Source organism: Sus scrofa, chromosome 17 (genome assembly GCF_054392235.1).
Source record: "Sus scrofa isolate SSC_HxYL_T2T_F1_AM1 chromosome 17, Sscrofa_HxYL_maternal_Yorkshire_Landrace_v2.0, whole genome shotgun sequence".
Classification (NCBI taxonomy): Eukaryota; Metazoa; Chordata; class Mammalia; order Artiodactyla; family Suidae; genus Sus; species Sus scrofa.
The window spans coordinates 10887335-11009230 of NC_139399.1; the positions used below are offsets into that span (position 1 = coordinate 10887335).

Sequence of the window (121896 nt, forward strand, 5' to 3'; positions counted from 1 at the left end):
TTTAGGGCTTTGCTGTACTGCAAAATTGGGTGTTTGAGACAATCTTACTGACATTTAATGAACCGAGAAGACTGCCTTATATCTGGGTTAAGTCTAACTACCAAGTATATAATCTATATTAGGACAATTTCTAGGAAAAGTATTTTTAAAAACTCTGATGACACACTGCAGTTTTTTTAAAAGAAGGCTATTGATTCATTTGTTCATATAAATGAGCATCTACTATATGTCAGTATTGTTCTAGGTGCTGGAGACATAGCTGATGATGCAGACAATGAAATTGAAAGCAGTTTAAAAATTACACAGACAGACCTCCTTTTATTGCACTTTATTTTGTTGTGCTTCACAGATATTACATTTTTTTAAATAAATGAAGATTTCTGATAACCTTGTGTCCAGCAAGTCTATGGGAATTTTTTTCTAAGAGCATTTTCTCCAATTTTCTGTGTCATATTTTGTTAATCTCCCAATATTTCAAATTTTTTCATTTCTATTGTGTTTTTATGATTATCTGTGATCAGTGATTGTTGATGTCACAAGGATACCTAGGAGATATTTAAGATTCAATTCCACACCACCACAATAAAGCAAATATCACGAAAAAGCAAGTTACACTCATTGTTTTTGTTTCTCAGTGCAACAGTAACAAAAAAAGATTATGACATGCTGAAGGCTCAGATAATGATTAGCATTTTTTAGCAATAATGTATTTTTAATTAAGATGTATTTAAATTAAGATATTTTAGACATAATCCTATTGAACACTTAACAGACTACAGTATATTATAAAAATAATTTTATTTTCATTAGGAAACCAAAAATTCATGTGATTGGCTCTATTGAGAACTTCAGTTTACTCAGAGTAGTCTGGAACCTGAAAATGCCATCTCTGAGGTCTCTCTGTAGATATTTATACTATAAGCAGATGAGAAGTTCATTGATTGTCCTGTTTTCGCTTCAAAAATATTAGATAAAGGAAACAAGATTTTGTACCTTTGATCCTGCTTTCTAACACCAATTCTATGACATCAATTAAATGTCCTACAGTTCAATTCCATTCTGACACTAACCACCCAGAAAGAATAAAGACCCCACAAGTCAAGGGAATGAAACAAGACTGTTACTACTTCAGATACCAGATGCAAGTGGTGTCTCCATGTGTCCTAATCTTCTCAGGCCTCCATAACAAAATAACATAGATTGAAACAACAGAAATTTATTTTCTTACAGTTCTAGAAGCCGGAAAGCCATAGATAAATATGTCAGCTGATTGGTCACTGTTAAGAGCTCTCTCTTCCTGACCACCTGCTCACTATGTGCTCAGATGGTGGTGATAGGTTCCCAGGAGGATGGAGACAGACTCCCCTACCCCCCCAAATGTGACTGTTCACCTTGGAGACCTTCTTGCAGCCCAGCAAAGACCTACACCCTTTCTTTCCCAGAGCATGGATGCTCAAGTTGGGCAGCAAGAAACAACGGACTGCAGAAAACAACTGTCTACATAGATAGCACCTACAAGGATTGACTGCCCTCTGTCATGGGACTTGACCCCCTACCCTTCCCTTGACATTCCCCTCCTCCTTCTTCATTGTTCCTTCTACAAGTTCCCACCATGAATTCCAACCACAGATTCCCAACCCAAATACTTTATAAGCCTAGCACCTCCTCACAGTCAAAGCTGGGCCCACGCTGAGCTCAGCCCATTCCCTTCTGATGCCTTAGTAAATCTCTCTTGCTTTACCAACTTGGCCCATTGTCTTCATTTCTATTTAACATTATACAGGAGGTCTTAGTGCACTAAGGCAAAAATAAATAAATAAATAAATAAATAAATAAATAAATAAAATAAGCATTACTTTACAAAGGAAGAAATACATATATAACTCTTCACACATAACAGAGTACTTGAAAAATTAAAAAGTGATATATAGGCACAATATTATAAGAAATAAACTTAGTGTTATAGGATATACAAAAAAAATCAATTACATTTCAATTTGCCAGTCATAAAGAAAATAAAACTATAAAATGAAACCAATAATGACAAAATCAAGCATTTTTTGACTTCTCTGATAATTATTAGCATACATAAATGCAACAGAACATATTTCTATAAATTAATCTTGTATCCTGCAACTTTAATGAATACATATATTAGTTCTAATAGTTTTCAGGTGGAGCTTTAGGGTTGTCACGTAAAATATCATGTTGTCTGCAAGTAGTGACAGTTTTAATTCTTCCCTTCTGATTTGGATGCCTTGTATTTATTTTTTTTTTTTGTCTGACTATTGTAGCTAGGACTTCCAATAGTAGTTAAACAATTCCATTGAAAAATAAATTTAAAAAAAACTAGGAATAAATTCAACCAAGGAATTAAAAGACCTGTAATTTGAAAACTGTAAGACACTGATGAAGAAAATTGAAGACAATATCATTAAATGAAAAGATATCTGTGTTTACAGATTAGAGGAATTGGTGTCATTAAAATGTCCATACTACCCAAAGTAATATATAGATTTAATGCAATACTTAACAAAATATCCATGACATTTTTCATAGAAGTAGAATAAATAAAATTTGTATTGAAACACAAAAGACACAAACAGCTAAAACAATCTTGAGAATGAAGGATAGAGCTGGAGGAATTATGATCCCTGGTTTCAAACTATACTACAAAGTGATAGTAATCAAAGCAGTATGGTGCTGAAACAAAAACAGACATTTTGGATCAATGAAACAGAATAGAGAGCCCAAAAATAAACCCATGCACATATGGTCAGTTAATCTATTGTGAAGAAGACAAAAATATACATCAGGGAAAGGACGGTATCCTCAAAAAATGGACTTGAGAAAACTGGACAGCAACATGTAAAAGAATGAAACTAGAACATTTTCCCACACTGTATAAAAAAATAAACGTAAAATAGATTAAAGATCTAAATGTAATAACTGAAACCATAAAACTCCTAGAAGAAAATATAGTCAGTATGTTCTTTGATGTTGGTCTTAGCAACATTTTTTAAAAATCCATCTCTTCAGGCAAGAGATACAAAAGAAAAAAAAATGAGATAAAAAAGGAAACTCATTAAACTTAAAAGCCTTTTAAAGTTTGATGCAAAAGGAAACTATCATAAACTATCATAAACTATCATGTAATGGCAACCAACAGATTGGGAGGACTATTTGCAAATTTTATTCTGATAAGGGGTTAATATCCAAAAACATATAAAGAAGTCATACACAATTAAAAAAAATGGGCAGAGGACCTGATTTGATATTTTTCCAAAGGAGGTATGCAGCTAGTCAACAATTACATGAAAAGATGCTCAATATTACTAATCACCAGAGAAATGCATATCAAGACCAAACTAAGATGTCACCTCACACTTGTCAGAATGGCTATCCCCAAAGAAACAAAAAATACCATGTATTTTAAAAATTGAGTTCTATGAGTTCTTTATATATTTTGGATATAATGGGAAAATAATTTAATTATGATCAGGAACTAACTATCCAAATATCTGAGAAGCATAAGTTCCATAAAAGAACAACTCATACAACTCCAGAACAACAACAAAACAACCCATTTGAAAAATGGGCGGAAGAACTAAATAGACATTTTCACAAAGAAAACATACAGATGGCCAGCAGGCACATGAAAAAAGGCTCAACATCACTGATTATTAGAGAAATGCAAATCAAAACAACAATGTAGTACCACCGTATACCAATTAGAGTGGCCATAATTAACAAGGCAACAAATAACAAACGCTTGGGAGGATGTGGAGAAAAGGGAACTCCGCTACATTGTTGGTGGGAATGTAAATTGGTACAACCACTATGGAAAACAGTATGGAAATACCTCATAAAATTAAATATAGAACTACCATATGACCCAGCAGTTCCACTCCTGGGCATATATCAAGACAATCTTTCAATGAAAAGGATACATGCACCCATATGTTCACTGTAGTTTTATTTACAATAGCCAAGACATGGAAACAACCTAAATGCCCATTGACAGATGATTGGATTAGGAAGATATGGTACATATATATACAATGGAATAACACGCAGCCATAAAAAGGATAAAATAATGCCATTTGCAGCAACATGGACGGAAGTAGACACTCATACTGAGTGAAGTAAGTCAGAAAGAGAAAGACAGACCCTATGATATCACTTATATCATAAGTGATGATTACAAACAGAAAGATCATGGACATGGAGGACATGGAGGACAGACTTATGTTTGCCAGGGGGAGGGTAGTGAGTGGGATGGATTGGGAGTCTGAGGTTATAGATGAAAACTGCTGCATTTGCAGTGGATCAGCCATAGAACCCTGCTGTATAACATGGGGAACTATATATCTAATCACTTGTGATGGAACATGATGGAGGATAATGTGAGAAAAAGAATGTGTGTGTGTGTGTGTGTGTGTATGACTGGGTCATTTTGCTGTATAGCAGAAACTGACAGAACATTTGTAAATCACTTATAATAAAAAAATAAAGAAAAGGTTCAAACCAAATGATCCATAAATTATTTAAAAGCAAATTTTAAAAAGAGAAGTGATGTATCCCCACTACTTTGGCCATCCTGTTCTCTTGATGAGGAGTTCCTGGACCTCCTGACACAGAAAAGACCTCAGGACACTGTTCAAGGACCAGGGCTGATGTTTATCATGATTCCTTGCAGTCCATAAGTGGACATTCATTCATTACATTCATCATAAAAGGCAAAGGTGAAACAGAAGCGATGGTAGCTAATTTAACAGCTAATACAATAGAATGAAAGGGAAAAATCATGAGGAACAAAGAGGAAAGTTATATACAGGTAAGTGATATTTTATCAAGAAGAGAATTAATCATATTCACATAGGCCAGGGAGTTCCTGTTGTGGCTCAGCAGTAACAAACCCGACTAGTATCCATAAGGATGCAGGTTCAATCCCTGCCCCCCCTCAGTGGGTTGGGGATCTGACGTTTCTGTGACCTGTGGTATAGGTCACACACTCAGCTCAGATCTGGTGTTGCTGTGGCTGTAGCATAGGCCAGTAGCTGCAGCTCCAATTCGAACCCTAGCCTGGGAACTCCCATATGCTGCAGGTGAAGTCATAAAAAGACAAAATAAAATAAACACATAGGCCAGAAAAATATAGTCATAAAAGGCAACACCTGACAATTCCAGGGGCAAATAAATGGATGAAAATATTACAAAGAGATCCTGCTGAATAGCATTGAGAACTATGTCTAGATACTCATGTTGCAACAGAAGAAAGGGTGGGGGAAAAACTGTAATTGTAATGTATACATGTAAGGATAACCTGACCCCCTTGCTGTACAGTGGGAAAATATATATATATATATATATATATATATATATATATATATATATATTTTCAAACTTTAAAGTAAAACTTCAGAAACTGCAGATCATGCAGTTGAAAAATATTTTAAAGTATGTTTATATATTAATAGTTGTATACTAATAGGTATATATGGTTCAGTAAGAATTCCTGGGGAAATTAAGTGTGAAGGTGTGACTTTTATGTAAGATGTAGGAGAAATTATGTATGTAGGTTTTTATTTGCTTGTATTTGAAGAGAAACACTTAGGGTACAGACAAAGTAAGGTAAACAAGTAGATTTTTGTGTATATTTTTAATAAAGTTTTGATTTTTATAGACACCTATTTGAAAACATTTTTTAAAAAGAAAATCCAGGTGTTCCCGTTGTGGCTCAGTGGTTAACAAATCCGACTAGAAACCATGAGGTTGTGGGTTCAATCTCTGCTCTTGCTCACTGGGTTAAGGATCCGGCGTTGCCATGAGCTGTGGTGTAGGTTGCAGACGTGGCTTGGATCCCACATTGCTGTGGCTGTGGCGTAGGCCTGCAGCTACAGCTCTGATTCGACCCCTACCCTGGGAACCTCCATATGCCACAGGAGCAGCCCTAGAAATGGCAAAAAGACAAAAAAAAAAAAAAAAAAAAAAAAAAAAAAAAAAGAAAGAAAAAGAAAGAACATCCAAAGCTTTCTGAGTCAGCCATCCCAGATTCAGTGGGGAGTAGATTCTGTGATATGATATTCTCCACTGCAGTAGGGTTAGCACAGGAAGACTCTGAAACCCAGGGTCTGGAAGACTGTTTGCAGGTACTAATGCAGCAGGTCGTGGCTAGTTTAAGAATGTATTAGGAAAGAAGTCTGAGACCTGAATTAGAGGTGAGGGCAAGAAGAGAGTAAGATCCACAGTTAGACCGCTCCGGGGCAGGACCCAAGAGTGATTTGTCAAAGAAGTGCCAAGTGTTTGGAGCCTATTTAAGGTGAGGGCTTTAAAACACACGGCAGAGGGAAAGGAGGCAGGTGCATCTGTATTCTTAGAAATTGGCACATCAAGCAATGGTGAGCAAACTTATATGCAAATTAGGAGCAGGTGAGGAAGTTCCAAAGCTGGCTTTTGCTAGAGTTTTAATATGGTTCCATTAAAGACCAAGCCAATCCTTCTTGGCTTGTAGCCTCAAGATAAATGAAGGTATTATGAAGGAAAGACTGTAGGTATAAATCATGTAAGCAGGTCTTGAGAAAAACGGTACATTGTGTTTTAAATTCTAATAGTACTGGGTTAAGTGAAAAGGTGTTTCACATTCATTGTCAGATGAAGTTCAGAGGAACTCTGTTAATAGCAACAAATTCCTACTTCTGTTACCACTTCTTAGATGAGAAAATTTATATTCAAAAAGGTGAAATGGCATGTTCATGGTCACATAACTAATAAGAGGTTGTGCCAAAAACGCATGTAGTTCTTACTCCTATTCACTACCTCAGTCATTAACCTACTCATGTATCACTCACTTGGAGTCCCTAGTAAGTCAGGCACTTATTAACAGGTAGTGTTTCCCTTGAGTAGCACACCCCACCCACCCCACCCCAGCACGCTATCTTCCTTCTGCTAAGGCTGTGTCCAAAAGGAATTTTCTTCCTCATGCCTTGAATTATACTACTAGCAGGAAAGAAACAAAAGCATAAAATTCAACTCCAGGAGGTTTCAAGACCTCCATGGAAGTTCAGAAAGCCAATTTATTCAGGGTCTAATGACCTAGTTTTGTGGTTTGAGAATATCCCTCACCTACCACCCATTGTGCCTCAGGTCCATTTCCCTGAATACAGCTATCATGAAGGAGAGAGTATGGACATAAAAAGTTGGAATTCAGGTCCATCAGTTTTTTCTGTTAGTTGCCCACAAATAAGGATGGTGAGGAGGTGGTTGGGACTATTGACACAAGGAGAAGTTGTGATTATTTTATGATATAAATTATGCAGCCTAACTTCCTCGCTCTCCTCACTGCCATGAATAATAAAGTTGGAGGTTTATCACAGCCATGCTGATTTGCCTTGGATCGTATATGTTTCTATTCTTTTATGTTAAAAATTGTAAAATCTTTCTCCAATATAATGAGTTGTTTCCAAGTTGAAAGCATTATTTGCATGTTTATTTGCTTTAAGCCAACAAGGCAGTGAGTGGGGACAGATAAAGCAGAAGTTCTAGAAATGATAGCCCTGCAGTCAATCTGAGGTCTAAGGTCTACTAACCAATATTTTTGTTTAAGATGAGAAAAGAACAGAGAAACTATCATTGGGATTGAGGGAGTGGATTTTTTTAATTGTAAATGAAGGGAGGTATGAAATTATAAAAATTTCAAGTATACAATGCTTATAACTGGCTTCTAACAGAAGAGTTCCTAGTTCATTCCAGACTATGACTTTTAAAATGAGTTTGTTGTTAAAATAATTAATTCCCAGGTAGACCTTGGCAATGTGAAACAAGTTTTTCACAGTGTAATTTTATAGAAATGCTTTCCCTCTGCCACAAAGAGCTGATAATTCAATTTAGAGATAGCCACAGGAGCTTTATTAAAAATACTGAAGCTAATGTTTTCTTTGGTCTCAGGGAATTGTCTGGAACTTTCCACCAATGTTCCACTAATGGTGATCCAATGACAGTCATAAGCAATTATAGTTTCTAGACCCAGTTGTGAACTACTGGCATCTGTAAAGAAGGCAGCTGTTTGAAGATGTTGGAAAGAAAATGTGGTTCCCTAAATGTGTTTCTAAAGAGAAGTTCATGCTGGCCAGATAGTAAATTACATCAAGGTGTTTTAGAAGGAATTCCTTCCCCTGGTGTAATTCCAATTCTGTCAAGCTTCTACCTCTTAACCAGCTGGCTCAGTCTTTCTTGTTCTTAACCCAATCTACTGGAAGACTGAAGAAAGAGACCAACAATGGAAAGAAAATGGGCACTTTGCTCCTCTCTCAATTTTTCTCCTCTTTAGTCTGATCTCAGTTGAGCAAAATATCATTATGCTTCAATGTAGTGGGCGAACACAAAAAGACACATTATAGGAGGCTGAACTAAGAAACCCCATTAATCACAGACAGAAGGTTGAATAAAGATGTGCACAGTCTGGACAATCAAGCTCTACAAGTGTGTCCCCCAGATATATTAGGTAAATACTGAGAGGGGGACTACAGGTTAGGGAGAGATTCAAAGAAACTGTACAAAGTAAAGCTCATTTAATACAATTAATCCATAAATTACCATCTGCCTTGATAGACGAAAATAGATTTCCTCCAGTAATGTGACAGAATAAGGTCCTCACCAAGACAATTAAAATAAAATCTACTGAAGTACAAGAGAACTTTGGGATCTACCAACTTTGGGATCCAAACTGTTTGCAACTTTTTAAATGGAAGTATCATGACTCGACATATTTTTCATTTCTAGTGGAAAAATATAGGTTTGCTATTTAAAGCATTTTAAATAGACTTAAGATCCATAGATGTGGTTATGTTAAGGCAAAGTATCTTTGCTTTTTCTCTTCTCTTCTGCTTTCCATACCGTATTATTCCCATCATCAATCTACTTTTGCCAGTAAATTCAAAAAAATAGCTAGCATAGAATAAATGTCATTAGTCCTTACTTAATGGTACAAGTTAAGAGATACAAGTTAAGATGTTTCTCAAAAATTTTTATTTCAGGATCAGAAAAACTGTCATTTTACTTTTGCCCTTAGGTGAAGATAGCTGACTTATTTTCATTTCTTATTCTAATAAAGGTATATCAGTGTTGACAAAAGGTTAACTAATTAGTCCCTTTGGCTACAGGACAATTTGGAATAAAACTTCACAAAATCAGTCTTATGTTTATTGGGTAGGTATAACCTTCCTGATGTATTTTGTAGATATTTACTATCTACTTTCTTAGTTTTGTGTTTCATAAACTATGACATTTTGAATTTTGATTTTTCATTTTGGATGAGTAGTGACAGGTTTATTTTATTCAGATGGCTGGAGACATTTTCTAACCCTGCAATTCTTCCATCTTCTACTTTTTCTTGCTCTTCCTCACCTCTCTGCCTCCTTCTCTTTCTCTTCTTTCCTCCCTCCTTTACTCAATCCTCTACCTCTTCTCTTTTTTCTTTCTTTCCTCCATTATCATTGTCCTTTCTTTTCATTTCTTTCTATAATTATGTAATGACTTTCTGCTATGTGCCTGTCACTACACTTGGTTCTGGTGATACAGGTGCAGTTCCAAACTTGAAGGGGTCAAGCTGAAACAGTGTTGCAACAACAAACTATGTACCAGATAACATGGGAAAATCCACAGAAACAAAGGGGCAGTTCCTCAGAGGTACAAAAGGCAGACTGGGAGAATTGGAGAGGTTTTCAACTTTTAAGAGTCTATCAAGGAGAGGGACATTTTAAGCAGAAGGAAAACTTAATAAGTACACAGAGATATGAAAGTGCACAGGAGGTCTGTAGAATCATGAGTAGCCAGAACAAGTGCATGCCAGAGAGGAGGTGGCAGCATTTGCAATAGAGGATGTATTAGTTATGAGGCAAGATTTTTAATTAAAATATAGTTGATGTACAATGTTGTGTTAGTTTCAGGTGTACAGCAAAGTGACTCAGCTATATATATATAATAAAATAATTATATATAATTGTTATATATAAAATATGCATAAGTATATATTATATAATACATTATAAATATATACATATAAAAATAATTATATAATTATATTATACATAATATATATAACATAATTATATAATTATATAATTTAATCCTATTATATGCACATATATAATATATATTATACATATATAATTATATACCTTATATTTATATACATACACACATATATGTATACATATTTCCTTTAGATTCTTTTCCACTATAGGTTATTAAAAGACATTGAGTACATTTCCCTGTGCTATACAGTAGATCATTGTTGTTTGTCTATTTAATATATAGTAGTATTGATTTTAAATCCAAATTCCTAATTTATCCTTCTCCCCCTTTCCCCTTTGATAACCATAAGTTTGTTTTCTACATCTGTGAGTCTATTCCTTTTCTGTAAATAAGTGCATTTGTATCATTTCTTTAGAATCTACATAATGATATCATAATATTTGTCTTTCTCTGATTTCACTTAATATGATAATCTCTAGGTCCATTCATGTTGCTGCAAATGGCATTATTTCATTCTGTTTTATGGCTGAATAGTATTCCATAGTATAAATGTATCACATTTTCTTTAATTCCATGGCAGGCTCTGTGAATTTTATCTTGTAGGCAATTTGCTCCTCTAAGGGTTTTCAAGATAGTAAATAGACTTATTTTACTTTAAAAAATATTTTTTTTCATATAAGTGGATTACAGACTCTTCAAATGAATTTTTTTTTTTTTTGTCTTTTTGCCATTTTCTTGGGCCGTTCCTGTGGCATATGGAGGTTCCCAGACTAGGGGTCTAATCAGAGCTGTAGCTGCCAGCCTGCACCACAGCCACAGCAACGCGAGATCTGAGCCACGTCTGCAACCTACACCACAGCTCACAGCAATGCCGCCGGGTCATTAACCCACTGAGCAAGGCCAGGGGTCAAACCCACAACCCCATGGTTCCCAGTCGATTCTTTAACCACTGAGCCATGATGGGAAATCCTTCAAATGAATTTTTAACAAAGGAAAAAAAAACCTCTTACCTATGATTCCATCCTAAGTAAATTTACAAGCAAAGAGCCTGAAACTGTGAACCCAGGAGCCTCTCTTGGCAGGGCAGTGAAGATTGTTTCCCTGGAATCTCCTCCCCTGCCCCACCCCCATCAGGCTACTGTACCCAGTACTGTTGAAGGAAGAGACACATGGTCTGTGTAGATCCACTCACAGCTGTTCCTGGGCCTCCATCTAGGAGTTTCTCAAAGCCACGTTCACTCCCTTCAGCATATAGTTTGGTTGCATCCTATTCATCACAATCTAAAATGGCAGGCGGAGTTCGCGCTATGGCACAGTGGTTAAGAATCCAACTGCAGTGGCTTGGGTTGCTGTGGAGTTACTGGTTTGATCCCTGGCCTGGCACAGTGTGTTAAAGGATCTGGCATTGCTACGGCTGTGGATTGGATTCAATCCCTGGCTCAGGAACTTCCATATACTGCAGGTGTGGTCATAGAAATTGAATTAAGTTTTAAAAAATAAGAAAATTTAAAAAAATAAAATGGGAGGAGGTGACAGAATACAATAGCATATCAGAATAAATGTATTTATTCAGTGTGTTCTTGCTGTTACCTAAAATGCCTAAAATAGCCACACCTTGCCTCCTGAGAGATTTCAGTTATTTTGCTGTGATTGTGATCCATTTTCAAGTGCATGTAGGGGCGGCTAAGAAAATTTGCTCTCGAGTTTTAATCAATGCCAGAAGAAGATTGTGGACCATCTTATACAAAATTGTGGTCATCTTCTTTGACAGCTTTAGCAAAAAAAGTGGAAAATTGAAAAAATTATTTAAAGTAATGCATTTAAAATAGTTTACACTTATTGACAACCTCTGTCTCAAACCCTGCTATCATATCACTTATTTAAGTAACGTATGCTTTTAGCTACCAGTTTAAATTTCACTTTCAGTTTTCTTCCTCATGTTAAGTTCCACTTGCCTTTGCATCTGTCTTCCCAGCAGTGAGCACTCACTCATTCCTAATTACCAAGCACCTGGACAGTTACATATTCAGGTCTGCACCTCTAAATGGGGATGAGTGCTTATTAAAGACTGCCATTCTCTGCGCATATTTTGTGATTATTCTGTCTTTGATGAAAATTGCAAACATTCCAAACTTTTTACTGCATACACTCCAAACTCCTTTTTAAAAATAACCACAAGGGCTTGGTTTATAATAACACCAGTAAAACTCTTGGCTTCAAAACTGGCATACAAAAATATTTTTAACTCATAGGAAAGTAAGCCCTATTATTTATTAGAGAGGATTTTCTTTTTTTAAATAATAATGCAAGAGGATTGAGGCTCTGATTTTTGTAAAAAAGCTCCTTTCTTCTCTCTGGACTTAGAATTGTTAATGGTTTATAGTCTGCTTATTTGCCTCTTAATCAAATAAGATCTTTCATTACCTCTTATTTTCTTATCCACATGTCCAAATATTTGTGTTATAAGTATCCTTACCACATATAAACTGAGATCCCTGACAGCATGTATACAATTCTTTTCTAGCTCCCCACATCCTCAGAAAACCTCACATACTACTCAGCATATTCTGTATTAAAAATGTTCCATTGGATTAAATATTTTGATGAGAAAGTTTCTTCTATTCTTTTAGTGTATTTGGTGTACAACTCAGGAAAGTAGATTTGTTTCTTACCTTTCTTTCTCTTGTAGTTCATATTTCCATTTGCTTTGATATTTTTAAACTTTGTGTGAGAAGAAGAATGAAGTTAATCCTTCAAATAATGGGAGAGTCGATTGAGAGATAAATTGTATTTTTCAGTACATAAATGGGGATGTCTTAAAGAGGTATCTATAACATACAAGGTCCTATTGTGTAATATATCTTGTAGCAAATCTTGATGGAAAAGAATATGAAAAAGAATGATCCAGCAATCTCAATCCTGAGAATATATCCAAACAAAATTATAATTTAAAAAACACACACGCCTCTATGTGCAAAGCAGTTCTATTCACAATAGCCAAGACATGGAAACAATCTAAATGTGCATCAACAAGTGAATGAATTAAGACGATGTGGTACATGTATGCAATGTAATATTATTACACTACAAAGAGAACAAAATAATGCCATTGGCAGCAACATGGATGGACCAAGAGATTATCATACTGAGCGAAGTAAGTCAAAATGAGAAAGATAAATACCATATGATATCATTTATATATGGAATCTAAAAGATGGCACAAATGAAACTATCTACAAAGCAGAAATGAAATCACAGACATAGAGAACAAGCTTGTGGTTGCCAAGGGGAGGGAGAGGCATGGACAGGAAGTTTGGGGTTAGCGGATGCAAACTATTACATTTAGAGTGGATAAACAACAAAGTCCTACTGTATGGCACAGAGAACTATATCCAATCTCCTGGGATAGATCATGATGAAAAAGAATATTAAGAGAATATATGTTGCTTTGCAGTACAGCAGCAATTGGCATACCATTGTAAATCAACTATGCTTTAAAAATTTTTAAAAAGAATACAAACAAAGTCATAGAATAGGTACCTATAATATATATTAAATAATTGACGTAACGCAATGAGGAAAAGTAGGCAGAAACATAGATAAGGGAAAGAAACGTAACGCCTATTGTTAAAAATGGAGCAGAAGAGCCTAAAAAGAGAAGAAAGAAAGAATGGAAAACAATTTATTCTGCCAAGAAATTTTTAAGAATTTAAAGCTGGCTTTGATAGGGAAAGAATAAGTTTAGAAACAAATTTGAGGAAATGGAAATGTGATCTGGAAATAGAAATGTGATTTTTGATCACTTAGAGGGTAGGAGCTAGCGAAATGTTCTTTCTAAAAAGAACTGGTCATAGTAAGAAAAAAAATCACCTCCTTTAACACTAGAGCTAAAAATCTAGTACTTACACATTATAAATAAACCTTTTAAAATCAGTCAGAGAAATAAAACCATACAGGTAAAACAAAATATGTATTGAAAAGATGTTGGTATTTCATTCATTTTAATGGCTGAGTAATATTCCATTGTGTATATGCCATAAAAGGAATGAAATACCGGCATTTTTAGCAACATGGATGGACCTAGAAATTATCATGCTAAGTGAAGTCAGTCAGACAATGAGACACCAACATCAAATGCTATCACTTACATGTGGAATGTGAAAAAAAAGGACACAATGAACTTTGCAAAACAGATACTGACTCACAGACTTTGAAAAACTTACAGTTTACAAAGGAGACAGTTTGGGGGGTGCGGGGATGCGCTGGGGTTGTGGGATGGAAATCCTATAAAAATGGATTGTGGTGATCATTGTACAACTATAAATGTAATAAATCCATTGAGTAATTTTTAAAAAAGGGGAAAAAAAAAAAAGAAGAGTCCCCGCTGTGGCACAAGGGAATTGGTGGTGTTTTCTCTGCAGTGCCAGAAATAACATAAGAAAAATATGTTTCCAACTTTTAGGAGAGAAGTGATTAAATAGTATTCAAACCAGTCAGGTAAGCATCACCTCCTTCAGTGGCCGCTTTGGAGAAAAAATAGTATTCTCAAACTGCAAAACATTTGCAGAACATACTCCATTGCTCTGAACCTTATTTTTTGCTAAAATATTTATACATTTTAATATAAAAAACAAAATAAAGCCATTTGCAGCAACATGGATGGAACTAGAGACTCTCATCCTGAGTGAAGTAAGTCAGAAAGAGAAAGGCGGGCGTTCCCGTCGTGGCGCAGTGGTTAACGAATCTGACTAGGAACCATGAGGTTGCGGGTTCGGTCCCTGCCCTTGCTCAGTGGGTTAACGATCCGGCATTGCCGTGAGCTGTGGTGTGGGTTGCAGACGTGGCTCAGATCCCGCGTTGATGTGGCTCTGGCGTAGGCCCGTGGCTACAGCTCCGATTCGACCCCTAGCCTGGGAACCTCCATATGCCACGGGAGCAGCCCAAGAAATAGCAAAAAAAAAAAAAGAAAAGAAAGAGAAAGGAAAATACCATATGATATCACTTGTATGTGGAATCTAATATACGGCACAAAGGAAACTTTCCACAGAAAAGAAAATCATGGATTTGGAGAAGAGACTTGTGGTTGCCAAGGGGGAAGTGGCGGGAGCGGGAGGGACTGGAAGCTTGGGTAAATAGATGCAGAATGCTGCCTTTGGGATGGATTAGCAATGGGATCCTGATGTTTAGCATTGGGAAATCTGTCTAGTCAATTATGAAGGAACACTTAATGTGAGAAAAAAGAATGTACACATGTATATGTAACTGGGTCACCATGCTGTACAGTAGAAATATATATATATATAAATGATAAAAAAATTAAAAATAAATAGACTTGAATATATTTTCCATCCAGCATAATTATGGAGAGGTAATGTATCAATTAAAATATGATATAGAGAAGACTCAACTAAAAGTATCAATAGCAAAATAAACAAGTGGAAATACTATAAACTAAGAAGTTTCTGCTCTGCAAAGGAAGCTGCCAACAAAATGAAAAGGCAACATATTTAATGGGAGAAAGTATTTGCAAATCATCTATCTGATAAGGGTTAATATCAAAAATATGTAAAGAATTCACACAACTCAAGAGCAAAAAAAAAAAAGCAATTAAAAATTGATTAGAGAATTTGAATAGTTTTTTTTTTTTTTCAAAAAAGATATGTATAGCCAACAGACCCAAGAAAGAACTCTGAACATCACTAATCATCAGGACAATGCAAATCAAAACCATGATGAGATATCACCTCACACCTTTTGGAATGGCCACTGTCAAAAAGACAAGAGTTAACAAGTGTTGCCAAGGATGTAGAGAAATGGAAACATTTGTACACTGTTGGTGGGCAAGTAAATTGGTGCAGCCACTATGAAAAAACAGTATGGAAGTACCTCAAAAAATTAAAAATAGTACTATCTATGATATGATCCAGAAATTCCACTTCTGGGTATGTATTCAAAGAAAACAAAAATACTAACTTGAAAATATAGCTATTTGTACCCTCAATGTCCACTGAATTATTATTTACAATAGCCAAGACATGTAAGCAACATGTGTCCATCAATGGAAGGTGTGGTATAAATATATACAATGTAATATTCATTTATAAAAAAAGAAGGACATCTTGCTATTTACAACATAGTTGTGAATTTATGGCATTATGCTAAGTAAAATAAGTCAGACAGAAAAAGATAAATACCATATGATCTCACTTACGTGGAATCTAAAGCAAAAAAAAAAAAAAGTAACCACAAATACAGAGAATGAATGGATTGGTGGTTGCCAGGGGTGTAGGGTTGGAGTTCAACAAGATGAGTGAAAGGAGTCAAAAGGTACAGACTTCCTGTTATAAAATAAGTAAGTCATAGGAATGTAGTGTATAGCAGGGTGACTCCAGTGTATATTTGAAATTTGTTAGGACAATAGATCTTAAAAGTTCCCATAACAAGAAAAAAAATCTGTAAATATTTATGTATGTAAACTTGTGATGATACAGAAACATACAAATATCAAATCATTAAGTTGTACATCTCAAACTGATACTATATGTCGATTTTATCTCAGTAAAATTTTTAAATAAGTAAAAAGAAAGTACCAACACTTTCAAAGTTTTTAAACATAAATTACCTCCTGGAAGAAAACTGCTGACCACTTTAAGAAAAAAAATTATTCCCATCTCCTAAGAAGGGATGGTCTCATGAGTAAGCACTATGTGGCAGCTCTGTGCCAGGTCTGGCTGCTCCCCTGTTCTTCTGCACTTCCAGCTAAATAGGAATGCTTGTTTCTTTCCCTGTGAGTCCTACCTTGGCCCCTGTTGCAAAGATCACATAGCCATTTGACCAGTGTTCCCACTTCTGTTCTACCAAGCAGAATCAGCAAAGTTTACAGTCCACATGTAATCATTCCTGCAAAAACCGCTCCATAAATCCCCCTGTCCCCAAAGGGTTGTGTCTTCCTTGGAGGCTATTTAAGGTGGCAGCATACCTGAGATGTATTCGGTGGGGTAGGACCCGTGCTTCACATTTCCACAGGTTTGATAGCATGTAGCATAAGCTTTGATGTATGTGTTTTTGTTTATTTTAAATCTAATTCCAAAACTAAAAAAAAAAAATGTCCTTTTTTGGTTGACATTTATCCTAAATTTGATTTTTCTCTCTCTTATTAAATTGTCAATGAAAGATAATTTTGTGGTAACATTTTCCTAAAAATGATCCTAAACACAAGGCAGAGGACTTATGCAAAAATAGCATTATTTCCCCTATCTTCTCACCAAGGTTCACCTGGAGAAGAAAAAGGCAATGGAAAGGAAAGAAGAGCAAAAAGCTGTTTACTGCTCTTGGGTGGGAGATTGCCCTTATATGGATTGCGGTTGGGGCCAAGCATTTTCCTGACTTGTAGGTAGATGAAAGATAGCATGAGATCTCCTCAGGAAATATTGAGGTGGAAGTGGTTGAGAGACTGATTTATCTTGGGTGGGCTGATTAAAACTCTGCCCATTCATTTGAAGGCAGCTGTGACACAAGAAATGAATGCTGGAAGCCTGGCCGATCAGTCCCAGCTGTCACACCATCCTTGCCTCCAGATCTCTTAGAGGAATATTCTGACCTATCTTCTAGGATTCCAAGCCCTGCACTGTGACAAATGGCTCTAACATAGTATTAAATATAATTTTTTCTCTTGTCACTCTTTCAGCCCTTACCTCATCTCTAACTATTTAAAACTGTTCCTTTCTTTACTATCAACTTAGACTTTTTACAGAGAGGAGCTTATGGCCATATACATGTGTGTGTATGTGTCTAACTTTTTTATAATTTAAATTTGCAAAAATATATACTTAAACATTTTACAGAACTTCAAAATCTCTATAGAGCACAAAGCTATTCTCTGTTTTGGACATATGAATAAGAAAAGAGGTCCTTAGAAGGGAATGGATGGAAAAAACAGACTGCACTCAAGCCCGAATAAGATGATAAGAGCATTTAATCTTAAGTCAGGAGAGTGGAACAATGACAGAGAAGGATTGTGATTCTGCACAGAGGGGAAGAGGGGCTGGGAAGACATCTGAGGTCATCACAATAATGTCAATAGGAGCAGGAGGGGGAATATTGAGTATAATGGGACTCCTGCTTCTGTGCTTTGGGCCTAGATAGCTTAAAGTTGGTTTTAGCTGAGTGGCCAGATCACTTATGTGGGTGTGCCACTAATGAATAAAAACACTAGTAAGTTATTTCTAAACCTTGGTAATATTTATGCCCTAATCTAGTTCTTAAAGTGCACCACTGTCATTAGAAACTTCTTTATGCCATAAATGAAAGCAAGGAAATAAGACAATCAGTAGGAAGATACAGATGGTTCAAAGACCTAGACGAGAAATTAAGATGTAAGATGCAGACTGACAACCATAATGGAAACTAGGTCAGCCTCCTACCATGACTGGCTCTCCTGAATGATGAGGTACAAAATCCTAAATGTAGGGATCTGGCTCTGTAGAAATTCATCTACCCACCGTAGACATGGATCCAAGCTTGTCATGGACCAGGTCAGTGAAGCAGTTATGCTCATTTGATACTAAGACTCTCATTGAAACTTTAGAGACCTTCTAAATTCTACTATGAATAAGGGAGTTGAAGTGTCTGCACCCAGAGAGACAGGAGTTATGAGATCTATTATAGCTGAGTTCAACCAACTTCTGCGTGATATTTTACTTGCCTTTAACTTTGTAGATGTTAAAAGCAAACAAAAAACCTCTGCTTGTTTGTAATAGCAGCGCTAAATTGTTACTAAATTTATAAAATTTATAGAAAGCCCATGTGGTATAATACAGAAAGTAGTTAACTTCTAGTCTGTTTACTTAGGTCCACATTTTGGTTTTTCTACATTCTGTATGACTGTAATAAAAAAAAAAACAAACAAACAAACACCACCACAGGACTTCCTATTGTGGCACAGTAGTTAACGAATCTGACTAGGAACCATGAGGTTGCAGGTTCGATCCCTAGCCTTGCTTAGTACGTTAAGGATCTGGCGTTGCCATGAGCTGTGGTGTAGGTCACAGACGTGGCTCAGATCCCACGTTGCTGTGGCTCTGGCGTAGGCAGGTGGCTACAGCTCCGATTCGACCCCTAGCCTGAGACTCTCCATATGCCGTGGGTGTGGCCCCAGAAAAGGCAAAAAAAAAAAAAAACCCCAAAAAAAAACACAGTTTATTTTTCTCTGTAAGAGAGATAACATGAGTTCTTCTCAGATTGGATTGAAAGTCTTAGTTGAAATGTTTCAAAGTATTTGGTATTTGTTGTATACATTTGAAAAATTAAAATAAACTATAATTTCTCTCAAATATTATGAAAAAATGTTATTCATGAAACAACAAAAATTGCCTTTTGATTAGAAAGAGGCATGATTCCCCCCAAAGGTCATATTGGGTAGTTGTTTCTCCCACCCTTCTCCCATCAGTGCAACTTTTTCATTAAGTAACAATTAACATGGTTCTCAAATTTATAATATAAATGTCCAAAGAATAGACCCCTCTTATAAAAGATTTTTATTATTTTTTGGCACTTATATCTCATATTTATTGGTCCAGTGTTACTTAGAATTTTGATTTATGTCTCCCAGTAATATGCAATGTGTTTTCAAAATTTAGGAATTAGGAGTTCCCACTGTAGTGCAGCAGAAACGAATCCAACTAGTATCCATGAGGATTCAGGTTCAATCCCTGGCCTTGCTCAATGGGTTAAGGATCTGATGTTGCTGTGAGCTGTGGCATAGACTGACAGTTACAACTCCATTTGACCCCTAGCCTGGGAACTTACATATGCCACGGGTGCAGCCCTAAAAAGAGAAAAAAAAATAATCAGAAAGTTCAAGATCATTTTTTTTTACAGCATCTTTTTATGTGAAAAAATTATCCTAGATTTTCCAACATGGGTCGTAAATCCAGTAGCAAGTGTTTGTTGAGGATGAGATGAAAAAACAGAGGCAATGTGATCTTGGAGGCAGAGAGGGAAGTGATGCAGCCCCAATTCAAGGGATACTGACAGCTTCCAAAAGCTGGAAGAGCAACACATCAGCACAAACTTAGTGGCTTCAAACATCTTCCAGTACTAATAGTCTAGTCTGACGTGGGTCTCCCTGGGCTAACATCAAGGTGTTGACAGGGCTACTTCCCTTGTCAGAGGCTCTGAAGGAAAATCTATTTCCCTGTCTTTTCCAGCTTCTGGAAGCTACAAGTGTCTCCTGGCTCAGGGTACCCTTTCTCTCTCTCTTCAAAACCAGCAAAGGCAGGTTTACTTCTCACCTTGCTGACCCTCCCTTCTACTTTTAGTGATTTTTGTGATTACGATGGGTTTAAACAGATAATCCAGGATAAGATGCCGATTTTAAGATCAGCTGATTCCACTCTGCCATGTAACATAAACTTCACAGTTTAAGGGAATAAGGTCTTTGACCATCTTTGCTTCTGGCTAAAAATGCCAAATTGTCTCCAAATTACTTCTAGGTTCTGAGTCACCTGAAGAGGCATGAACACTCCTTCAGAAAATCTTTTCTACTCCGTAATTTCAAAAGTTATTTTTCTTGTGTCCTTCTATAATAATCTTTGGTGCCCTTAGCTTTGACATATGTCATACTGCATTTAAGCCAGTTCTGTGTAGTTTTATATCACCTGGAAAATTCTTCTAATTCTTAAATATTAGACTCTTTTAGAAAGTTTTTCTAGTTTGACTCCATTTGCCTATTTTCATTTCAGTAACTCCAGTCACAGATATAAGAAAGAAAGGAAAAACAAAACAAAACAAAACAAAACTTTGTCCTCTTCCATTTTGCCTAAAAGCAGGGTAAAATTTGTAATGGTCTCTCTTCTCTACCAGGAAGGACAGAAGCTCATCACTAGAGACAACTCTGGATCCTCATCAGCCCAGACATGGTCCCAGAGGATCTACATAATCAAATTTACTAACTAGTCCTCATCTTCCATTAGTTTTCCCCATACATTTATCTTTCTATAATATGCTACCCTTAGAGATTCAAAGTCCTTCCTCTTTGATTTGTCACTTCTCTACAAATTTATTGTTCTTTCATTGAGATGCTATGTAAGTCCAGATTCTAACCACTCTTTTGAGTTACACATCACTGGGTACCCTCATATGTGTTTGTAATGCACATATTAATACACTTCTGGTTTTTTTTCTTGTTAATCTGTAATTTGCAGGGTCCCATCCAGTGAACCTCGAATGGGTAGAGGGAAAGATGTTTTTCCTCCCCTTTATTCAGAGACATAAAATCCAGGACCAGGTCTTCAGAATGACATTAATTTTGAGGAGGACTAGTGTGCTAATGAACTTTATTACCTGAAATATATCAAAAAAAGCATGACTAGATAATTTTGAGAGAGTCATGAGTGAAGAAATTAGTTTAAAATGTAAGATCTCAGAAATGAAACACTATTCACTTTGTTACTTTTCTGAAAAATCTGTCATGTAGGAAAAAAATATGGCAAAGAAATTGAAAATGGAACTAAGAGTAAGAAACAGAGAGAATATAAATGATGAACTCAGATGGAAAGGCCAATGGGAGAATCTAAAAACTAGGGCTGCTGAATAAAATACAGAAAGTTCAGTTAAATTTGAAGTTCATATAAATTACATATGATGATTTCAATCTAAATATATTCTAAATATCACATGGAACATACTTACAAAATCTTAGCTGTTTATTTGAAATTTGAATTTAACTGGTCATTCTGTACTATTATTTGTTAAATCTGGCAAATCTATTAAGAACAGATCAATGACCAAATCTCGTTTTGAGTCTCACAGTTCAATTTTTATTTCCCACCTGTGTATTTCAGCATAATATTCTGGTTTCACCTTCAATTGTGATCATTTCTTTCTGACTTCACTCGGTACACAGTATTTTCTGGATGTTATTGCCACGGGATTAACATTTTTGTAAGCATTTGGTTAAATACTTGAGCTTGGCTGTTTCAAGAAGTGAGCACAGAGTTTCACAATGTGTTATGCACAGATAATATGTTTTTAATTGTAAACGTATTTATTGGAGGCAAAGGAAGTATTAACTGTGTTCTCATGGGTCAGTAATTGCAAATTGAGGAAGGCTTTCCCTAATCCTCACTTCTTATGCTATTTTATTTCTTCTGTTTTTCTCTTGTCTCTTCTTGATTCCTGGATTGCTCCCTCTCCAGCCCACCTTTGCCTCCTCTCCCTCACAGCAGGGCCAACAATGGGAAACTCTTAGGTAAATTTACTCTGCTGGGCCCACCTTGTTGACCTCATTTGGCTGTTTCTCAGGTATGGAAAGTGGCCCGTACTCAAAGCAATTAAGGTCTCTAAAATTTCAAAATGCATGGCTACAAATATTTGGTGTGCTTTTGCTGCTTCTCAGTAGAAGATCTGATGACAATATCTGTTTGTTTAAAGTATGACAGGCATAAACACAGAGAAGAGCACAACATGGCAAATTTCTTCATGGTAGCTTTGCCTTTGAACTGTGCCCAGGTCATCTTACAAAAGAGTCCATTGGACTATATACATATCATAAATGTTGTCTGGGAGTTTTTGTTGTGGCTCAGTGGTTAACAAATCCAACTAGGAACCATGAGGTTGCGGGTTCGATCCCTGGCCTTGCTCAGTGGGTTAAGGATCTGGCATTGCCATCAGCTGTGGTGGAGGTTGCAGACTCGGCTCAGATCTGGCATTGCTGTGCCTCTGGCGTAGGCTGGCAGCTGCAGCTCCAATTCAACCCCTAGCCTGGGAACCTCCATATACCACGGGTGTGGCCCTATAAAGACAAAAGACAAAAAAAAAGAAAAAAAAAATTTTGTCCATACTCCCTGTTTCTACCTCCACAATTCCAGTCTCTTCTTAAAACCTCCATTGCTACCACCTCATTCTTCTGCCACCAAATCAACAAGACTTTACTAAGTCCTTAAATGTAAGGACAACCTATACTTTTTATTTGTGAATGGCCTGCAGCATTTAATACAATCATTCCCTCTTCCTGAAAACAAACACCATCAAATATTGGGCCCTACAAGACTTTTTCCTTTATTTATTTATTTATTTATTTTTGTCTTTTTTCTATTTCTTTGGTCCGCTCCCGTGGCATATGGAGGTTCCCAGGCTAGGGGTCCAATCGGAACTGTAGCCCCCGACCTACGCCAGAGCCACAGCAACGCGGGATCCGAGCCGCGTCTGCAACCTACACCACAGCTCACGGCAACGCGGGATCGTTAACTCACTGAGCAAAGGCAGGGACTGAACCAGCAACCTCATGGTTCCTAGTCGGATTCGTTAACCACTGCGCCACGACGGGAACTCCGACTTTTTCCTTTAAAATTATGAAAAGTAAAAAAAAAGTTTAAATGATACTACGATGAACAGCTATGAGACCACCACCTTTACTCAAGAGAGTTGGAATATAACAAATACAGTTCAAACTTACCATAGCTTCCTGTCTGCAATCTTATCTCCTTCTCTCTCTCCATTCCCCAAACCCTCAGTTTAGTCAATATTGCCTTTATTCTTCTCAACTTTAATCACATTTGTAGCTATCTTTAAATAATTCACACTATTGATTTGCATTTACTTAAATTTTTATATATAAATGGAGATAAACCATCTTATAGTGGTTTTGTTTTATTACCGTTTTTAAGTTCAATGTTTTTTGTGAGAGTTACTCATATTGGGATAGCTAGAAATCATTTTCTCTATAGTACATTCATTATTTAAATAGATTGCTGTTGCCTGCTCAAAAAACCACCAGAAAAACTTGTCAAGTAAAGTTTATGAAACAACATTGACAGTTTTACAAGTGTTTCAGAGGGGAGAAAGCAAGAAGGATATTTATGGAGTTTTAAGAAATGTGCTAGGTGATTTTAAGGTGAGCCTTACAAGGGAAGAACTAGTTTGGGATTGATTAGGGTTTATGGCATTTGGAATATGGATTTTGAAGATAATATTGATGAGTTTGGTAGTCTTGAGCTGACATGAAAATTATTAATAGTCAAAACAGTTTATTATTTTTTATTTTTATTTATTTTATTTTATTTTTTTGTGTGTTTTAGAGCCACACCTGCAGCATATGGAGGTTCCCAGGCTAGGGGTCAAATAAGAGCTAGAGCTGCTGGCCTACACCACAGCCACAGCAATGCAGGATCCAAGCTGTGTTTGCAACCTATACCATAGCTCATGGCAATGCCGGATCCTTAACCCACTGAGTGAGGGCAGGGATTGAACCCTCAACCTCATGGTTATTAGTCGGACTGGTTTCCAGTGTGCCACAACAGGAACTCCCAAAGCAGGTTATTTCAGAAAAGTCTTTTTTCCCAGGAGCAAATATTTTTTAGAGAAAGCTAACTTATTTTGATTTTTCTCAAAATTGCTTAACATAGGAACTTTATTTATTTTATTTTATTTTTTTTGGCTTTTTGTCTTTTTTAGGGCCGCTTCTGCGGCATATGGAGGTTCCCAGGCTAGGGGTCTAATCAGAGCTGTAGCCACTGGCCTACGCCAGAGCCACAGCAACGCGGGATCCAAGGCGCATCTGTGACCTACACCACAGCTCATGGCAACGCCACATCCTTAACCCACTGAGCAAGGCCAGGGATCGAACCCGCAACCTCATGGTTCCTAGTCGAATTCGTTAACCACTGCACCACGACGGGAACTCCGGGACCATTGTTAATATAGCTCAGTTTTATTTAACTCTGAGGCAGGAAATGATTTCTTAACCCAGCACCATGGAATTGTATTTAAATTCTCACCACAATTTTTAAAAAATTTACTTTCTCCATCAACTGTTTTCAATGCTACTATGAACAATGCTATAATACCCTTTTATAATGTTAAAAAAATCAAGTATAATCAATAATTATAAGGAATGTGCATTTTAAAATTTACTAAGACAATGAAAATTTGCTCTACAAATAGATTGTTAAAACTTAAATTTCCATGGATCCTTATGAGAACTCTTTATTCAAATTCTCACCAGTCATTGCAACTGTTAAGACTTTAAAAATTTTTTAAAAGTTAATGATATCTTAACATGGCTTAGTTTGTTCTTAGTTACTACTGGGTTTGCTTTGTCAGTTGCTGTTCATATCTCTTGTCCACTTTTATATTGAGTCTGTATTTTTCTATATTGAATTTAGATGCTCTAGAGTTTTATGAAAACTTTTTTTTCTGATTATATGCACTGCAAATACTTTAATTTTTTGGCTTGTCTTTTCTTTCTGTTTTATATATCTAGATACCTATAGACATTTTTAATGCAGTAAGATTCATCAGTCTTTTCATTATAACTTACATTTTTTGCCCCACTCAAGATATATTTCCTTACTAGGAAGTCATAAAGATATCTTCCTGTGTCATTTTTCACCATTGTTTTACAGGTTGCTTTTAAACATTTAGATTCTTAGTTGACGAAAAATTAATTTTTGTACTTGGTGTAAGTCAGGAATGAATCTCATTTTTTTTTCTTTTCTATACATGGATGACCAGTTTTCACAGTATAATAGAGAAAATCTTTTCCAACTTCCTATCATATATCAAACTTCCATATACGCATTGGTTTACTCCAGGCTCTAAATTCTTTTCTATTGTTCAATTTGTTTATTCCAGATCCAATACCATCTTTTTTTTAGTATAGTATGATGGAATTTTACCCATTTTACCCATTCAGTTCTTTCCCTTCAAGGGTATCTTTTTGTTTTGTTTTGCTTTGTTTTTTCTCTTGTACGTAATTTTAGATTCATGTCAAGTTCTACTGAAAAAACAAATGAACAAAAAGAAACAAACAAATTCTAAAATCCTGTTGCCAACTTAATCAGAATTGTGTTGAGTCTAGGTCAGTTGGGGAATAGCTGGGATTTTTTTTTTTTTTTAATGAAATCCAAACTTTCTGTTCATGAAGAGATAATCTCTTGCTCCTTGTTTATAGCTTTCTTAATAGCGTAGTGACCTAGTGACCGCGGAAATGCACTTCTCTGATCTCTTACTGTTGAGAACAAAGTTGATGTATGAAGGCCCTGGTTGCTGTCTGCCTGGATGCATCACCAAGGTCAGGCAGATGACATTACACTTACTCACGGTTGCTCCCAGCTGATGATTGAACACACAGTCCTGATTAATTCATGTCTTTTCTGACAGGTAGCTTTGACTTAGGTTCTCCCCATTGACTTGGCAGAAACTTTCTTAGAACTGCTCTGGAATCTTTACCTATCTTACCCAGTCATCCTTCCTTCCCTCATTTTTTCCACAGTATCAAACTTGCATCCCAGTTTAAGGCTCTCCGACTCTCTTTCCCCTTCAGATATTCCCCCTAAGCAATTGCTAATTACATCTTAGTGTCTGCCTCTTGGAGCACCCAAACACAAACAGTGACTTTCAAAAAGTCTTACAGTTTTCTTCCAAGTTGCTTGCAGACTTTTATGAGATTTTTAATAAACATTTAAGATTTAAAAATCAGGAGTTCCTGCTGTGGCACAGCAGGTCAAGGATCTGGTATTGCTGCAACTGTGGCATACACAGGTTGCAGCCGTGGCTCAGATTTGATCTCTGGCCTGTGAAATTTCATATGCTATGGATGTGCTCCCCCCCCCCAAAAAAAAAAGATTTAAAAATTGTACCTCGTGATTGTTCTTGAGGTAGAGAGATTGAACATAAGGACCAGCATATATGTTTAAAGACTTGCCAAATTAATGCTATCGCCTACCTAAAATACATAGAAAAGAAGAAGAAAGAGTGACTTTTATAATCATGTTCAAGTTCCTGTGGATATATGGAAACACACTGGCTGTCTTCCACCACCCTCTCATAGCTAAACCTGAAGTTGCAGGGAAAATGAAGGAAAATAGCATTCTTGACCCCTGCCAATAGAAGGAGACTAAGGAACAGGGAAGTAGAATCACAGAGCAGCTAAGCTCAGGGACGGCACTCACACCTGGTTCTGTAAACCTCAAAGTGAAAAAAATCAAGTTCTAGACCCAGTCTTGGCTTCTCAGCTTATCAGCTTCCATTTAGGGATGTTGCCATAGTGAGACAGATTCTGTGGCTCCAGCTCAGCGATTCTGGAGATGGCACTTCCATGTTACTGCAGAGACAAGAAACCCCTGCCAGTACATCCTAACAATCGATCCCCAAGTAATGAAGACCATTCTCTCAGAACTTGGTGGAGAAACAGTGGATGGGTTTACTCATAAATCTAGGAAGGAAGTCAAGAATGAGTCATCTCCTCTTCCTGCTGACAAACAGCCTTTAGTTTGAGTACCTATCTAATCTCGAGGCAGGATGGTCTGAAACAACCTCGAGGCAGAATAATAGAAAAATCTCTTAGAATTCAATTGCTGCCTTTGTTAAGTGAAGCAGGGACACAGCAGCAGCACCAAATCCTTGGCTGCTATGGGGACTGTATCTACAATGATCCTTACTGCAAAGCTCAGAGGCTCATCACTGCCAAGCCTCAAAGCTAGGACCCCAGCTCTCATGCACCCCTGCCTTGGCGGGGTGATTAAGTTCATCCCAGTTGGATTCTGCCCCAACTATGAAGGCCCCAAGGTGGCCCAGAGCCATTTGTTTTCGTTCCATTCTTAACACCAGTCTGAGTTTCAATGGACCCTCTCCTTTTCTCTGTCTCCTCCCTTCCATTTCCCCTTGGGTCCAGAAGCCTCAGTCCTATTATTTACAAGCAAATATGTTGATTACTGGTCTTCTCTTCTAGGACTAAATCAGACTGTAGTGCATCACATTTCCTGAGACTTCCAAAGAGCTAGCAGGTAACCGTGGTTCTTTTTTATAATTCTTATTAATGACCATGAGAGAGAAGACAGTCTAAAGAAGGGCGAGTGATTTGCCTGAGGTTACACGAGTTACCTCATAAAATGCAGAGTTAGGATTTGAACCCAGGATTCCTGAACTTCAGATTCTGCACCCTTGCCATTGTTTATGTCTTTCTATCACGCTATGCACTTGAATTGCCCGTTTCTGCATCCAACCCCCAGGCTTCGTCATCCTAACCGAGTCTTTTCAGATGCCTCGGTGCAAAGCGTATGATCAAACCCCAACCACTCTCTCAGTCAGCACGTCCCCGACCCCAGGGCTCATTGTGTCCTGGATAGAGCGGGGGTGTTTCCTCTCACCATCTCCTACTACTCTGCCTTATTGATAAATTCTCAAAAATTACAAAGGCTTGAAAATCCTGTTTCTATTACAACATTTCTTTCTGTTACTAAGCCCTTCAATTTATTTTCATTCTATACAAACTACTGATGCCGAGATGCCAGGATTATTATTATCTGAGAGAATATTCAGCTATAGAAAATGATTTAAACTAATTTATTATATTTTCTGTCTACTACTTAAGTTGTAAATTGCTTCCATTAGCTTTAATTTATTAAACTATGCCATGAGAAGTCAGGAAATGCTGAGAGAGCCCAGTTAGTATGCACTGGCAGCACACTCAGGAAAGGTTATGCCTCCTCAACTAAGCAGATGCTTAAGTCATTTAAAGCCTTATTTGAAAGTTCAAAAATGAAATTATTACTGCACAGAGATATCGACACAGTGCTTAGATAAAGGATATGATGGGAAACAATGAGTAATACTTTTTGGGAACAAAGACCTTCTGATGGTCTATTAATAATTCCATGCTAAAACTAATAGTTACTCATATTAACTTCCAAATGAAACACTGTTGAGAAGCACTGGACTGTAATATTATGGATGATGTTTTTAGTAGAATAAGGTAATAACAGAGTTGAACTATTTTCAAATGATAGCCAGAGAGATACTATAGGAGCAAGGAGTCTAGTGTGTAAGAGAGATAGGGAGTGGGTAGAGAGCTCCATTCCTTCCAGTTGCTGACTAGGATGCATAGAGGGCTGATATTTCAGTTGGGTCCATGTAATGAGTCACAGTACCAGAAATCAGGATGTATGGGGTTGTCATATTTATGGACTCTCTTAATATAATCAGGGATATGTTAGGGTTTTTTTGGACCTAGCTAGACTGAAAGGCAGACTCTGCTGACCTGGATTAATTGGGACCATAAGACCCAGGATCCCCAGGGTTCACCAGGCTGTCAGGGAACCCCTGGAATAATCAAGTATGGAAAAAGACATCCAGAAGTTACAACCACTGTGTTACAGTAGAAGTAATAAGAAATCCTCTTTTTTGAGGCACAAGGACACTCAGCATCCTTAGGAAACAGGATGGGTACCAGGTTTATGTCTGTGCTGGCGATTTGAGATCACAGCTGCTGGTGGGGATTGGGCTTCTAACATGTTTGCTCCTATTTCAAGAACTACCCAGTCATTAAGTAATAGAGCCTGTTTATTGGCTAAAACCTTCTGCAGATTATGAATGATAAACTCAATACCTCTATAACTAAGGCAATTCTTCCTGTCCACCTCTTACCAATTATATTTTATTCACTTATTTACCCCATTGTACCCACATAAACGCTTGCCTTGTTTGAGTTCTTAGAAAATGGATGGTGATGTTTTTGAACCTCACCTACAAGATGAGCAAGAATATTGTGTTAGCAGAAGGTACCAGGTACACTTAGACGGATCACTGTATAAGATAAAGGATTGTTGGCAGATTTAGAGGAGATAAGAAGCCTCCTTAGGAAGGGACATTATGGAATGAAACAAAGTAAAATGAAGATCTGTGATGCAAAGGCAATGATAGGCATTGGGTGCTGGGTTAGAGCCTGAGATGAACGAAAGCATTGAGGAAAGAGGAAGGTGGCTGAGAAACAAAGGGGCAGTAAGGCTGTCCTGGGGCACATTCCCATGGTGGGGGCTTCAACAACAGGGATGTCTTTGGTTCTGAATTCCTAATGTTACTGGGAATTTTATCTGATTCTCAGATTCCTCAGGCTTTTTGTTTGTGGTATTTGGGCATAAAGGAATTCAAGTCATGTTCTTAGTAAGGCAATGCAGGAAAATAAATGGACTCTTTCAGCATTAAGATGAACTCCAAATTTAACTCAGAAGCCGCAAGAAGGGGAATCCCAAGCTGACCAGGTGAAGAATCAAATCTGATTAGTTCCCTCCAGTAAAATTCCTGGAGAGACTAGGAGGGACCCAGGTCCCCCTCTGTTGGTGGGGAAGGAAATCAATTTAATGTTTGGGTTTAATTTTACAAGACTTTCCATTTCCAGACTATAAAAATCAAGAAGAAATTCTTTACACAGCTTATCTTCCTACTTTGTAATTTGGTAGGTATTTGGTATATAAAAATACACCTATTCAAATCTAAAAGGACTTCTGATCACTATAAAAACATTTAAAATCCTTCAAAATAGAAGATTCCTTAAATTAGCCTCCTACTGTTTACTTTCATATCCTAAAAAATGTATCTGAGACTCTAGGGGTGGGGGAGCTAGAATTTCAACACTCAAGAATTGTAATGGATACACAGAACTCCATCCATCATCCTCATTACCGATGCTTTTAATAAAGTCCCCTTCAGCAATTGTCTTTTGATGTTGAGAAATCCTTCTTTCTAAATGACTCCTTACATAACACTAGTCTTTAAAAACGACCCTGGACTATGTCTCACATGCTATTATTGATTTTAACAACAAGCCTGTAAGTACTTTTATTATCCTCATATAAACATATGAGAAAATGAGGCTCATGGATTGACGTCTGTGGAGTTTAAACTCATACATGGGAACCACCACCAAATGCATATCTGACAATCAGCACAGGAGGTACCCGTAAGTGAAGCAGGGGTCCAGTCATCATGGTCTGTGCCAAAAATTCTTTCCCTAAAACTTTCCACACAGCACTGTGTATTTTATATGCCAAGGTGGGCCCTCTAAAGCCATTTCAGAAAAATATGGAAATTAAAGCAGAATCTCTATTACTAATGATGCTGGCACCTGGCAATGTCATAACATGAATTATACAATAAAGCAAGGCAATTATGCCAAAATGATTAATCAGAACTACTAAAAAAACTTATAGTATTATTATCATATATTAAAAATTCATCCTACACAGATGTATAATTCTATACTCAGAATTATACCAACCCAGACTCACTCCTGGAGAATAAAATAGAAACAAATTTTCTGTCTCTCTTTCACCTTCTCCTTCAAGACAGCAATAATAATAACGTTAATTTAAAATATTTAAACAGCGTACCCAGCTTTTTGTATCAAAATCTAATATTATCACAACAGTGGCCTGTAAAGTAGGAGTTGGGGTATAAATATCTCAGTTTAAAGATGAATACATGTGAACCATAAAATCGTCACCACCCTGCTTAATTTCACACTCCTCGTTATGGGCTTCCTGTAGCTCCAATCCAGATTTGGGGACCTGCTCTCAATGGCTGTGGAGTCACAGAGAGCACTGTCACTTTCAGTATGATGGAGCTCATTGTGGAGCTAAGCAGCTGCCTGTTATTTTGCATCCTGGCCCATCAAGCAGCAGATAACCAGCTTTCCAACCCCACCAACCACAATCAGCAGGCGCTACTGTTTCCCTCTCCACAGCTTTATACTGGGTCCCAGATGCCTCTTAACTCCCCCTTAAAATCTCCTGAGTTGGAGTTCCTTTTCGTCTAGCAATTGGTTTGCTTGTTTTCAGCCCTTCCTGTCCTCCTCAGGTTGTTAAAGTTTTACCCTTTCGTGGCCCTGCATATCAGAACCTCCCCTGGGCCAAATTACATTCTTTAGATCACAACCACTTCCCAAGAAGGGCCCAGTTTCTTCCTTCTTTCTTTCTTGTTTCCTACGTCTCTGTAACTGCACAGCTTGGTGTGGATGGTTGTGCCCTGTCAGATGCTGGCTTACTCACTTGATGAGTAAGTGATTTGGACTAAGTTCTTAGCAGGCCTCCTCTAGGACAGGCCAGTGTTCCTCCACCAGCTTTTTTTTTTTTTTTTTGCTATTTCTTGGGCCGCTCCCGCGGCATATGGAGGTTCCCAGGCTAGGGGTTGAGTCAGAGCTGTAGCCCGCAGCCCACGCCAGAGCCACAGCAACACCTGTGTCTGCAAACTACACCACAGCTCATGGCAACGCTGGATCATTAACCCACTGAGCAAGGGCAGGGATCGAACCCGCAACCTCATGGTTCCTAGCACCATGACGGGAACTGCCCTTCCACCAGCTTTTAAATGAAACCCCAGGCCTTTTCTAGAGTGAGAGGAAAGGAAAGTAACAACAAAGAGAACGGATGTAAAGAGAGAAAGGTACTCAGCACAGGGGTTGCTGTTTTAAAGGCAGAGGGAAGTAGAGTCATCTGGGACTGTTTTTCCTTCGTCACCAGAGGTTTCTACTGTAGCTCAGGACCAGTCTCTGCAAATCCCTCTTTGTTTCTTCCCTTTCTTTTCTCTCTGAACTCCTATGGAGGCCTCCAGGTGCTTCGACATGGGGCAGCCCTGGAAACGTCCCCCTTCTTGTTTATGTTTTTAACTTTACAAGGTTAATTCCTTCATCAAATGAGACTAAGCTGATTCCCACAGCATTGCTCCCTCCCGAAAGATTCGAGTCAACGACAAGTTTTCGATAACACAGCAAAACTTCTACATGAATTGACAGAGTACTGGCACATTTTGAACCCCATTTTGAAAGACACTTTGGTGTGTGGGGGTCTCAGGGTCATGCCTAAATGAAAAGGACCTAGTCTAGAAAACTAAAGAAACTTCAAAATCATTCCATTTCCTTACTTGTATTCACACCGTCAAACGTGCAAGGGCTGGTGATTATTAGGGGTACCCGAATAGCCCTGGAGGTAATTCCTGCTCACATCTGGTCCTTAAAAGCACACCCCGAGTTTTAGGTCAATTACATGCAATCGTTCCCATTTCATGTGTGAGGGTTTGAGAATTTAGAGGGTTAATGATTTCCCTAAAGAACCTGCAGGTTATAAATGGGGGTTTTCCCTTTCCGCCCACTACACTAACCACATAACATGGCTTCCTAATACACTCTAGCCTTTTTGTGAAATGACAAATATGCTTGATAAAAGCACTTAAATTTTTCATGAACTGCTTACACTTTTTATCTAGGAAGAGAATAATCCACAGACGGAGAATGTTATGCATTTGTGCTTCATCTTAACATGATAGAATTTTTTTCCATATAACGATGAAAAGATGTAAGACTGTAATTCTATTTCAAAATGGAAAATACAACAAATGGTGTCCTGGCATCAGAAATGTTTGTTCTGTTGTCACACTGGGAACATAAGTTTATGGGTGGAGCTCTCTCCCAATCATAACATAAGTGCCCAGCCACTGGTGGGAAATTTTTACATGTTGCATGTGCTTCCTTGAATTTCTTCCTTTACTTCCTACAATGTGGAATGAAACTCTGTTTTTATGTAGGAAATCAACTTTAAATCTGAATATTAAGATAAAAATAACTGACTAGTATTACTATAGCCCCAAGAGACTTTTCACCCCTCAATTACATTGTTACCTCATTTCTTCAGCATAAGAGGTTTAAAAATAACATAAACAGACTTACCTTGTAAATCAGAATTTTTGGTGTATAATGAAGTGGTGATGAGCAGACTTGCTTTTCCTTGGATCTCTTTTCTTCTTTTCCTTCTTTCCTCCCCTCTTTTCTTTCTTCCCTTCCTCCCTCTCCTTCTTCCTTCCTTCCTGCCCTCCCTCCCTTTCTTCTTTCCTTTTTTATTCTAAACACACAGGTTATTCCTTTTAACCCCTAATCGCTCAGCAGCTAACCTGGATGTGACATATTAGCTAAATCAGCAAGCCTTGACTTCTTTAATAGGCCCTCATTCAGAGTAACAGCTGTGTTTTCACTTTATTCTGCTGTTGAACTTTTAGAGTAGGACAATTTTATGCAATTTAATAAAATATATGAGCAATTTATGTCATTAATTTTATCAGTCTTTTTGGGAAATGAGGGTAAGCATGACATATCAAAGACATTTTTTGAAAAAACTGAAATGTTTTCCAGTAGGTTTGATTGAACTTACTTGGCCCTAGGGAGGTACTTAATGGATGATTAACAAATGTATTTCAATCTCTCTTTTTTTTTCCCCTTTTCTTTCTAACCTAAAATTATGCTAGGCATGTAATTCTAAAGCTTTGCACTCAGGGAACCCCAAAGAGCTTCAGGGTTACATTCAATTCTAGTGTTTTAAAAATTCTTTGTGGGCCTGACATTTTTGTAGAAAAACCTGCAGCACAGTACTTTATTCAATAAATTAACACATACTTTATGCAAAGGTTTTAAAACCTGACCCAAGTGTTTCAGTCTCAACATAGTGCTGCCTTCAGAAAGCAAGTTCAACAGCCAAAGTAATACAAAAAAATAATTCCATGTTTTATTTGTATGCTTTTCAAACTGGAAAAGAATCTAAATATGGCATCCACAGCTGCAGTTACCAAATTTCCTCTATTCCATCCCCCTTTTTTTGCCTAAGGCCATTGTGTCAAAACACAGAGCAACTTTTCCTTTGTTCCCTTTAAGAGATTCGGTCTTACACAATGTATATTGTGGTTGCTAAACAGTCAAGACAAGTCTTTTGTGTGTGTGTGCCTAATGCTGCTGGGCCTGCAGTCAGGAGGGTGGCTGGTAAGGAGGGAAGATGGATATGACCTGGGAGAGGGAACAAGGAACCCACATAGATGAACTGAAACCTGCATTAATTTCTCCAACCTCCAACTCTGACGACCCAGGTGGCCTGCAGGGGAAGGTGGTGAATTTACAAATTATGGGTCTCAACATACACCTGGCTATGGTGGGCGAGAAACTGCAGGAGGCCCCAGAGGGAAGTTCAGGAGCTACAGGCTCTGCTGTCCCGCAAACCAGGTCAGTCAGGGGAGCAGCACCATCAGTGTGTGCTGTGTGGGTGCCCTGCTGCCCCACAACAACTCTCTGAGCCTAGAAAGGACTATGGCTGCTGCTCAACTCTCAATTTCCCAACCCCATTCAAAATGGCTTTGGTGTTCCATGATAAGCCAGAACTACATAGGAGAGAGAGAGAGTTTGGGAAAATCTAGTTCTATAGTAGCTATATCGATGCAATATCAATCTAATATCAGAGCTCCCATGTGGCTCAGGGAGTTAAGGGACAGAGAGAGGAAATGAGGGTGGGAGGAAGAAAAGATCACCTGATCAGAATCACTGTAATCTACTTGCCTAGCCATCTAGCATCAAAACGAATGCAAAGTGTACATTAACTTTTTTAAGAAGGAAAAAAGAAGAAGGAAAAAGGAGGTAGAAAATGAGAAAACTAGTTGACGTTTGAGAACCAAACATATTTCACCTCAGTTATATGAATAAATAATTTCAGCGAAAACTTTCAGTTTTTTTGAAAATTGTGAACCATTGCGAACCGCGGTAGTCTGTACTCAGGTAGGGCGTTGAACGAGGCATGTGGCTTTTACAAATCACATAGCAATACTTATTATTAAGAGGAAAATTGGTCATTTGAATCCTTGGTAATTTGTGGGTGGTCAGGATTGCTGTGAGGCTTATGTCCAAACCAATCACTGGAAGAGATGCAAACCTACCATCACTGGATTAGAATAATAACTACTAGTCACTCTCCAGGGTTAGAAAAACTCCAAGACCCATATTAACTAAATGAAATCATGATCCTCGCAGAAAACAGGAAGTATATAGCGGTCAAGTAGACAATTAGCAGTCTTTCCACAGAAAGTACAATGAAGAGATGGCTATGTTGAGATATTTTTGAAATCACTCAAATGGAATATACCAATTTTAGGAATATATGTTTGGTACTAGACACAGCTATTTTTCATCAGGCATAGAAAGTGACACAGTCTGTTTTTTTTGTTGTTTGTTTGTTTGTTTTTTAAACTCTACATTTATTTTCCACTTTTTCTTTGATGAACATTAGGTAATAGACGTTTTAAGTCAATTTTCTTTAATCAAAACCTGGGAGAGGTGGGTTTGGTTGTTGTCGTTTGAATATGTTTTGGGTATTTGTGGAGCTTTGTTTGATTATTTGTTGTTTTAGCTCCTGGCATTCAAAACACCAGCAGAACACAAGGCTAAAAGAACAGATACTTCAGTAACTATACAAAACAAGGAATACAGTCTTTACCGAATTGTTCAGGGAAACAAATGGACTTCTATAACCTTCAACAAACAAACAAACAAAAACTGCCAAATTATTGGGGGTGGGAAGAGTCTGCTTTTTACACATACCACATTATAATATTCAAATATTCGATGTTCAACAATAGCACAAAAAAAAATTAATCATAAAGCATACAGAGAAATAGGAACATATGACCTATTGAAAGAGACAAAATAACCTGACAGAAACAGTTACTGAAGAAGTTTGGATGTTAGGCTTATTTGATAAAGACTTTAAAACAACTCCTTAAACATGCTAAAAAAAAAAAAAAAAAAAAGGCAAAGAACTAAAGGAAACTGAAAACAGTGTACTAACAAAATCAGGATATCAATAAAGATAAAACTTTTTAAAAAGCCAAATAGAAATTCTGGATCTTAAAAGTAGAATTACTAAAATGAAAAATTCACTTGAGGGGATGTAATAGCACACTTAAGTAAGCATACGAAAAAATCTGAAAGAGGGCAATTGAAATTACTGAGTCTGAGAATTGAAGAGAAAGAAGGTACTGCAGTACACTCAAAATATGCATTACAGGAGTCCCAGAAATAGCAGAAAATGAGAGAGCTAAAGGAAGGAGGGAAGGAAGGCAGGGAGGGAGATATCAAGAAATGCGTAAAACTTCCCAAAGTTGATGGAAGAGATAAATATACTTCATCTAAGAAGCTCAACAATGTCCATGCAGTATAGATTCAAAGATAACCACCCAAAGACACACTATAATAAACTGTCAAAAGACAAAGAGAATCCTGAAAGCAGCAAGAGGTAGTAACTGGTCATGTACACGGGACCCTCAAGAAGACTAACAGCCTATTTCTCATTGGAAACCCTGAAGCCAGGGATGGGGTTTTAACGCTAAAACAACAACAACAACAAAAACTGTAACCAAGAATTCTCTATCTGGCAAAACCGTCTTTCAAAAATAATCGAGTAATTAAAACATTCCCAGATAAACAACTAAGATAGTGTCTTACTACTGGACCACCCTATAAGAAATATTAAAGAGGTGTTCCTCAGTTTGAAATCAAAGAACACCAGAAATTAGCTTAAAGTCATAAGAAGAAATAAAGCAACAGGAGGAGGAAAGTAGTTCAAAAAAAAAAAAAAAAGTTCTGATAAGCACTGATAATTGCAGGAACTTTGAATTTCCTACAGTAAACAGGTATTATTTATATTACCAGGTTATTTTTTTTTCAATTTGAAAATAAAAATTTTACAAATTATCTAGAGCATTGTTTTCTTCAGCTGGTACAATTGACACACAGTAAGAGAGATTAATTACCACAGATTACCCAGTTCTTAGAGAGAAATCATACCAAGTTTCCTTATTCTCATCATTGTTTCCTACTGAGCAGTGATGCCTTGATTCTCCCTTAGACTGGGGGTGAGATACTAGGCAAATCACCTTCTACCTAGACTCAGTTTCCTGACTGCAATTCTATAGAACAGAAATTATAACGCTTACATAAAGAAGGAAAACCAATCAATCTCTGACTGTATCTCTTTCACAAGAATGCTATAGTAAAAACAAAACAAAACAAAACAAAAGCCAAAAAAATTTAACATAGAAAATAAAAAGCCATGTCAAATAAGTGATATATGAGAGTAATTGATATGATAGTATCACACAACTTTCCCCTCCTCCAATCTACTAAAAAACAAGTGTGAAACAAAAAAAAAATCCTATACTAATTCAGCCAAATCCTCCCTGCCTTCACTACAGTGCTGGATTTATTTTTCTGGCTGCACCCACTACAGAAGTTCCTAGGCCAGGTAGTGAACTAGAGCCACGGCATCGATTGGACCAGCTGAAGTGACAATGCCAGACCCTTATCTCACTGAGCCACATGGGAACTCTGGTTCTAGACTGCTGTTGGATCCATGTAGCTATAGTACAACTGGATTTTCCAAAATTCTCTCTCTGCTATGTAGTTCTGGTTTGTCATGGAACACCAAAGCCATTTTGCATGGGGTTGGGAAATTGAGAGTTTAGCAGCAGCCATAGTCCTTTCTAGGCTCAGAAAGTTGCTGCAGGGCAGCAGGGCACCCACACAGCACACACCAATGGTTCTGCTCCCCTGACCGACCTGGTTTGTGGGACAGCAGAGCCTGTAGCTCCTGAACTTCCCTCTGGGGCCTCCTGCGGTGTCTCGCCCACCTCAGCCAGGTGTTATGTTGAGTTCCACCATAAGTTCATCACCTTCCACCGCAGGCCACCTGGGGCAGGAGTAAGACACTAATGCAGGTTTCAGCTCACCTATGTGGATTCCTTGTTCCCCCTCCCAGTTCATGTCCATCTTCCCTCCTAAACAGCCATCTCCTGATTGCAGACTCAGCATCAGGCAAAAAAACAACAGACTTGCCTTGACTACTTAGCAACCACAATCCACTATTGTGTCCTTCTTTCCCTTACCTTTTTTCTACTTTCCTTCCTTCCTTACTTCCTCCTTTTCTTAACCAGATCACAGATCACTACTTCCTAAAGGAGTGAAGGCAACCCCTTATTCCAAAGTAAATCAAGCCCTAATATAACTGGCACAGTTCAATTCTTTTCTAGACTGGCCTGGCTTTAGTAGATTATTTCAATTACAAAAATGGCCTTTCAAATTATTAGTTTTAAAGATACAAATGTCTATGCCTAAGCAGAAAATCAGTCTCCATATACCCTATAGCAATATAAATTTCACAGCGCATCACACTGATCTCAGACATCTCATACAGGCTGATAATGCAAAGGACTCTTTTTAATAGCATCTGTGTACCATGTGAGGGAGATACCTGGATGCAGAATTGAGGACAGAGAATTAATAACTAGTTAAAAGTAGAGAGAACCAGGGTTTGAGACAGTCTGTCTAGATTCAGAGTTCATTCTCTTAATCACAAAATTACACTGGTGGGGAAAATCACCTATGTTCAACAAACAGAAGTATATGCCACGGTAAAAGTACATTTTCAGCAGGCCATCTCCAATCATTCCAGTTCCAAGACAACATTTTTTGCTTTTGAAAATGAGAGGGCAGGGAGTCTACCATCTTGTTACTATTTGTGAGGTGAGACTTCTGGAGATGAAAAAATGCTTAAACCCACGCTTTCGCTTATTACCATTAAGGAAGGACTGATAGAGTCATTCTGTATTAGTACTATTTTTAATCACATGTACCTCTAAGTTCAGTTTAGGAAACCTGAAAATTGTGTTTCTCAGTACTGGGATTAGATTCAGCTGAACTTTAAAAGCAATCACTGGTCTTTCTACCTGTATACTGAGACAGCAGGGCACAGTCTTTTGGTTCCAGGTTGAACTTGGTACTACTTTGCTATGCTCAGCGTCATCAGCCCTCTAGGGCTGAAGATGCTGTTCTTTCTGGTTATAAATATGGACTCACTTCACTTCACGAAAGACTCCAAAGAAGGGTCATCGAAACTTTCTTCTGTACCCATAATATTTGCATTCTGTTAATTAAGATGGAGTAAGAAGAGAAATTTATCTTTTAAACAGTGTCCTAGAATTTACCATGCATAACGAATTGAGCTCCATGTTGAAACTGACTTTCTTTTTTGATTCACTAATTATTTTGATGCATATAGCGATGATGAGTCTGTGCTTTCTCTCATATGTCTTGCTTTCGACTAACTTTATGACTCAGTAAAACAAAAAACACTGGAGTCCCTGTTGTGTGGCACACAGGATTAAAAACCCAACTAGGATCCATGAGGTTGCAGGTTCCATCTCTGGCCTTGCTAACCAGGTTAAAGATCCAGCTTTGCCGTGAGCCCTGGGGTAGGTCACAGATATAGCTTGGATCCTGTGTTGCTGTGGCTGTGGCATAAGCCTGAAACTGCAGCTCCAATTCAAACCCTAGCCTGGAAACTTCCATATATCTCAGGTGTGGCCCTAAAAAGAAAAATGAAATAAAAAAACCAACTGTCAGTACATGACCATGTCAAATAAACATGTTATTAGCCATGTTACTAATAACCACATTACTATATGAGCAGGTGAAACCTGATAATTCTCCATCATGGCCAAAACATATCATGAACACAGCTATCTAACAGCCAAGTTATTGCACAGAGAACTTGATAATTGAAAAAGATTTCTTCTTTGAAAATGTATATGAATTGGAGATTTTGTAAACATGGCACAAAAGAAAACCTTCTTTCTATCATTATTCAAAAAGTAATTACATTAAAATCCATGAAATAGATTACAAAGAAGACAAAAAAATGACAAAAAATTGTAATCTTGCTGTAAAATTCACATTTCAGCCAATGTTTAGAATGTGTTTCCATTTTGACACCTGTAATCTAGAAGTCTTAAACTTCAGTATATTCAATTCAATACATAAGTAATTATATTAGAAAATTCCATTTAAAAACCAAGTGAAGTTAAAAATGGCTCAAGGAGTTCCCTTCGTGGCTCAGCAATTAACGAACCCAACTAGGATCCATGAGGAGGTAGGTTTGATCCCTGGCATCGCTCAGTGGGTTAAGGCTCCAGCATTGTCATGAGCTGTGGTATAGGTGCAGACGTGGCTCAGATCCACGTTGTTGTGGCTGTGGCATAGGCCAGCAGCTGTACCTGCAATTCAGCACCTAGCCTGGTAACTTCCATATGCCACAGGTACGGTTCTAAAAAGAAAAAAAAAAAGGTTCAAATATAGACCTTAGCAAGGATTAAGGTGATTGATGTTTATCCAGTGATATATTTATATTCATTTATTTATTTTAAATTTTGTTTCTTTTTGGCTGCCCTCAAGGTGGCATGCAAAAATTCCAGGACCAGGGATCAAATCCATGCTACAACAGTGGCAACACAGTATGCTTAACCCGCTGCACCACCTGGGGACTCCACAATGATTTTTAAATAGTCTCTTTCTTTAGACAATATTCTTAGTCTGTTAAATGTTCAATAAACTTGTTTTAATGAAGCAAAATAATAAAAATCATTTTGCAACAATTTCATAAATGTGAATGAAAATACGATACATTATGTAGTGCAGGTGACTCCAGCATCTTCAGCATGTGAACAGGTTCTCACACCCCACTGTCTAATATTACATTCTTCAATAGATGATTCTCTCCCAAAACAAAACACATCATTCAGCCATATTGGACCAGTACCTGCAAAAATCAGATACATTGTTACCAATAACTGTAGTGTTTCTGTCAGAGTGACAGAGCCATTAATTTATTCACTAATTTAACAAATATGTGACCATTGTCTACATACAAGTTCTGTGCTCTGTATTAAGATCCAAAAATTAATCCCCCTGCTCCAGAAAATTTTATATTCTGTCAGTGTGTAAACAACTAAAACATAAAGTAATATGAGCCATAACAAAGGTATATACACAGTTCTATGAAATCATAGATGAAAGAATGATTGGTTTTCTCTGAGGACTTAATAGTTTTATTTTTAAAAAACAAGGAAGGAAATAAGCTTTAATAATAATTGACATATACCAAGACCTAGTGATCTAAGTGTATCTGTAAGTGACAAATATGGAACATAAGTGATTCTGGAGTTCTTTTTTTAGCTTCTAGTGTATTTCAGTTCACATGTGTCTGGTTTTCCAAATATATTATCTTTTTTTTTTTTTTTTTTTTTTTTGTCTTTTTGCTATTTATTGGGCCGCTCCTGCGGCATATGGAGGTTCCCAGGCTAGGGGTCTAATCGGAGCTGTAGCCACTGGCCTACACCAGAGCCACAGCAACGTGGGATCCAAGCCACGTCTGCAACCTACACCACAGCTCACGGCAACGCTGGATCGTTAACCCACTGAGCAAGGCCAGGGATCGAACCCTCAACCTCATGGTTCCTAGTCGGATTGGTTAACCACTGCGCCACGACGGGAACTCCTATTATCTATTTTTAATTAAACTGAGTCTAATACAATCAGCAAAGGGCTTACAAAATATCCTGCAAGAAGACCATAGACTATTAATTGCAAACACAAGCAAACAAGAAAATGGCAGAGCTAATGCTTATTCTTTGTCAGACACATTAGCAGGAAAAACAAGGTCTGTCAGCTGTACCTAGCTGTCAGCCTTTTAGCAGATAATCAACTAAATAAACTGCACCACCACTTTCAAGATAAGGGCATTATTTTATCATTGAATAAGAAAACACTGTTTTTCTGAAAGGAATTCATGGCAAGTAAAGATAACTTTAAAATGAAAGTTTGGAAATGTTTTTCTGGTATTCTCTAAAGATTTTCTAAGTGCATATATAAAAGTTCTTTCTTTCATACTTAAGGCATTGGGGAACAGAACCTTCAAAACACTTCTGAATGAATGATTTCATTAGGTCTTGTTAAATATATAATATTGCAAACCTCCTACTGAGTTCTCAAGAATATTTAATGACATTAAGAAACTGATGATTTAGCAGTGAAATTTCAATAAGCACCTTTACAAAACTGGTGGATGGCAAATAAATATCTTAATATTGTCAGCATAATCAACAATGTATTTTTTCTACTTGGAACAATTTGATATTAAAAGTTCTCTTTTCAGTCATAAGAACTATACAAAGCATATTTAGAAATAAATTTAAAACTTAGAAACAGATTTTATGAATCTCTCAAAGGTAAATGAAGACTCATTTTTTAAAGAGGCATATATAATGGCACATATAACTATGTCACTCATACGGATTTTTCAAATGCTCTGTGAGTTCAATAGATAAACTAACAATACATGCATGGCTAATAATGTGTATAATTGCATAGTAGTATGTGCCTATAATATGTGAATAAATTAGCAGATATTGGACATTTTATAATCACAATGTGGATAACATTTCACTGAACCTTAAAAAGTGAATGGAGGTCGTCCATGCATCAAAAACAAGTCATTCAATACAGTGGGAGCAGCATGAAAATTCTTGATGATTACAATAGGTAATATCTCCTGGCATCTAAAACACAATGCATATTAATGAGGGGAATAGGAGTCTTTGGGAAGGTTGGAGAGAAAGTTAAGACCGTACTATACAAATTTTTAAATTTTATACTGTGAGTCACCAAAAGAAATAACATCATCAGAACTATATTTTAGAATTGTATGTCTGGCAGAAATGTGGAAGCTGGAGTGAAGAAGAAAAAAAAAAAAATCTGTAAGCCAAAAGAACAGTTAATAGGATGTTTATATAGACATTTTCTGTGGAGACTCATGTTTTTATTTACTCTTAGAATGAAGAAAATTGTGATTTCCACATTCAAATAAATAGATGCATTCGCTTAATTTTTAAATAATTTGTGTCTTCACTAGAAATATTCAAATACAAGACAGATCATATTTAGGTTTACATTATCAAGGTAACTGGGAATACTGTATTTTTCATTTCATATAATAGCAGTTAAATCATCAGAATCCAAACAATGTTTCTATTATACAAGTAAAGGTTTTCCTGGGCTGATGATTTATAAGAGTTGTAACCTGAAGATCTGTTTTCTGAAATGTTTGTAACAGTATCAAGTCTTTTCAACTTGAAATTTTAAGGCAGACAAAAAGGAAAAGATTAGGGGGATATGATCTCAAAGTCAGAATGCTTGCCAGGAACACTTTTTGGCTTTCAAATCCCCCTAATGTGTTTGTGTTTGTATGTATGGCATGTTTGTGTATATGTGTTTATTTTAAATATATAAAGTCTACATGAATTTGTGAAAGCCCCAAAGGGCTACTCAAAAACATAGGCAATAAAAAAGGACAAAATAATGCCATTTGCAGCAACATGATGGAACTAGAGACTCCCATACTGAATGAAGTCAGGAAGAGAAAGACCCCATAAGATATCACTTATATGTGGAGTCTAGAATATGGCACAACTGATCTATCTACAAAACAGAAACAGATCATGAACATGGCAACAGACTTGTGTTTGCCAGGGGGAGGGGGAGGGTGTGGGATGGATTGGGAGTCTGGGGTTAGCAGATGCAAACTATTGCATTTGGAGTGGAGAAGCAATGAGATCCCGTTGTATAGCACAGGGAACTATATCCAATCACTTATGATGGAACATGATGGAGGATATTGTGAGAAAATGGATATATATATACATACAAATATATACATACATATATATGCATGTGTGTGTGTATAAAACTGGGTCACTATGCTGTACAGCAGAAATTGTTAGAACACGGTAAATAAACCACAATAAAAAAAATTTTTAAAAGCAACAAAAAACCATAGTCAAGTCATAATGATTGCACAAAAAGTAAAACCACCCCCATGCTAATATGGAAGGGGGCCAAGACAGTGGGACATTTATAAAATGTATGTATTACATTTATGAACATCTATAAATTGTATAAATAAACGCAAGTAAAACTTTTGGTGAAAGCCATGGCTCTGTTGTGACTGGGAGCACAAGAGAGTATGGATCCATGACCTCCGTGATCTCTGTACCCAGGGTGCTGTGATGCTTTCACTTTACATTTTGTAGCTAGAGTCACTAGATTTTTATCTCAGCAGTGCAGTTTTCTATTCCAGGAAAAGGGAATGAAGAGTGAGAATTCTCTCAATGGCTGATGCATCCCAAAGGGCCCCCCACAGGGGCACCACAAGATTGGCATCATTTCGTCAGTGTGCTAAATCGTGAACATGAGTTTTAGAAAACACGGTCAAGGAGTTCAGGAACATTAGAATGCCAACGCTGTAGGGATAAGAAAGAACATTTATGCCCACTCTTTTAAGAATTAATTATGTGGCAGAGAACATTCAAAGTACTTTTGAGCTGTTATTGTATTCTCAAACAACTTTAAAAAGTTAATAAATGCCATTAAGCTGTCATTATACTGTTGAGGAAAGTGAAAATCAGAGAATACATAACTTTGCCCAAGGTCACATAGTTCATGCATGATGAAGCCGGTTTTCCCACCAGGCGTCTGCCTAATGCCAGTGTCTTTAATTAGAGACTTACTGCAATCACCTACATTATTAGATTCGGTCATTTAACCAACCTCTTTTGAGTGCCTACGTGAGTGAAAAAAAAAGTCAGAATCCATTCCCTCATGAACTGACCTTCTAGGGAAGACTTCTGTTTTACGTAAATGTCGCAAATGAGGTCAAATGTAATTAGCGGCAAAGCTGATTCTTGTATTCAGAACCCTTAACTCATATTCTAGTCCTTTTTCTCACCAAGAACATATGCATGTGATAAATATATTTCATCATATTTCATCTGGTCTCTTGCTACATGGAAAAGATTCAGACACAGTGAAAATACTAAGTATTTTCACATATAATTTTAAAAATTTACTTCTAATAACTTTGTAACATATTGGCAATTATTTCCATTTGACAGGTAAATAATATAAGGCTCAGAAAGGATGCATGTGTTTCTCAAAATAATGAGAGAACAGAGTCAAGCAAAAGAACTCGATGATATTTAAAACTTGGCACTATTCATTGACTACAAAAGAGGCTAAATAGAGTTATAAAAATAATTTTCAAAGATTTGCTGTTTTATTTTTATATTAATATATTCAAAACTATTGAGCCCAAGGAAAAAATTTAATACTCACTTCCCATCTCCTTCCAAATTGATTTCTGCATTAAAAACTAAGGCAAAGGTAGCATAAAATTAATAAAATGTTCTCTTCATGTGCACCTCAAAGATTAAAAAACGGATCTGTTTTTTATTTCTTTAGGTAATAACTGTTACTCAAGGATTTTTGTTGTTGCTGCTGTCATTATTATTTTTTTCCTCTAAGCTCTCCTTATCAGGATTGGAAACCTATGCAAGATTGATGTATATATTTTAGATATATTTTTATTCTGTCCTTTTTATCATCCATTTATCTATCTACCAAGCCCCCTATATATCTACAATTCCTTTTATAATTGAAGTCTGTAAAAAGAGGACAAATTGACCGATTTTGCATTTTTTTTTTCCTGTCTTTTTGCCATTTCTTGGGCCGGCCGCTCCCGCAGCATATGGAGGTTCCCAGGATATGGGTCGAATCAGAGCTGTAGCTGCCAGCCTACACCAGAGCCATAGCAACGCAGGATCCGAGCCGCGTCTGCAAACTACACCACAGCTCACGGCAATACCGGATCATTAACCCACTGAGCAAGGGCAGGGATCGAACCCGAAACCTCATGGTTCCTAGTCGGATTCTTTAACCACTGTGCCACGACGAGAACTCCTGATTTTGTATTTCTAAAAGCAGACAATAATAATCACGTTGTCCATGGCTTCTGGATTTTCACAAGCTTGGTTTGTGATGCTGCCGAGTATGCTTGACAGATAACATTTCCTCTTAAACTCTCTTTTTAAAAGACAAATATTGGATTTCTTACTGTGTCTCATTGGTACCAAACCCAACTAGTATTCATGAGGACGCAGGTTCGATCCTTAGCCTCACTCAGTAGGTTAAGGATCCATTATTGCCGTGAGCTGCAGGGTAGGTCGCAGATGCAGTTTGGCTGCTGCATTGCTGTGGCTGTGTACGCCAGCAGCTGCAGCTCTAATTGGACCCCTAGCCTGGGATCTTACATATGCCAAAGGTGTGGCCCTGGAAATCAAAAATGTAAAATAAGATAAAAGGCAAATGTTGAATTTCTTTGAGGAAACTGAGTTTCTTTTATCTTCAGGAACCACTGCTTTTATTAAAAAAAAAAAAAGTAATTATATCTCAAACATTAGCCAGATATATAGTGACATGATGAGATTTGAGATTACCTTCTGAATAGATAAGTGGAGAAGCAAAAATCGCTAATGGTTAAAGTCTCTGAATGAATTTTAATTAAATCCAGTCAGGGCTGGGTGACACGCATTTATATCACTTTTTAGACTTCTAGGTAGGAAGTGCTTTGTCAACAGCTTCTTTTAGAAAAGCATCATGGGGTTTTTTGGATCAACGTTAAAAGTGAAATGGAAATCAGAATAGAGAATTGATAAACTTAAGACTATAGTTCTAGATTCTAGTTTTGCAGTTCTGAAGAAGCCACTCATTTTCCCTGTTTTATTATATGTGCAGACTGGAAGAGTGAGGCTCAAATAAGACCGCACTTACTTTTAAAATTCTATGATTCTAAGGAAGCAAGCTCTTTAGAAATTAAGTTCTTAAGGTTAAAGAACTTGGGAGGACATTCTGTCTAGTGGAGAGACAAATTACAGAATAAATGTGACTTCTGCCACAACCACCATAATAGGTGTATAAATGTGGGCAAGTTTTGTGACAGTTTTGTCAGCTTTAGTTTTTCTCCGGAAAATGGGTGTATAATTTCTATTTCTCACAGGAACTGTGAGCACTAAATGGGACCATGCAGTCAATACTTGATGAACAATATTATTCCATATTTAGTATTTATTGTCTTTGTTACCATAAGTAACAAAACAGATAAATTAAGAACCATAAAAACTCCATTTCAAGTTCTATAATACCCAACATCTAAACATTTACATTTTAAAACTTCCAGTGTGTAGGAAGCAGTACATAAGAATTGGCGTTCTGACTTTTGATATATTTTATCTTTGAGGAGTTCCCATTGTAGACTGATGGAAATGAATCTGATTAGCATCCAGGAGGACACAGGTCAGTCCCTGGCCTTGCTCAGTGGGTTAAGGATCTGGGTTGCCATGAGCTATTGTGTAGGTCACAGACGAGGCTCAGATCTGGCATTACTGTGGCTCTGGTGCAGGCCAGCACCTGTAGCTCCGATTCAACCCCCAGCCTGGGAACCTCCATATGCCATGGGTGTGGCACTAAATAAATAACAACAAAAAATGATAACAATAACAAATAAAATAAGATATATTTTACCTTTACATTGCTTTTACTCCCAATCACTAAAGATAGTTCAGAGACAGTTATTAGTATTATTATTATTTTTAGGGCCACACCTGTGGCATATGGAAGTTCCCAGACTAGGCATTGAATCAGAGCAGCAGCTGCTGGCCTATACCACAGCCACAGCAACGTGAGATCTTTAACCCCCTGAGAGAGGCCATGGATCAAACCTGCATCCTTGATACTAGTTGGGTTCGCTACCACTGAGCCACATGGGAACTCCCCAGAGTTATATTTTTGATCTCCTTCAGTTTATTCTTATAATTTTTAAAACCGCACTCAGAAAATAGATTATGGAATGTGAAAGGAGTAATGAATAAAATATAGTGTTTATGTTTAGAATTTCCTTTTGTTTCTGTTTTAAGTTTGGAGTTTTACCACCAAATCCCATAAACTTAGGAGAAGATGGGACTCCAGGTCCAGTTCTTACATCCTGCATCAGCATACAGGCTCAGAAATGCCCATAGCAAAGGCCAGGAGTACCACCATGTCTGATAAAGCTCATCTAAGTTGGCTAAGAGAGACCACTGGGTAAGAGATTGCAAAGCTTGCATAGGGAAAGAAGCAAAGGGGCTTACTCCCTATTCCTGCTCCATATCTTGGCAAGCACCAGAAACTTCTCAGAGCTTCCTTAATTTAACCTTTTTGACTACTCAGGAAAAAGAAAGAACATTCCGTTTTGTGCAAAAGGTGCATCCAGATGAAAGAACCCATTTAAAGGAGCATGCTTTAAGCTTTGTTCCTATAAATCATTTTGCTTGCAGCTGCAAAGCTAATTGTTCTTAAAGCTAATAAGGATTATCTCTGGTAAGCCAGGTTTGCTATTTTAAAGTCAGAAGGAAGAAAAAAAAAGGAGAGGGGGAGACCGTGTCCAGAAAACTGTATTGTTTCTCTAATGGGAGAATTATACAAAGGAGATAAATTTAAACTTTTCGTATTTCATTTTGATAATAATGTACAACATAGTATTAATATGATTCTTGTTACTTTTGTAAGAGAATGAATGACACATAATTAAAATTCTAATGCATCTTTCTCCTCTTTCTTTTACTCCTCCACTCACATTTCTAAGTTTCCTTTCCAGTCTCTGTTCTGCATTCAAAATTGCTTTTCCTTTGCCCCCTGAGTCAAGGTATAAATTTAAGGTGAAGTGGAAAAAGGAGGAGGAGATTAAACAGTTATACGTAACAAGGTGGTTTACCATGCCTAATCCAAAAACAGTTTACGATGAAAGTTCGTTTTTTGTTTTGTCTTGTTTTTTATTTGTGTATGTGTGTCTTTTTAGGGCTGCACGCATGGCATATGGAGGTTCCCAGGCTAGGGGTCAAATCAGAGCTATAGCTGCTGGTCTACGCCACAGCCACAGCAACATGGGACCCCAGCTGCATCTGCAACCTACACCACAGCTCACAGGCAACGCTGGATCCTTAACTCACTGAGCAAGGCCAGGGATGGAATCTGTGTTCTCATGGATACTAGTTGGGTTTGTTAACCACTGAGCTAGGTCAGGAACTCTGCAAGCCTGTTTTTTAAAATGAAAAGCCGATCACATTTACTATCAGATTCTTTTTCTCAGGAACAAATCAGTTCTATTCTTTCTCCCAGCTCATCTTGCTTTATTATTTTAAAATTCTCAAAACCAGTCTTCGATTGTTTGGGACCGAGCTCTAGCTGGAGAGTGAAAACAAAAACCATGGTGCCTGTGGACTCAAGGGGGAAATTAGGAGCGCTGTTACACAGAACACATCTTAGATCATACCCCCTGCATGGTGGAAAAACACAGTCTTCTTTATGAGCCTTGGAACATCGCTAATGTCACTATAGGATACAGCGCCAATCAGACTTTCCTACCTTTCCAAGAGGATGGCAAATCAACTTGTAGTTCTACAGTTGGCATGTTGCTACCTGTGATTGTTGCTGCGCTGGAACAACGCTAGGAGTCAGGCTTTGCATTGGGCACTTTCTATATGCCAGTTCATTGAAGATTCAAAATAAATCAGCTGGGTTGTTATGGTTATTCTCATTTTATTGGAAAGCAAACAGAAACTCTGAGGCCTAAGTATCAGGGCTAAGGTTTCTACACCTATCTCCTTAGTTTAAAAAACGTTGAATCTCTCCAATTCACTTCACTAGGCACTGGAAAATGTGAGAGGAAAAAGCAAAATTCTGATCTATCTCATTTTATTCTAATAAAACTCTACTCTCATGTATAGAATCTCCAGTGAATATAAACACTCAGGCTCACTGAAAATGGACCCTCCTCTCAGAAAAATAGTCAATTATATGCAGAAAGCTCAAGGAACTGTCTCCGTCTAGCCAAATAAGTCATTTCACATGAGCCTTAACTACTGTTTCCTATTTAAATCATAAGCATGTTTCTTTGGCCAGGATTTCAGAATACTTATTTTCTTCCTTTCTTACCAGTGCTTTAGACTAGAAATCCCAAGAGGTATAAGCAAAAATGAATAAAAGCTGTGGGGAAAAGAATATTTTACTTGTGAGACCAGACCTTTAACTTAATGGAATCTTAAGATAATAGCCTCCCCCTGTGTGTTTACCATCTAGGTTTGAAGTCTCAATGGAAGAACACCTTTCAAGGCCACAGCAAGGCTTCATATTCAGACAAGGAATAGAGCTGGGGTATAACGTCTTATTCACTTTGCTATCTCATATTGTATTTTACCCAACCTCACTGGTTTCCTCTGATTTAAGGTACATGTACTACTGCCGTTGCTCTGAATTCGGTTTTCTCTTTGTCATAGATTGAAAGTTAACTTTAAGCTATAAGAGACTAGCAAAGTGGACTCTTGGGTTTGTTTCTTAAAGATATAAACCTAAATGCATACTTTTTAATTCCTTGGCTAATGGAAGCTGAAAAATAACTCAACTTATGGCAAAATATTTTAGTGTATTTTTCTCTTTTGAGATTGCAGGATTCTGCTAGTCCATGTTGATTAAATCACCTGGACAATTGGCAAACTATATTTCATTTTGTCTGCAAAGGCATGTCCTAAGAATTTAAACCATCCATGCTGTTGTTTCTAAGGCTGAAGAACTCATAACCATCTACCAGGTAAGTCACCATGGGTCAGAATTGCATGCTTTCTATTGGAACTGCACCTGTGTACCTCAGAGTTGCTAACTGCTACTTGGAATGTTTTATAAAATTGTGTATTTAAAATAAATGGCCTTTCATGCTATGGATCTTAGTTACTGTAGAAATGGATTCCGTCCCCATACAACACTGTGCAAACTCAGATTGGCAGTTTTGTCTTGCTAAACAATTAACTGATTCACTCACTGGTGACTAAGAGTTGGGGATTTTCTTCTTTTCCCCTTCTCTGGGGGAAAAAAAAAAAATCTATCTGACCGATGTTTAAAACATTTCACTTTAGGAGGTAAATTTTACAGGTGCAAGGATGACTTTGGCCCCACGCTTTTCAAGTTGGGGAAGATATTCTGAAAGTGTGAAAGAAATGGAAAATTTGGAAATTCCAAAGATCTATTTGGAATATTATAGATATTTTCTGCTTCCTTTATTTCTTCTGCTGAATACTTTCGGAGTTCCTGTTGTGGCTCGGTGGATTAAAAACCTGACATAGTGTTGGTAAGGATGTGGGTTCTATCCCTGGCCTCACCTAGTATGTTAAGGATATGGTTTTGCTGCAAGCAAGCTGCAGTGTAGGTCACAGTTGCAGCTTGGACTCTCATTGTTGCTGTGGCTATGGCATAGGTGTGCAGCTGCAGCTCAGATTTGACACCTAGCACAGAAATTTCCATATGCTGCAGGTGCAGCCTTAAAAAAAACAGTAAGTAACTTTAAGACACAAATTAAAAACTGGTGGCTAGGGGCTAAACCTGGGTGTAGACACTTTCAACATCATCATTCTCTTTTGTCTTATATTTAGCTTCTTTATGAAATTAAATTATCTTTCTGACTTCTAAAGATTTTAGACCCTGGATCCATCCTTAAATTCATCTCCTAAATATGATAAAATTAATTCACTTATGTAGAGGAATAAAGGATATAATTATGGGCTATTATTCATACTATTTATATGTTTAGCACGATGCCTGGCACATAGTTATTACTCAATATATTTTAGCACAATAGTACTTAATACATAATGATACTAAGAAGCCCATTTTATCCAGTTTAGTCTTTTGATACAACCTGACAAACTCCAGTATTTAATTAGTATACATAAGATTATCTGGTAATACTACCATTTTAGTAGTATTTTAGTACTATTTTAGTAATATTTAAAATACTACTACTTTATCTTTATAATTTGGCACACAATGTCCTACTGCTTATATCAATCTAGAAGAATAACACAAAATAAAGACGATCAATTTTTTTTTTTTTTTTGGTTAACATCAACTTCAGAGACACCAATTATTTATCTCATATGGACAATAGAATAAACAAACAGGAAATAGTGACTTTAAAATTCTAGTTTACATATATATGGCTACTTTTTTCTAGTCAGTAATTCAGAATTGAAGTACTCATATATATTTAATTATACATAAAAACTATTTTAGGTTGCAGACTTAAAAAAAATGAGGCAGTAAAAACATCATGAGTAAACACTCAAATATTTTGTCCCCTACAAATTTTTTTCCTAGCTCTTAAAAGATGTACATTCATAGGAGTGCCCATTGTGGCTCAGCAGGTTAAGAACCCTACTAGCATCCATGAGGATGCGGGATCCCTGGCCCTGCTCAGTGGGTTAAGGATCCAGCATTGCTGAGAGCTGTGGTTTAAGTCACAGATGTGGATTGGATCTGTCGTTGCTGTGGCTGCGGTGTAGTCTGGCAGCTGCAGCTCCAATTTGACCCCTAGCCTGGGAACTCCCATATGCCATAGGGGAGGCACTTAAAAAAAAAAAAAAAAAAAAAAAGCTATACATTCATAGAACAGAATTCTGAGTCATCCAGATGAAAATACACAAATATACATGTAGCAGAGGAATTATTCAACTGAGGGAAAATAGGGGGGAATTGCTCTCTTCCTTTATTTCCCATCACATTCTCTTTTTATTTTTTTATTTTTTTTGGTCTTCTTGCTATTTCTTGGGCCGCTCCTGCGGCATATGGAGGTACCCAGGCTAGGGGTTGAATCGGAGCTGTAGCCACCGGCCTACGCCAGAGCCACAGCAACGCGGGATCCGAGCCGCGTCTACAACCTACACCACAGCTCACGGCAACGCCGGATCGTTAACCCACTGAGCAAGTGCAGGGACCGAACCCGCAACCTCATGGTTCCTAGTCGGATTCGTTAACCACTGCGCCACGACGGGAACTCCCCCATCACATTCTTTAAAGGAGAAGTCGTCATAATTAGTAGGCATAAAAAGCACAACATATGATTGCTTCTTTCTCTTTCATGGTTTTTCACTGTACATTCAGAAAATGGGTGCTCTGTCACAGAGGAATACTATATCTCAATCCTGTGTGATGTGACTAGGAGATAAATACAGAAGGTGGCATCCATCTCTCCAGTTCCACAGAAGAGAGAATGAGGGCATATATGAACCTGCCCAGACGCCCACAAGACCCAGATATGCCAACAAGTCATGCCTCGTCTATAATTCACCATCCCTATTTCTATTGTTCTAGCTTTTCCAGTCACTTTCTATATTTTCCTCAGTTATATTCTGACTGAGTATAAATTAAATTTGGACATTAGGAGTTGGCTGAGAGCAATGTTTTTTGTTTGCTGTTGTTGTTTTGTTTTGTTTTGTTTTTTGCCTCACCCACAGCATGCAGAAGTTCCCAGGCCAGGGATCAAATATCAGATTTTTTTTTTTTTTTTTTTGGTCTTTTTGTGATTTCTTGGGCCGCTCCGCGGCATATGGAGGTTCCCAGGCTAGGGCTCTAACCGGAGCTGTAGCCACCAGCCTACACCACAACCACAGCAACGTGGGATCCGAGCCACGTCTGCAACCTACACCACAGCTCACGGCAACGCCGGATCGTTAACCCACTGAGCAAGGCCAGGGATCAAACCTGCAACCTTATGGTTCCTTGTCGGATTCGCTAACCATTGAGCCACGACGGGAACTCCCAAATACCAGATTCTTAACCCACTGAGTCACCAGGGAACTCCAAGAGCAACTTTGGAAAAAAAAAAAATCCCTTTAAAAAAAAATTTCTTGCTTTTCATTTCTACTTTCTAGGAAAGGCCTTTAAAAAATATCCTATTTCTTATTCTATATGTTCTTGTCTCTACTTTATTGTATATATTGTAGAATGCCTACATTTCATTAAAAAAAATTACCTGCTCCAAAGTAAGCTTGTTTATGCACATTTTTAACACCCTGGTATCCCAAACTCCTGCAGATGACCAGTCCACCACGCAATTCCCAGCGGTCATCACAAACTGTACCCCACTGGCCATCATGGAAAATTTCCACTCTGCCTTCGTGAGGGCCACTACCACCAACCAGACGAACTGTTTTAGATGGTTCTGTAATAGAAATATATGAGGGTTAATATTATATGCATTCATATATATTATATATATAATTTTATACATATAAAATATATATACTGACTACACACACGTCCACATACATATGTGTGTGTATCTTTATAATGCTTTTGTTTAAAAGCTTTTTAGCGCATTTCCAATAAGTTCAATTATTGGAATAAATATTACACTTTCTAGCACCACCTTTTGGTAAAGAGTTCAATTGCAAATATTGCATCGCTCAAATCTGAAGAGCAAAATCTATGCAGTTTGCTTTAACAGTTATATAGTTACATCAGAATACACCAAGGACTATGTTCCAGTGACTTTACATTTTAATGGCTACAAGTTTGTTAGATTTTTCATACTATTTTAAAAAATATAACAAAACGATTGTTTTCTTGACACATTAACCCATAAATTGGAACACTTCCAGTGACTTTCAATGATATAGGAGGTGGAGAAGATATTTTATAATAGTATAAACACAAAAGTATATGACCAAGTATTCTGTCCTTTAGCAAGAATAACGAGATAACTATAGTGACAACATTAATTTAGAAACAGCAAGAATAGTCCTTGTCATAAGGCCTCTGGATTTTGTTCCAAAGTTATCTTACTTGTTTTGAAAAGGGATAAGGAGATAGAAGTAACACAATTTTTGTGTATTTTGAGCAATCACTAAAGCAGTACACTTTGGGAAGAAACACACTGTGTTTTCAAAGGTAAAAGTAATTTTGCTCTACAATGTCTAAGTAATCAAAATGGCCATATATTACGGTAAACTTTGATAAAAACTTGATCACATGCAGTGATTTATTTCAAAATGAAATGGCCCTTTCCCGTTTTTAAAACCAACATGCATTTTGAACTTAAGGACAGATGTAGTGTGTCACTGTAACTAGTATCAGTACAAAAATTTTCACTTGGAGCTAGATAATTTCTTTAAACAACTTGTACTAGTTTAGTAAGTATTTGTTTAAAAATCATTTGGCTGAAGAATCGAAAAAGGCAGAGACAGAAAATATTTTTAAAATTTTACTTAGTGCTAAATAAATATAACCATGTTTTCTAATAATAATAAAGCTCAGTGATAAACACAGTTCTAATTAATTACATCTTTCAAATGTAAATTTGAAGAATGCCATATTATAAAAAAGAAAGATGAATTGTTACAACAGAAATATTACTGTAATGTGAAAATGGAGATTTAGAGTATGGGTTTTCAGAGCTCAGTTAACTGAAGAGATATTCAGTAACTTTTTTTTTTCCTAATTGGAGTAAATTTTGTTGGGAAAATACTCCAACACGTAAAATAAATAAATAAACAAATAAACCATTCCTACAAACTTGATTGAACCGCTCAGAAACATAAAAACACAAACATGTGTTAACATATATATTACAATTATAATTATTTTCTTGATTCTTTTAAAATATAATTCAATGTTAAATACCGAATTAATGTAACAATGCCAAGTGCATAACCCATTTGTCACTTAATAAACATGAGTTACAAACCTTTTTAAAAAGGAAAATAATTCACTATTTCAGTATGCAAACCTCTAGTTACTCCGTAAAATACCCGCGTGACCTAATCATCCACTGTAAAAGCCTAAGAAAATAGGAAATAAAAAATCCAGGAATGGACTGCATAAATTGTAAAGTAGTAAAGCCATGTAATAGAAATTAGGGCCACTCCCAAATGTTTATTTTCATAGACATAAAAAACATCCAAGCAAATTTATCATGATGCAATGACAAAACAGACATCACATTCAAACATGTGGTTCTATGAGCTTGACTGTCTTATTGCCCAAGCAAGTGTACAAGAGTGTTCTCACTGTGTATTCTTTACCTCTTACCCATCAAAAAATTCTATTAAAGAGCCTGGCTTGTCCCGAAACAGAGGCTCTCAAACTTCAAGTATGTGTCTTAGGCAGCCAGGGCTGCTATTAAAAAAAAAAAAAAAAAAAAAAATTCCATAGACTGCATTTAACAACGTTTATTTCTCCACAGTTCCAAGAGCTGGAAAGTCCAAGATCAAGGTGCTGAGAGATGCAGGATTTGGCGTGACCAACTTCTTGGCTTGTGAATAGCTGCCTTCTTTCTGACTGTGGGCTCCTGTAGCCTTTCCTCAGCATGTGTTCATGGAAAAAAAAAAAAAAAAAGAGGTAGAGAACAAGCTCTCTGGTCTCCTCTTGTTAGGGTACTAATTCATTGCAAGGACCCTACCCTCGTGACCTCATCTAATCCTAATTACCTCCCGAAGAGCCCACCTCCAGATACCATCACATGGGCCTTCAGGGCTTTGACACATCAACAGAGGGAGGAGCATCACAGGTTGCTGGTCTCATGCCTAGAGTTTCTGACTAGGTCCTGAGTGAGACCTAAGACTTTGTACTCTTATAAGTTCCCAGGTGATGCTGATGCTGTTAATCCAGGAGCCACACTTTGCAAACCAGTAACCTAAATCACATTGCATATAGTATTTGAAATAGCTGCTGATGTTTTATATACGCCTTTGCCCTCATTTCTTCCAAAAAGAAGGGTTTGCCGATGTCTTCCAAAACCCCTAGGCTTCTGGGATTTTGAAGGGGAATGAGTCCCCCTATTTGAATGCTTTAGAGCCAGATATGTTTGAGCATGCCTATGCTTATCTCTCACCTAAATATTTTCAGTTATAAATCAGCTACTGATAGCTGACCACACTTTGCTGATCCCTGACCATCTCTGAACTGATAGAGTGAAAAGAAGCAGTCAATAGATTCATTCAAGTATCAGCATCACACATTCAACTACTCTGTTTTGGTGATGGAGAAAAGTTCATTTTATCACTTTGAACAGGCTCAACCATAACATGTTCTCTATAAAACAGCAGATCAGAATTTTCCCTGAATTTAGCCAACTCATCACTATGTGGATATAATTAATGCGTATGGTTTCTTTGGCGTCAAGCTAATTAGTCAGACAGATTGTTGTTTCCATTAGGAAATTTTTGCCTTGTACTTAAAGATTTCATTATTATGTATTTTCTTCTGGGTCACTGTCTTAATTATCCTCTTAACTTTATTAATGTAGGTTTTTCCAGATTCACATCAGATAAACAAAGATAATCTGACATTGTCTATGTGCCCACTGAATGACTCTGTATTAGTTATTACTTTGTAATTGGCTTAAAAAGAGAAATACAAATCAAAATGGAAATGACCACAGTGTTGCCTATGGAAACTGTGGATAAGATTGTAATTGATCTGGAACAGCTGAACCAAGACTTGAACCACCTCAGGACTCCAACTTTTATCCCAGAGTCTCTCTGTTAAGTTGCTTCATTCTTTCCTTTGATTGCAAGCTGAATACCTTTGTTCAGTGATAAGATAGGGCATGTAAGTTGACAACTCTTGAACTTATATTTAACAGTCTCTTTCTCAGTGACAGTTTTAAAATAGCCAGAGAAGTCCTCCTATGGCCTATTTTGGGCCAGATGCCCATCTATGGACTAAACAGCTTGGGTCAAAGACAGGGTCAGTTGTGTCAAATGGCATTTGTGGAGAAAGGGGGTGGGGGAGGAGAAAGCTGTTTCCTCCTTTAAGGTGAGTTTTGAGCAAAGACAGGGAGCCCAGTTCATAGAAGACATTTTAATAATCTTGACGTATTGATGGGTATTGATTACACTCTATTTAGTTCTTTTTCATATCCTTGACTGTAGGACATAACTGAAATTAAAAATCCAGTTGTTAGATAATCTGGATTTTAATTCTATCTCTGACACTGTATGAACTTATTAAAACATTCAACCTCTCTAGGACCAAATTTTCAAACTGTTAAATCAAGAAAATGATGTTTGCTCTTAGTTAAACTTATTTAAACACAACTTTTCAGTGCCAGGCATTTTCCTCAGTTCCAGGAATTATTTGAATAAAGCATGTACCTGGTCCTCAAGATTCAAGTAATTTTCAGGTATTATGAAAGTTAGAAAAATAGTTCATTCTTAGAGTATAAATGTAAAATTTTTAAAAGTTTTGGAAATTTACAGGTTTACATTTTATGGTGAAAGCATTAGAATGAATATATTATCTTGATATTAATCAACTTATTAATTACTTTTTTTTACTACTTCCCCTATTTAATCCTTATCCTTTCCAAAGAAGAGTTCTTAACCAGCTAGGATGAACTTTTGCAGATAGATGAAACCTAACCTATGGTAAGTGTATTTGACCTTAGTTATTTTCAAATATGATAAATTTTCCAAGAGACTTTTGGAAAGTAGCAGTGACCCAACAATGGCCCATAAGGCAATCCAAGCCTGTTGTCTATTTTGTAAATAAAGTTTTAGTGGAATGTAGCCACATCTGTTAGCATATATATTGTGTAGGGCTGCTTTTAGGCTACACAGCAGAGTTGAATAGTGTGATGGATGTGGGGCATGCAAAACAAAAATATTCGCAGAAAAAGCTTGCCAGCCACTGGTATAATTGAAAATGCAAGACTAGTAGGACAGAGGATTTTAGTAGGGAAAGTCCTTCCCTAGAATAATGTTGTGATTAATTTCAGTTTACTTCTCCAGTTTAACCCTTTGAAAATTTCTCCACCCCTCTCTTTGCTTTCTACACTTCAGTTGTATAATTACATTTCCCAAATAAACCTCACTCTCCTTTATTTCTGGGGCTTTGGTCCCTGTCTAGAAGGCTCCCTTAATTCCCCCATAGCACCTCGCACCCCCTACATCTCCCATTTTCTTCATTCTCAGCCAGGGGTTTGGATCCATTTCCCTTCTCAAGATTGCATAGCACCACTGACCCACAAAGCACAGCAAATGTGATTATTTTCTCCCTTAGACTAAGATCCTTAAATCTTTTTAGCACCTTACTGAATGAAGGTTTTCACTTAGTAGTCACTTGAAGAGTTATAGTATGAATGAATGAATAAATGAATGAATGAATTTGGAGCTCTGCATGATAAGTGAACTGCATTACTTGAGTGGATTAAATTGGCAAATGCTTAAAATATCAAACACTAAAAGAAATAAAACTTAACGTTTCACCTGTCTCTAGAGAGAATACAATTTACTGCCATTTCTATAGCAGTAAAGAAAATTGCAAAGGAAAGAATTATTTAACTGAGATAAACACGAGTCCTGTTGTGGGAAAAACAGCCTAGTTGTCCACTAAGAGCCCCCCAAGGTGGAATGGTCTGGTAGGGGGACTGAGCAGATGCCTCACCCATTCCAAAATCTGATTGTATAGGTTTAAAAAATTTATCTTAGTGGCGGACTAATGTTAAACAGACTCTTGAGACTAAATGTTAATTCAATTTAAAATCAGAAACGAAATTGCCTCAAAAAACTGGAATATTTTTAACTACTTGACGAGGCCATTTTCTCTCTGTGGGCAATCTGCACACAAGAAGTCAAGTCCCAATCAGTGATTTATTCATTTAATTAATTTATTAATTTACAATGAGTCACAGCAGTGAGATTTTTGCCTCTGGGACTGGCCCATGCTCTTTGGTTAACCCATTTTTCTTTATATATGTTAATATATTCTAGCAGGTTAGGTGATCTTACATCTCTGCTCTGATTCACTGCAGTTTAACTTTCTAAAGCAATCTTACTATTCTTATTTCGTAGGTTTGGAGGAAGAGTAGAGTACTGATAATTTCTATATATTTTTTAAAGTCTCTATGGAAAATAAAAATCACATATAAAATATGTATTACACAAATAGCTCATTTATATTTCTATGGCCATAAGATATCAAACAAAAACAATAGAGCAGATAATTTACAGAAAGCTTTCTAATTTAATCTGAGAAAATAACTTCAAATATAGTGAAAGTTCAGTGATTACTATTGTTTTCTTTACTGAAGGCTTATTTTTAAAGAAAGAAATAAAGCAAATATATTAAATAGCTCAGAGCAGAGGAATAGCTAAATTAATTATAGTACATATATTAGATGGATAGCTTTAGAGGCATTAAACATAACAAAAGAATCTTGTAGAAAATGGAAAAATACGATAATATAAAATTAAGTGACTATATTAACATTACTATTTCATTTTAAAATATCCCTAAATTTGATATATAAAAACACTGGAAGAAAGTATCCAAGTATATTGACAATAATTTTGTATATGGGACAGAAATTGAATACATAATATTTTTCTTATATTCTGTAATTATACTATTTTTTAAACTAAGATTAATTTAATTAAAATAAGTAGTAGCTATATATGCACTAATGCCTTTACTGTTTGAAAGGGTCCATGACTCAAGTAAAGCTGAAATTCATAAAACTGAGGGAAAGGACAAACTCAGAGTGAGAGATATTGTATAATGCTGTTTATATAAAATAACACAAAAAAACAGTACCATCTATTATATACACATATACACATATGTAGAAAACATATAAAAATAAAAATGGAAAGAAACATATAAACTCCCTGGTAAAAGTTTGTCCTGGAAAAGCAAGGGAGGCAGAGATAAATGGGGCTTCATTGTATTAGTTGATGTATTTCTTAAAAAACCTATACATGTAGTGAGGATAAAATGACAGCATCTCTAAACTCCAAGTGTGTGCATGACTCTTTATTAGCTATTTGCTGTAAATGTTCTTCCTTATTTTTTTTTTTTGTATTTGAAATACACTTTTAAAATATTTATAGGAATGTTGCTAGAGACATACATGAGCTCTAAACAAATTATAAAAGTGCTTCATAAGCAAGTTTTTCCATAAAAGTTAAATGACATTATGAATCTACTAAACTCACTTAGACAAAATTCTAACCTGAAAAAAGAAGTCAGGAAGAATGTGAGCTCTGGAGTGTCTTTGCATGTCTCCATTACTGCTACTTGAGTGGAAGTAAAGCACTAAAGTTAAAATGATGTTTGAAAAGGGCAGTTAATGCAATTATTAGTATATTGTTTACGTCATTGTCATGTTTTCTCTCTTTTTGTATCATTCATTGGAATTAGGATTTGGGATTAAATTTATTACTCAATGGAAACTCAAATGTTATATTTGAGTTCCAAATATGACAAAGAAAAGTTTTTTAAAAAAGTCTTGTTGCAAATTGACCTGGAAGTCTTTGCAAGATGGCAAAATTGCTCCAGAAAGGAAACTGACTTATTATTTAAGCTAAGACAATTAGCTTAATGAGGGATTTGGCTATGACAGAACAACCTGGATGTCAGATGTTTGGAGAGATTGGGAAAGTAATGTGAGAGATTTCAAATCTTTCTCTAGAAGTCAGAGGACACAAGTATTTTGGAAATTCTGAGACAGGGTAAAGAGGAGAAACTAAACAGGAAAGATTCCAGTGCAAAGGGAGTGTGCAAAGTACTTAGATGGCAGGGGAGAGATTAAAAAGAATGGCCAGTGAAGAAAACTGGGGTGTCTTACCTAGTTGGGAAGTACAAAACAGTGACATCTAAGGTCCACACTGAGGTTGTAGACTCTTAAGCTTAAATTTTTCTGTTACACCTGAGTCTTCAGTAAAATCCTCTTAGCTCCCTAGGTGGAACTAGGGAACTTACTCGAATGACAGGAGAGATAAAATGCTCATAATGAATGAGTGGCGTGGGTGGAGAGTAGAGGCCAAAGACCCCAGGATATGCTAGTCTCCTATGGCTATTACAATAAATGCTCCCCAAACAGGCAGCTGAAAACAGAAATGTATTCTTACAGTTCTGGAAATCAGTGGTCTGAAATCAAGATGTTGGCAGGGCTGCTGCTTTGAAGGCTCTGGGGAGAAATCCTTACTGGTCTTAGCATTCTTTAGCGTGTAACTGTTTCACTCGAACCCCTGCCTCTGTCTCCACACGGTCTTCACTGGTCTGTATGGCATCCTCTTCTTATAAAGATGCCAAGCATTGGATTTAGGGTCCAGTGGAATCCAATACAACCTCATCTTGGTCTAACTACACCTGCAAAAGTACTTTCTCTTTTTCTTTTTCTTTTTTTTTTTTCTTTCTTTTTCTTTTTAGGGCCACACTTGCAGCATATGGGAGTTCCCAGAAGGCTAGGGGTTGAATCGGAGCTGCAGCTGCCAACCTACACCACAGCAACACAGAATCCAAGCCACGTCTTCGACCTACACCACAGCTCACAGCAATGCCAGATCCCCGACCCACCCAGCGAGGCCAGGGATTGAACCCTCATCCTCATGGATACCAGTCGGATCTTTTCCATCATGTCACAATGGGAACTCCCAAGACTCTCCTTTCAAATAAGGTCATGCTCTGAGGTTTCAGGTGAACACGAATTTCTAGAAACCCTATTAAACCCAATATCACAGTGGTGGCAGGGATTTGAACAAGGAAATATAGAGGAATATAATTTTTTCATATTTTTATCAAACTACTTTAGACAGGAGGCACTGGAATGCCTTAGAACATGAGGTTGGTGTTAAAACAATTTTATTTAAATATTAAAGAATCCCCAAGATTTGAGGACTGCAGAATTAGCTGGGTAGCAGACACTTGGTTAAACTGGAAATTAATAATTTAGCAAAGTCAGCTATGATTTTATACAACACCCATAGTTCCAGCAGCTGAAAAACTAAACATATTAAAATTGAGATTCTTTGGGCCAAAATAAACTGTACTAAACTCAGATGATGTTAAGTAAATCTAACTTATGAGTAAGACTAGTTACTTCAATGTATGAAAGTTCAAACATGTTTCCGACATTTATTTTGTCAGTTTATAGATGAAATCTTCAGATAGGACTTTAATTTTACTAAATATTAAGATGAAAGAAGAACTTGGAACTTAAAAAGTTGGACACTTGCCCCACAGGGATGTGATGGGTCAGAAGTAATTTATGTGAAGAAAGAACAAAACTGCAAAATGGAGTGAGACAAGAAAAGCCAAGCATGGCTGTCAGAGCATCCACTGTTTTCTTCAAGGGACAGTATTCATATATTCATATATTGAGATGTTTGTTTCAATTTAGAGCAATTTTTTTTTTTTTAGTGCTACACCCATGGCATATGGAAGTTCCCAGGCTAGGAGTCGAATTGGAGCTACAGCCACTGGCCTACATCACAGCATCACCAGATCCAAACCGTTTCTGTGACCTACACCACAGCTCATGGTAATGCCAGGTCCTTAAACCACTGAGCAGGGCCAGGGATCTAACCCTCATGGATATTAGTCAGGTTCATTACTGCTGAGCCACATTGGGAACTCTCTAGAGCAATCTTGTAATTATTTAATATTTCACTTCTAAGGGAGTCTTAGTTTCTAGAGTTACTCAGGAGGAAGTTTTTACTAAGGTACAAAGGGGAATTTTATTTACCTATGTATAAGGTATTTAAAATTTTGCTCATCATTTAAAACTGTAGGGCGTAAAAATAATCAAGTCACTTGCTAAGATACTGATCAGAGCTAATTTAGAAAACTCACATCATGAAATAGCATAAATTATATTGTCATTCTTTGTGATTACTGAAAATGTAGGCCTCTGCCCAGAACTCCTAGGAGCCCCGTGTCCCTCTTTATAAGCTGTTGAGACATTGACAAGTGATCTAGCCTCTTTGAGCCTTCATCTTCCCATGTATAAAATAAACATGATAACACCGATATCCCAGGATTAACAAATATGACAATACGGGAAAAATGTATTTTAAGCTGTAAAGTACTACATATATGGTAGTGGTAGAACCATTATATATATTTTATTCTTAAAGTTATTCTGGGAACCTGCGAAATCATAGACTATGGAGGATTTGAGCTGTGGTTCTTAGGGGAAAAAAATGTCCCAAATTTGACCCATTGAAGTTTAATCTGTCCAGGTATTGACAGGACTGACAACTTAGTCCAGAGTCTCTGACTTTTCATGAAGAAAAAATAATTTTTGAAAATAACTGAGTGTTTGCACCTTGAATTGGATTGGAAGGTAAACTGAAAGACAATATACCTTCTCCTTGGCATTGCATGCTGTGTGCTGTGTTTTGTTTGTGCTCATAACTGTTCAGGACTCTGTGAATTGTTATCAGATTGACTTACTGGAATGGATAGAAGACACTGGAATGTATGCTCCTCATCATTTCTGCCTTTGACAGGAGAGGTCATCGTTTGTGTCTAAGAGCTGTGCCCAAAAGTTGTAAGAGAGATCCCTTGATGCCTCAAAAATCCAACCAAGAAGCCATTTCCCGCTTCCAGAAAACACGGCTTACTTAGCTTAAATCTTGACTACTTTAGTGTCATCCAAGTAGATACTCTTAGATTCAAGAAAAAAACATGGGGAGTTCCCGTCGCGGTGAGGGGAAACATATCTGCATAGGAACTATGATGTTTCGGGTTTAATCCCTGGCTTCGCTCAGTGGGTTAAGGATCCAGTGTTGCCATGAGCTGTGGTGTAGGCCACAGACACAGCTTGGATCTGGTGTTGCCGTGGCTGTGGTGTAGGCCAGCGGCTGTAGCTCTGATTCAACCCCTAGCCTGGGAACCTCTATATGCCGTGGGTCTAGCCATAAAAAGAAAAGAAAAGAAAGAAAAAAACATGGGATTGTTTATTTTGTTTGGGTAATAGAGAAAAATAAATCTATAAAATATGGTATATCTCAACATGTGCGTTCTTAGGTTGAGGGACTAAAGGCTTTATATCCACAGAGGATCGGCAGGAACACAAGCAAAAAAAAAAAAAAGAAAAGTGGAGGCAGGATCTTCCTTGTTTTGAAAGTTCCAGCCATGCTTTGAATCTGCAAAGACTCAGATAAGACGCTGAGATCAAAGCTTGGAATCTTCCTGCTATGGTCTGAATTGGAGACAGGGCCTCTACGGAGTTATTAAGATTAAATGAGGTCATGAATGTGGGGTCCTAATCCTATAGGACTGGTGTCTTGAATGAACCTTGACCTTAGACTTCCAGCCCCCAGAACTGTAAGGAATAGATTTCTGGAGTTTCTGTTGTGGCTTAGTGAAAACGAACCTGACTAGTATCCATGAGGATGCGGGTTCGAGCACTGGCCTTGCTCAGTGGGTTAAGGATTGTTGCTGTGAGCTGTGCTGTAAGTCACAGCTGAGGCATGGGTACTGCTTTGCTGTGGCTGTGGTTAGGCCAGCAGATGCAGCTCTGATTGGACCCTTACCCTGGGAACTTCCATATGCTGCACCTGTGGCCCTAAAAGGCCAAAAAGAAAAAGAAAAAAGAAAAAGAAAAGAAGATAAATAGATTTCTGCTGGTTCAGCCACTCAGTCTACGTGTTCTGTTTGGGCAGCCCCAGGAGACTAATATACTTCTCCCTTTTTTTAATATATATTTATGTTTTATGTTTTTGATTATTTGCAAATAAAAAATGAGAAATAAAGTATCTAAGTGGGTATAAACTTGAAAATATGAGCTGACTCTATAAAAGAAAATTAAGCAGCCAGATCTGCTATGTTGTGATCTGAACACATTAAAAACCCCTCTTTTCCCCAAATAATCACTTTGTCACAGGAATACCTACTTTAAAGGCTTAGAAGATTCTTATTAAAAAATGACAAAAGTATTAAAGACCTACAAGACATCTCAGAACAGGAATAATAATTATTCATTTGGCTACTTTCTGTGATTAATGAGTTCTTTTGCATGTTATTTTCATTTAGAAATAGCATTTCTAGTAGGTAACAGGGCTCAATGTGAATATAACAGTAGAGATTTGGGCAGAAGATGTTTTGGAACAGAACAGATAATAATTTCATAGGAAACGAATGAACTATGCTATAAGCCATGTAGAGTTTTTGTAAAAGTACTGTGCCTAGAAACTGAATATGGATATTCAGTTAAAAGAATTTACCTGTCTTTCAGCATTTCTAAGAAACAAAAATTTGTAATTATGCAAAACATCATCAAGAACAAGGCTGTTTGTCATTTTGCTAAACAAAATCACTTTAGGATTCTTTTAACTAGTTCCCTGTAATGAGCATCTGAAAGGCTGCTGGGATTTGGGTACTTTACTTTGCAGTGGATTAAGCAGGATATGAGTAAGAATTCAGGGGAAGCAGGGGAGGAGAGTAACTGTAATACTCCAGGAAAGGGGCCAGATCTGTAGGTTAGGCTACATGGGGAGAGATTTCCAGGATACTTTCAGGTGCAAGCAAGTAACTGCTATTCTGGGGACTCTGGCCTTGAGATTGACATCGCAGGGCAGTGCACTGCCAAATAAGCCAGGTGGAGGGGGCAAGTAATAGGCTGAGAAACTATATACTTGGAAGGTGTGCTTTAATTGCAACAAAATCAACAGCCTTGTGTTAGTAGTGTAAGACTAAATTTACTGCAAAGCAAGAAGCCAGGGGCCAGTTCTCTGAAGGAGGTGGGAAAGCACTGAGTCAGGTTGTGCAGAAATGGGAAGTGGTGTGCCTGGTCTCTATTCCATCTGAATTCCACCACATAACTGGATGCGTTTCAAATTTTGAGGATGCAGGAGACCTGGCTGGAACTTTATTGATTTTTTTTTTTCTTTTTGTTCCCTCTCGTTAGCTCTGGTGAGAGTCAGATTCTGAGTCATCTGGGATAGGTCCTAAACAGGATGTGTGAGTGCTAACTGCTGGATTCATTCCTGATTTAAATCTCTATTTCCATTTCCAAGACATATTAGTTATATACACTATTAAGGAACACATTGATTATGTTAATGGAACACTATGTGTTTTTAGCAACCATGTGTAGAATCATATTAAGCTTGAAAAACCACATAATTGTCAAGAAAGAGCAGCATTCGTCTGAGTTACCTGGAGCCATCTCTGCCCGGGTACAGTCTGCTCTGCTGAAGCACAGCTGGGGCTACTGAGAAAAGGACAGTGTGAAGTTAAACAAGAGACACACTAAAAAAAAGAGGGACATCAAAACAGACACATTGCACTGAAAAAATGTTCACATTGAGCCAGTTACTGAAACACAGATAGAATATTAACAGGAAGCTCCTTCCCCTGGCACACATGAGTAACTCTCAGTATGATAATGGGAGCTTGGTGAGCATTCCGGGAAGACTCTGTTTCCGAGTTAATATACCTGGGGGAGAGCCTGGAGGCAATCACTGGAGTGAGAGATGAAGGAGGAAACATAAACAAAGACTAATTGAGAATGCTTTATTGGAATTTAACCTAACAGAATTCATACCAGGAACTTTCGTCTCCTTAAGATCCTCAAATGATTAGGCTCATTCTAGAAAACAAAATGGCTCATTACAAATCTTTCTCTCCCTTCCTTCTTTCTCTCTCTAGAGCCTCCACACAATATATTTGTAGTATTTATATACGTACGAATAAATAGAAAACTAGTGTGGGGGTATTGAATGAAGTCGTAGTTACAAACAGGGACTTGGCGGACCAATTAACCAGGCTTTACATTTCTGTTCACTTAGTTGTGAGCTTCAGTTTCTAATCTATAAAATGGGAAGGATAATAGGATTTACCTCCAAGGCTCTTGTGAAGATCAGATGAGATAATGCACTAAAGTCCCTGGTGCAGAGCACATGTTTTCTAAATGCTTATTATTATAACTATTTCATGGTTGGAGGAGAAGCCTTGACTTGGGCCAACTGAATGCTTTGAGAAAGACCTGAATTTCATTTAAGACTATGCTGAGTCCGCAAGTCAAAGTGAAAGACAAATGAAATCAAATGAAAGACAAATGAAATCAAATGAAAGATAAATTGGTATATCATATCATTCTCTGAGTTTCCAAATAAAACATTTACGCTAAACTCATATCTTGATTATAGTCTCATGGGGCAAAAAACACAGCTGAAAACATTAACAAATGACATGTTAGTAATCGGTATGTTTGGGACAGAGTCTCACACAGTGTTTAATTTTACAGCAGGAATTCCCTTTGACTGAAACACATACACTCCAAAGTTAGGCTGAGAAGAGAGCAAACTATTAAGATGTGTTAGAACTTAGTGACGACTTTTCTCTTTTATTATTGAATTTGGTATCATTTGTGCATTTGAACGGGGCACCTACTTTTGTCTAAAGAAAGAAGCCGTTCTCTACTTTGGAAAGTTTGGGTTAGTATTTCATACACTTAAGAATCTCTTTGTAGTCTGGGGTGCCAGATAAATTGGGAACTGAATCCTTGGGAACTGTCTCCCAGGATCCCTGGGACTGGGGGCCATCCTGTGGCTCATGTGAAACACGGTCTGCTGGAAGAGAAAAGGGTCTCCAGGTGATACCTGTCCCCTGGTGCAGAATGGGGTAGGAGGTCCCATCCAGTGCAGCCATGGACAAGAGATTTAACTCATCTATAAATGTCTATATTAGCTGGCTAGTCAGCCTTGCCAGTTTGCTAATACTGAAGACAGTCTGATTCCCACCTGCCCCCATTTCCTGGAGACTTTGGTGTCAAGTTAGCAAAGACAACTCTAATTTGTTTCAACCCTTCTTAGAGCTTTCTCCTCTGCAGCATCTTTGGCTCATGCTTTGCTCCTCAGAGCATGGAACTCCTGTTTTATTAGCCTGACATTTTGTTCTGACCTCTGTTGACAGCTTCTGGCCTCCAGCATGTACTCTGTTTAGTCGCTCCTTTTATTTATAACTTACACTCTTTTGCTCGGCCCAGACAAACTCACTGATTTTTGATCTGGTCACACTTGCCTTGTTCTATTTAATGTATGATCTTATCTGATTCTCTGACATCTCTCTTTTTGTCCATGGCATTTATTTGGCTTCTCGCATTTTCATTTTGCTCTCACTCCTGTTCTGATTACAGATTTTTAAATGTCTGCATTATACCAGCGAGGAAAAGCAGTTCCAGCCCAGAGAGACCAGTGGGAACTATAGCTTATGGGTTTAAGGCACTTTATGATTTTTCAGAGCATCTGCATACACACAATATCTTATGTGACCCTCACCACAACCCTGTGAGGTAGGTATCCATTACACCGCCCATTTTACGGAGGAGAGGGAAGAGATGGGGAGAGACACATAGAGACACCACTTAGAATGCTACTAGAAACCTAATGTTGTAAGTCCCAGGACTCTATGTTAAACCTTGAAGGAAAGGAGAGTTGTCAAAAATTCAGTCTGCTGATTAATAGAGAGATGTTCAAAACTAACATGGAATCCCCATCTTTCCTTTTTTGGTTTGCCTTTTCTTACTTTTTCTCCTTTCTAATGAGCCCTAATCCAGCTCTTTCTTCATCTACGTGAAATATCTCCAGGATCCATACTGGATACTTAAAGCAGAATGCAGAAAGAGTTGTTTTTAAAAGAAATTTTTTTTTTTGCAGTTTTTATTCATTGACATCACTAACACACTTAGAAACTTTCTAATTTACATGTGCTTTTACCAAGGATATTAAATGCAGCAGGGTGAAAAGAGTTTTTTAGAATAAAAAAACTTCAGCATTATTTTTTTTTATGACCAAAATATTCTTGCTTGAAACAGGTAATTTAAGGAAACAAACTTTGCTTTCTGGTTGAAAAATGTTAAATGAACTGCCCCAGCTCCACTTTACCTTACTATAAAACTTGGGGGAAAATGCTATAAATTGGAGAATAAGAAGACAAGAAGGTAAACTAAGCAAATCAAAGTCAACTTACTGTCTTAAAACTCTAAGGAATTTAAAAATCTTGATCTCCTCTTAACACCTATGGAACTCTGTTCCTCCCCCCGCCCCCCCCCCCGCCTCATAGTCTGCTGTCTTGTCTGAGTGCCTGTTTACATGTCCAGTAGAACTTTCAGGGAGAATTATCTCTGTAAGGCCTGGAGACAATTGCTATCCTATCAGTGGTTTACTCCAACTCCAGGAGGTACACACTAAACATATGTGAAATGAAAAAATGGATTCTTTTCTGGCATCCCTATCTCTGGTTGAGACTAGTTTTTGAATATAAAGAACCCTCATGTAATCAGTATTCATGCAATTTCAATTGGAACCCAATAGGTTAAACTGGGTTCAGGAGGCAATGCAAGAGTGGGTGGCAGAAGGCTCCCAGCCTAGCTCTGAGAATGGGTAGGAGCACAGCCAATCACTATATGGGTGGCAGAAGGCTCCCAGCCTGGCTCTGAGAATGGGTAGGAACACAGCCAATCAGTATATGGGTGGCACCCCAGCTCGGGGATGAAGGGGATGGTGGGGTACTAGATGGGGAGAGGTATGAGCATGAGGCCTGAACAGCACCAAGGACCAGGAGAGGAAGCCATGAGGAAGCCCGGCACCACACGGGAACGGGGTCGTTGGGAGGCGCCACAGAGGGATCTTGGAGTCAGGTGTGCTGATGACTTGTCCGGAGGTGAAGGGCCTTTTAGTGAGCTGGTAGCACAGGGTGTCCTGCCCAACCCACCTGATCTTAAAAGGGGGCTGCCCTAATACGATCAGGGAGTTATGCTGGTCCTGACACATATATAAAAGAGGAAATTAGTGATTATTTTCATCATATTTAAATTATGCATGAAAAATATTAAAAATGTATGCTAAAATAATTCAATATAAATTTTCATATACCAGGATTAATCAAAGATGTGGGGAATCAGGCACGTTCATACACAGTACATTGGTACAACCTTTACGGAGCCATATGCAAGAATCCATCAAATTGAAAAAATGCATGTCACCTTTGAACTATTGATTCTACTTTGAGCAAACTCTCTATTAAAAAATATTCCAACAAGATCATGTATGAGAATACTGAATCTAGGATTGTTTCTAAAAACCACACTAAAGCAAACAGAAATCATCAAGTGCTCATGACTGGGGAACTGCATGATATATTATGGTAATTACAATAGAGTTATATCATAGAATAAAGTGTATCCATTGAGAGAGAAGAGCCATATACACTGACATGGCAGATGACTGGCATATTAACTTAAGGAGAAAACAGAACACACTGTATAGACATTTCTATATGTCATTCTTTCCGTTCTTTTGAAACATTAATGAGATTACATACTCTCCATGGAGGGTTGGGGAGAGCCTGGAGAGGAATCTGGAGGCTATGTACATTTATACACAGAAATCTCTCTCTTAATATTTCCTCAAAGATAGTAAGCACATAAACTTAAAACAGCCATGAAAACATCTCTAACTGAAAACATTTCTGAACATACCTGAAAAAAAAATGTTCAAAGCATTTGATAAACTCAGGTAACAAAAGACACCATGGGTGTTTTGTTGACAGACTCCAAAATAAAATAATTAATTAATTAATTAATTAAAAAAATAAAGGCATCCTTCATTTGCCAAGCTTGACCAGATTCAAGGTTAAGAAGTTCAGAAAGTCTTAGGAAGAGAAGAAAAGAAGATAAAGAAGAACTAAAAATGAATGTTGAGATAAAAAAGGCAGATAGGAAAGAGACAGAGAGGAGCTCAATGAAAATAAATGGAGTGACAAGGAGAAAGGGGAAGAAATGGAATAAAAAGTAAACAGCAGACAAAAGTAATCACATTAAATAGACACAAAGGAGAAATTTTCCTATTGTTTCTACTATGTTAATATACAATATGGAAACAAATGTGGAAAGCATCACGTGGTTACACTTTAAAGGCTGCCCTGAATGCTGGTGACCCTAAGTTGCTGGAATGTGGCATCCATACAGAGTATTAAGTTAAAATAATTATTTTTGCTGAGAAACTCATATTGAATTTTTTAAACAATAATTGCAGCTGAGAACTACTAGATTTGGGGGTCCATTAAAGGATTTGCCGCAGTATATCTAAAATAGACCCCTGATGGGTAAAGGCTATGATTGCTATGTGTATCGCCTATTCTCTCTCTCACCCACACCACACACGCACACACACCCCCACACACACACCCCACATGTAGCTTTTACTGGAGAACAGGGTAGAAACCCTTGGCTTCTGAGAAGTCAAGAGTGGATTCTTCATTCCTTTTCATAATCGTACATTCCATCTGGTAGATTCGGCCTAGACACACAACCTCTGACATACAGCACTGTGAATATTGAAGATATCTTACCTAATATTTAGTTTTAAGGTCTAATTTACAGACTCTCTACTTGGAACATGAGGTCAGCGTTCTAGCCACAGAGATCTCTGTTGTGAAATCTATTCTGTTATAGTTTTGAAGGTCCAGGATATTGAATACACATTTTGCTTTTTATTAAAACAAAACACAAAAAAAAACCTGCTGTCAGAGAATTACCTTGTCAAGATTCTTAGAGTGTACAAATTCCTACATGTAACATTTCAGCTCTTTCAGTTAGCAGGTAAGGAGACTATAATTGTTTCTATTCATAAGCTTGATTTTCCTGCAGCAGATTTAAATTGGCTTGAAAATGGAACAATTTTCTGTGTGGAATTTTTAGAAAATTATGCTCATCACAAAAACTATATACAAATGGGTAATGAGATTTAGAGTTGTATAATTTAATCTATTTGTTTTACTCCAATTAGCACAATTTATCTGTAGAAAAATGTGGCTGACATCCAGAGAATCTCTATGGATCAATGCTGAGGTTCTCAACATTTGCTTCAAGGCCAGACCACCACCATCACAAGCTTGGTTACTACAAAGCTGTGCACCCAAAACCAAGAAACTATCAACTTACTTAGCATGCTTCCACTCCCTTTTTCTCCCTTCTGGCCTTTTTGTCCAGGATTTCCTTAAAAATAAGTAAATAAATTAATTAATTAATTAAATTAAGGCAATTCACATGGCTCAACTTAAACAGAAACAGAACATAAGGTCATCTAGAATATCAATGTATCGCAAACTACAGATATTCAAACATCATAATGATAATGATAGCGATCATTTTAGAAGCCCTATTATGAATTTGGCATTTTCTGGATAGTTTCGTTATGTACATGACCTCTAATTACTTACCAGGCTATTTAAGTGTTGCATTTTCCTAAAGTAGTCAAAACTGAGGCATTAAATCAGTTTTGTTTGGGGATTATTCATGTTCCTTTTTTCCTCTTTCTTTGTGCCTTCCTCCCTCTCCCAGGAAGCCCTATCTCATCCCAAACCTTGTTTTTCTATTCCCATTACAACTGGTCTCTTGTTTTCTATTTCTCTAGTGTGCGGCTTTGCAAAGATTTGGCTCTGAATAAATTTCTGGGAGTGCTGAGTAACCTGATTACCGCAGTCCTCAGGGGAAGTTAGAAAGGTCTGAGGGGTGTCTGAGTTGGTAGGTAGGGCAGGTAGTTACTTTTGACTCCTAGAAGCCCCCTTCACATATGAAGAGGTGTGGTACAGATGCTATTTTAATAAGGGTTAGGACTTCAGATACATACAGAAGCATTTCTTAGAATCTGCTCTTTGCTGATGGGTTGCTATTTTATCCACAGTTCCACTTGTAAAGGTGTATCCAGAGGATCACCCCTTAGAACCAAGAAGAGATTTCAATGGTGTCAATTGCATCTCATTAATGTTCTTGATTTCCTCCAACAAAATCCATTCTCTTTCCATCCACAATCTCAGAGAGCATAGTTCAAAAAACATGGGCTTTGGAATAATAAGTAGAATTTTACAATCTCTATCTTGAATTATTTTTCCCTTTCCATTTATTAGGTATATGGCCCAGAATATCCAAAACCCATTCTGAGCTAAAGTTTATTCTTTTGTCAAATGAAAAAATAATACCCTCCCTGCAGAGTTGCCTGAAAATTAGCAACAATGTTAAAAAAAAAAGGGCCTTGCCTGTAAGAGTTGCATATAAGAGATGGTAGCTGTTATTAGTTTTATAACATCCCTTAGCTAGAACCAACTCTGTGATTTTACTCTCAGTGAATGAGAGAATTTTGTCATTCCAGTTCACTTTTTATGGTACAGTTATTTTAAATTTTATTTTGCAGCTTTAATCTTTATCTTGGGTATCATTTTTTTGTCTAGTTTACTTTGCTTCACCTGTGCTTTGTTTTTGAACACTTGTCCTTATTCCTCTCTTAGAAAAGATTATTTGATCCTCAATTTACCAGATTTAAAAAATACAAAATGTGTGATGAGTAACATGAATTGAGATTTAGCACTTAAAAACTCAGTTATTTCCAATTAAAATTTTATTGTGAATATTTCATGAAATATGAACCATAACTTATAGAGTATGATGAAGTCTAACTGTTTTGCACATATGATTACACTGTACCTCATTAAATTCAATTTTTAATTGCAGTTCAATCATTTCAGATAATATTAAACTGGCAAGAATCACTAATTTAACACCAAGTACCCAAAATCTTTTTATTTATTTATTTATTTATTTTTGACTGTAGGGTTTTATGAGATATAGTATCAAAGTCTTAGGTTTCTTAAGAAAAAAAATCTAAGTAAACAAAAATGGGGGGGTGTTTAAATGGTATAATTGATCAGTTCTAATTGTTTTCAGTGAATATAATACAATAAACACTGAATTTTATCATTCTAGCATTATTTTCACAATTAGAAAATAAGCAAAAAAATATTTTTGGAAGTCTTTTCATACTACAATTTGTTCTGGATATTTTAATAATAGAACGGTTCAAGCCAGAGATCTGAATAAATTACTGACTTTTGTTCTTAAAAATAAAAATAAATGTCATTTTAGCGTGATTAAGAGATTTCCTCACAAATAACACTTGGAAATCTTTTTTTACACTTGAACACACTTGAACACATTCCTAGAGAACAGGAATGCCTCTCTCTTTTATAATGACACAGTAGGCTGAAAAAATGCATCCAGGAGTTCCCATTGCTGCTCAGTGGGTTTCGAACCCAACTAGTATCCATGAGGATGTGGGTTCAATCCCTGGCCTCGCTCAGTGGTTTAAGGAGCCGGCATTGCTGTGAGCTGTGATGTACGACATAGATGCAGCCTGGATTGCCCATTGCTGTGGCTGTGGTGTAGGCAGGCAGCTGCAGCTCTAATTTGACCCCTAGCGCCCAGGAACTTCCATGTGCCAAGGGTGTGGCCCTAAAAAAAAAAAAAAAAAAAAAAAAAAAAACAAAAAACAAGCTTTGTCAAAACCTGGAGTTCACCACCTCCTCTCAGATGTCACACTTCCATAGAAAAAGAACTTACATTTCTTGAAGTCATTGAAAAATAAGGAGTAGATGGTGTATAATATACCAACATCCTAACATTAAAGTAAGTATAAGAGGAGGTATTTTCAGTGACATCATTATGCTTTCAAGCATTTTTTAGTGCCTCTTATATGAGCTAGGCACTAGGTTCCCCATCTTCACATGCAGGCATAATTAGCCCAACCAAACTCTTCTCAGCTACTTCAATTTCTGATGTGACCATTCTCTGTCCTCTGCCTAAGGCTTCCTCGTATTTCCTGAATTCTTCACCTTCAACCTTCTTCTTAACCTCACACTATATTTTTAACCCTTCTTTCTTCTGTATCTTCAACCACTCCTCCACTTTATCTTGCCATCAGCATTAAAAGAGTATTAAAATTCACTTTCAAGGAAAAAAAAAAACAATCAAATGAAAAAACTGATCTCCTTCCCCCCCACCCTCTCTGCGGAAACAGACTGCACAAGAGTTGGCTCTACCCCACCTACCCCATCTACAACCCTCATCACTGGACACCTCTGAGCATTCCTCAATCTGCTTCCATCCCACTTCACCCCCCTAAAACTGCCCTCAATAAAGGCAACATTCTTGCAGTAATAGAGGCAAACAACTTTCTGTAGACTTTATCTTACTTAACCAACTTTTGAAACTTCCTCAATCTACTGCTTTGCTCTTATTGTTCAGCCTGTACTTCTGATACTACTTAAAACTTTATCCTATGTGCCATCTCTTCTTTATCCTAGGTGCCTCTCTTTTCACCGTTGCCATAAAATATTATTAAAATCAATGATTATTAACATGCATTGATTTCAGTGAACATTTATATGAGCATAGCAACAATTTTGTCTTTCTACCTCTGGATTCTCCTCTGAGCTATGAACCCATATATTCAATTTTCTATAAATATCTCCATGAATTGCATTGAGAAAGTGTTCAGTAATTGTCTGTCAAATATTAAATGAAATAGTTATGTCTATAGATATAGACACTCCTAATAAAGACTATAACTCATCCTTAGAATTAAACTCTGAATGGACTCTAAGAGTCTAACTGGAGAGAAGCATGTTATTTACATTGCTGGAAAATCTAGTTTAGTGAGGTTATACCCAGGAACTTTGAAGATATGTAAGGTTACATTTCAATTAAATCCTCAAAGATTTCTGCAGTTAAGTTTGTCAGATGATAAATGCTCTATAGTTCTGCTATGGATCCAGACAACATAAAGTCACGCCTTTCTCTTCTTATATTTGTGTAACTTATTAGTTAATAACTGTGTCTTATTTACCTCCCATCTCCCTGTACTAAGCACACCTATCACATGTGGAAGGAAGAGGGCACAGTAGGGAAGAAAAAGAGAGCAGGAGAGAAATCAGGAGAACATAAACGAAGCTACTACTTCTTAAATTTCTTGCTTTGAAATCTGTTCATGCTTTGATATTACTCAGATAGCCCAGTCTCTGTCATTAACTAGAATATGACAACTATTAGATTTTATTTCTAATTTTATCACTTTCTGTGGACTCTTATAGAGGAAGGAATCATTCACTGTTTTAATTAACACTAGTACCAGGCACTGCTGCTTATATTTCTATCCAGTTTGAGTCTTTTAATAAGGAACTCATGTCCTGAGAATATCTTTTGTCATGGGATTTATTACCTCTACTCTTGTTTTTATTCTTACAGAGTTTCTCCTTCTCCACTTTTCTTTACCTGCAGATGTGGTTCTCAAAGTGTGGTCCCTGGATCAGCATCATCACCATCCCTTGGAAACTTGTGAAGAATGAACAGTTTCGAGGGAGCCCAACTCCCAACCTATTGTATCAGAAACTCTGGGGGTGGAGTCCAGTAGGACTTTTTAATAGGCCCTGCAGTTAATTCTAATACCTGCCAAAGTTTGAGAACCACAAAGCTAAAAAATTATATGCTTCTTTAGGTCAACTCTAAAACAAATTTCTTTATAACACCTTGTTTTGCCCTATAGAATTAATCACTCTACTTTCTAATTCCAGAGCTTCAATTACCTTTGTCCTACTTTACACATGTTTATTACTTACCACTTTGCAATATAGCTAATTGCTTCTGCATTTTCCCGTCCTCTGCTTCTTGAGGGCAGCACCTATGCTATATTCATCTCCAGCATACAGTGAACCCTCATAAAATTGTGTTCAATAATTGTGTGAATAAAGAAAAGAGTACTCTCTTAAGGACTTTAACTAATGGGCATTTGTTGAGCTTGAGAGTAAAAAAAAAAAAAAAAAAAAAAAAAAAAAAAAAAAAAAAAAAAAAAAAAACTAAAGCTTTTATAGGCTGCAGCTAAGAACTAACATGTATATCCAGCTTGCTTTGTAACAGGAACTGTTTGAAGCCCTTGAAGATATCTATTAATTCATTTAATTTTTACAGAAATTCAAAAATGGGGGTCTTTCATTGGCTCTGTGCTGCATATAAGAAAACTGAAGTACACTGAGGCTAAGGATTCAAATCTAGAATTCAAGTATGGACTATGCTATCTCTGTAAAGCACAAATACATACCATGCTATTCCTGTATTTCCCAGGAAGGTGAAGAAAATAATACACATGGAATGACGATGTACCACCATGAAGTTCAAACCACTTTGACAAATGATTAACCCCCAAAATGAACATCCTAAGGTTAGCTACTTCACATAAATTTTACTGAAGAGAGGTTGTTATGAGGAAATTTTGGGGAGAAAACTCCTCAAGGGTTGGGACCTAGCTTATCTTATATGCCCAACCACAAGCATAATGTATGAGAAAATGTAGGTTCTCAGTAAATGAGATAAGTTGCTTCTCATTAAATCAGTTCAGTTGTGCTACAGTCACATGTCTTGCCTGTGGTTTATTCCTGACTTCTTCCCTGACCACACTGAAGGAAAGGCTGTGCATAACTGACAAGTGGTTGTGAGAGAGGGAGGCCTTCTTAACATTCCTAAAACTTCTGCCACTTTTCCTTTTTTTGTGCAGACTCTCTAGAAAGATAAATTAATAACTCTCATTTACTCATAGCTCATAGTGATACTAATTTGTAAAGTTAACCCTTATAAGTTAATGTAAATGGGAAGTTACAAATAGACCATGCTAAAAAGAGTTCCAAACAAAATCTTACCAGAATTTGGCCAGAAATAATAAATGATTACCTATTTGAGATTGATAGTAGACTGATAGACTACTTTAACTTTAAATTTGACAGAAAAAATACATTTTCTTACTTCACAGAATTATTTTGATTATCTTGGAATCTATAAATAGTTTTATAACACTGCCAAATTCCAAGTTTGTAAATGTATTTATCTATTGAACACAAATTGCCCATTAGGAAATTCTGCAATCCCTGCATGATTTTGATAATTTCAAACAAATTAACAGACTCTTCACATGTTGCCAAAAAGGCCTGATTAAAGATAGATAGTTTTAGAGATGATTGGTATATAAATACACTGTTCAGTTCAGGTAATCAGATCGCTGGTGGAGACTGATTGTAGCTTGCTTATTTGTAGCTAGCTGATTTTTCTCCACGCCTAATTGCCATTGACACAGTCCATAAACACTGATACTATTAGAAATACCTCAACACATCTATTAGAATTGTTCAGATCCCAAACACTGACAGCACCAAATGCCAGGGAGGAGGTAGAGCAAAAGAATTTTCATTTGTTGCTTGTAGGAGTGCAAAAATAGCACAATCACTTTGGAAGATAATTTGGCAATTTCTTAACAAAATTATTTACAGCATTACCATACAATCCAGCAATCGCATGTCTAGGTAAACACTTATCCACACAAAAATATGCATATGAATGCTTGCAGCAGCTTTCACTGATTGCTGAGACTTAGAAGCAACCAAGATGACCTTCAATAGGTGAATGGATAAACAAATTGTGGTACATCCAAACATTAGAATATACTGAACAGCAAATGCTAAATGAGCTATCAGGCCACTAAAAGATATGGAGAACTTTAAATACATATTTCTAAGTGGAATAAGCCGGTCTGAAAAGATTACATACAGCGTGATTCCCACAATATGACATTCTGCAAAGAGCAAAACTATGGAGACAGTAACAAAATCAGTGGTTGCCAAGGGTTTGGGTGGGAAGAGTGTGGTGATGAGCAGGTGGACCACAGGGCATTTTTAGGGCAGTGAAACTACTCTGTAGGATACAATAGATGTACATTCACGGTCTGATACACTTGCAAAACCCACAGAATGTATGACACTGAGAGTGATCCCTAAAATAGACTGCTGACTTCAGTTAAATACAATGTATCAATGTCAATTACAATTACAGTTGTGGCAAAATCAATTAGAATGCCATCAGTTCTAACAAATGCACCCCACTAATGCAAGATGTTAATGATAGGGAAAACTGAACGTGGGTAGGTCCTACATGAGAACTGGATTTTCTGGCAATCTTTCTATAAACCTAAAAATATTCTAAAAACCATAATCTATTACCAAAAAGAAAAAAAAAAAAAACCCTCAGTGATAAAGATCCTTTTCTACCAACTTTGAAATTAGGAAACAATAAGCCTGCTCCCCTCTAAAATTTCTGTGTGACGTTCACAATTCAAACTTAGGTGTAAGGAGTAGAAATAATATCATCATGTATGTAAATTTTAAAGGGCCTGATCCATATTATCATACCTAACATATACTAGCAGGCAGTTTATCCTGCAAAGCACAGGATTTCAGGTCTACCTGTATTTTGCTCACTGTAACATAACAGGTTATAGTCAGTTTTGGTTAAAGGGTTGTTAATGCTTTGCTTGTTTGTCTTTCTTTGCCAGTCTTTCCACTCTTTAAGACAGATACCATTCTTCATGGTGATTTATAGTGGTGTGGAGTTGACAGATCCTCTGCTGTGGTTTTTATATTAAACTATTTTCCTTCAGGACATAGAAACTTTCCTCAGGTAGACAGAAATCATATGCAAAACGTTTCAGACCACAAAATCAACTGCATGTGAGCGCTACTCTATACTACAATGACCACTGCTTTTGTTATTTGAGAAATTGAAAGATCTATGATCTGGTGTTCATGCTGCATATCCTATGAAGAAAATGCATATTATCATAATACCTGGCCTCCCGGTCTTCCCCATTGGTCCTGGGAATCCTCGACTTCCAGGAAAGCCAATTGATCCCCGATCACCTTTAAGACCTGGAGGACCTACATGGTTAATGAAGGAAAAAAAGTGATAATAATCAATTTTTAATAAAGAGTCAAAAGTATAAAGAAACAATCCAGTTTCATTAATGATTATGAAAGAGGTCAATCTCCAAATGGAGGAATAATATCATTCCTAAAATGTCATGTGTATTATCGTATTATCGATAGATAATATCAATGGTAAGTAGAAACATGGTTGTGGATATTCAATATGTAATGCATTGTTATTACGGTAAAAACACATGACAAAAAACACAAAGACAAGTCCTAGTGTTTTAACCAGAAGGCTTATTAGTCTAATCAGGAATCAGTAAGTAGCAAAATTTTGATATTGTTGAAATAACTTTGAACTGTGTAGGCTGAATATTGAATTCTTAAGATTTGTCCCAGAAAAAGCACAACTCAAGCAGTGAGGAGTATTTATTTAAAAAAAAAAAAAAAAAAAAAAAAAAAAAAAAGTTCCCGTCGTGGCGCAGTGGTTAACGAATCCGACTAGGAACCATGAGGTTGCGGGTTCGGTCCCTGCCCTTGCTTAGTGGGTTAAAGGATCTGGTGTTGCCGTGAGCTGTGGTGTAGGTTGCAGACGCAGCTCGGATCCCACGTTGCTGTGGCTCTGGCATAGGCCGGCGGCTACAGCTCCGATTTGACTCCTAGCCTGGGAACCTCCATATGCCGCAGGAGCGGCCCAAAGAAATAGCAAAAAGACAAAAAAAGACAAAAACAAAAAAACCTGAAAAAGAAAAATAGACCAAAACTGAGGTCCTAGTTCAGGAATATATTACTTTATCTCTCATGGACTTGTTTTTACATATTACATTGTAATCCCAAGCAATAATGTAACCATATATGTGTGTGTATGTGTATACATGCATGTGTATGTAGTCACAAAGATTCATTATAGGTATATATTATACACACATACAAATGCAGGGTTTTACATGCTTAAATGAGAACAGGTATTTTTCTCCCAAACCACTGTGGTGACAATGAAAATTCATACGAAAACATACATACACACACATGTACACATATATAATATATTGCTATATTAGTGTATATGTATATACAATTTTGTAGTATACATTGGCTGATGGATTTCACAGAATACAGAAAAAAACAAGACAACATCAGTTCTCAAGACAGACCAATAAAGTAATAGTTATATCTTTTTTCATTGTCCAAGTCAGGCAGTTAAGACCTTTGTACTTATTAAGATATGTTACTCAAATTTACAAATAAAAACACTGACTCTAAATTCTCTGTCTCTCTCTCTTTTATAATCTTAGAACATTCCCCACTCCTTGTAGAGAACCACTCACTAGTTACTCCTCTTTTTACAATTCTCTCCATTAATTCAACCAAAATATATTGAATAAGCATATCATGCCAATTCCCATACATTCCTGGATTTAAAAATGTTCTTATCCAAACAGATCTTCCAAGGGTAGAGATGGATGGTAAGATAGTTAATGAAAACACAGATAAGGTCATTTTGGTGATGACAGTTTTAGAAAAATGGAGAAATGTTATGGGGTCAGAAAGAGCCTCTCCAACGATGCCTCTCCAATGATGCCTCTCCGACTACACCTCAGTGACATTCAGAACACAGCTGTTCAACAAGGAATTATGTTACAGTTTCAATGGGTGAACAAGTTAATCTATAAATGAAGTACATGTGATACTTTCACAGAAATTCCTTGATCATTAGACTTCTATTACAGGAGATGTTCAAAAAGACTCTATAGGGCCCTCAGAGTTATAGGACTGTTGGTTTAATGACATTTGAAAATGTAACCCTTAAACATAAGCCTACCATTATTGAATTTTATGCCAAGAGATCTGATTCTCTGAACCTTTCAGGAGGCAGGGAACTAATTTTCTATAAAAATCAGTGGCAAAGGGAAAGAGTCTGCCATCTGCTTCTAACTCAAAGACAACACAAGTACATTTTACACAGAATTCCGGCCATGGAATGTTAGTGTGATTTTACAAGGGATCCTGAGACTAATTTGCATGCTTCTGACTACATGATAATTAAAAGGAAATTTTGTGAATTAAACTGTGGAGTTAATTCAGCAAGCAAATCTTACCATGTCCTTTTTCATATAACATGAACTCTTTTTTTTTTTTTTTTTTTTTTTGCTTTTTAGGGCCACACTAGTGGCATACAGAAGTTCCCAGGCTAGGGGTTAAATTAGAGGTCTGCTGCCGGCCTACACCACAACCAGAGCAATATGGGATCCAAGCCATGTCTGTGACCTACACCGCAGCTCACAGCAATGCCAGATCCCCAACCCACTGATCGAGGCCAGAGGTTGAATAATGTGCATTTTCATGGATATTACTTGGATTTGTTTCTGCCATGTCACAATGGGAACTCTCTACAATTAATTTTTTTTTTTACAACATGAAGCTTGTTTTAGATGTGTGTCATTTTTTAATACACTTGATTGTATAGAATGCAGCCTTTTCTGAATTCTTACACATGGGTGTTTATTTGGTCAAAAAATCCAAAGCTGGCAAGATCACCAAGATTCAACTATTTATGTAAGGCTGGTCTGTGGATATCTTTATCCATATATCCTGTGTCCTCAGCTCTCCAGCCAGGCTTCTTTCTGTGCTGGAGGAGACTGGATAAGAACATGGGCTCTGCTCTCATGCTCATGAGTTTAATACTGTGTCTGCTGCCTGCCAGCTGCTAATTGATCCTGGGCAAGTCATTTAACCTCTCTGTGCATCTGTAAAACAGGTGTACTATTTGTCCCTACATCATAAGTTTGATATGATGTTTAAAAGAGTTAATAAATGTAAAAGAGCTGGAAAATGCTTGCCACATGATAAATGCATTGTGTTAGGTCTTCTGCTTCTTCCTCCTCCTTACCTCCCCCCGCCTTCTTCTTTTCCTTCTTTGTCACAGTAATGTAATCATTATTTTCACCAGATCTTTGTTCTTAGTTAGCATGACATTTTTATTTATTTTTTTGTTTGTTTATTTATTTATTTACTTATTTATTGGCTATGCCTGCGGCATACAGAACATTTAAAAGTTCCTGGGGCCAGGGATTGAACCCACGCCACAGCAGTGACCTAAGCCACAGCAGTGACCTAAGCCACAGCAGTGACCCATTAGGCCATCAGGGAAATCCAGCAGTGACATTTTGGGACTTGCTGGCATAATTTCTAACCTGTGGAAGAAACCTGCTTTCAATACCCAGGCACAGAGCAAAAACATACAGGCTGGTGACATATCTTACTAAAATGGGCATCTTAGGAAGCACTGTCCTTATTGAAGAGTGATCCAGAGAAATATCTGGGCCACAGAATTGAGAGGGGTATGAAGATTAATAAAATAGGGTTCCTTTCTTCCAATCTCCACAGTTGGGGTGGATTTTATTCTCCCCCAAAGGCCTGATTCCCATGGTAGAAAATTCAGGTTATGGATGAAAAGTAAATAGCACTGGTTAATGATGAAAATTCAGCATCTAGAGATGCCTTTGTTTCTCTTGTCAAGGCATCATAGGTTGGTAACCTCTCCCATGCCTACAGGTCAGGCTGCTCTGGGACTGACCCCATTGGGCAGAAGCAGAAAGGTTCCTTTAGGCACTAAAGCAGTATCCTTTCTTGAAAACATTGCTATCATGGGGGAATAACCCTAAACGTTGCCCCCAAAGAATTTCAAATTAAATTAAGAATCCTTGATCACGACACTCATCACCTGATCCACTTACTTGTCATACTGTAAGTACTGTGAAGGTGGAGACCTCAACTCTGTGCATGTACCTCATAGAAACTTGGGGGAGTACCAGATGCTCAGAAAACATTTTTTTCAATAAAAGGTGACAGGTCATTCTCACTGGCATGCTGCCAAGGAAATGGCACTTCAAAATGGATGTCTGTTATATTACTTTGAGATTAGAGTTTAACATACTATCCACCCCAGTACGTGAGTAACCACTATATTTAATGTATTGATTACTTAATAGGATAAGCACTTATTTTTCTCAGATTTTCATATCATGGTTGTGAGTCAAGCTGAGTTTAGTGCACTGGAAGGGAATGTATAGGTGGGGTTTTCATAAACCTGCTTAAAACAGGAGTTCTCATTATAGCTCAGTGGAAACAAACCTGACTGGTATCCATGAGGATGTGTGTTTGATTCCTGGCCCCACTCAGTGGGTTAAGGATCCTATCTTGCCACGAGCTGTGGTGTAGGTCACAGACATAGCTCGGATCCTGCATTGCTGTGACTGTAGCTTTGATTCAATACCTAACCTGGGAACTTCTACATGCTGTAGATGCAGGTCCTAAAAGAAAGAAAGAAAGAAAGAAAGAAAGAGAGAAAAAAAGAAAGAAAGAAAGAGAGAGAGAGAGAGAAAGAAAGAAAGAAAGAAAGAAAGAGAAGGAAGGAAGGAAGGAAGGAAAGAAATAGAGGAAGAAAAGAAAGAAAAAAAGAGGGAAAAAGAAAAAACACCCAAAACAAAAAACCTGCTCAAATCAGGAAGTAGAAGTAGAATTATCATGACAGTCCATCACATACTCTTAACTTCCTGATTCCATACCAAATACAGGGCAAACAGGCAATATGGCAGAGAACAGAACAGAATGCAACAATTAAGTAGGAGAGATGCTTGGTAACTGGAGTATTTTTGCTGAAATGTGCAAATCAGATGGCAACCTAATAATCTAAAAGAGTCAATTTATCACTCCAACAATGAAATATACCTCTCTTTCCTGATGGCCAGACATTGCTTATTTGTGTATACGAGCAGTACCAAAAGCAACAGACTAAATCCTCACTTAAAGAATCAAAGCAGCTTTGCAATGTTATCTGCTCAGGGTATTAACAAACACTGAAACTTTTAAATCCCTCTTTCCATTTCATACATCCATAGTTAGAAACACCTGCAAAAGATTTTCCCAAGATGAAGCTCTGTATGGCAAGTTGTAGCCCAGACTGAACTTTTATGGTTGAGTTATAAAGCTTTGACAATTGCAATTTGTAATGGAGGACTGACAGACCTTTGATAATAGCTGCTCTGGCAGATGATAAAACTCTGGTTACTTCCCCCACTGATGACATTAATGCACCATTGCTAAGATCCGCTGAATGCTAGTCAAGTAGAAAGACTTTTCTGAATAAAGAATCTTACCTGGCAGTACTTTCAAAGACATACAAACAATTCAATTTTTTTTTCCTTTAAAAGATTTTTAAAACTTTTTCTAAAAATGTAAACTTTATATATTGGCTTTTTAAGCACTATGCTGTAAAGGGCAGGCTTGTGTCGCATTCATCCTTTTCATTTTTTAAATTGTTTTTTCTGGTGTAACCTGGCCTGCTCGATACATTGATCAGAATGAAGAACATTTTATGTAATCAAAAGACAGAAAAATAAGATGAAGTCCATAGTATTTAGACATTTTTTTTAGACAGCACAAACCATTCTAGTTATAATTAGACCACGCACTATATTTTCCCCTTGCAAAAAGCATGCAGGTATTTGATTTCTAGCCATGAATGACATGATCATGTTATTGTTATTGCCCTCTTTATTTTTTTAGAGAGCAAAGAAAGTTCATGCTCTTTCTCCTTTTCTGTCTTCTATTATCTTCTTTCAAAATATTGCTTTGGAGATTACAAAATAGACAGTAGGAAATAATTTGAAACAATTTTTGCTCTAAGTAAGATATAGAGAGAAGCTGACAGCAAAGGTAAAAGTCATCTGAATTTTGGTCAATATTTAAATTGAAATTGCATAGGTTTAAGCAGATATAGTCCAGTTAAGGACTACATAGGAATATAATCCAATTTGCCTTTGATTCACATTATTATTTTGTATCTTAAAAGCTCAATAATTTGTAAATATATTCAACGTGAAGACAATGTTTGTATTCTTCTTCACCTGTGACCTAAAGCTAGGTCTGCCAAATATTATTTGTGGCCAGTAGTATTGACAGCACATCCTAGACTTATGAAATACCCAGGTTGTTAAAGCACTTAACTTTCTTCAAAAATCAAGAGTCAGTAGCTACCATTCAGTACATGATAGTGATTAGGCTACTGGACCATTTAATGTCCCCTCAATATACACATACATACATACACCATAAAGGGAACCAATCAAATAGCTCATTTGCCCTTCACATGTACATGGATGTATATTGTCTAGCCCTGTGGTATATGACGGACTAGTTACTATGACCATACCTAGTGGACCTGGAATGCCGCGTGGACCAACTTCTCCAGCAGGACCTCTATCTCCTTTTTCACCTGGAGGTCCAGGAGGACCTTTAAAAAATAAAGGACAATTACTGATCAAAGTTTTAAAACACAGGCAAAACGGATTTGTCATTATTAAGACAGTTACATAGGTAAATCCAAAGATTTTGATTTGTTGCACAATTACACAGAATGTAAAAAAGACTGACCTTCCTTGAATGGAAGCACACCCTGCTACTGAGTAGCACAGAGAGATAGCCCTAAGTTAGACAACCTAATTATAAATGAAATACTTCTGTGTGCCCAGTGCTGTTCTAGGTTGGCAAATCCTGGGGACAGAGAAAAGACACGGAGACTTCATTTCCCCTCGGGATTGAAGACCATTGAAGAGAAAGGGGGGACTGAAACCAAGCAGGACCTGAGGGCTCCTCCAGGGTACAAAAGCCCCTGCAAGTCTCTTCTTTCTTGTTTGTTTAAAAAAATAATAATAATAATAATAAAAAGGCTTTTGTCTTCTAATCCTTCTCTGAGCTCCAAAGAGCAGGCACAAATTAACAATTAGAGAAGTGAGAGAAGACAGAAATAAAGGAAAAGCAGGTCAGCAAGAGCAGTACTGTCAGCTTAAACAGTATCAGTGGTGATAACACAGACTTCTAGCTGCTCCTCAAGGGATATACATAACCATCTGATGCACATCCTTGAGATGTTCTGCAGAAATTAAGATACCACCCCCACACCCAGGTGTAAGATGGGGACTACATGCTAATCTCTAGCACCTTAGACCCCAGACTGGCTGGAACCAGGTTGATGATTAAGATTTCCGGAACATCACCCTGTTTTGTCACCTCACTACCAGGCAGATGTCACTATATTGAGTTAGATGCTCTGTGGAAAACAAATAAGTGAAGTCATCTGTGAAATCCTCAAGGGAAACAAAAATCCACACAAAGTAGACAACCAAACACCATGTTGTTAAAAATAATACCCCCAGTTGTTTGTTAGAGAGACACAGATCAGCATGAGGAGCAGAAGCTGAAAAGACCTTATTGAAGAGGTAGGATTTGACGGGCATTTTGAAGAAAGGATAGAGTGAGATGACAGAGAATCCTGAGTAAATGGGAGAGGTGTAGGGAAGGGGAGAACATGAAAGTGAGTAATGGGATGAATTTTCAAGTAAAATATTAAGTAGAATCCCTAGCTAGATACAGATGTTATAAAATAAGTTGGAAAGGTTGTTGGAAAACTGACTTCTTAGCCTTGCAATTATCCAGATGTCCCCCCTAGGACTGAGTTTGATCAACAGTGATTTAGTCATTTGAATTTTCCATGCCCAGCAAAACAGATATCGAGCAATTACATCTTTAGAATAATGACACTGAATAGGTCTTTAAACTTACAGGTATTTCTACTAGTTTTCCCTCTTGTAGATGGAGTGCAGAAGGCAAAGATTATTCCCTTCATTTAAAGCAGAACACCTAGCAATTTCTTTTCAATTCCAAAAGGAAGAAACAAACCTGAATGTACCACAGAATTATCAAATAGTGACACTTCAAAAGAGACAGTTTCCATTTTCGTGGTTCAGTCACACTGCTCAGGGACAACACACAACTCTACTTAGCATCACTGGTGAGAGGGCACTTGTCTACAAGTTTTTATCAGGTGGGGAGATAGAATATCTGAAAAATTCTAAGGGGGGAGCCACAGAAATAGATAATCTCATAAGTATATTTTGTCCAATTTCTTTGCTTCTTTTGAAATCCTTGTCCCTGCTTCTCTCCATTTTTCTGATGTTTCTGAGTTTTCAAGATCCAGCTTGGGTTTTAGGACCTTCCTTCCCTGGGTACTTAATTTTCGCAATATCATTGCTCTTCTCAATAGCACATTTTCCATTTCTCTTACACACCATTGGGCTGTAATGTTTTATTGGATTTTCATTACAAAATACAACATACTGTAAGTTAGTATAATAGTATAATGAGTAACTTATTATAGGAAATACAAAATTTGAGAAAAATATGAGGAAAAATAGAATTCATAATTCTATCTTAAGAGAATAACATTAATAAATTTGCTGTTTGTGTTGTACATATTTTTGAAAAAGCATTATGAAAACTACATAATAATTATGCAAACTACACACTCCTGTGGATTGAGTAGCTGTAGTAGTTGGAGTAACAACTAGTATACTTTCCTAAGCAATAGCTGAATGCTGGAAACACAAGTAGGGGTTACACAAAAAATGGTCATGGTTCTATGTCAGTGGGTATCTCCGCATCTCCCACTCCATGCAGAATGTAGTTCTTCCCAACAAAGGGGTTTTAACTTCTACAACTGTGGACACAGCTACAGTTCATTCATCTCTACTCATTGACAAAAGAAGGGGCAAGCAGGACAGAAAGACTCTGCTTTGCAACCTGAAAGTTGCTGAGAAAATGGAAATGGAAGGGGAGCAATTCCTGGATGGCATTTTGGGGAAAAAAAAATGTGCACACAGAGACTGTGATTTAGTGATTAGGGCTCTAGTGCAAGACACAGACATTCTAGGAAAAAACAGGTATGACACAAGAAACAAGGGACACAGACTAGTTCTGGGCTCTTACTCTCTGACATTAAGATTTTTCACCATTTCTTTAAATAAGTAAGAAATGGATCTCTTTCATAATCACTAACTATTCTTTCAATTATTTTTCAGGTAATGATGTATAGTAACTGTATACAGCTCAAATGTTAGAGCATTAACTTAATCATAACCAATACATCTCTGTTATTTTTATAAAATATCCTTCTCTATTTTTACATAAAAATACTGATACCAGGTACCTGAATCCCAGAGTAAGAAAACCAGGTAGAGGCTTTCCTTAAAGAGTTGTAACCACAGTTTTATTGTTATGTTACTGTCTTGTTACATTATTCTTCATGTAACATTAATCTCACCTATGATATTGTTTTTAATTTGTGTTAAGTTGTTATAGCTCATCCACTGCCTAGGACAAAATGTGGAAAGTATTTCAGTCAGTTTTTTTTTTTTTTTTTTTTTTTTTTTGTCTTTTTAGCTATTTCTTGGGCTGCTACCGCAGCATATGGAGGTTCCCAGGCTAGGGGTCAAATCGGAGCTGTAGCCACCGGCCTACGCCAGAGCCACAGCAACGCGGGATCCAAGCCGCGTCTGCAACCTACACCACAGCTCACAGCAACGCCAGATCATTAACCCACTGAGCAAGGGCAGGGACTGAACCCGCAACCTCATGGTTCCTAGTCGGATTCGTTAACCACTGCGCCACAATGGGAACTCCCCGGTTTTATTGTCTTTTAGATATTTTGGAGGGATGGAAACACACAGATCATATACTATTATTCTCTTAGTTTCTTGTGTAGAACTTTTGAGGACATTATCAATATAACGCTCTCATGCTACCTTCCAAAGCTGGTCTCCTCTCCAATCCTGCTGTCATTTACATCCTTATCATCCTGAAGCTGGACTAAACTAGAGTTTAAACAAAAAACAAAACAAAAAAACCTGGTCTGAATATATTTTGTCTCTTCCATCCTTGTATTGCCCTCAATTTCAGTGTTTTTTTGTTTGTTTGTGTTGTTTTGTTTTGTTTTGTTTTTGCTTTTTAGGGCCACCTCTCCGGCACATGGAGATTCCCAAGCTAGGGGTCAAATCGAAGCAGCTGCTGGCCTATACCATGGTCACAGCAAAGTCAGATATGAGCCATGCCTGTGACCTACACCACAGCTCATGGCAATGCAGGATCCTTAACAGACTGAGTGAGGCCAGGGATTAAACCTGCGTCCTCATGGATGCTAGTAAGATTTGTTTCTGCAGAGCCATGATGAGAACTCCCAATTTCAGTTTAAAAACAAAAAACTGCATCAACTGTAAAGCAGTGTACCCATATTTTCTGCCACATTATGGAAAAAATAATGCAGAACTTTGTCAGGGGACTTCAAGTCTATTGTAGTCACTTTCTTTGTTTTGAGTTACTATTTAACCTTTCGAATTTCTGTTCCACAATCACATCAACAACCAACTCCGTGTATCAATAAATGGAAATAACGTTACCTGTCAGCTCTCTTGCTAATATATGTCAAGGAACACTGGATTAATATTGACCAAAATGACTAGGTATCTAGATATACTTTAAAATGAAAGTAAATGGCTTTTATTTATTTTTATTGATTTTTCTTTTTTTATTTTTAGGGCCACAGGTGCTGCATATGGAAGTTCCCAGACTAGGGATTGGATCAGAGCTGCAACCTATGCCACAGCCACAGCAACATGGGATCTGAAACATGTCTGAGATCTACACCACAGCTCATAGCAATGCAGAGTCCTTAACTCACTGAGCGAGGCCAGGGATTGAACCTGCATCCTCATGGATGCTAGTTGGGTGTGTTTCCACTGAGCTACAACACGAACTCCAGCATATACTTTTTAATGGCACATTCATTCTTCCAGATTTCCAAGCTGGTCAGAGAGAATGCCAAATGGAAAATGAGAAAAGGGGTCAGAGAAGAAAAGGAGTGTCATAGCAAGTAGGAGTTCAGAATTTATTCCAAGTCCAATGGGAAGATACTGGAAAGTTTGGGAGAGAAAAGATCTAATAATGTATTCTATTATTATTATTATTATTATTATTATTATAGCCATCTCCATGGCATGAGGAAGTTTCCAGGCTAGGGACCAAACCCATGCCACAGCAGTGACCCAAGCCACTACAGTGCAACACCAGATACTTAACCCTCTGTGCAATAAGAGAACTCTTTTCTTATTATTTTTGATAGCACTCTTTGGCTCTAGGTAGAATGCATTAAGATTAGATTCAGGGAAAGAAACTGGGCAGTTGATGAAGTGCACCAGACTGGAACACAGATGCTTTAATTAGAGTAGTAGCAGAGGAGATAGTGAGAGGAGTTTTATTTGAAATAATGTATGATGCAAGAGGAGTTAACAGAATGGGAGAAAATCTTTGCAAGTGAATCGACTGACAAGGGATTAATCTCCAAGATTTATAAACAACTTCTGCAGCTCCATACCAAAAAACAAATAACCCCATCCAAAAATGGGCAGAAGATCTAAGCAGACAATTCTCCAAAGAAGACATACAGATGGCCGAGAAACACATGAAAAGATGTTCAGTGTCATTCATTATTAGAGAAATGCAAATCAAAACCACGATGAGGTACCACCTTACACCAGCCAGAATGGCCATCATCCAAAAGTCTACAAACAATAAGTGCTGGAGAGGGTGTGGAGAAAAAGGAACCCTAGTACACTGTTGGTGGGATTGTCAATTGGTGCAACCACTGTGGAAAGCAGTATGGAGATTCCTCAGAAAACTAAACATAGAACTACCATTTGACCCAGCAATCCCACTCCTGGGCATCTATCCAGAGAAAACCACGACTCACAAAGACACAGGTACTCCAATGTTCATTGCAGCACTCTTTAAAATAGCCAAGACATGGAAACAACCTAAATGTCCATCGACAGAGGAGTGGATCCAGAAGATGTGGTACATATACACAAGGGCATATTACTCAGCCATTAAAAAGAACAAAGTACCAGCATTTTTAGCAACATGGACGGACTAGAAACTATCACGCTAAGTGAAGGCAGCCATACAATGGGACACCAACATCAAATGCTTTCACCGACATGTGGAATCTGAAAAAAGGACAGACTGAACTTCTTTGCAGAACAGATGCTGACTCACGGACATTGAAAAACTTATGGTCTCCAGAGGAGACAGTTTGGTGGGTGGGGGGATGTGCTTGGGTTATGGGATGGAAATCCTGTGAAATTAGATTGTTATGATCATTATACAACTACAGATGTGATAAATTCATTTGAGTAAAAAAAAAAAAAAAAAAAAAAAAAAAAAACCTCCCAACAATATTCAAATATAAGGTTGAAAACTGCTGTTCTCAAACAATGGGGTATGCTCAAAAGAATAGAATTAAAGGTGGAAAATACACACGGATTATAAGGAAAAAAAAAAGGAGTTAACAGCACTCCTATATAGATTGGAGATAGGAGGTGAGAGAAAGAAAGATCTCGAGTTACTTGTTGAACAATGACTCAACTGACAGATAAGACTGGGAAAGCAACAGAGTCAAAAGGTGAATGGGGGGAGGATGCTCATGATTTAAGGATTTGTCATTGGATTTGTAAAGTCTGGGATATTTATTTGAAATCCCAAATATTATTGTCTAATTGTTAGATAACTAGTTCATTTTTTCTTTACCATTTGTTTAATGTAATAATTAAAGAATACATGTAATATGTTTTTTATAAGTAGGCTATAAAGCACAATAATAAATAGAATACATGTGAAATATCACAATCCAACAAACAGCTATCTATATAGGTGCTCCTCCATCTCACATGTCTACTTCCTTTGGAAAAATAATCACTAACCTGAATTTTGGATTTCTCATTTTCTTGCATTTTAAAAACCATTCTCATTACATGCGTATGTACTTGTAAATATACATTATTTACTTTTGCTAAATTGTGAGCATTAGTAATAAAAACTGTTATATATATATATATATATATATATATATATATATATATATAGTCCTCTAGGAATTTTTTCTTTCTTTTTTGGCTGCTCCCATGGCATGTGGAAGTTCCCCACTCAGGTCTGAATCTGGGCTACAGCTGCGACCTACGCCACAAACCTGGCAATGCTGGATCCTTGACCCACTGTGCTGGGCTGGAGATGGAACTGGCACCTCCACAGACACAAGCTGAATCATTAACCCATTGTGCCACACTGGGAACACCAGTTTTCTGGGAATTATTTTTAAGATTTTTCTCTTCTTATACAAACTTGGACATTAAGACTTCTTATCTATCCTAAACTCACATTACATAAAATTAAATCACATGAATTTCTTTTTCTCTTATTACTAAGATAAAACAATTGAAATTGTAGAGCTTAACCAATACTGTAGCTAGAATAAGATCCAATGTGAATTTAACTAGAGATACAGAGGAAAAAATAGAACTGTAAGGAGGCAATATTCAATGAAATTGAAGCAGAAATGATACCAAATTTATGATAGACTTAAATCCACAAATATAAGTAGATTTAGGAAGAAAATGAAGTAAAAGGAGTGCAAAATGGAAAAATTGTCAATATAAAAAAATACAGGCTAGTGCAATTGTTTTTGTTAAAGAAAAAGAGGATGGCAAGAAGTGTAGTGTAGTGTAATCATTTTCAAAGCAACAGGAAATGCCAGAAACCAGAAAAAAATAGAAATAACTAAAATAATTGTCACCCTAAGAAATATATAGGCAGTAAGACAATTTTAAAGATCAAGGACAAAATAGAAAAAAAATGAAATCAAAAGATCCCACAACCACTGGACTTTCACTAAAATGAAACTGCAAAAAATGTACTTCAGGAAGAACAATGATCCCAAAAGAGATCCCAGATGTGCATTTAGAAGGAGGAAAAAATTGGTAAATGTATGGGCAAATCTACTAACTACTATCTGTAAAATGGAGAAAAATAAGGACTAAATTCTCGGTTTAAAAAATACATAAAATAGAAATGAGCTATACTCAAAAACAGCAGGAAACCAGGGAAGGGGGTTAATCAGAGCATTTTTGTTAATTGTGTATTTCAGGATTAAAGGTGAAGATACTGATCAACTTGTGACTTTAGGATAATTTTTAAGGACACTTATCAGCAAAATAAAAATAAGTATAAAAGTTTCCAAAATATTCTTGGTGCCTTTGATAGAGATAAAAATTTAATGAGAAAAATCTCAAACAATCTAAAAGTTGACAAGAAAGGAAAGAGAAAGGAATATAGAACTGGATGAAAAGAGAGCACAATATAAGGCAAAAGGGAAAAGAGCCAGATTTCATAGTAAATTTTTTTTTTAATTTATCCTTTGTCTTTTTTAGGACCACACCAGCAGTATATGGAAGTACCCAGGCTAGGGGTTGAATCGGAGCTGTAACCGCCAACCTATGCCACAGCCACAGCAATGCCAGATCCGAGCCACATCCGCAACCTACGCCACAGCTCATGGCAATGCAGGATTCTTAACCCACTGAGCAAGGCCAGGAATCAAACCTGCATCCTCATGAATGCTAGTCTGATTCACTTCTGCTGAGCCACAATGGGAACTCCCTTCACAGTAAATTTTGAAAACTGTTCTTTACAGGAGACAAACTTAATTCCAAAGATACCAAAAGACTGAAAGTTAAATACGAAAAAAGTATTTAAGATATAAATAACCATTAAAAGCTGGTGTGGAAATATGAATGACATATACACTAACTGAAAAATAAGTAAGATTCCATTCACCTTGTTTTACTCACAGGAACTAAAGAAGAAATTGACAAATTCATTGTTATTTTGGAGAATTCAGAAGACATTCCTAACTAATAACACAATCAATTAGGTAAGACAAAGGAAAGAATCCAGAATTTTAAGCAGAGGGACAGGTAGAAAACTTGTATCTTATAGAAAACTTATATTCATCTTCCATACATATGAGATATTCTGAACAATAACTCATTAAACCTTCAGAGCAATTTCTTTATTTTTAATCACTTTCTGTTTAAAAGATACCAAGATACTGTTATCTTAACAAGTGTTGATATGATCTCAAGATGCCTTTCTCTGGATATTTGCAGTAAATGCATGCTCCAAAACCATAGTTAAAATTTCAAATACCAAATTGCTATATATATATATATACATATATATATATATATATATATATATATATCAGTACATTTTAATATATCATTTTCAGGAGGAATGAAAAGATATTTTACCTTGAACTAAAGTGATATTTTTCAGTGTCTGAGAATGCTCCCAGTCCTTCAGCCTAAGATCATTCGTGACGTTATTCAACAGTTTCACTTCTCCTTTTATTTCCTGTTCCAAATGCGCTTGTTTCTCGTTCAGAGACATAATTTCTGCTGACACATTGTACACACGCTCCTCTAATTTACTCATCTCCTGTGAAACATGAGCAAACATCCACAATTTTTGTTACACACGTAATTATCAAATACACAAGTTTAAGAAGCCCTGGAAAATGTCAGTATTATAGGAATGTTATGGAATAGAAATATGGAACTTGAAGAACTATATTAAAGCGCCATTTTGAGTTATTTGATTTTAAAGGATTTCCTCTTTTAAATAAATAGCTCAATTTTCACACCACTTCCCAGAAAAAAAATGGTTAAATATATATCGAAGGTATGCTTCTCTCAAATACACAGATGTCAAAATGCTAAAGATAAAATATAAAAACTTGCCATATGGTTTTTAGTTGAGCTGAAGTAAAATTATATATACTTAAAGTAATTTCAGTTCTATGAATCTGATAGATTTGTATGTTAAATTGTTTATAGCAATGGCACCAGTTAATGCCATAATCCTCAGTGGTAATGAACATTAAGGATAGCTTGTCAGTATAGCTAGTTCAATATATCTCAACTAGTATATTAACAATACTTTGCTTTCAACTTTTATTACCTCTGCATTTGAGATTTCATTATTATTTTGTTCTCAAATGCAAATATTTTGTATATATTTACATTTATGCATATAATATAGAGATTGTAAACAAGAGAGATCATATTATACTCTGGAATGTTATTTTTCACTTAATAATACAGTAAAGAATATTCACCTCTTAAAATACCTAGAAACTGCCTTATTTTCTATAATTTAATAGAATCATATTGCATGCATTTTTCATAATTTATTTGATTCCTATTGATGGAAGTTTGAGCTGCACATTTTTTTCAACTTTAATGCTGCACCATTTTATATATATATTTACATACTTAACACAATTGCTTCTATGGGCTTCTTGGAATTGGATCTGATCTAAGGGACTAAATATTATCATTTTTGTTCAGTACTGCCATACTACCATCCAGATATGGGACTGTTTTAAAAATCTTACTCATGGGGAGTTCCCATTGTGGCGCAGTAGAAACGAATCCAATTAGGAACCGTGAGGTGTCAGGTTCAATCTTTGGCCTCACTCAGGGGGTTAAGGGTCCAGCATTGCCATGAGCTATGGTGGAGGTCACAGATGCAGCTTGGATCATGCGTTGCTCTGGCTGTAGTATAGAACATCCATATGCCATAGGTATGGCCCTAAAAAGCAAAAAAAAAAAAAAAAAAAAAAAAAAAAAGAAAAAAAAACCTTACTCATTGTATATCAGCGTCTACTCTTTATAGTCAAATACTGATTATATTTTCATCAAACATACTGATTAAATATTTTATATTTCATCAAATATATTGATGAGACCCAGTATTTGAGTACTGAGTAGTGAAATACTTGCTTCATCAATATATTTCACTTTTCAGAATGAGTAAATGTAATAAATTCTTGTTTAATTTGCTTTTAGAATTATGAAGTTAAATAGCGAATTGTAAAGATTTTAACAACATTGTTCTTTATGACTTTAACTTTCAGATCTTTTTCTTGGTTTTCCTTTGGGTGCTGGGTGTTCTCTTTCCAATGTATCTAACCTTCTCAACTATACTGCTAAGGTTTCTGTCTCTGTTCTATTTTTATAGCACCCTCTGTCTTCATGGTATGCTCTATACTTTTCCAACGGCTTTTATGTTTAACAGTTGAGAGATTCTCATTTCCCATTTGCACAAAGAAGTATAACAGTATTGTTCCTTAATGCCACTATGAAGGCAAAATTACACTTCCCTTAACTGGACTGGACAAGTTGAGGTGGGAGGGTCAAGAGACAAGTAAAACCTTAGGAAAGAAATGAATGGATATTCAGATTTGCCTCTGCAATAGCACAGTTCAGAAGCAGAGAGATAATCAGCTTTTACTGTTTTAACTGTGCCTGCCTCCATCCAAAACATTTTCCTGGATTAGAATGTTTCTCCCCTCTAACTCCTTCTCTGGCATTTTCTGTTCAATTTGGTATAAAGGTGCAAGAGTAGTGAACATGAATGTTTGTAGAGCACATCAACATGATAAATATACTCAGCTTAATTTTGGTGGCTACACATTGTTTCAGCTACTTCATGCAGTTCCCAATATCCTCAGAGCAAAGGTCAGGGGATTAGCAGCAGGTAGTGTGTTACTTAAAACCCAGGAATGGTCCACGTTTTTCATACCGAAAGGGATGTCTTTCATCCCTTATTTGAAAATTGCGTATGGATTTCACTTGAAATAATTTTTATTGGGAAGAGAGAAAGAGCCTGGCATATTTTTCTTTTAAGTCCTATCCAGCATCTGCACACAGAATACACACTCTACCACTCACAGCACTGCTGGAAACAGGCATTTACTTTCACGTCCTTACAGTCCTTTCTAGGTACAAAGGAAATGATAAATTCCACCTCTTTCTTTTATTTCATGTCAGTGTTCTTTTTTTTTTCTTTCAAATTAATGCCTGTTCTGTCCTTGATAAATGTTAGGTACCACCAGTAGGTATGACTTATAACATTTTTCCTCAAGCAGGATTTACTAACTCAGCCATCCACTTAATTTCCTTGCATCAACCTAAAGATTCAAAGATTAATAATTTTTTTGAATAAAATTGCTTTAAACAGTGGGAATGAGATTCCTAATATTGCTTTTAGTGAGCAAGTATGTGTACACACATACATATGTACAATGACCTAGTTTCACATCTCTGCAAATGACTATTGACTTAAAAAAAAAAATAGCCTTGGAAATTCTTCCAATCCCTTGCACCCCCATTTTTTACACTGGGACCTCTTCTAAAACCTAGGCATAATCTATCCAAACTCAAACAGCTCACAGGTCAAACAAGTTCAGGATTTCTGCTGCTTTCCAAATGGTTTCCAATTTGTTTCCAATTCCCAATTTTCATGGGTTCATAGACAGCCCCTCATCTCTGCTGGATTGGGGGCATTGCCAACATCAAAGAGAATCCTATTCTTTCATCACATTCACCTTCTTTTCTCCTCACCCCATCTCATGGCTCCTCTGATCCTATTTCCACATGAAGTAATATTTATCCTCCCTTCCTCTTTCCCTCTGATTTAATCAGTTTCTACTCCCTTAGCTGATAATTTATTTTCCTCTGTCTCCCATGTTTCTCAGCCCTGTGGACAGTTTCTTCTTTGTACATTTTCTCTAACCCCTCCATAGCCTGAGCCCTTGATAACTCCAGTAGCGTTTGATACACTCAGATTTGTGTTAACTGTTGGTAAACACCAACAGTCTTTTTGGAATATGTGGCAAGTATCAGAGACAGACGATCAAGGTTGGTGTTGGGACGAGGGTTCCCAACAGAGTGCCCATATGTAAACAGTAATGCCATTGTTTCCCAGTGACTGTATCTTACAAATAACAAATGGACAGAGTATTTTTTTGACCTGTTTAATCTATTCTCTAGTTAATGACTTAGTTGGTTTTCACCTGATGTTACAACTTAAAAGCTTCTCCTTGCTTTAAGTGATGTATATTTTTATAAATCACTACTGTATAATATGGTATCTATAGAGAAAACAACTTCACTAATTAAGAATGTGTCTATTTAAGGAAAATCTACTACAAAGACGCCAACATTACTTAGCCAATGGTGGAAGATTTATAGCTTTCACTTTGGTTTTGATCTTAGGGCTTAGATGCTTTGTAATACGAAAATTGTTTTTTATATGAGTAGTGTAGTTTTAGTTATATGTTTATTTTGCAATGGAGAGGGATGATTATAATTACTCAAAAACAAAAATAATCCAATTTTGAAATAAGCGACTTGCTTCTTTCTTACCAATACAAAGTAACTTAGTGGGCTGGTCATGGAATAGCCTAGAGCAAAGGTGAGAAAATTATGTTCTGTGGGTCAAAGTCTATTTGGGTAAATAGAGACCTACTGGATCACATTTTCACTCATTTGCCTACATATTGTCTACAACTACTTTTGTGTGACAATGGCAGAGTTGATAAGATGCAAAAGAGACCAGGTAGTCCCCAAGGTCTAAATGTTGTATCTGGGCCTTTGCAAAGAAACTTTTATTAGCAACCTGTATAGAATACATCTTGCTCCCTTGTCTTGTGTATTTGATCCCATGATGGTAGTAAGATGTTGTACATGCGATTCAAATGTTAATTCTTTAATTATAGTTATCTTTATACATTAACACTTAAGGGCACTTCTTGGGGGTGACAAAATCATCATTTTAAAAAGTAGATTTTGGGGAGTTCTCATTGTGGCTCAGTGGAAATGATTCTGGCTAGTATCCATGAGGATACAGGTTAGATCCCTGGCCTCGCTCATTGGGTTAAGGATCCAGTGTTGCTGCGAGCTGAGGTGTAGGTTGCAGACATGGCTCGGATCTGGCGATGCCATGGCTATGGGGTAGGCCAGTGGCTACAGCTTCGATCTGACCCCTAGCCTGGGAACCTCCATATGATGCAGGTGCAGCCCTAAAAAGACCAAAAAATAAAATAAAATAAAAATAAATAAAAAGTAGATTTTGTGAGTTACCCATGTAAATAAGGTTTCCATATGTTTGGTGATGACAAAATTTTGGATTTATTATAAAATTTAGAGAATGTCCTGCTATATAGCATAGGGAACTATATCCAGTAACTTGTGATAGAACATGATGGAGGACAATATGAGAAAAATAATGTATATATACGTATGACTGGGTCACTTTGCTGTGCAGCAGAAATTCACAGAACATTGGTGTGTTGGGTTTTTTTGTTTTGTTTTTGTTTTTGTCTTTATGTCTTTTAGGGTTGCACCCACGGCATATGGAGGTTCCCAGACTAGGGGTCAGATCAGAGCCGTAGCTGCCAGCCTACACCACAGCCACAGCAAAGCCAGATCTGAGTCGCGTCTGCGACCTACACCACAGCTCTCAGCAATGCAGGATCCTTAACCCACTGAGCGAGGCCAGGGATCAAACCTGAATCCTCATGGATGCTAGTTGGGTTTGTTAACCACTGAGCCACAACAGGAACTCCTGAACATTGTAAATCAAATATACTTTATTTTTTTTTTAAATTACAGTATCTACTTGTCCAAATCTCCTCAGGTATTGTAACTATAATTGGTTTAGATAGTCTCAAGAGGCATCCTAACAGTAGCTATAAAATTAAAATACCTTAGGAGAGTCTATGGTCAATGAAAAAACAAACTCCTCCTTTCACTAAGAATCTAGAGAAGGCGCTAATTAAGACCATTCGAAACCTGGTAAGGTTGCCAGAGGAATCAGAGTAAGTAGGATGATGTTGAAACAGGGTTTGCAACTTTTTTCCCCTGGACTATCTGAAGAGACAGAATCTAGATGGGTTCAATTCCAGCATGTGACCTTCCAATACAGAAAGTCTTACCTCTTGTTGTTTAAATGTATTCTCTTGGACTTTGCCTTTCAGTGTTTCGACATTGAGCTGCAAATCAAGCAATGTGGTGTTCAGACTTATTAATGACTTAGAGATTTCATTTATTACATTTCCATGTTCCTGAATGAAGGAAAGCAAGTTATTTAGCTGGGAAAGGACATCATTAAATCTTTGATCAGTCATTGCAGTGAAATTTTGGAAATGCTCGGATTCTACGAGATTGGCTTCATTATCTGAAAGATACTGAATTCTCTTCTCCATGTTGCTCATATGTTCTGTAACGACGTCACGAAATCTCATGTCATTTTCACTGTCATTTCCTTTTCCTGCACTAATTGAGCCAACTGCACAATTCTTCATTTCCCATTTCAGGAGATGAGCTGCATATTAAGATAAAAATAAAGAGAGAGATATTCTGTATCCTTAAATACATCCACCACTCCATTCCCTATCACTTTATCCCATCCCGCTGTAACAATCTGAACACTACATGAAATCAAGTAGTTATTTTAAATATACAAAGTGTGAGCCAAGGCAGGCATTATTGCTGAGAGGGAAAATTTTCTCACATTAGAATTTATTCCATGATAAAGTCATTCTTTCTAAATTACTGCTTAGAAGAATCTTCTGGGCCATTGCCTTTGGTTTTGACAGTAAGAGTCAACTCTACAGATTATGAAGTACATTCTGTCCTGGTGCTCAGGTGTGCTGTTAGGATAAAATGAGATAATGCTTAACAGTGTGTCTGAAGTAAGTGTGTTGACTATGTTAGTTATTATAAAGATAAATGATAATATGACAAAAACAGTATGTAGTAAGAGTAGAAGTATTAGTGTTGTCCACTGTTTAAACGCATTGTTGGCTCATCTTTCTTATCCTATCATTAAACTAGCAGAAAATTATCATTTTCAGTTTCTAGAGACCTAATTTACTGTTGCTAAAATAGGAAATTGGGCAAATGTGGTATTTTTTACTTTAAAAATATTTTATAAGACTCCTCATTACTCAATATAAAATACATATTTACAGCAGAAAATTTAGAAAAGACAAATAATAAGGAAAAATAATTTGCCATTACTCTTACCATCTGAATTAAGTGTTAACATTTTGGTATTTACATATCAAGTCTCTGTTCGCACTATTATTCATTACAGAAAGCAAGATTTTATATACAATCTGGAAACAACCTTTGAATTTTTACTCTACCATGGAGACTTGACTATTACTTAATATTGTTTTACACAAATAATTTTAATAACTACATTGTATTCTATATGAGACTCTATCAGAATTATTCAACAAAAACCCTACATTAGTTTGCTTCAATTTCTGCTAATATATTCAAGACTTTGATGAACAATTTGATTAGTAATTATTTCCTAAAGAAAAAAATTCTATTAATTAAGATATCTGGGGGCATACAGAGCTGAAGATATATATCTCCAAGTGGCCATATGGTCTCTAAACAAGCTAATTATCCCTCTGAAAGGATCTGGAGCAATATGTTTATAGTTTCAAAAAAAGAAAAGTATAAACATTACTTTTGCAGATAAAAATAATAGATAATTATACACACTGGAGTGTTAAATACCATTTTATTTCTAGTCAGTGATGATTAAGATTTTATTGTTTTTTCCTATATCCATATCTATATTATTTATATACTTAACTATATATCAGTCTCTTATTCATATTAATTTAAATCCATAAGATTTTCCATATTTGACCATTTGAGCAATAAAGAGTAACTTCATATGTTTTAAAAGTATACCTACATAAACAGCTATATCTACTGTCAGGTATTTTTTTAATAAAAATGATGTGGAAGTAGTATCAGCTTTATAGGTTTTTTGACACTTAAGTGGGATAAGACCTGAAAAACATTTAATTCCACACTGATCTCAGGGTACCTGTTATACAAATGAGAGCTTAGTGTTTGCACAGGAACAAGCTACCTGATTCTGGAATCCAGTCCTACTCTTAAACTAATAGCTGGGTTTCTCTGGGCAAGTTATTTATCTTCTTGCTTAGGTTTCCTCAAATATCTAAAAGTTAACTTTTGCAGTTGTGTTGAGGGTGAAGGAGAGGAGGCATGTAAATCTCAAAGCACAAAGATGGCCCAAATGAAAACTCTACTTAAGTTAAAGTACCTTATCCTTGAAAGACATCATCTTAGTTACAGACTCTTCACCACCTTTACTTAAAAAAGCTGTTTGATGATGGTTGCCACTATAATGGCAGCTATTATTACTTTATTTATTTATTTATTTATTCATTTATTTATTTTGCATTTTAGGGCCGCACTCACAGCATATGGAAATTCCCTGGCTAGGAGTTAATCGGAGCTTCAGCTGCTGGCCTACACCACAGCCACAGCAACACGGGATCCTAGCTGCATCTGTAACCTACACCACAGCTCACAGCAACACAGGTTCCTTTAACCCACTGAGCGAGGCTGGGGATCAAACCTGAATCCTCATGGATACCAGTCAGGCTCATTACCAACTGAGCCACAGTGGGAAATTGCAAGCTATAATTTTGTTAAGAATAAGTATTAAATTACATATGCAATTAAATCCCAATTTTTTAAAAATGCATTATATTTTCCGAGATATTTGCTTTAAAACTAACTTAACTGAATTAATAAGATATTGGACATTTTGATGTAATCCACAATAGAAGCCATATTGAGTGTGCCTTGTTTTACACTTTTAAATTTATAGATTAAAATGGACAAAATAGTATATTTCTTAGTTGGATATCACCACATTTTTTATATTAAGTATAGGGAGCAAATTTTGGATTGACAACATTCACATGTTCATCAATTCAATCATCAATTCTATGATCATCAATTCATCAATTCTATATTCATCAATTGTTAATGATTTACTTATTAAGCACTTACTATATAGGCACAGCTTGAGCAACTCTGGGAATACAAAACTGACTGGGAATGGATTATGATTTTAAAATCAGAAACTTTAACAATATTTGCAAAAATTATCTCAAAGTTGTCTGTCCCTTAAAATTTTTTCTTTTATGATGAGTACTGCTTTTTTAGGTGGCAGTTAATAATCCACATTCTGGAAGAGAACTGCTTGGATTATCAATTCTTCTCCTTTCCTTTATAAATTGTGCCCTTGAGCAAATTAATCTGTCCGTGCTACCATTTCACAATCTGTATAAATGGGATAAGCTAGTCAGTGTTTACATAATTAAACAAGCTGATACATGTGAAGTACCTAGATCTTTTCCTAGCACATAATAAATATTTGATAATTTTCAATTTTTAATTATTATTAATATGTTGGATTCAGCATCTTCATGCCTAATGTTGATAACAAAAGGGACTTAATATTTTGTAATATTAAAAAATTGGGACTAGGTTAGGTGTTCCATGACAAAGGTCGTATATCTGCTTTATTTTAGTAGGCATAGTGATCTAATTACTCAACAGTACAATTTTACTTTCACTAGAAATACTTTTTTTTTAAGGCCACACCTGTGGCATATTGAAGATCTCAGGCTAGGGGTCGAATCCGAGCTGCAGCTGCTGGTCTATACCACAGCCACAGCAACCACAGATCCGAGCCGCATCTGTGATCTACATGGCTACTCATGGCAGCACTGGATGCTTAACCAACTGAACAAGGCCAGGGATTGGTTCTTCATCCTCATAGACACTATGCTGTGTTTTTAACCTGCTGAGCCACGATGGGAACTCCTATGTACTTTTTATTTCATATGGGTAAAGCAAATCATTTTCACAGTATGAAAAGGGAAGACTTGACAAAATATTACGTGACCAAGGGTTTTTCTTCAACACTAAGTTCCACATGAATAAAGGCTACATTTTGCTGATAGACTTTCTTTCTTTTTTTTTTTTGTCTTTTGTCTTTTGTCTTTTTAAGGCATTACCCACAGCATATGGAGCTTCTCAGACTAGAGGTCGAATTGGAACTGTTGCTGCCGGCCTATGCCACAGCCACAGCAATGTGGGATCCAAGCTGCATCTGTGACCTACCACAGCTCACAGCAATGCCAGATCTTTAACCCACTGAGCAAGGCCAGGGATCAAACCCACATCCTCATGGATGCTAATTGGGTTCATTAACCACTGAGCCATGATAGGAACTCCAGATTTAAAAATACAATATTGTTTGTGTTCCCAAATCTCAAATGAAAAAAAAAATTAATCCTTACTTTAAAAAATGTTTAACTCTGTATCACAAATCACAAAGCTAAGAATATCAGAGTTTGTATTTTCATATGTTCATTTCTTTCATATGCTCATTATCAGAGAGATGGCATTTTAGAATTTTCTATTTCACATTTGAAAGAGGAAAAACTTTTATGACTTGTGCAAAGACCCACAGACAAAGTTGATATTTGATTTTACAGACCTGCTAATATCTTCTTCTACCTAAATTTTATATTATTTTGAGTCAAAGGATCTTCAGTATATCAGTGACAATTTATATACATTAATCCTAGATTAAATGTCCAGAGACATTGTTATATGTTATTATACTATGACAGTGATCTAGTAGCTTCTTTAAGAAAAGGTAATATGTGGTAGTTTATCAGGTTAAAGACACTGCATTTTCACTGCTGTGGTGTGGATCGGATCCTTGGCCCAGCAATTTTGGCATGACATGGGTGTAGCCAAAACAAACAAAAACGAAAAACAAAAATAAAAGAAAGCAAAAAAAGTAGCATGTGGAAAAATATTTTACAGTTACTAAATCATTCAGTGTATAAGACTCTTTAGAGTTTTCATGTACATTTTATTTCATATACTGATTTATATTTGCCAAAATAGAGTAATTTCTATCATTTCAGAGAAATGTTTTGTCTATTTTTGAAATTCTTTGATATCAGGTGGAGATACGTATTATATCTTAACTTCTTTATAGAAAATATTCCGATCTATAACTTGCCACTATAAATGGATTACCATTTGCTTATTATGCAAGTATGAGAGATACAGGGAAATCTGTTCAAATTCTGGTGAATTTGAGTGCTAAGGTGACTATAAGATTTGAATACTTTTAGCTTTTCATCAGTGTTAACAAGTTCCTGCTGTAGTTTTACAAAACAAAACTACTTCAGATCAATCACTGTCAACCCTAGAACAAATGTGTTGACCTGCTAGTATCTTCCAATAGCCCAGAGACTCTGAATTTAATTAGAAGCCAAAGTCTTTTTGTCCGCAGAGGCAGCTCCCAGGCCTGGTAGAAAGAAACTTCACTCCCTGGGGTTGGCTCTGCAGGCCACGTTTTTTACAAAAGTGCTGAAATTTACCCAAATTCTAAATGGCCAATAGCTAATGATCCCAAATAATGACATAACTTTCAGTTTTATGCATTTCTCACTACAGATGAGCATATACATAAACAACATATAGATAACCTCCATTCATTGGGAATTCATTGTTTAAAAACAAACACATCAGTTTATTTTACCTAGATGGCTATGGTTGGTTTGATTAGTTGAGGGTTCACTTTGTTGTGGTTGTTTTTTGTTTTTAATGGTCAAAGTAGGAGTTAACGTTTACCTATGAAAAAATATTTTTCTGTCTACCATTATGGCAACCCTATTTTGTGCTGTTGTTTATTAGCTGACCATATTTTGTTCTAAAGACCCAATTGCACTGGGAGACGGTAGAACACAGAGGTTAGGAGTCAGGAGTCATGGGTGGGAACTCCAGCTCTACCACTGAGCTGTTTCCTTTTGTGGATGATAAGGATAAGCATATGTTTGCTCAAGGGTAACTATAAGGTGTATTAAGGTCATGTGTATAGTCCAGTGCCTGAACAGAGCCAACGTTCTAAAATAGCTATTGTTACGGTTGTTGTTTTCATTGTCATTTCTTACCTAGCAAAATTCTACTAAGTAAGAAATTAGGTTGCCTCTTGTCAGAGGAGGTTTGGCCTTGTATTAGGAGCATTTTCTTGCTAAGCTGATTAGCATGCACATAAAAACACATCTTATTCCCTGCCTCTCTCTTGTTAGCATATGTCCAGATTTTTCACCACTCACAGAGAAGAGGAGAGCTACAAGGCATATCGATTCAAATGTCAATCAAAATCATCAAAAATGCTACAGAGGGGGATGACATTTACAGACTTGTTTGAGTTAACATGCAAGCCATCCACTCCTGTAAACCCTCAAGTTTATCCCCAATTCAAACCAAACTCTCCAAAAAAGTATGTGCCTGACAAACATCATGTAGAACCCAAGTAAATTGCTCCATTATTTTTTGCTTTGAAAGGATGCTATCAGATTATTTTTAGAGCTATTTTAAATAAAACCCTTAGGAAATATGTGGCCATTATTTTATAAGGTCTCCTCTCTTTGAAGACTTACAGGAAGATTTTTCTGTTCTTAGTATTTAAAGTGTTTTTCCAGAGCAACTGGCTTATTTTTATATTTTAGGCATTTTTAATGTAAATGACCACAATGGCAACTAGAATACTTACCATGAAATTTGTAATGCACCACTAGAAATATATAGGATTTATAGGATAATACTTTTGAAATGGTTTGTTTATCTTACCTCCACATATCCATATTAAATGAAAAAGTAGATTCTGCAAAGTTTATAAGCTAAAAAAAAAAAGAAAAGAAATAGCATAGGAAATTTCCATTTTCTTCTGCTCTTTCTTTTTTTTAAAAAAAAAATTTAATAACTTTGCAGAATCTACTTTTTTCTTTCAATAAATTTGAGGAACACTTTCTAATGTGAAGTTTCCCTTACAAATATCCCATATACAAAAGACTGAATGCTTCTTTTTTGTGCCTGCAATAAGTAATTCACAGGATGAGTTGTTGAGTTGCAGAAGTCTAGAGTACTGTACCTGCCAGTACTCCAATGATAGGCACCAGCACGACAAACACAAGGAGATAAAGGGCAATCAGTGCAGCTTTGAAAGACTTCATTTTCTCTTGAAGCGTTGGGCCATTTTTAGGATCTAAAACACAAAAGCCCAACCCACTATTAGAAAACATACTCTTCTTACGTGGTAGAGATAAACAATGGAATTTTTCTCAGCCACAAAAAAGAATGAAATGCCATTTTCAGCAACATGGATGGACCTTGAGTTTACACTAAGTGAAATAAGTCAGAGAGACTAATATCATGTTGTCACTTACAGGTGGAATCCAAAAAAAAAAAAAAAAGATACAAATGAACTAATTTACAAAACAGAAATAAATCCACAGACATCAAAAACAAACTCGTGGTTACCAAAGGGGAAAGGGATGTGGGGGATTAAACTAGGAGTTTGGGATTAATATATACACACTATCATATATCAAATAAATAACAGGGACCTACTATATAGCATGAGGAGCTATACTCAATATTCTATAATAACCTATAAGGGAAAAGAATATAAACAAGTATGTTACACAAATATACACATGGTGTATACCTGAAAGTAACAGAACACTGTAAATCAGTGATGTTTCGATTTTAAAAAGTTTAAAGTAAAATAAAACTTATTCTTCTTAATTAAAATTCTATAATCTCTAATTACATTGTTACTATCAAACCTATTAGAATAAAAAGGGAACAAAAAAACAGATTCTCATTTATTCAGTAGGAAGCAAAAGGGACAGTCATAGGAGAAGCCAATATAGGCATTGCTAAGAACATTTGATTTTATTATCCATTAACTAAGAATCCAGGACAAAGTTACTGTCCTCTATAAGTTGTACTTGTCTCATAACCTGTACAACTCTATAGGTTGTACTTGTCTCATAATTTACCAAGCATAAGTTGGTAAATTTTAATACTGATATCACACCAATATATATGCAACCATAAATTTTATTGTTTCACATGGGAATATATTCTGGGTGAAAATAAAATTCCTCAAGCAACTATATAATTTTTTTCAGATTTTAAGTGAGGTAAGAGAAACATTATTGCCTATGATAATTATGCAAATTCTCTTTTCTAATTCCATCTCAATTTTATATTTGGATGCCTCATGATTTGAATACAATGTAAAAATGAAAAAAATTAAATAATAAAATGATGCACATCTTGATTAAACTTTGGAATGGATCAATAAATCTCATCCTCTGGTTGTTTCAGAACATATTAATATTTTAGTACTATTTGCATAGCATAATTAGATGCTAATTATGATGTAGAAGGGAATCTTACTTGCAGAGGAAGGCATTTTTCTGATTTGGTGAATAAATCCATATTTTTTTCCTATGGACGTTGCTTTTATTATTTAATAAAAAAAAAGAAATGTCATTTTCAGGTTGTAAACCCCTAAATTAGAAGTTTAGACATTGTTTGATAATGTTCTATCAGGGACTTCATGAAAAAGGAGAAAAAAATTAAGTAAAGAAAAAATAAAATAAAGAGAAGGTGGGGAAAAGCAAAGGACAAAAAGAGAAGGAAAAACTATAGTACAAGCAAGATGGGATATTCCATCTGCCAAGCTAATTATGTTGAAATCCAGCTTGGCATATAGAATATACACATTTAGGGTAAGTCTCCAGACCATAATTCCAGACCACAGTCTCCACAGGCACCCCACCTTTCTCCCACTTACTTGGAGGAAGCAAAGCTGTCATTGAGCGAGCATCGAACTTGACAGATTCCATACAACTGTCAGTGTCCTCCGGTTGATCAGGAAAGCTATGCCACTGTTCCATACTTCTAACAAACGCATGGAAAAATACGTTAATTATACATGGAATTGCCAGGGCCCTTTAGCATAATGTTTCAAACTAAAATTTAGAATCGAAATCCAATTTTAGCAAGGGAATGGTGTCATTAACTAGTTAAAAGTATATATATCTGCGATATAGAACAACATATTACACCTATTTAGATTTTCATTTTCACATTGAAAGACAAACTTATGTGGAACCCGTACCTGTGATTGCAGGTGTGTGTTCTTTTAGAGTGAGATGTAACTTTGCTGTCTTAGCTTAAAAGATTTTTTTTCCCATGTGGCAGAAAACTGTTTAACTGGGAAAAAAAAAAAAAAAAAAAAAGAATTCCCCTTATAAGAAAAAGTAGTGCAAAAGTTGGAGTAAATATTTCCTGTGATCATTTATCAGAAGTTCCGAATAGAACAAACTATAATGAGAAATTTGGAACAAATATTTCCTGTGATCTTTTATTGGAGCTTTATGAGCCAAGTTTCCTTTTGCCAAAGCATCTATTTATACCTTTAGAAAGATAGTTTAGTCACTAGATTAGGAGCCACATGGAAAAGATAGTTTTTCATTACCTTTCTTACCCTTTACTTTCCTTTCTTTTCCCTTTTTTTTTTTTCTAATTTCTTCTTTTTCTTTCTAGTATATTTTTTCTGTCAGGGCTTCCCTCACTATATAAGTTGGCAGAATCTCAAATATGTGATTGTACCTTTTTTAAGCACAATCTATATTTTATGACACAGTCTATGTCTATGTCTCTTTAAGATGCATCAGAATCATCTGAAAGGCTTAATTTAAAACAGATTGAAATATCCACTCCCCCCCACACACATCCATCCCCTCCCCTCAAAGATTTTGATATTTAGGGTGGGGGCTAAGAGTTTGCAATTCCAACAAGTTCTTTAGTGAAGCTGCTGTTGCCAGCAGCTAAGGATCACATTTTAAGAACATTTGCCATGAAAAGAAAAGACTTTTTCTTGGAAACAGTTCAGTTCATTTGACTGATAAGTTTAGCATAGAGCCAACAGCTTCTGGTCATTATTTATCTCCTGTAATGCTGAGTTATGGATTTAGCACAGCTGAAGTTGTTAACTTTGTGCACTGGCAGCTCCAGGACACTGAACTCATCTCTCCTCCAGAAAACGAAGGACAACCATTCATATGCAAACATTCACCCTGCTCTGGGAAGAGGTATTGACAAGAAAGGATGTGACTCAAGTCCTGTCGATATATTTTTTGAAGTATTACCAAGGTGATTCTTTATTTTGCAGTCTGCAGTTTATGCATGCATCATTTGGTAAATTGGTCTTAGTTTTTTGTAAATCCCATCGATCTGGCTGTGTTTCCCTGTGTTCCTTAAATGACTCAGCTGCGGTAGAGGAAGAGGGCAGAGGGGGAAGTTACAGAACCTACATCCTCTTTTCTTAGGCAGAGGTAAAGTGAAAGAAATAAGCAAGAATCTGGGAACACTGACCATCACAGAAACTCAAAGTGTTTAATTCAGATCCAGATCCTCCTGCTGTTTTCCCTTTTTTGATTCATTCTGTCATTTGATTTGGATAAGTTTTACACTTACCATGCAAAACAAATGAACAAATAATTTTTTAAAAATGAGATGACAATAAAACTTAGCTAAATTCATTTTAAAACTGTAGTTCAAAGCAACTGGAACTGTGGCAAAATTTTTAAACTTTGAACTCAGTTTATAAAGGATGGGTCACAAAGTATGCACCCCGCTGTGTATCTAGAAATCTTTTCCTCAGTTTGCTTACTGCCCCCTTCTCCGTGTGTTTGACTATGCCTTTGGCTCTGATAGTTTCAATATTATAGCTCAATTTTCACTTAAATACAAAGGAATATTGCTTATATTACTCAATCATCTGGATAAGAATTTTTTTTTTTTTTATTTTAGGGCTGCACCCAAGGCATATGGATGTTCCCAGGCTAGAGATCAAAACAGAGGTGTAGCTGCCAGCCTATGCCACAGCCACAGCCACACCAAAGCCAGATCCAAGCCACGTCTTCAACCTACACCGAAGCTCATGGGAACACCAAATCCTTAACCCACTGATTGAGGCCAGGGATTGAACCCAGATCCACATGGATACTAGTCAGAATCACTACTGCTAAGCCATGACAGGAACTGCCTAGGTGAGAATAGCTTTGGAAAAAGAGTGAAAACTTTGAAATTGATAATTCTCTCCAGACTGTGAACTATGTAAGAGGTGAAACAATATGTTTTTGTTCAATATTGTGTTACCGGAACTTAAAACAACCTGGGATATAGAATATATTTAATAAATATTTGTCAAATGAATGATCTGATTTGTTTTGTATACGATACTGGTCTTGGGAGGTCCCATTATGGCTCAGTGGTTAACAAACCCGACCAGTTTCCATGAGGACACTGGCTCGATCCCTGGCCACGCTCAGTGGTTTAAGGATCCAGCATTGCTGTGAGTTGTGGTATAGGTTCCAGACGTGGCTCAGATCTGGTGTTGCTGTGGCTGTGTCATAGGCTGTCGGCCACAGCTCGGATTCAACCCCTGGACTGGGAACCTCCATATGCTGTGGGTGCGGCCCTAAATAGACAAAAGACAAAAAAAAAAAAGTTATTAGTCTCATATAGTTTTGCTTTTTTTTTTTTTAAAGATAGATGTTTGGAGATGGGGTGCTGCAAAAATGATGTTTGTTTCTTCTTCTTCTTCTTCTTTTTTTTATTTTTTTATTTTTTTTTCATTTTTGGCTGCATATGGAATTTCCAGCCAGGGATCAGATTAAGCCACAGCTGTGACCTACACTGCAACAGTGAAAAAGTCAGATCCTTAACCCACTGTGCCAGGCAAGGGATCATACCTGCTTCCTTGTGCCACAGTGGGAACTCGAGGGTTTGCTTATTCTCATAGAAAACTTACTGGTAAAGCTTCTGCCCATAATCCTGACTTTTTTGTACTCCACATGCGTACTCATTTGACATTTTGTTGAACATGAACCAAATCTTAGGACTGGGTGACTATGTTATGCCATCAAGACACTGTCACTTTCTCTCGCCTGTTCCTAACCAGCATTCCTTTTTATTCTGCTTATTCCAACTGGCAAGTAGTTAAGCCACATCCCATTGTATTCTCAATGAAACATTATGAGCATTTTGGTTGGGACAATTCTGTCTTGCAAAGGACTGTCTTAGTTGTATAGGAAGCTTATCACCCCTGGCTGCTACCCATTAAATGTCAACAGTGTCTCCTCATCATTACATCCCGCTTCCCCTGCAAAACTCCAAAAACTTTATCCTCACACATTGCTAAACACCCATCCCTCTCTGAGAACCACTCTTCAACCTGGATCACCATGGTGGATGATAAGTAAGGAATTTTAATTCCCTCATAGTTTCAGCAACAATACAGATTCCTCAAAGGCAAAATTAGGGTGGTGGTTAAAAAAAAAAAAAAAAAAAAAAAAAAAAAAGGTGGCTGCCAGGAGTTCCAGAAGAGGGAGGGAGGGACGCCTGGGTGCGACACACAGGATTTCAGGGACATGAAAATAGTCTACATGATACTGTAATGATGGATGGATGTCATTATACATTTGTCCAAACACACAGAATATATAGCACAGGGAACCCTAAGCTAAACTATGGGTTTTAGTTAATAATGTATAAATATTAACTCACCAGTTATAACACATAGACCATTCTAAAGCACAAAGTTAAGAGAGTTAACTGGGAAGGAACTTTCTGCTCCATTTTTCTCTGAACTTAAAATGTCCCCCAAATAAAGTCTACTTAAAAAAAAAAAAAATACAGGTTCTGAGTTCCCGCCATGGTGCAGCAGAAATAAATCCGACTAGAAACCATAGGGCTGTGGGTTTGATCTCTGGCCTCACTCAGTGGGTTAAGGATCTGGCGTTGCTGTGAGCTGTGGTGTAGGCCAGCAGCTGTAGTGCTGATTCGACCCCTAACCTGGGAACCTCCATATGCCCCAGGTGTGGCCCTAAAAAAAGACAAAAGACAAAAAAAAAAAAAAATACAGGTTCCTTAAATTATTTCATGGATATCTTTCAAATCACTCTTTGTGTGTTTAGTTTTTTAAAAATATGTATTACAGACCTATCACAACTTATGTGATTGCCTTTTTATAGAAAACTTTAACATTCTGGAATTTTAAGGAGAAAACATATAGCAAACCCAGAATAATAATACACTGATCTAATCCTGGTCTCAATAAAGCAGGATGAATGTTATTTTTATCCACATACTTGCTCAGAACCTCCACAGGTACTTTTTGTGAGTGTGAGTGTGTGTGTGTGTGTGTGTGTGTGTGTGTGTGCGCGCGCGCGCACTTTTTAGGGCTGCACTGCACTTGTGGCATATGGAAGTTCCCAGGCTAGGGGTCAAATCAGAGGTACAGCTGCTGGCCTACACTGCAGCCTCAGCCAAACCAGATCCAAGCTGCGTGTGCAAACTGCACCATAGCTCACGGCAACGTTGGATCCCTGACCCACTGAGTGAGGCCAGGGATCAAACCCACATCCTCAATGATACTAGTTGGTTTCACTTCTGCTGCACTATAATGGGAAGATCTTCCACATGTACTTTTAAATAACTTTGCACTATATAACCCGCAAGGCCTCCTTGGCTTAAAATGTTTCTTGGAAGAAAGAATCTCATTTTTTAAAATGGCTCTAGAAGGCTAGATGCTATATCATAAATACAACAACAACAACAAATAAAAGGCATGTATTGAGATAATTTAAATTAATGACTTTAAGATGGAAATATCTGTCCCTTCACGAAGGCCAGTTCAACAAATTCCTGTCCTCTGTTGTTATATCGAACACCATGCAAATCTCTAGGATTCCAAAGTCAATATGTACAGAATAGTCTCAGCCATCAGAGATCTTATGTACTAATACAGAAGATCAAAATTTTTATAGATATGCACACAAACCACAGGCATAGTCCAAAGAGAGGAGACTCATTCTTTTGGGAAAGTGTATCATCAAGGTGGGAACATAGAGAAAATGACACTTTATCAGAATTTTGAACAAGGAGCAGGCATTTGTCGTGAGACTATTCCAGGGGTGGAAAGTGTGTGAAAGGACGTGAAGGCAGGAAGAACATGGGATAAAAGCACATCAGCATCGTGGAATCAGGAGCCCTGGGCAGAGGGTCAGAAGAGGAGCCCAGAGAAGGCATGAAGCTGCAGGCTTTCTGCTTTTCAATTTCTTCCTTCATTTTTCTGATGGCTTAAATTGACCTGGCCTTCACAACCTAGCCAAAATATAACATTGAACATATACCCACACAAATGAAAAAAAAAAAAAAATCCTTTGTTTTGGTAATAGTGACCTAGGTTATATTACTAGCGATAAAAAAATACACGGTCCATTAAATAGTTTGCTTATTTCCCTTTCACCCTGAAACAGCATTCAATTTTGTTCTTCCTTATTCCTCTACATCTTTATCTTTTATGGGCTTATACAGATGATTATACATATTTTGTAGATTACTATATTTCAAATGATGATTTCTCTGGGTATATTTACTAAAACTTTGAAAAAGAAGACCCTCTAAAAAATACTGACTAGTGAATTAGGCTAAGTGACCATATCTAGGTTATAGAGGTATAGAGGACTGAAAAGGAGAACAACATTAAAATCTGGTAGGTGGAATGATGAAAGAAAAATAGTCCCCCCTTCCTATCCTTGAGTACACCATGAGTTTTCTTTGTTTTCTAGAACAATCTATAACAGGGATATATGAGTATATCATTTAAAGAAAAAAGATTAGGTTAATTATTGATGAAGCAGTCTTAAGATTGATGGCATTTTCTGTTACTACTTTCTTAGTCTCCACACTCTTTCTGACAATCTCAACTACTTCCATAGCTTGAATACTACCTACATACAGACAAAGCCAAAATATCCAGCTCAGATCTCAAGTCTCAGAATCAGACTTTTCTTTTTTTATAATATAGCCAGCTACCATGGTGTACTTTCCACATCAAGCTAACTTTTCTTTTTCTAGGATCTTTGATGTTAGCATGCCAAACATGATGTTTGATACAAGCATGTTGATGTTTGTATTATTGTAAATAATAAACATTATTATTACTATATGTTTATTACTATAATCATTCATTATTTTTTACTATTTTTCATGTAGTGAGGCATACAGGACAGCCAGGCATATGGCAATACAGTTTCAATATGCTAGTGCTAGAAAAGCATGGCAGTCCTAATCCGAGGCCAGGGTTCTATTTTAGATCACTCTCACCCAAAGACTCCTATCTCATGGCACAGCAACTCCTGACTTCCTCAAAGCCATTCCTCCCACTCTCTCCCAGTACTCATATTGCAGTTTATTTTTATCTACCCAAATGGGCATCTTTGACAATTGAGGAGCAAAACCAAGAGATAGTAAAGAGGAGGAAATGTAAAAGAATTGATGAACAGGCATCGAAACATAGCACTTTCACAAAGAAAAGGACAAAAAAATCAAACAATAGAAAATATTTTTCAGGGAAAGATAGAACCTTGAGAACAAACATTTTTAGTGGGCAAGTAAGGAAAGAATGTCAGCACTGAAAATAAGAGAGACATTTGACACTACGGTCGAGACAAGAAGTCAAAGTTAGTCAAGGTGTGCCCGGTCGTCCATAACCTGCCATGTGGAACAGGAGATGTTTGACTTGTATGGTGGAGGCAGAAGCAGATTCCTGAGAGATCAATAAGCAGTAAATGTATGAAAGTGAAAGGCCTTTAGCGTATATGGGAAATCTGGTCGTGTTCATGCTTTTCTGTTGAGAAGAGGTAACTGACAATGTACTGAGATGGTCCAGACAGCAGTATTTTTCCTTGCTTATTCCTCTTCATCTCCCAAACTATCAACACTGGAGTGTGCCTGCTCTCAGTTCTTGTCCTCTTTTCCTCTTTATTCACCCCCGTGGTGAGCTCACTAGTCTCATTGTTTTAAATACCATCTCCAAGGCTGATGGCTGTCCATATTTATCTCCTGCCCAAACCACTCCTTTCAACTCCAAATCTGGAGGTACACGCATCACTACCTGGATTTCTAATAATCCACTACCTGGGTTACCCCAAACCCAGGAATCTCCTTGACCCCACTCCTTGTCCTCCACATCCACTCTACCATCAGATCTTGTTGATTTGTTTTCCAGTCTGCCATCAGATCTATGAAGAAACTGATGGCCTCTCATCACCTACACTCCTACCAGCTTGGCTTAAGCACCATAATCTTTCTCACCAGAACTATTTCAATAGTTCCCCACCTGATCTCTCAGCTTCCTTCTTATTCTTTCCATTATTCTTATTCTTTCCATTTTATTCGCCATACAGCCTCTACAGAGTTCCTCTTTAAAAAGTAAGTCAGATCATGTCATTCTACTCAAAACCCTTGAACACCTTTCCGTCTCTTCTGCGTCCTGACTAAAAGCTCACTCACTCAGGTAGACATTTCTCCAGCATCAGATTTAAAATTGCCACCCAGCCCTTTCACTTCCTCTTCTCCTGCCTACCTTGCTTCCTCCATGCCCCACAAAACTTATTACCCTCTAACATGAAGTGTGTTCTCCTTATTTATCTATTGTCTGTCTCCTTTCACCCCAGTTAGATCCATGATTCAGGAGTTTTTATCTCTTTGGTGCAATAACCAGAGAATTCCTACCACTTAGTAAGTGTTAATCACATATATTAAGTACATTAGAAGAAATTCCATAAATAAATGAAAGATAAAATATTTTGCAAGATGATTGGATTTTATACCTGGGGTTATGCCTCAAGAAAAATTTGTATTTCACTGATATGGAAATGTAAATATCCTGCTACCCACTGGGAAATAAAAGGTTTTTCTCTGAATTGTATGTAAATAGGAAACTGAAAGAAAAAAATCTCACCCCAAAGTTCCCACTTTTGCCTGAAAGGCATTCCTTAGACTTACCAGATACTCTGAGTTCTTTTCTCTAATCACCGTCAGAATAATTTTTCAATAATGTTAGAGAACATAGACATGTGAGGTTTTGTTAGCAGCTGGTGAACAATTCATAAAAATGTGACTTGAAATGTCTTTTCCAAAGTTAGGAGGAAAAGTTACTTCACATAAAGTTACAACTTCTTACCAAATGTCAATGCACTGAAAAAGAACCATGAAATCTTTTGAGCTTGTATAATCTATTAAAAGCATGTTCTCATGAGAAGTGAAACACATCTCTGCAATATCAGCTTTTCATTAAGTGGGTAAAACGTTTACAGAGGCTACAGCAGGAAAACCCAAATGAAAGAATATCAGTGTTATTCTGTTTAGAAACATATTCTTTTTCCCTCCTGTTTTTGCTAAAAAAAAAAAATAATAATAATAATGCCATTAAAGGTAAATTGGGACAAAATTTCTATCATACCATCATTTTAATATAAGAAAAAATTTGAATGTATCCACGCTACGTAATTGATATAGTGTATATTATCATTTGGTCTTAAACATTTCCCTTAAAAATCATATCAACATTTATATATTTCAAATTAAAAATGATGGGCTATAGAGTAATTCATAACATATATGTATCTTATTTATGTAGCCATTTTCCTATAATTCTTTTAAAAATCTTTCCTTCTTCTTTGGAGGGCACTGTTGTACTAATATAGATGATAATGATGTTATAAGTATTTTCATAATTTAGCTTCCTTGTTTTAAAATGTTTCTTTAGGATAATTTACCATATGTTGAACAACCAGGTGACAGGAAAACTATCTCAAACTTCTTAGTATCTACTATTTGACTGTTTTTTAAAAGGATCATACACATGTACACAAATTCCAGTTATTTATGTCTTAAACCAAATGTACCCCTACTCAATAACAATGTTTATTTTAGAATCATTTAGATTTTAGCAAGAGTTAAATAAAACCTCAAAGTAACTTTCATTTGAAATTTTTTGGTTTTAGTTTTAGTGTGGAAAGGATATTTCCACGTAATTATTTAGTACTTATTTTTCTTCTTGAGGTTTTGTTTGCTCATACATCCCCAGGGTATCTTTCTTTATATAGATATGAAAAAACTCTTTGATGAAGTATATATTTAATGCACATTCTTTCCTATAAGACTATTTTTTTTCTTTCTTTCTTTTTTCATTTTCAAGGGCTGCACTTGCAGCATATGGAAGTTCGTGGGCTAGGGGTTGAATTAGAGCTTCAGCTAGGGATCCAATTAGAGCTGCAGCTGAGGCCTAAACCACAGCCACGGCAATCCAGATCTGAGCTATGTCTATGACCTACACCACAGCTTGTGGCAACGCCAGATCCTTAACCCACTGAGCAAGGCCAAGGATTGAACCTGTATCCTCATGGACACCAGTTGGGTTCTCAACCTGCTAAGCCACGATGGAAACTCCTCTTCTAAGACTATTTCTTATTCAGATTTATCATCAAACTCTCAGTGTTAATTTTACAGTTAAGATTTGGGGTAATAAGAACTTTGTAACCTTATTATTTAAAAACCTTACTATTTAAAAACAAAAATTTTATAGCTCCCTTCTGGCTCAGGGGGTTAAGAATCTCACATAGTATCTATGAAGATGTGGGTTTGATCCTTGGCCTCACTCAGTGGATAAGCTGTGGCATAGGTCACAGATGTGGCTTAGTTTGCTGTGTCTGTAGCAGAAGCTGGCAGGCCTGTAGCTGTAGCTCTGATTTGACCCCTAGCCTGGGAACTTCCACATACCACAGGTGTGGCTGTGAAAAATATATAAATAAACAAAACCAGATTTTTCTGTAAACAGTTAAAAATGTTCATAAACACAAAATTAATGAATCATTATTATTTTAAAATATCAATTTTTTAAAAAAATGTGAACTTTTCTTATTTTATCTTTACAACTGTTCCATGAAGTATTTTCCCCATTTGACATGTTGGGAAACCAAGATCTAAACATCTAAGTAACTAGTTAATATTGCACAAGTAAGAGCGCAGAGAAGCTGAGATCTGAAGATAGGCAGTGTCCTACCAGAATAACCACTTCTAACCATCACATTAAACACTTACAATCTCAGTTTTATGACTTTTTATCACTGTTCTCACATGGCCAATGAGAATGCTAGCCCCCATTTTATGCCGCATTAATCTTAACCATGCTTCAAGATGAACTTAAATTCTAACACCTCTATGAAGGTTTTTCTTAATAGTTCTTTCTCCCTTTGAACAAATTGTGGCCTCTCCTGTATTCCCATAGTAGTTAACTGCGGCATTTTCACAATACTTAGTGCTCCAATTATATTATATTATTCCTGTTTGCCTTAGATCATGATCTTCCTGAAGACAGAGACCATATTTTATGTTTGTATCCCTTTCCTATTTCTAGTTCAGGGAAGTGCATATAGGAGATGCCTAACCATATCTGGTATATGAGCAATAAATGTAATAACTATTATTAGGTTAAAATCAAAAGTATTATGTGAAAACTAAGAAGATGAGACCAATTAAAATATATTTAATTATATTTTGAATAAAGTCAGTAATTTTTAATAAAATATGCACAATTGAATGCCAAAAATCTTTTGCTAGTTCAACCTGCAAAATGTATAGTATATTTCAGATATATTCATGCACAGATACACATTTTTCACTCCTGGAAAACCTAACCAGAATCTCTATTTTTTTTATCATTGAAACAAATCAAATTATTAGTGATAGGATAAAATATTCTATTAGAAATTATCACTTTATATATATATATAAAATCAATAAACATAACTATATATATCACTCATCACATACACAGCACATAGAGACACACAGAGTTGAGACATATTCAATAGAAGCAATTTGGAAAAAAAACCTTAAAATAAACTTCTTTTACCTTGTGTCCTAAAAACGGCAGCACTGATTTATCCACTTCCCTCTCTTAACAAATGAAGCCTAAAACCTTTATCACATAATATTTCAGCAGGACACATGAAGAAAGGAAATGACACATTTGCATGTTGAAAATCCTTCTTAATGTATTTCAATAGCACTCTCCTTGGTGCACAAGTTTGCAAAATCTAATTTTGTCAGATAACTCATTCCTCTTCCCATCTAGGATATGACAAAAGAAAAAGAGAAGTAAAATGAAAAAGAAACAGGAGTCATTGTAATAGCGTACATAACATATGGAAGATTAATCTTTTCCTTTTTATAAGATATGTCTGCCTTCTAGAACATTCTCATTATTATTTATCTCCTATTAACCTCATTATCTTCCACTAATTCTCATGATCTCTTTCCTACTGTACAATGTTGAGGGAAAACTCAATCTTTAAGTGATCCATTTTTCTTAATCTTTTTCCCTCTATTTCTTATCTCTAGTGTCAAACATAAAACCTATGAGAAAAGGATATGGACGCCTATTAAAAATACTAATCCCATATCACTCACCTCAGCTCCGTCTCTGATGATGTTAGCATTATCTGTACATATCTTCTGAGACCCTGAAGAGGTGTTTATCCCCCTAGGAGAATAATAGAGACAAGGGGGTCCTAAGCGTGGGATCAGGGGAAAGCCATGCCCTACATCTTCTAGCTCTGTCGGAGTTTTACACTTTGCACCTATCTCATTTATTTTATCACTTTCAAGCTCCAGTAGGACACACAGAAACATACAACATTACACTAATGAGCTAATTTTTAGATCTGATTCTTTTGGGGGAAGGCGTTAGTTTATAGTCCATGGGCATTTCTTGGCACTCCAAACAGGGAGAGACCTCACTTTTTTTTTAATGAATTTTTTTTTTTTTTTTAATGGCTGCATTAAGCACATGGAAGTTCCCAGGCCAAGGACTGAATCTGAGCCACAGCTGTGGCAATGCTGACCCACTGCTCTCGGCCAGGGATGGAGTATGCATCACAGTGGGAACTCTGGGATCCCATTTTCTAAAAAAAAGATGTCCAGGAGGATCTTGCCACACCCGTAAGCACCACAGAACACTATCCCTTCGAAGACAACATGCCTACTAGAGAGAATGCAGCAACAGTACGCAGTATTTGAGAGAAAGAAAGGAGCAGGATAATGCCACCA

The 121896-nt window shown here is 36.8% G+C and overlaps 1 protein-coding gene across 10 annotated transcripts; it reads right to left on the reverse strand.

Moving 5' to 3' along the window:
- Nucleotides 1–41041: 41041 nt before the first annotated feature.
- Nucleotides 41042–120886, reverse strand: MSR1 (macrophage scavenger receptor 1). Of its 10 annotated transcripts, none has more exons than XR_014831771.1 (12): nt 120701–120886; nt 110048–110142; nt 109721–109827; nt 108005–108118; nt 101133–101521; nt 95602–95788; nt 86781–86861; nt 80486–80575; nt 72933–72986; nt 67145–67199; nt 54231–54419; nt 41042–41264 (listed from the first exon to the last, which is right to left on the reverse strand). XR_014831771.1 is itself a non-coding variant. In XM_021077262.2 (12 exons), the coding sequence occupies exons 4-12, from the start codon at nt 109821–109823 to the stop codon at nt 41131–41133; spliced, it is 1341 nt and encodes a 446-aa protein (XP_020932921.2). In that variant the 5' UTR covers nt 109824–109827; nt 110048–110142; nt 117790–117981; nt 120701–120886; the 3' UTR covers nt 41042–41130.
- Nucleotides 120887–121896: the final 1010 nt, after the last annotated feature.

Bases quoted from the DNA above. Each gene is read 5' to 3' on its own strand.
- MSR1 (XM_005672637.4), bottom strand. From the start codon at position 109,823: ATGGAACAGTGGCATAGCTTTCCTGATCAACCGGAGGACACTGACAGT. The intron at 86,862-95,601 runs GTAAAATATCTT...TATTTTTTAAAG, and splicing joins AAATATCACTTTAGTTCAAG to GTCCTCCTGGACCTCCAGGT. The intron at 54,420-72,932 runs GTAAGTTGATAG...TTTCTATTACAG, and splicing joins AGGGAGTGGAAGCATGCTAA to AACCATCTAAAACAGTTCGT.